At 45.3% G+C, this 130,749-nt stretch overlaps 1 protein-coding gene and 1 pseudogene across 10 annotated transcripts; both read left to right on the top strand.

Annotated features, from left to right (window-relative positions):
* Window positions 1-12,590: 12,590 nt before the first annotated feature.
* LOC123809926 lies at window positions 12,591-13,356 on the top strand (annotated as a pseudogene).
* A 17,590-nt stretch (window positions 13,357-30,946) lies between these two features.
* CD44 (CD44 molecule (Indian blood group)) lies at window positions 30,947-117,222 on the top strand. 10 transcript variants are annotated; one of them, XM_045825322.1, is made up of 17 exons: window positions 30,947-31,171; window positions 67,361-67,526; window positions 71,020-71,153; window positions 76,853-76,921; window positions 79,167-79,397; window positions 87,293-87,418; window positions 89,883-89,996; window positions 90,444-90,560; window positions 93,553-93,681; window positions 95,179-95,304; window positions 98,427-98,522; window positions 100,339-100,437; window positions 101,224-101,430; window positions 104,613-104,678; window positions 108,214-108,285; window positions 110,373-110,451; window positions 116,314-117,222. In XM_045825322.1, the coding sequence occupies exons 1-17, from the start codon at window positions 31,105-31,107 to the stop codon at window positions 116,516-116,518; spliced, it is 2,103 nt and encodes a 700-aa protein (XP_045681278.1). In that variant the 5' UTR covers window positions 30,947-31,104; the 3' UTR covers window positions 116,519-117,222. The 10 variants fall into 10 exon arrangements, with proteins under 10 accessions (XP_045681278.1, XP_045681280.1, XP_045681279.1 ...); XM_045825324.1 differs by having other exon boundaries at window positions 101,224-101,373; XM_045825323.1 differs by having other exon boundaries at window positions 100,339-100,428.
* Window positions 117,223-130,749: the final 13,527 nt, after the last annotated feature.

Consider the following 130,749-nt stretch of genomic DNA (forward strand, 5'->3'; position numbering starts at 1 on the left):
CTCCCACATAGTATTGATTCCTTGGAGTGACCTGGAGGGCAGAGCAAGCAAGTGATCCCATTATACAGATAAGGCCACAGGAGCCCCGAGGGGTCGAAACTCACCCAAGGCCACACTGTGGGTTCAGGGCAAAGACTGCAGGAGGCTCCAGGATGTCTGCTCCCAGACCAGTGCTCTCCCCTCCCTGGGGCTGTATCCTGCCGCATGTGCACATCTGAGAGCTGCCTGTGCGGGCAGGATGGAGCTGAGAGCCTCCTCTGGGTGGATGGGTGAGGGAATGGGGAAGGGGCAGGTGCTGGGGTCGCAGGCACTGGAGTAGCCAGACTTGCTACCCACCTGGTCTGATGAGCTCCTGTCTAGCCAGCACCTCTCTGGACTGGTTCACTCTCTTTTCCCAGTCAGTCCCCCTTGACGAGGGGCGGGGGGGGGGGGGGGGGCTCGGGAACGTCGGCTTCATTACTGTTCCTTCTTTCTCTCCATCCCCACTGGGCCCCCTTTGCCATCAGCAGCATGTCCGCTTGGTTCAGGTGGAGTTGCTCTGACCCGCCTTTGGGAAGGAGAAGCCCTGGCCAGGACCCCAGAACTTCCACTCTTTCTTCACTCCCTCCCAGCTGTAGCATTCACAGACTCCCCCTCCTCCTGCCAGCCAGCCATGGCCTCAACATTCGATGCTAAAAGAAACTTTCATGCTTCCTGCATGGACCAGCACCTGGGCACTGAGCTCAGGCCCCAAGCTGGGTCTGCACGGAGGCTCACGAAGGGGTCTGTGTGGCCCAGGGCTGCTGGGCTGTTCCTTTCCACCCTGTACCTGAGGCCCACAGTGTTCTTCCTGCTCCTGCCAAGGCCAGCATGTGACTGAGGACCCAGCTCAAGTTCATCTCTCCTTTGGCAGGTCTTTCCTGCCCCGCCCCCTCTGCCACCACTTGCTCTCCAGAGTGGGGAGCATCCCTCCCTGCTGCCCACAGGTCTCAGTCCCTGCTCAGCCTCTGGCTCCAGCGTATGTGTCTCTCCTCTGTCCTCTAGACTGTGACATCTTTGCCTTCTCCATGTCTAAAACAGTGCACTTAGCAGGCCCTCAATACAGACTAGGTGAATCAAGGATGTACTGCAGTGCAGAATGTTGCAGAGCATGTGGGAAAAGCCTGTGTCACACTCTTGAGGTTCCTTAAGGTGAAGTACTGGGTGAGAGGAAGAGGAATAGTAATGGCCTGTGCGTGGTGAGCACGTAACACATGCCAGGCACTATCAGAGGCTTTGTGCGTGTATCGTCTCACTGAATTCTCACAGTAACCCCATAAAGTCTGTGCTCTCTCCATTTTGCTCATTAGGAAACAGAGGCACAGAAAGGTTGAGGAACTTGCTCCAGGTCCCACAGCCAGGAAATGGTGGAGGAATTCCAACGGCAGGGCTCTAGCTATTAGCCCTTTACCATGCAGGCTGCATCTTTAATGCCAGCTTCTTTCCACTCTGCCAGCCACTCTGGAGCCTGTACGTGGCAAGGACAAGACATCCTCGTGGGGATCAAGTAGACAAAAAGGCAAGACACTGCCTGCCCCAATCCTTCCATTCATGCCTTGTCCAAATGCTAACGTAGGAGAGAGAGGGGAGGGGAGGTGCTGACGACTGGTGGGAGGGAGCTGGGAATGACTCCTGTGGAAAAGATGCATCCTCATCAGCCGGAGGACACAGAGCAGTGGGTTCTGTGCTCCTGGCTCAGGAACCTGGGCTGTTCCTCAGCGATTCTGCCAGGATGGGACCAAGAGCAGGGGCTGGGCCCAGGACCAATGCCAAGGAGGGAGAGCGGCCACCAGGCTCCTTACTGCCTGAGCAGAAAGGTGACTGCTCTTTATCCACTGAGGGTGTGCTGAGCACAGGTCTTCCTTAGACACTGTACTGGCGCTTGGAGCAGGCCTGGCTGCTTCTCTCCTGCTCCGAGAGGGTGGGAGACAGAGACCAGCCAGGGGATTCTAGGTAAGGCTTGTCGTCCCCCACAAATGTCTCCTCTCCTTTCAGAGGCTCCCATGTTCTCTGAAATGCCACCGTTGGTGAGAGATTTGGGAACGTTATCCCTTCCTCTTCTTCTCACGATAAAAAGAGTTTACACAGCCACGGAACTTGGTGGGTCGCTAAAAGCATTCCGATTCCTTATCTCCGCTGGATCTTCCAGTATGAAGCACAAACATTCCGATTCCTTGTCTCCGCTGAAGCCTCTGGGACGAAGCACGCAGGGCCCTGTAATGTAGTTGTGTATGCGCCCTAGTGACGAGGCTGTTTGGACATGCTTCTGATCAGCTAAGAAAGCCCGGACAACTCATTTACCCTTCCACTGCCTCTTTGCCCATAAATGGGGTGATGACAGGACCTACCTCATAGAACTGTCATGATTAAATAAGTGACTGATGTGACCGGGACAATACCTGGCCCACGACAAGTGGTATGTAAACGTTAGCTGCTGCCATGCTCCCATTTTATAGGTGAGGGAAACTGAGGCACAGGGAGGTGGGGTGACCTTCCCCGGGTCATGGCACCAGTTGCTGGTGTAACTGACTTGGAGCCAGGTGACCTGCAGTGAGGAAGGATCCCCTGCATTCACCCTCCTCCCAGAGCAACGCTGTTCCTTGTCTTTCAGACAAGACAAAAAGGCCCCTGGCGGAAGGGATGCAAAAGAAGACAATGGGAAGGGAGGGTAACGCTGGTTAACTTTGTGCCACGTACCAGACCTCTCAGATCAGGGCTCAGCAGCCTTTTCTCTGTAAAGAGCCAGACAGTGCGTGTTTCAGGCTTCGTGCACCATCTGGGCTCTGTGGCCCAAAGACAGCCACAGGGGATATGTAAATGATACATATGTAAATATGCATTGCCGTACCCCAGCACAACTGCACTTACGGACACTGAAGTTTGCACGTCACACCGTTTTCATGGTTCGTGAAACACTATTCTTCTTTTTACTTTCTCAGACATTTAAAAATGTAAAAACCCTTCTTGGCTTGAGAGCCATATAAAACCAACCAGCACGCCAGATACCCCGGGGAGGTACCTGGTGGTTTGCTGACCTGAGACAGAGAGGGCTCGGGTTCCTGAACCCTGCCAGCGCCTCTGGCCTCTGACACTCGGGAGGAAGCTGGAGCTCAGGGGGACCCACAATGGCCCAGGAGACAGGCGGGTGGACAGCGGAGGTGGGGCTTAGTGCCTCCACCCCGCCCATCCGCTCTGTGGTGCCCTCCGACCTGGGTGCTCCGCTCCCTCTGCCTGTGTCACCTCGTGTGCGGATGTGAGATCCGCCTTCATGGGGCAGGAGACGCTGTCCTAGTGGAGGCGAGAGGGTGCCCTGGGGAAAGAAGGGAGTGGGGAAAGGCCCGGGCGTGCTCCATAGAGGGAACTTCCTGTGATGGCATTTCTGGAACTCAGACCCTGTGGGAAGCAGCCTCAGCCAGCCAACGTTCACACACGTTGCTCCAGGAAGGAGCAGGTCTCAGCCAGGACACAGGGCAGGCGCCCCAGTCCCGGCTCCAAATGTGACACAGGGCAATGGATCTGTCTACACTGACCCTCTCTGACCTCCATGGCAGTGGCGGTAAGACCCATCACCCCCAGGTTTGTACTGGGCAAGAAGAAGCCTGGGAAGCCCGCACGGCAGGCAGCCCTTGTTGGATGACCCAGAAAGGCAGCTTGGTCTCAAGGACGTTGGCATCCAAGTGGGCAAGTGGCAACAAACGTGCATGTCTGAAAGATACCACTGAGGCTTCCTGGAGGGTGTGGCTGGGGACTGGAAGAGTTCCCAGAAGGGCCATCTGGCCCATATGCCACTCTTCCCCACATCACACCTTAGGCTGGCCTCTGCCTCAGACCTCCAGACACAGGGGCAGCTGAGCTGGCTGTGGAGCGGGGGCCTGGCATCTGGCCCTTCCTCTCTGGTGCACACTGGAGACTGGGGGGAGCCCTGAGCCCAAGACACTGCTCTGAGACTCGCAGCAAAACCGCAGCAGTGGCTGCCAGTGCTCAGGTCCAAGCTTGTTTTGGCTTCACCGGAAAGGAGAACACCCCCGCCTTGTGCAATGGGTGCAGTCTGTCTCGGGGACTGTGGCGGAGCCAAGCCTGAGGGAGGGTGAATGGGACCCTGGCACTTGTCTGTTTACGTTGTATCCTTTTAACATGGTGGTTACAAAAGCACATACTCTCCAAGTACAAAGTTTAGAAAATACAGAGAATACAAAAGAAGGGACAAAGGGAAACCTGTCTCCTAGGGTAAGTTTGTTTTACTCTTCCTTCCAGTCTTTTTTCTGTGTGTGCACGTGTGTGCGCATGTGCTCCTTACCCTAATGGGTCCACAGGATAAATTCCGTTCAGGGAATCTGTTTCTTCTTCATTTCACACAGTAGAGTGAGCTGGTTCCCTACTATGAAAATACAGTCAAAATACATGTTTCTTTGCCATCATTTTTGCCCATAACCTGTTTCTGGCAAGTTCTCCTTCAAAGGTGTGCGATCCTTGCATTGTAGCTGCAGGTTCCATCTGGATCACAGGACCCAGCCCATTTCAGGTAAGAGGCCGGGGTGGGCTCCATGATTCTGAGTAATGGAAAAGCCCCAGGCTCACTATTTGCAGCCAGGGTTCCTGCCCCAGCCGCACCCTGACTCATGGGGCCAGCCGAAATTAATCACGTCGCCCCTCTGGGTCTCAGTTTCTTCACCTACAAAACGGGATGGTTGGGTCAAGTGCTTTGTCATCTCTAATGTTCCATGACGAAACACTTGTAGACTCATGGGATTCCAGAACCTTCCGGGAAACATTTGCTGCTGAGGGGAAGTTGCTTCTGCCCCGGCTCTAGGCTAGCCAAGCTGGGATCCTCAGTCAGGAAGGCTTGGACACCCCTCTGGGGGGTGGGGCAGCGCCCTGTGCTATGGTTCCCAGAGCTCCCTGCCAGCATAAAGAAGGGAGCAGCTGCTTCCTTGCCAGCACTGACCTCACAGCTCCACCACTTCTCAGTCTGAGTATTAATAGCTGGAACCACCTGCTAACAGCTGCCGGTTACATTTTGAAATGCAAACCACGTGGCTGGGCAGAGAGCGCAGGCTGGGCCAGGCCTGGGGCCACACAGCGGGATCTGGGAGGGGCCTAGGGAAGCCTCCTTGGGTGGGCAGACCTTCTCCACCTCCTTTCTCCTATCACCACCCTCAGCGCCTTGCTCCTCTTCCTCCTCAGCTCCTGGAACAGCAGCTGGCCTTCGTCGATATGGTTTGAAGAGATCCTGCTGTGAAGTCTGGAAGCCGAAGAGCTGCTGTGTGAAGGCTTCGAAGGGGCAGGGACATTATGCAATAGGAACAGCAGACTCGCTCTCCCAGAGGCTTAGACTGTTTGCCTTCCACATCTTGCAGAAATAATTATAGCAACGGCAGCTGTGGCAACATCGCTATCATGTTATAAGCGTTTGCTATATGCCAGGCAATGGGCCAAATGTTTCCCTTGCTTCATTGTATTCAGTCTTAGTTAGACGGTTTTTCAGAGTGAAGTCCAGCTATTGTTATCCCCGTTTTACAGATGAAGATGCTGAAACTCAGAGGTTAAGCAGTTTGCTCAAGGCCCCCCAGCAAATGACCTGCAGGGCTACCATTGGACGCAGGACTGGGAGACCCGAGTTTGTTCTCCTAGGCACCTGCCCCCTCGAATCGCATGCCTCGGTTGGACAAGACCCTCCCACCATAGTTTCAGCTTTGTCCTATCCACAGCAATTCCCGGAGACTTCACAATCCTATTGGTCTCAGCGTCTACATGCCAGGTCCTATCCTCACCATACGTGCACCTCAAAGGTGTAAGTCTTGGTCCATAAGCTAGAAGTTTAGAATTTCTTTGCTGAGACAAGGGATCCAGATCCTGTGGTCCTTGGATGCACTCATCCTTCTCATGGCATCATGGAAGGAGAGCGTGTTTTACCGCTACGCCTCCTGCAAGGTGCATGCCATCTCTGCCTCTTAAAGTGTGTGACTTTGGGCAAGTCTCTTATCCTGTCCTCATCTACAAAACAGGGACAATACTCTCCATTTTATCGGGTGACTTTTAAGGATTAAAGAGAAAGTACTGTCACATAGTAGATACTTAATAAATATTAGCTATTGTTATAATGACTGAAAGAGTAGGGTCCCAAGTCAGACAGCCTGGGTTTGAGTCTACCTCGTCTACTTACCGGTAACTTGACCTTGGATTGTTTACTTTTATCATTCTTTGCCCCAGTTTCTTCCTCTGCAAAATGGAGATTAAAAATAAGATTGTTGCAAGGAGTACATGAATGCATTCTTATGTATCAGAGCAACAATAAGCATCTTAGTAAATATTGACACAGCGTAACCGCTCAATATATGCTAATTTTATTACTAATTATAATTACTTCATTATATTAGCATCATTTTAGTATTATCGTCATTGCTATTCATCCTGCATCTGATTTATGGATTCAAATCACCTCACTGACTCCCTTAGAGGACTATATTTCTATTTGTGGCACTGCATACATGCTTAAGTCATCCGAATTTATGACGTCGGAGTCCTTTTTCATGTTTCCCCCCGTCTCCAGTCATCCTGTAAGTCCCGTCTAGAATGTTTCTCCCATCGAAGCTCTCCTTCCCCTCCCCCTGGTGTTACACCCCATCCTTCCCTCACTCCCCATGTGGTGAGAGTCACAGCCCCTGTCCTGGGAGCCACTTCTGATGTGGGAGGAAGTAGGCGTGGCAACAGTGGGCACGTGGCGATTCCACATCCAGCCCCCTCTGCTCGGTTGTTTCTCATCAAAACATCCAAATGATTCCACCCTTAGCTCAGTTGTGTCTACTCCGCTGCTGAAAAACAGTTAGTGGCTCCCCATGCCTTCGATTCCACATACGGATTCTCGAGGCTGAGATTCAGAACTTTTCATAGCCTGGTCCAAGCCTACTATGGGAGCCTCTGCATTTTGCTTAGGCAACCCCTTTATACCGTTCATGGTAGTTCCACTGCCATTGGCTGGTTCATGACTCGGCTGTTCTAAGCCATTTAGTTTGCGCAGGGCTGCTGGGGAAGCAAAGCCATTTCCTCCCAGGCCCTGATGCCGCTGGTAGCCGTTCTGTAATCATGAGGATGGCCACCACTAGGGCAGTGTGAGTGCAGAGCAGAGGAAAACCAGGAGAAGAACAGGGAGGCTGACACGGAGCCTGGACCAAACTGCTCCTGGACCGCCTGTGTATGATACAGTCTTCTTTATTGCCTAAGCTCATTGTAAACTTACGTTTATTATCCACAGCTCAAAGAGTCCTAACAGGTACACTCACCTTTCCAGCTTTATCTCCAACCATACAGAAACACTGCCTGTTCTGAAACTTCCTTACAGATTCCTACCTTGGTGCTTTTGCTCCTTCTCCTCTTCACCTGGACTGCTCTCCCTCAGACTCTACTTGTTTATGTCTTTTGCACACTTCAGAGTCACTCAGAAGGACTCCTTCCTGAATCTTCAAGATGCTGTGTGTCCATCCACCTGATTGCCTTAGAGCGTTCAGCTTCCCGGGGTGCTCATTTACACCCCCCACCCCTGGATTGCATGTTCCCTGAGGCCCTTTTCCTTTGACTGTCTTTGAACCCCTTAGTCTTGGACCAGGTATCTTGGCAGGTATTTGTTGCATCAAAATATGGAATTCAATGCAAATAATAAGTAAATCTCAAAGGATGGTAACAAAAGTAATCATTGTTCTGTAAGAAAGGGACACGGTCTCTGTGGGTTGAGAAGTGAGGAAAAGATTCGTAGGCCTTGTGATGTGCCCCGCCATGGTTGGGTAGGGTTGGGTAGGTGGGGCTGCGGATTCCTCCATGGAGATGGCCAAGTAAAGGCAAAGGGTCTATTTCTCAGCTCCTTTGGCCACCGTGGTATGGTCAAGAGGCTCCCTGTAGCTGTGGGGAAATGTGGTCTCAGTAAGTAAATTCTGGCAGGCAGAAGAAGAGGAAAGTAGGCTTGGATGTCTTCATTTTTTGTGTGATTACAAAATGAATAAAACAGAAGTGGAGACAGAGCAGGAGTATCTTGAGACAGTTCTCTACAAACCCAACTAAGTGCGGGCTGTGGGGGGCGGGGCCAGGGGCAGGGAGGGATGCTTAACTTTACATCAGTGTTCTTCTCAATATCGAGGCACTCACTCTGCTTCAGGGGCTTAAGTGTTCTAGCTTGTCATATAGGGGTTGTCCATACAGGCACTCTCCCAGACACATTGGTGCATATTCCCCAACTATCTCATTTTCTCCATGGACACACAAGGAGACTACATTTCTTGGACCCCTTGCATCCAAGTGGTGCCGTGTGGACAGCTCTTGTCTGCAGGATGTGAGTGGCAATGATGCATGCCGCTTCTAAGCCTGGCCCTTAGAACGGCCCGTGAGATTTTCCCTTTTTTGACTTGCTGTCTGGTTGAATGGCTGAATGCAGAGGTACCAGGGAAGAGTCTGAGGGGAGCTTAGGGCAATGCAAAGCCATGAGATGGAGGAAACCTGGATCCCTGAGTCTCTGCTTGGAGTAGGATTGCCCAGGAATGTTGCTTGACCAAGAGCACTTGCACTGAAACTCACATAAGAAAGAAATAAGGGTCTACTCTGTTAGGCCACTAAAGTAGGAGGTTGTTTGCTAGTTAGCCAGCCCCACCTAGCATGGGTAAACAGAGGGCTTGGCAGAATCTCTAGGCACAGGTGCAGAGCAGTTCTACCCAGTTGATCTTCAAGTGACAGGTAAGAGGCCTGTACCTGGTGGCCAGGTGAAGGACCAAATAGAGGCCCTCGGCAGTGGAAAGGTCTGAATAGAGGCCCTTGGCCCTGTGTTCACTCAACTGGCAAGGGGCGGTTTGCTCACTCTCCTAATGTCGGCTGCAAATGGCACCGGCTGGGCAGAAGCTGGGCAGCCTCTGCACCCTGACTTTACCCCTGTTCTCGGGGTCCCATCTGGTCCTATTACATAACGGTTCTTCTCTCTTAGGCCCAGTAGACCTCCCACCTGATAATGCACACCTGAATCTCCTCCTTCCTCTGCCTTTAATTTGGATGGATAGTACCAAACCACCAACCACAAAAAATAAGCCCATTTAAAGCCCATTAACTGTTGATAAGAGTGGAGGTGAGTGCCAATTTTACTCCATACTCTCCAGCATTGCATATTATCAAGCTTTAATTTTTAAAGATGCACAACAAAAATTTTACCATCTTAACTTTTTTTAAGTGTACGGTTCAGAGGCATTAAGGACATTCACACTGTTGAGCAACCAATCTCCAGAACTGTTCCATCTTGCCAAGATTAAGCTCTTTACCCATTAAACAACAGCTCCCCATTTCCCCCTCCCTCCAGCCCCTGGAGACCACCATTCTCTTTTTTGTCTCCATAAATCTGACTATTCTAGAGACCTTCCATAAATAGAACCATGCACTACTTGTGTTTTTGTGACTCACTTATTTCACACAGCACAATGTTCTCAAGTTCCATTCATTTGTCAGCATTTCTTTTTAAGGCTGAATAATGTTCTATTGTACATATACGTCACGTTTCACGTATCCACTCATCCACCAATGGACACGGGGTTCCTTCCACCTTTTTAGCTATTGTGAACAATCCTGCTATGAACGTGGCTGTGCAAATCTCTCTTCAAGACCCTGCTTTCAGTCCTTTTGTCTACATGTCCAGAAGCAGTTAGTAGATCACAGGGTAATTCCGTGTAGAGTATTTTGCGGAACCACCATGCTGCTTTCCAAAATGCTTGCATCATTCACCTCCCTACCAACAGAGCACATGGGCTGCAGTATCTCCACATCCTTGAAAACACGTGTGATGGCAGCTGTCCTAATGGATGTGAGGTGATAGATATCTCCCTGTGGTTTTGATTTGCATTTCCCTAACGCTTACTGACATTGAGCATCTTTTCATAAGTTCGTTGTTTGGATCTGCTTGAATTTTTTCTTTACCTTTTTTTCATTATATTCGGAGGCCAAAGAGGAACTCCTATGCCGACGATGAGACGCTTCCACTGTGCAGTCTCATACGGACTACCCCGACTTTGCACACATCTGCTCTGGCCTGGAACGAGTTTCACCTCGGTGGCACTGGGTGGGGAAAGTTCGTGTTCTGGTACTGTGTTTACGAGATGCAAGGTTTACACGGCCCTTCCTAGTTTATGTTATTTCACTTGATCACTGCAACAGCCTTGCAAGGTACAGAAGGCAGATAAGGAAATTGAAGCTCAGAGATAAAAACACAGAAATGAAAGGACATGTTCTTTAAAATCATAACCACTGAAAAAAAGCCTAGTGATGCATAGCAGACATGCCTGGCTGCCTACACCACCCACTCTCCCCCGTTTTTTCTGTCGGAGCCCCCGTCTGGGGAGGGGTGACACCCGATCTAGTCACGAATCCAGGAACAGGTCTAAGACAATAATGGCGCCTACATCCGCACCCCCCGCCCACCCCGCTTAGTTACTGATTCAGGCCAATGCAGCGTGAGGGGGGCGTTTAGGAGTGATTTCTTCATTTTCAAAGAGGTAAAACAGGGACATCATAGGCTCCTTCTTTTTCTGAATGAGGTGGTTTCTGGGTGAGATCCCTGGGATTGCAACATCTGTTTTAGGACCACAAGTGGGACCAGTCTTAGGGTGAAGCCAAGAGCAGTCGACAGAGCAGAAAGACAGAAGGAACCTGGGTTCAACACCACTGAGTCGCTGATAATGACACAGGAGGATTTTTCCTTCTCGTGATGTGAAATGATACATATTCTTATTGCTTGGGCCATTTCAATTGAGATTTTTGTTTGTTTGGTATTTTGGGGATTAATTTTTATTTTGCTACCGGCATAATTTTTATGTGATGGATGGGATTATAAATTGACAGGAAAGAAATGCAAAAATGTTATTGAAGAGCTGTAAATGTCAGAGCCCTCCCGCCCCCCAGGGGTGGCAGCCGTAGGCCAACACTGTCTGGGAGGAAGGACTGACTGGGGCGGGGGGGCTGCTTCAGGGAAGGCCAGGAGAGAGGGAAGAAGAGAGTGGGTCTCACCAGGGCTGGGCGACAGCACAAGGTCCCAGTGGTGAGACTGGACTTGCTGCCACCTGTCCAGAAGGTCAGCATGGCATCAAATACTGGTCCAAATGAAACCTGTCATTCCCTGACCTGAAAGTACTCCTCATTTTCCCGATCATCCTTTACCCCTTTTTTGAGGGACAGTGAGTTTGGAGAAAAACTGAACATTCTTTCCCCCCCCCCGTTTCGGATATGCACACCTTCAGCAAGAGTCCATCTGGGCTGCCATCCACTCTGTGGCAGGTGGGGAAGGCCTGAAGGTTTTTGAGGGGGCATGTATACTTCAAGTTCATTTCAGGGGGTAGTATTAGGAAGTTCCCTGTGGCTACTTATTTAAGCCATATTCTTTTCTTTAGCTCTTCCTAGTCACGAAGCTGGTGTCTTAAATCGCCATCTCTCTGACTTCAAAATATGTTTCTTATTTGGTTTTGAAGTCAGGAAGGAAGGTGGAAAGCATTATTCAAGGAACCCCTAAACGTTAACCCAAACCACAAAATCAAAATCAGTGAGTACTTAACTGAATACAAAACATCATATTACATCTACTCTTCCACGGCTCCCATATGGCCCGCTGCTCCTATATCATTATGTTTCCTGCAGGATGTGGGGCGAGTGGTTTAAATATGTCTGATGTGATCTTGAGTGCGGCTTCCAAAGTTAAGAGGTCCAGGGGCCTACAAAGGCCTTTAAAGGACCTCCAAAGCGATCAAGTAAGAACGTGACTAACGGGAGACTCAGGATGGACAGTAGACCGGTGAAGGGAGCCGCTGAGCTGGGTGAGAGTTCTGCGTGGAGTGGGAAATTCTAAAATAACTTGACCTGTTCGAGGACTGCAGACCAGCCTGTGTTTGCTTCTAGAAAATATTTGGGTTTCAGCCACGTGGTGTTGACTCAGGTTGGTTTAAGGAGCAGAAAAACTGTCAGTGGGAGCCACAGGTATAGCAGCAGTCATGCTGGTACTAGTACTAGCTAAGATATGTGGAATATCAAATGTTTCACTTTATTCAATTATTTTATTCACTTCTCACTACAACCCTCTGGGCTAAATAGCACATAGTAGCCTTTTTTGACACTTGAGAAAATTGAGACAGCGAGATTAAGTGGTTTTGTCCCGGGTCACTCGGCAGGCCAGCGCCAAACCTGGGTTTTTACCCTGGTCCCCGGGACTCCACCCTTAATACCAACCGCATATTGCAATCAAATTCTTCATAACCATCCCCGTTCCTGATAAGTTTTCTGAGGAAATACTTTAACAGGTGCAAAAAGTTCCGTGCCTGACATTTCCATCACAATGTGTTATATAATTGTGACCAGAAGCGTCAACTGAAATGTCCATCGGCAGGGAAATGCTGAACTTTTTAAAGTTCAGGGAAAAGTGAACTTTTCTAGGGGAAATGACATACAAATGAGTAGAGGGAAGGAGAGAGAGAAACAAATGCTGAGGTGTGGGTTGGTTCTTGGTTGGTTAAGACAGAAAAAGGCAGTCTAGACCTGCGCCAGCTTCCTCTTTTCCCGGTGGAACGGTGGAGGGTACAGAAGAGAAGGAGACGAAGGTTCCTGCTGTGCCAGAAATCCTTAAGAAAAGGCTAAGGAATTTTGCAGAGCTGGAGATCAAGGGCCTGAGAAAGAAGATGACCAAAAGATGTTTTGAAAGGCAAGGAGGAAGCTTAATTATGAAAAAACTAAGCGCTATCACAAAGAATACAGGCAGATGTACAGAACCAGGATCCAAAAGGCTAAGATGGCATGAAAAGCTGTCAAATTCTTTGTACCTGCAGAACCCAAATTGGTATTTGTCACGAGGCTCAGATGTATCAATGGTGTGAGCCCGGAGGTCCAAGAAGCGCTGCAGCTTCTTTGCCTTCGCCAGAACTTCAATGGCACCTTCATTAAGCTTGACAAGGCTTCAGTTAACATTGATGATTGTGGGACCGTAAATTGCATGGGGTACCCACACCTGCAGCCAGTAAACGGATTGATCTACAGGCGTGGTTATGGCAAAATCAACAAAAAGCGAATTGCTCTGAGATAACACACTGATTGCTCGACCTTTTAGTAAATATGGCATCATCTGCAGGAAGGATCTGATTCATTAAATCTGCCCTGTCGGAAAATGCTTCGAAGAAGCAAACAACTTGCTTCAAGTGATCTTCTCCATGAGGTGGAGTGAAGAAAAAGATCACCTTTTTTGTAGAAGGTGGAGATGCAGGTAACGGGGAAGACCAGCTCAACAGGATGGAGCCTGGGTTCCATCTCTGGCTCTCCTGGTTGCAGGCTGTGTGGCTGTAGGTAAGCCACCGAAACTCTCTAATCTTCAGAAACTTTATCTTTTTTTTTCCTAAAGATTTTATTTATTTATTTTTAGAGAGGGAAGGGAGGGAGAAAGAGAGAGAGAGAGACATCAATGTGCGGTTGCTGGGGGTCATGGCCTGCAACCCAGGCATGTACTCTGACTGGGAATCGAACCTGCGACACTTTGGTTCACAGGCCGCGCTCAATCCACTGAGCTACGCCAGCCAGGGCCGGAAACTTTATCTTGAAGTGGCCATATAACACTAAATTCAGCTGTGTCCTGAGGAAGCCTTTCTCCCACGGCCCCCCAGTAACATACATGGTTCCTTCGTTGCCCTCCCTTTCCCTCTCCACGGAGATGGGCTCTCCTTAACCACCGAAATAGCAAGACACGCCCTGTGCCTTCCGCATCCACCCCATGCGCGGGGTAGCTCCCTGAAAGTCTTTCTTTCCAACAGGAAGCCAGAGAAGTCTGTCACTGCCTCCGGAGGGAGGGGGCAGGTGTGACACAGGCCTATCCTGAGGCTGCACCCACGGCCATCCTGCCGCTCAGAGGGCGAGTTTCCAGATATCTTGTGGTGGCAGTGGAAACACACGAGAAGCCTGCATCTGGCTGCTGGGCCCCGATCCTCTGTGGGTGGGGGAAGAGAAAGGGACAAACCCAGGCTGAGGAGGTGGCAGAGGGCAGACCCAGGTGGCGGAAGAGAGAGTCAAGTTTTTAAAAGGGGGGATAGAGGGCGGAGGGGTTGAGCAAAAAGGAAAAAGGACTCACGCTCAAGGACCACAGCGTGGTGATTGCGGGGGTGGGGAGCGTGGGGTACAAGGGGACTAAATGGTAAGGGAAAAAATACAATAAAAAATAAAAATAAATAAAAACCTTCTCCTTCGGGGACTAATAAAACAAACTTGATTGTGGTGGTGGCCGCACAATTCGGTAGTTGTGCAAGTGGGTGAATATTATGAAATGTAAATTATACCTCAATAACTTGTTTTTAAATAATTGGAGAGAAAAAGGGCATAAATGTGGCTGGTGGGAGGAGGAGCCAGTCAAGAGATAGGAGTGAAGGCAAGTGGGGAGAAGTTGACCAATGAGGAGGTGAGGAGGGCGGGGAAAGAGGGAAACAAGTCAGGAGGAAAACAGAGGTTACAAGAAAGGAGAGAAAATGGGGGAGAGAAAGGTGAGACGCAGGGAGAAACTGATGGGATTCCCATCATCCTCTGCACCCTGCAGCCCTCATGTTCCCACACCCAGCGTGGGTACACGGAGGGGAGCTGGCACCAGTCACTGGACATGGGGCTGTTCGTCCATGAGATGAGGCAATGGAAATGCCATGGTCGGTTGTCCACAGACATACACAACCCGCAGTCTGGAGGAGGAGTCCCCCTACCCCACAAGGTGAGGCTGCAAGACAAAGTTTTCCATCCTTGAGCAAAGGCGAGCCTTGACTTCAACACTGCTGACCATTGTTGGCATAGCCCCACCTGGACTGGGGCGGTGGGGGACTGGGCTTGCCCCTGAGGAGACCGGATTAGGTACACCTGGAACAGAAACGTCTTCGGTGCATCCTTGCTCTCTGGGTTTTTCCCTGTTTTTTCCTGGGTATTTGGAGCTCTCCTGCCCTTGCCAAACCTGCTGGTGGGATGTGTTCTGCTAAATTCACTGACCCAGAGGCTCAAGTCGCCAATAAGGCTTGGAAAGTTCAGATGGTGGACGTTGGGGCATCACCTGGCTGGCAGAAGAGGGATGGAAGGACCTTCTCTGAAGGATGTCCCGTGGTGGCCCCGCCTCTTGCTCCCCAGGTTTGCCACCCTCCCCTCCACATCACTTTTCCGAGGCCACCTGAACGGGCCACTCACAGCTCTTCACGACACTTTAAGACCATCAGACTTATCTCTGTGTCTATGAGATCGTTTCAGTTTTGTTTGTTCATCTGAGACTGGGCCAGATCCCCATGGGCCCCATGTCCCACAGGAGTGGGGCGAGGATGGGTGGGATTTCCTCCCCATTTCTGCTGCAGAGCCCCCGGCACATGGCGGAGACCATGCTTAGGACCGGGCGTTTCCCCAGGGGTGATGTCAGAGCCACTGAGCAAGTGTGTGTGTGTGCCCGCCCCTAAATATGCTAGTTATGTTTGCTGTGTCCGAATATGTTTTCAAAATAAGATTGTTGTTTGACTTGAAAATAATATATATATATATTTATAACACATATACAAACCTCTAGTGCAGAAAACTTAAAATTACCAATAATGTAATAATACTATTGTGTTATTTTAAAGAGCCCTCACGTTTTAGAGGGAACATTGAAATGTTTACAGATAAAAAGATACGGCATCCGGGACCTGTTTCCAAATCACCCAGCGGTGAGGGAGGAAGCAGGAGGGGCAGGCAGGTAGGACAGGCGGTGTGTGGCTCCCTGGTGGAGCGGGGTGATGGGCGCATGGGGACTTACTATACTTTCATTACTACTTGTGTGCCTATAGGTGTGATTAGAATTTGTCATAATTGAAAAATCTTTTAAAAGGTTTTTACCTTCCTTTTATGCCATACGTCTCCTTCCACTCACTTATTTGGAAAACAGATCACCGATAATCCCACCTCATATTCTTCCAGTACCTGGTTTTAAATTTTATTTTTCAATATCAGTTGACACTGAATACCATTCTGTTTCAGTTTCAGGGGTACAGCCTAGTGGCTAGACAATCCTATACTTTACCGAGTGCTTCCCCCCTGTATTACAAGCACCCACCTGGCAGCATACGCAGTTATCACAGTATTATTGGCTGTATTTCCTGTGCTGCACTTTCCATCTCTGTGACTGTTCTGCAGCTACCAATTTGTCCTTCTTAATCCTTTTACCTCTTGTATCCAGTCCCTCCCCTCGGGCAACCATCAGAGTAATCTCTGTATCTAAGAGACTGTTTCAATTTTGTTCCTTCATTTAATTTGTTCTTTAGATTCCATATATAAGTGTAATCACATGGTTTTTGTCTTTCTCTGTCTGACATTTCAAGTAATGTTATATCCTCTAAGTCCATCCTTGGTATCACAAATGGTAAGATTTTATTCTTTTCTATGGCAGAGTAATGTTCCATTGTAAATATGTGTGGGGGGGGCTGGAATTTATTTATAAAAAAATTGTGTATTTAAGCCCTAGCTGGCATAGCTCAGTGGATTGAGCGCGGGCTGCAAACCAAAGTGTCGCAGGTTCGATTCCCAGTCAGGGTACATACCTGGGTTACAGGCCATGACCCCCAGCAACCACACACTGATGTTTCTCTCTCTCTCTCTATCTCCCTCCCTTCCCTCTCTGAAAATAAATAAATAAAATCTTTTTAAAAATTTGTGTATTTAATCTTATATTTCAACTTCAGTCATCCTCAAAGTACTCTTCATTTGATGCGATACACTTATCGAGTCTTTTTTTTCCCACTGCTCAAAATAGTTTTTGAACTCGTCATTTTGATGCCTTTTATGCTTCTGCTGTTGTCTGTTTCACCTCTTCCACATCTGCAAAACTTTTCCCTTTGAGGACTTTTTTCATCCGGGGAAATGAAAAGGGTCACTTGGGGTGAGATGGGGTGAATAAGGAGGGTGGGGCACCCAGGGTCATACCATTTTTGGTCAAAAACTGCTGAACACTCAGTGCGGTGTGGGCAGGTGCATTCATAAACCATTCATCATGGGATGGACAAATGCATAGAAAGAGTCTTCAAAAAAATTCCCTGAACCTGAACACAGCCTCTCACAACAACGCCAGCTGGTACACTGATATGGATGGATTCCTAGGACACTCACCTAGCGGGGGAAGCCTGTACTGCAAGGGGCCCACCTTCCACAAGCTAATTCCGGTTTTTGGGGCTCCCCCCTCCTAAGTACCATAGCCTATTTTTATCTCCTTGTCTATCGATGGGCATTTGGGTTGCTTCCATATTTTGGTTATTGTAAATAATACTGCAATAAATGTAAGGGTGCATATATTCTTTCAAAGTGGTGTTTTTGTTCTCTTCAGATACATACCCAGAAGCAGAATTGCTGAGTTATAATGCAGTTTTCAAGGAAACTTCACAGTGTTCTCCACAGTGGCTACACCAGTCTGCATTCCCACCAACAGTGAACGAGGGCTCCCTTTTCTCCACATCCTCGCCAGCCCTTGTTGTGGGTTGATTTATTGATGATAGCCATTCTGGCAGGTGTGAGGTGGCATCAGAGTTTTAATTTACATCTCTCTGATGATTAGTGACATTGAGCATCTTTGCGTATGTCGATCGGCCATCTGTACGTTCCCTTTCTTCCAGTCCTCCTATATGTACATACGCATAGAGAGAAATTGTACTCTATTGGGATTTGTTACTGTATGTAAAAAACAAAACCATATTTATTTGGTTGATATTAAGATTTTGTCAGGAATTTCAAAATTATGCTTTGCACTGATTTTTTGAAAAATTTTTTTATAAAAAGAGGCGGTGTCTGTACGTCAAATAAGTTTGGGGAGAATGGCACGCTGTGGCCCCCTCTCTTACCACGAAGGTCAGCATCGAATTATGTACTACTGGAGACTAGGGTGTGTTCATCACTGACCCACAGTGGCTGGGCGCAGTGCCTGCAGTAGCAAACACTCAACAAATGGTTAATGGGTAAAAACAAAAACAAAAACAAAACAAAACAAAAAAACAAAGAACAACTCTACAGTAAGGAACCTTGTTAACTTATATTTAATACAATGTTTCCCCTAACATTTTGTCTAAGAAAGCCTTTTATTGAGGAGCACTCTTATAGTAACAACCCTTGAATTGATGAAAAGGTCTCAAAGCATTTTATAAATAGTATTTAAAGTAGTCTCCCAAAGTCCCAGAAAGTTGGCAGAGAAAGGCACAGGGTTATATAGTCTAGGACTACACGGACCATTTTCTTGCCTGTAAACTGTGTGCAAGATCCCATATGGCTGGTCTTGGGACTGAACCCGTGCTGGCATCAGATTCTCTTTCTTTTTTCCCCCAAACCTTCTCCCACTGTCTGCAGTTGTATTTACCCAGAGCCAGATGGAGGATGAAGAAGGAAAGTGAGCAGAGCTCTCAGAAGGTGGCTCTCAGTGCGCGAGAGCCAGGCCAGCCTCCTTTGTCATTGTTGCAGCAGGCAGGCAGAGTAAGCCCAGGGAAAAGTGAAGAAACAGACACGGACTGGGGTATCTGCTTGAGGAGCGCTGCAGCAGGAGAAGCAATTGTGGAATGGACTCGCAGGCGGAGCTGGCGATGGGGAGAGAATTGTGGCAAAGACAACAGCGTAGACTTCATCTCTCCTTCTTTACCCTGGACTCCCAGCTGGACTCCATTTCCCAGCTTCCTTGTAGTCCAGTGTGGCTAGAGCTGGGTTCTAGTCAATGAAATGTGAGTGGAAGTGATGGTCCAATACCAACTTGGCTCATTAAAAACTCACAAGAAGTACCTCTGTATGCTCTTTTTCCTTCCACCAGCTGAATGGAAACAACCCCAGCAAATTTAGAAGTCATGTGTTGAGAACGGCAGAGCCTCCATCCACCTGAATCCTCCATCACTTCCCACCATTCTGTTTACCCAGAAACACCCATGAGTGTTAAATGACCCCAAAATAAATGTCTATGTGTTTGAGCCATTATATGTTGTTGAGTTAATTTATGAATAGCTAAACTGGACCACAAACTACAGAAAGAAAAATCCATCTGAAAGGACAAAAGATGGGCTAGGGCAGAATCTATAAAGCCAAGAGAGATGGAATTTAGAGGAAGAATGAATCAACAATAATAGTAATGACATCTGGATACAAACTAGAAGTTGAGACATGACAAGGTTGGCTGGAGATGCTGAACTTTTGAGAATAATTTTTCTGCTTGACTAAAGGAGAAAACCATATGAGGAAAAACCCTTCTTCTTTCTGCCTACCTCCTTTCTTCAGCTTTTGACATTATCATGTATGGATTTAATGCCTGGATCTCTGGCAACTATTTTGCGACATGAGGCAAACAGCACAAGAATGGAAGCTGGCAGGCTAAGAGTGGTCCAGAAAGATGAACAGATTTTGTGTCTGTGACATTATGATCAAGATGCTTAACCAACTACCTTTCTCTGTACTTTTTGTTAATAAAACAGTAAAGTCTTCCTTTAAAAAATAATAACTTTAATTTTAGGCTCTACTATATTCCAAATTCTGTTAAGCTAAATAGATATGGTGTTACATTATCTACCTTAATTTTCACAATAGTTATATGAAGCATTAAACGAGGAACTTAAGCACCAGGAATTGAGAGTAAATTGCCCAAGTTATACAGCAAATAAATGATGTTCTTTAGCATCATACAAAGTGACATCCAAAATTATCAATAGAAAGAGCCAGGTAAGTGCAGAGAGCCTATTTCAGGATGGTGAATGGGGGTGGGTTTTAGAAAGAGAAGGGTTTAAGGGGTTTAAAGTGAGGAGGATTGAGCAAGGGGGTGACCATCTAACAAAACTATCCATCAAAATCTCACTCAGGTATTCCTTCTTTCTAGAGCCTTTCTGAACTATAGCAATCTCTCTCACTACTGCTTGAACTTCATTATTTACTACTCCTCATCCAGCTCACTACAAACTGCCTTGAAAGGCCACTGGACTTTCTCTAAAGTTGAGTTACACCCTTTGTTTTTTTTGCTTGCTTACATTAGGTTCTTCTCAACATTTAGGCACATTTAGGTTTTGGAGAATTACCCTGCCCCAGGTTCCTTGCAATTAGATGGGATCGTGTGACTAGTTCTAGCCAATCCAATGCACTGTGAGCAGGAATGGCATATATTATTTCTGAGCCAAATCATTTAGTGACTGGTGTGAGGCCTTCTACTGTTCTCTTTCCCTTATATCAGCAGTTGCACTAAAATGGAGATGCCATAAAGTCAAAACACACAGAATCATTGAGCTACTACATGGAAGACAGCTGCCTTGAAGAATTGCCTGGCCCTGACTGGTATGGTTCAGTTGGTTGAGCATCGACCCACAAAGGGAAAGGTCACTGGTTTGGTTCTTGATCAGGGCACATGCCAGGGTTGTGGGTATGGTCTTGGTCAGGGCACATACAAGAGGCAACTGATTGATGTTTTTGCTCTTTCTTTCTTCCTCCCTTCCCCTCTCTTAAAAAACAAACAAACAAATAAATAAATAAAATCTTTTAAAAAAGAATCGTCTTGACTCACAGCAGACTTTGCATGGCAAGAAGTCATTTGGGTGGTTGTGTCAAGCCATTGAGATTTTGGTGATGTTGTTACTGCAGCATAACCTGGACTATTCTGACTAATACAACTCAGTATTTCATCCTAATCAGAAATGGTAAATATTGATTATTCATGTTGTGATTGCCCTATCCTACAGTTTTGATGTGTACTATTAACCCATCACTGGACCCTTACCAATTGAGCTGAAAGGCCTCAGAATCTTTCTCATCACAGAGACCTAAGCAGTCACAACTAATTAACTGGAGCTGAAAAACAAAGAGGAACCCACCCAAATCAGTTCACGGCAACCAGCATAAAATCCAAACATCTTACCATGGCCTGCAAGGCCACGCAAGAGCTGGACCTTGACCTCCTCTACCATTTCATTTTCTACCATTAATTTTCCTTTCCACTCTGCTCTAGCCACACTGGCCTTCTCCATTCCTCAAACAAACCAAGAACATTCCATCTCAGGCTTTTACATTTGCTGTACCCTCCTTTTTGCAATCTTTTCTTTCATATTTTTTGCAAGTTTAGCTCAAATGTCTCCCCTTCAGATGGACTTTTCTGCCCACCCTGTTAAAGTTACCCTGCACCCTCCACTCACCTCCTCAATGATAATAAAATATGACTCTATCATTTTCTTCTTGCTGTTGTATTCTTAGTGCTTAGAGTAGTGGCTGGTTCAGAGAGGTGCTCACTAAATATTTCTGGAACTAATGACAGTGACTGATCTGCCAACTCTGATCTAGACCATAATCTTTAGAGGAGAGAGGGCAGGCCCAGTGCATCTCTGGCTTTTCCTCGGTGTTAGTTCATGTAGTACATACAGCAGGTGTCCATTATATTTTTGATCCATGGTTAGAAGACTTTTACTTCCCTTCATGTCACAGTGGTTTCAAGCCTCCTGTGCATCTTCACCTCTCATACGCTCTCTCAAAATATGTCTTCTTTTTTCTCTCCTAACCCCCAACCACATCCTCTCCTAATTCAGTTCAGTTCAAGTCTTCTTCTTGCTCACGCAATGCCTTCTAAAGCAATAGTCTACTGTGATTGAGGAACAGTGTCTAGCACTAAAATGCGTTCTGGCCTGGCCTTACTTCCAGGTTCAGCATCTATTCCCCTTTTCTGCAGGTGTTGATTCTAAGCCCTGTCAAAACTTGGCTGGAGCCTCGCACCTGTACTTTGGAGCCCAGAAGTTTTACCCTCTGGGTGTTTGGTAGAGAAACAGCTGTTATGATTTGCCAGCTGAAAGGTTTTGCCTTTGAAATAGACTAGAAGGCCTGTTCAGACAGAAGGGGCTTTCTGGAGAAGTCCTGGGAAGACAAGACTCAGAAGACCTGCCACTCACTTGGATTTCCATGCAACCGGGGACAAACCATCAGAGATATCTAGATTCTATAACAGGGAAGGAGAAATAATTGCATTCTTTGGGTTAATTGGATGCCATGGGGGAAAGGTTGCAGGAGAGGTAAGGTAGTGTTAAGATCCTGGAACTTGGCAACCAAAGGTCTGAGATTTAGCATCAGAAGTCTGAATTCAAGACCAAAATATAGGCACATCCCCCATTCATTTGAACCTCTGTTTACTGTAAAACAGAGTGATGCCCTCCTATACTGCAATAGAAACCAGTTTAAGCTACCCCACGGAGAATAAAAAGGATTTGTTGAAAGCCACCAACGTGCATCATAGAAATCAGGGGCAAGAATGGAGTCAGGTGTCAAGAACGGACTAGAATAAGGAAACTGAAGTGTCAGAATTCAAATTTTTCTATTTTTCTCTGAGTTTCTGCCTTATTTTTCTTTCTCCCATTTTTCCATTCACATGAAGGCATATGGTTGCCCCTACAGCTTCCAAATTTGTGTCTTGCATGTTCAGCCACATTCAAACTCCAAATTTCTAGAGTAAAGACTCTGATTGGCCCAACTGGCATCAGTTAGTCAATAAGTCATGGGCACAGGAGATGGGGTCACATAGTAAAACTATGGCTCACCAGGGACTTCCTTTAAGCCTCTGGGTGTGATATTTATAGAAGGGTCTATAATACTCGTAAGTGGGCTGGTCCAGCAATCCAGAAATTGTTGAGGAATGAACACTATTCTCTGTTTATAGCACCTGAAAGTTTCTAGGCAGGACATACTATCTCATGATGATACTGTAGAGAATGAAGGCACAGTCCTATGCAAACCTAAACTTTTCTAGTAAATAGTTAAGGTCTGAGGCTATGCATTTAAAGTTGCCCTATTTTAAAAGTCTACTTTTTTAGTGACAAAAAACATTCTCCATCCTCTACCTTAATAATATTCTCTCATCTCCTCAACTCTAATAAAGCTTCCAAAGGAGATCTTTTGTCTTACAATACACTGACTAGAATAAAATCGAGTAAAAACTAATTAAGACTCCATTGAGTTAGCATTTGTGTTAGATCAAGAATTGGGAAGGACTCAAATTTTTCTATTTTTATCTTTTTTCTTTTTTTAAAGTATATTTGATTGATTATGCTATTACAGTTGTTCCAATTATTTTCTTCCCATTATCTCCCTCCTCCCTGAACTCCCAACCCTCCAGCATCCCCACCCCTGCTTAGTTCATGTCCATGGGTTGTACATACAAGTTCTGTGGCTTCTCCATTTCCTATACTATTCTTAGCTTCCCCCTGTTTATTTTGTGCCTACTTATTATGCTTCTTATTCCCTGTACCTTTTCCCCCCATTCTCCCCCTCTACCTCCCCACTGATAACTCTCTATGTGATCTCCATTTCTATGATTCTGTTCCTGTTCTAGTTGTTTGCTTAGTTTTTATTTTGTTTTGTTTTGTTTTGTTTTGTTTTTGGGTTCAGTTGTTGATAGTTGTGAGTTTGTTGTCATTTTACTGTTCATAGTTTTGATCTTCTATTTCTTAGATAAGTCCCTTTAACATTTCGTATAATAAGGTCTTGGTGATGATGTACTCCTTTAACTTGACCTTATCTGGCAAGCACTTTATCTGCCCTTCCATTCTAAATGATAGCTTTGCTGGATAGAGCAATCTTGGATGGAGGTCTTTGCTTTTCATGACTTTGAATACTTCTTTCCAGCCCCTTTTTGCCTGCAAGGTTTCTTTTGAGAAATCAGCTGATAGTCTTATGGGAACTCCTTTGTAGGTAACTCTCTCTTTTCCTCTTGCTCCTTTTAAGATTCTCTCCTTATCTTTAATCCTGGGTAAGTAATTATGATGTGCCTTGGTTTGTTCCTCTTTGGGTCCAAATTCTTTGGGATTCTCTGAGCTTCCTGGACTCCTAGAAGTCTACTTCTTTCACCAGATTGGGGAAATTCTCCATTATTTTTTAAAATAAGTTTTCAATTTCTTGCTCTTCCTCCATTCCGTGGGTACCCCTATCCTATGATTTGGATGTTGAAATGTTTAAAGTTGTCATAGAGGTTCCTAAGCCTCTCATTTTTTTTTGAATTCTTATTTCTTCATTCTGTTCTTGTTGGATGTTTATTTTTTCCTTTTGTTTGAAACCATTGATCTGTGTTCTGGTTTCTTGCCCTTCACTGTTGGTTCCCTGTATATTTTCCTTTATTTCACTTTGTATAGACTTCATTTTTTCCTTCATTTTCTGCTCGAGTTCAATCATTTCTGTGAGCATCCTGATTACCATACTAGTGTTTTGAACTCTGCATCTGATGGGTTGGCTATCTGTTTGTTGCTTTGTTCTTTTTGTGAAGTTTTGATCTATTCTTTCATTTGGGCCATATTTCTTTGTCTTGGTTCACCTGTTACATTTTAAGGGGGGGGAGCCTTAGGTACTTGCCAGGGTAGGACAACCCCCTTTGCTGCATTGTGGTGCCATATGTGGGGGAAGGGTCAGAGAGGGAACAATACTGTTTGCTAAGATTTCAGCTGGCTTTTCATCACTTCCCTTGCTTCCCACAGCTTCCCACAAGCAAACTGTGCCCTTTCGGGTGCTGATTCACAGGTGTGTGGGTTTGTGTACATTCTAGGACTCTGTAGGTCTTTCCAACAGACTCTCCTGTGAGACTGGGAGTTTCTCCTGCCACTGCAACCCCCATAGATTTTTATAGACAGAGATTTTGAGTCTTTAGTTTCCTGAGCTGAAACCTTGGGTTTCACAGCCTGTCTTACCCCCCAGTTGTTCTTCCTGGCTTATCTGCACATGAATGTGGGACCATCTGGTCAGCCAGCCCCACCTTGCCTGTGCAGTCTGCCACTTGCGGTGTCTCCTCTCTGCCCCTGTCTCCACCTCTTCTACCAGTCTGGATGAATGTTTCTTTAACGCCTTGGTTGTTGGACTTCCATGCAGTTTGATTTTCTGGCAGTTCTGGTTGTTTTTGTTTTTAAGTTTGTTGTTATCCTTTTGGTTGTGTAAGGAAGCAAAGCATTTCTACCTATGCATCCCTCTTGGCCAGAACTCTCCATTTCTACATCTCTTAATAGCGAGAAAGATTTCCTTTAAGTAAAATGAGGATGTGAGTCTGGATAAGTCACCTAATTCCCTGAGCCTCAATTTCCTTATCTGTAAAGTGGGGATAAACTTTTCACAGGGTTGTTGTGACAATTAAATGCCATTAGGTTTGACCAGTATTGAGTCTATTTGTTTGGACAGGAGAGATGATTAAATAAGAATTTTAGTTACTTCATGTACTTAAAAGGAATACAATTACATTTCTTTGAAATAATAGTGCATACAGTTATACTCTTTCATTTTTCTTCCTCCCAATTAGCTTGCTACATAAAAGTACACATCATTAATTCAAATTTCATCTTCAAAATATTCACATTTCTAAATTAGTTCCCATTTAATTGTGCAATTTGGTCCTATTGGCATACTATTTCAACACCTGAAGTTCCTGAGTAAAACCCATTTTGCAACTGATATCGACATATCTAGAATCTAGAGGCACCTTGTCCCCTTGGAAATTCCAGGGTGCAGCAGTCCCACTGACCACTTTATTTATCATAATTTGAAAGCCTTAGTAATTCTAAGGCTTCCCAGCTCTGTAGTCATGCTTGGTTAACTCGAGACTAATTTGTCATTCAATGCCATTTATTTAGCATGAAGATTGCTTCCTAAATTACTAGATTATTTAGACTTTCCTAGTAATTATTTCATGACAACTTTCTTACCACTACTCATTTGCATGTGTAGAATTCATACTGAGAAGGTAAACTAAGAATGGATTTTTTTTTTAGTTAAAGTTTAACTGGAATGGCACGTTCTCTTTACCTTGCCAGATTGCTCCTTCTCTGGGACACAGAGCTGAATGCTGTCCCTTTAAAAGAGTCTGGTGGCCTGCTGTGTTTATAATCCTCAAATTCCATGGTTCAAGCTCACATCTTCCACTCTTGCTCTACACAATCCTCCTCACATTTGGTTTAGATTTGACCTTTCTTTGCTTAAGAACAAGATTTATTACTAGTCAGAAGCCAGCAAGCCCCAATGTTTAGAAAAAAAATAAACAAACACTAGTCTGCTAAAGTGAACCATGCTGTGGCTCCACTGGGTCGTCTGAAAGAGGTCACCCAGATATGACACTGCCGCTTACATTTGCCTAGAAAGTGTCTAAATCCTTCTACCTGCTGGCTTGTGTGATTCCCGAAGTCACCCTCCGCAGGGGTGTCCAACCTGTGGCCCGTGGGCTGCGTGCAGCTCAGAATGGCTGTGAATGCGGCCCAACACAAAATTGTAAATTCACTTAAAACATTATGGGATTTTTTTTGTGATTACGTGTCACAAGGTATTTAAGGTATGGCCCGAGACAACTCTTCTTCTTCCAGGGTGGCCCAGAGACGCCCAAGGGTTGGACAGCCCTGCGTCTAAAGTGTGTTGGGCGGGAAAAGAACACGTGTCATTCATGCATTTCTGTAACACGGGCTTACCGAGCAGAGCGCTCGTGCCAGAGACAGAGAACTGTCAGGTGCTGAGTGTGTGCTAGTTTAGTGCCTGGGATGGACGGACGTGTCCAGTCCTCAGGTGGGAGGGTGGGGCATGAGTCCCACCGTGAGGCAGGCACCCCTCTAAAAGTCTAGACGCCTTCTTTCACTTACTACTCAGAACCAACTGAGGGAAAGGTCTTCTTAATCTTATTTTCTGGAAGGGATGACTAGAACTCTCAGAGGTTAAGGGACCTGAGTGAAGTCATTGGCTGGTCACAGGGAGAGCCGGTGCTCAGATCTGACTTTTCTCAGTCCAGGGCTGTTGACCGCATCCTGGGTTCTTTCCAAATGTGTGACCTCATGTCAACCTGGATCAATTCAAGTTCTCTTTTTCAGTTTCCCACATCCCATGGTTTGGCTTAGAAAGGTATCCGGTGTGACACACGGCAGATCTTCAACATTGGAAACTAGTAACTGTAAGCACTGAATCCTCATGGAGGCTCAGAGAAGGGCAGGGATCATTTTTTGCGAGACCAGCAGTATGGGTGGGATGTCTGGATGGGAAGGAAGATCGGAGAGGAGCTCGGAGAAGTGATCCAGGAATTCCCTGAGACTGGCCTTGACTCAGTAAGTCACCCGGTCAGTTTGAGATGAGTCAGCTGTGGTGTGGGGGCCAACAGCCTCACGAAGAAGCTATCGGGAAGCAGGCCACTGAACAGTACCCCCGGGGAGAATGATCTTAATTACAATCCCTAGCATTTGCATGCCCCTCTACAGTTTACAAAGCACAGGCAACCTGTTTCTTCATCTGCAGCTTGTTGACTGTGCAAATACAGAAGGGACCAGGGTTGGAGATGACCTCGTGGAGGAGTTTTTATAGATTTTAAAAAAGCAAAATCCTTTGTCAAAATGAAATCACACAATAGTCTAGTGGGTAAGATTGGTGTGAGTGGAACTTCTGCGCTTGGGGTAGGGACAGGATTGGGGGGGGCACAGACCATATGTAAGACTTTCCTTTGACCTCTCTGTCTGTTTCTGGGGGGTCTCCGAGGAACCTTCAAGTTCCATGAAACACAGTTAGACAAATACTGTTTCTAGCAAATATCCACCCCGCTTCACACCCCTCCTCTAAACAAGGAAAGCCAAATGCCCTAAATCTAACGTGTACAGGGCCTCTCGGTCTAGGATTCTTTCCATGGAATTCACTAGAACTGGTTTCTCAGGTGGTTAACGCCCGAGGACCTAACTGGGAGCCAGTTTGCCCTCCAGTTATTTTGGGAAAGTGTCTTCAGAGGCAGCAGCAAGGTGACTCTCTGACTCCTGACAGCATTTCTTTGTGTCTGCTCTTCAGGTGGGGCTCAGAGGCCCTGCCTTCATTTTTCAGACAGGCCACCCCTTGAATCACAGAATGCCAGCTGAGTGGTTGGGGACCAGTTTCAGTGATTTTGTTTTAAGTCCCAAATGCTCTCCCTGAAAGTGTGAGAAGAGCAGCCTGTCGGGATGCAGGCTCTCCCCAACTCGAACACTTACATTAGTATTGTCGGAATGTGTGTTACCCTCCAAAATTCACATGTTGAAATCCTTACCTCCCAGTGTGATGGTTTGAGGAGGTGGGGCCTTTGGGAGGTGATGAGGACACAGCCCTTTAAGAATGGGATTAGTGTCTTTATAAGAAGAGACACAGATAAGATCTTGCTCCCCCGCTCTCTTCCTCCTCCCATCCTGTGAGGTTAGGAGAGGATGGGCACCTGCAAACCAGGAAGCGTGTTCTCACCAGAACCCAATCATGCTGGCACCCTGCTCTCAAACTCCCCAGCCTCCTACTTGTGAGAAATAATTCCTGCTGCTCAAGTCACCCACTTTATGTATTCTGTTCTTTAGCCCACACTGATTAAGATAGTGGTGATGGCTAAACAATTTGCTGAGTGTACTAAATACTACTGAATGGTTAAAATGATACATGTTATATTACGTGAATTGCAGCACAAACATAACAACAATATAATAATAAAACTTACATTGGCTCCCTATGTCCTAGGGGTCAAGTTCAGACTTTCTGGTGTAGTTTACAACCTGGCCCCTGCTTACATCTCTAGCCTCATGTCTCACTGTGTCCCTCAAACTCTTCATCTGATCAAATGTTCAAACTCCTCTCCGTTGCCTCGACAAGCCATGCACTTTCATGTTTCCGTGTTCACTCACAATTTTGGTCTCAATAATAGTAAAAACACACATATAGTACTTAATATATGCACATATACATATCTATCTAGTACTTAATACATGCAGAACTCTTTTTTTTTTAGATTTTATTTATTTATTTCTAGAGAGGGGAAGGGAGTGAGAAAGAGAGAGAGAAATGTCAACGTGTGGTTGCCTCTTACGTGGCCCCACTGGGGACCTGGCCTGCAACCCAAACATGTGCCCTGACTGGGAATCGAACCTGCGATGCTTTGGTTCACAGCCCGCGCTCAATCCACTGAGCTACACCAGCCAGGGCCCAGAACTCTTGATTCATTTAATCCTCACCAATTCTATGAGAGAGACACTGTTATTAACCTCATTTTAGGCTTGAGGAAATTGAGGCACAGAAAGGCTAAGTGACTTATTCAAGGCCACACAGCTTGTAAGCAGCCAAGGCAAGGTGTGAATTCAGGCAGTGTGCGTCCTGAATCCTTGCTATTGACCACTATGGAGTACTGCCTGTAGATGCTTTGTCCCTACGGTTTCTTCTGAAGAATTCCTTCAGGACCTGGTTCCAATATCACTTCCACTGTGAAGAGCCCCTTAATGTTCCCCAGGAAAGGGCCCAGTTCTTTTTTCTAGGATCGCTAGCACTCTGTACACGCATATCGTATGGTAACAGCCTGCCCATGAGTCTGATTCCCTACCCAAGTGTAAGGCTCCTGAAAACAGGGCAGGTCTTATTTCTCCTGACATCTCTGAGCACTCACTACACAGCTGATGAATTAAAGATGGCTGAGAAGCCCTGGCCCAGTGGCTCAGTTGGTTGGAGCATCGTCCTGTACAGCAAAATGTCGTGGGTTCAATCCCCAGTCAGGGCACATATGGAGGCAACCAATCAGATATTTTCCTCTCTCTAAGACCAATAAACATATCCTCAGGTGAGGATTAAAAAAAAAGAGATGACTGAGTACATTTTCTCACCATTTTTCAACTTCTTTCAATAAATAACAAAATCAAAGGGGAATCACATTCCCTCAGAAATTCTGCCATGGCTCCCTCAGGGTGTGGCCGCAGCTACTGGTAACCACTGTCATTTCCTGTGTGTCTCACCAGGCAAGAAGTCCATTCAGATTGACTTTCAGTGGTCCACATTAACAACAAATACTCCTGTTAATTTTCAAATATTAAATCGCAGTCTACTGGAGGTAGGTATGAAATGATAATGCTAATATAAATGTTCAAATTCAAAATGCCTCTCTAAGGACTATGACAGTCCCCTTCCTTTTTGAGATTTACTGGGTAGGCTAGACGGGGGAAATGGATTCTCGTTTGCACAAATAGGTATATACATGGGGGCAAGAAAGATGTGGGCGGATGAGAGGATGGATAAAGCCAGGAGCGGATAAGTGATGACGGATGAACGACGGGCGGATACACTGATGAACAGATGTGTAGGTGGATGGATGGGGAAGAGGATAGGGAATGGATAGATGTGGGTTTATGAAGAAATGTGGAAAACGTATGCAAAGGCGAGTGGGAAGTTGTATGGGAAGGTGGCTGGATAGATGAAAGGGCGTGTGGGTGAATAAATGGGTGGCCAGGAGGAGGGAGGGATGTGTGAGCCTTGGAGGGGTGTAAGGAAAGATGGGTAAATGGGTGACTGTGGGGATGGAAGAATTTTGGGGAGAATGGACGAGAGTGCGGGTGAATGGTGGGGGAATCCAGGTGCCAGAGACTGGAGGATACACATGGGTTAGTGGAGCCCCATACCAGCCCCATGGCTGACCATCTTCTTTCTCTGAACAGTTCTGATGGGAAGCAACATCCACCTGAGCCCTGTGGACTTGGCTGTTCTTCCTCTCTCCCCAGGGAAGAATCACAAGCTCTCCACCCCTCCGCCCCACGGTGGGCAGGGAAGCACTCCTGTCCGGGCTCCTCTCCTAAAATATCCAGCTGCCTGTGAAACCCAGAGAGAATCATCCTAGGCCAGATTCAAAGACAAACTTGGCAGAGAGGAGAGGTCAGAGGTTGAACCCAGATAGGTGAGGTTCCAGAATTCAGTCACCCTCTTTCTTGAGGCTGCCCTTCCAGCCGGCACCCCCTCTGCCTGGCACCCCGCCGCCTTCCCGGCGCACGCCCAGGAAATGCCGTTTTACATTCTCCTAGGAGAACGCGGTGGAAGCGCAGGGGCAGTTCAGAGGAGGGCCAGTACGTCTTTAAACCTCTGCCGAGAGCTTAGTCACAGCCCCCTCGCTTGGGTGTGTCCTCGCTAGCTCCCTCCCTCCCTCCCTCTTAGTCAGCTCTTGAATAAAAACTGCAACCGACTTCCGAGGCGCTCTCATTGCCCTGCAGGACCCCAGCCTCTGACAGGTTCGGGCTGCCCTCCTCGCCCTGTCCCCCAGCCCAGTGCTTCGGGTCCCTCCAGCTCTGCTCGCTTGCTCTCTCCGTCCATTCCAACAGCATGGACAAGATCGGGTGGCGCGCAGCCTGGGGACTCTGCCTCTTGCATCTGAGCCTGGCGCAGATCGGTAAGTGCCCTCCGGGGCAGCGGGAGGGAGTGGCAGGAGGGGTTGGGACAGATCCGCCAGCCACACTGGCTGAGTTGGTTCTGTGGACCGGAACCAAGGGGACGGTGTGCTCCGTGCGGTTCAATTTGGTTAAGGAAGACTAAGATTTGCGCTTAATTGTTGGAGAGTTTGTTGATGGAAATACCGTTTTATTGAAAGGAAAAGACAGAGAGAAGAAAGTTTGCCGGCAGGCTGCGGACGCGCCGTTTTGGGCGAGGTCGCCAGAAGCCGAGCACAAGGCGGAAAGTAACTGTACTCCTGGATGCGCCGTAGCTGGTGTCTGCACCAACAGGCTCCCGTCCCAAAGGCGCTTGAAGTCTGGCTGGGCTGTGGCTGAGGCAGGGCAGGGGCAGGGCCGGGCAGGGGCTGTTAGCGCAGTTGCCTGTATGAGAGCTGGTGGCGGTGAGCTTTCCAGGAAGGGGTCCTGGCTTCCCGTGGCTGCCCATTGAGCCTGGGTTTCAAAGCTCCTACAGTTGGCTCCAGTCACTGACTATCTTAGCACTAGTGGGAACTTGAACCGCTCTGTGGGGAGGCTCTGGGTCTCCACGAGGTCTCAGCGGGGGGCGGGGGGGGGCGGGGGGGGCGCAGGGAGTGTGAGCCCGAAAGGCAATGACGGGCCAGCTGCTCAGTCCTGGTAAACTTCTGTTTCTGCCAATCAGTTAGGGGAAATCCAGACAGTAACGTGGCTAATATTTCCTGCCTGGAAGCCTTGGAGAAGGAGCTGGAGCCAGGGCACCAAGGTTGCTTTAGGGGCCTTGGAGCTGGTGATGCTGCCAAAATTCCATCCGGACAGGGTCTGTGCCTTTCCGTGTGTGTGGAGGGGGTGGCTGTGTGTGAGGTATGCTGGTGGGGCTGAATTCCAAGTATCCCTTTTCTTTGTCTATATATGTACAGATAATTACATGGCTGATTTCCTTATCACTAGCAAAATTAATTTTTCTTTTAAGAAGTGCCAGCTGGGTCATTAAGACAGCTCAGCCTATGGTTAGTTCTGCTCAGCAAGTATTTATTAAACCCAGCTCTGGGGGTACCGGGAAAGTAAAAGACACAGTCCTCCCTGGGTACTTTAGACAGAGGATAAGTGGGGTTCTATGATTTAGATTCCTGAAATAAGAAGAAGAATGACGGCACTTACTGCTCACATTTGCTGTGCCAGGCGCCGTGCTGAGTTCTTTATGTGTGTTGTATCACTTCACCCGCATGCTGGCCCACCGAGAAGTGTTCTGGCGTTGGCCCGATTTTACTGCAGGGAAACACACCAAGGCTCAGAGAACTTAAATGACTTACGTGTGTTCACACAGCCAGAGGGTTGGTGCCCATGTAAACCCAGGCCCCCCAGTCTCTTCTCCGTCAGAATATGCTAGGCTGTATGTATGGCTGGGACAAAATTGTCAAGGATTTCGGGGAAGGGGGGCTGTGGTGGACCAAAGGCCTTAGCAGAGGCTGAGACTGGAGATTCGAAGAGCCCTTGAAAGGAGGAGACGCTTGGAATGGGAGAGAAGAGGGAAACTTGAGTGCGGGGAGAGCCCTGGGGCTGGCCTCGGTGAGAAGGAGGGCCTCGGGGGAAGTTAATTTGCATGTGCCTTCTGGTAACTTCTGCTTTACCTCTGAGGATTCTGACTCACGACCCTTGCCAACCTGTCTTATTCTTTTAAAGGTCCCCACCCCCAAATATGGAGTGTTGTCCTGACCCATGAGGCTCTCCCAGAGAGCTGCGGGCTCACTCCTGCCCCATGTTTCTGGGGCCCCTTTAGGCAGCGTCATCTGGAGGAAGCACAAAAAAGTGCCAGTAGCAAGAACTGCCCAGACCCTGGCTTGGAATTAAGACTTGGAAAGGAGCGAGACGTAATTTACCAGCGGGCTGGGGCTGGGCAGGCAGATAGTGGAAGGAGAAAGAGGGGCGGAAGGAAAGGAACTGTGTTGGCCTATCCTGGGAGTGGGGAGGGGGGTGGGCTCCAGAAAACAGGAGGAAACTTTGGAAAGGGGCAAGGCTGTGGGGAAGAAGAAGGTTGCAATCTCCCTATCAGAAAGCAAAACGTAGAGAAATGGCTACATGTGGTTAAACAATACTGGACCCAGAAACTCTGAGCCGGCGAACAGATACCTTGAACTAGTTGTCATACGTGGGTGAAGGAAAGTGGCCCCCCGGGTGAAGGGCAGGTGGGATGAGCTCTCCCACCCACATCTGTCTCCTCCTCCTGTCCGCTGTGGGCCAGAGGTCTTGCTAGGGAATGGCGCCCCTAGTGTTGAGGAAGAGGTGTGCATCTGAGAGCTCTGGAGCTTGGGGCTGGCGTGTGCTCTCTGCTCACGCTGAGCCTTAGAGACCCCTCTTGGGCATAGGAGTCTGGCTCTATTTTCCCAGGTGAAGGAGCCAGGAAGCAAGTCTCCATCACTGCTTGAAGTTCACATCAATTAATTCAGTTATTCCCCAGACGTACGTTGGGCATCTACTTCCCGCAAAGGCAGAGCGCCAGGTAGGCGTATTTGAGGCTGGCAGCCAGTAGGAAAAGGTTCCGTTTTCTTTCAAATGGCAGAGGTCCCTCCGCCACGGAGGAGGGAATGCCGGGCAGCATGGAATTCTTTGTGTATGACAGCTCTTTTCTATTCATTCAAGAAATATTTCTTGACTCATTGTTGCAGACTCAGAGGAGGGACTCCCGAGGATCATTCAGAAAAACCCCGTCTTTTTCCCTAGAAGGAAACAGACCCTGGATGAGAGGCATGACTTCCCCGCTCTCTGACAGAATGTGAGGGAAGGACACTCTCCATACTGACGGTCTCTGAAATGCCATTGTCATCTGGGGCCGTGATCCCCACCTCTGCCCCCTGCAATGGGTGGGCAGGGTGTGGTCTACTGGGGTTTCATGCCTTAAATACCATCTTAAACACTCATCACAGTTTTTTATTTTGCTCCACAATATCCCCACTTTGAGTTTAATCTAAAACAATGAGCTATCTATTTCTTACCATAAAGCACAGGTGATGCTCAATGAAGAGTTTCTGTGCTGTCCTGGGGCTTGCAGGGCCTCTCGGGCCATTGCTGGATCCCTTGGCGTGAGGAGCACCCCAGTTTTAAAAGCCTCACACTCAGCTATTGCACCATAGGCTCCTGTGCAAAGTAGTGTCCTAGGTGCCTAGGAAATAGCATTTATGAGCACCAACTCTATGCTAGGCATTCATGAGGGGGTTAGCACGGGTTGTCTTACAGACGCCTCACAACAGTGTACATACATTTAGCACTCTCTTAACTCCATTTTCTAGGCAAAGAGATTGAGGCCCAGGGAGATGGCATGACTCTCCCAAGGACACACAGCTAGTGAGTGGTGGAGTTGGGGTCCCCTGTTGTCTAACATCCCCCATGTTAGACTCCAAAGCCTGTGCTGCTTTGATTCATTACTTTGCCTCTGGCGGACTTTGTAAATTGGGTGTGGTCTCCCACCCTTCCTTCCATCGCTATGGCCAGCTAACGTGCTGCCCGGCCTGAGTGTCTTCCCTCGCCCCCAGCAGGCTGTGGGGCTCTTCCTGACCTGGCCTGGGTGTCCTCAGGTTTGGCCACAGCTGTCAAGAAATGCTAACCTAATTATTTATCACTAAAATAAGTCCATAATGTTATCAGAGTCCAGCTGCCCTTCTAGACAAGCTCTCATTTGCAGACTTGGAAAAAAGGGAGAGGCTGCTCCTTGTCTCAGAGACAAACAAGTTAGGACAGTGCCCTCTGTGTGAATAGGCCCTACTCACAGAGCCTCTCTCGTGGACCCGCATGCATTTAGGTGCACCGACCCAGAGTGCCCCCTCAACACCTGCTCTTTGGAAACACACAGCATTTAGCAGGTTGTATGAGCCTCAGTAAGGGAAGGTCTTAAGGACCCAGGATGACGCAGTTCTCTACAAAAGTCAAGGATCTGGAACTGAAAGCTAGCGTGGAGCTCCAGGTACACGTGGCCACCCAAGTGAGATTGCAGATCCGCCTGTGACATCAGGTGGTTCCAGGCTGGGGTCCCCTGATAGAGCGGAGGAAGTGGGTGGTAAGCTGGGCCTCCACAGCAGAAAGTCCTGGCTGGGGCTGGGGCTGGGGCTGAGCTAGGGGCTGAAGCTGTGTTTCCCCAGCACCACTGGTTTAGCACACTCCTCCCAGAGCCTAAAAGGGAAGTGGCTCTCATAAGGAGTGAGTGAAGCAGGTGCAGATGCTGCCAGACAAAGCACATCTCACAAAGGGGATCTTTTCTGCCTCAGAGAAATTCTGGGGTTTTGCACGGAAAGAAACTGATGACTCAATTTCCTTTGTGTCGCTACTTAAATGGGAAGTACACAAATGTTCTTTAGAATTAGCAGGTAGGTTAGTGCTTCCTACCTTTCATTTAAACCCCACTTTTCACTTACTTAGGAAGTTGAAATTTGCCTGAAATGTGCACTCCCATAAGCTGGCCAACAAAGGTGTGGGAAGCCAGCCCAATTTCCAGGATCAGGAAGGGGTGCTTTCTGAAGTTTGTGTTTGTGGATCTGGCCTGGCATGGGCACAGGGGCTGTGCATTCCAGACTTTCTAGGACAGTTGGGAGTTCACGTATGCAGATACTCTACCAGGTGATACATACTGTATACTTTGACTAAATATTTATATATTTTTTACAAATAAACACATGGCTTGGTGTGACTAGAAGTCAAAAACTTTGTAAGACTTTTTGCATAAATGAATTCACATCTCCACAACTCCTTCATCAGTCTAGTAGCCGATTACATTGATGTTTGGTTCCCAAAATGTCTACTTTGGAGAGAAATAGTTAGTGTTGTTTCCTTTGTTCTCCATTTCTTGATCATCCCAGTATGCGAAGTACCAGGAAATGCCACATACCCGATTGTCGCTTGCTAGCAGTGGACACACACCCGTGGGTGTGGCTGTAAGTCTATGCGCATCTGAGCACATATAATGTGGGTATGACTGGTCAACTGTTAAGCACTTATAAGGTGTCTTCTGTGGGTCCCACACTGTGTTGACTACTCTGGTGATCTAAATGTATGGGATGTAGGCCTTGTATTCAAGGACTTTATGATTCCACATGTATAATGTAGTGCGGTTGAGTGACAGCCTGGCCAATTTAGAGGGCAAGGAGAATAAGATTGCTAAGCAGAGGCACAGCCAGGAGGACTGGAGAAATCCATGACAGAGACGAGGGGGAAATACAGACAAAATAGGATTTAACTATCTATTTATTTTTGTTAATATTTTATATTTAAAATTTTTTATTGATTTGAGAGAGAGAGGAAGAGACAGAGAGAGAGAGAGAGAAAGAGAGAGAGATTGGTTGCTCCACTTATCTATGCGTTCATTGACTGATTCTTGTATGTGCCCCGATCTGGAATCGAATCTGCAACCTTGGCATATAGGGATGATGCTCTAACCAACTAAGCTACCCAGCCAGGGCTGAAGGTAAGATTTGAATATACGTAGAAGAGAGGATGAGAAAGGGGTGTGCATTATTTCTGTTACTTTGCTGATAATTTACCCACCCTCAAATCATTAATTAATTAGGAAATATACTCAATCAGTGTTTATGCGCTGCCTGCTCAGCGCACTGGAAGTTAGGACAGGAGAGGTCATTGTCAGGAGGAGCAGCCCTTGCATCTCTGTATAGCTCACCGTCCAGTATAGGGTTTGGATAATGGCTGACTCTGCATCTCTGGCTTCCACATGCTGGGTTCTGGTCGTATGCATCCCTTTACTCCAACTGTGACACCAGAAAGTGCCTGCAGACAGTGCCAAATTGGCAGGAGGGAGGTGCTGGTGTTAAAGTTGCCCCCAATTGAGATTCCCTGGTGTAATGGGATGGCAGCCGCCCCAGTAACCTCATCTCTGCCAATGTGGTATCTGATTCCCTAGGTCCCCAGTTAATTAGCCTCAAGCTTCACAGTAAGATCATGCAGGAAGGCCTTTTTAGCTTTGGGAGCCAACGGGTGCTAGTGACTTTCACCCTCCTCAAAGGGGGAAATCCTCAAACCTCCCATATCTTCTTGTCTCTCGGTCTTCTGCAGTATTGTGGGAGCCCCCTGACCTCAGGGGTTGTACCTCACTCAGTTTCATAGTTCTAGATCTCAGTGCTGGCCCATAGTTGTTACCAGTAACTGTTGAACTGAAATGAATGTCTAAAATATAGAAATAACTATCTATATATGTGGGTAGTATACCTAGACTGTATACATAAGACACAGACACATTTACGTTATCTGATAACCGTGGTGATGGCGGCCTTGCTTAGGGCTGGCCCAAGGAGGCCACTTGGCTGGCCAGTTGGCCATCATAGGGCTCCAGTTTGCTCTGCCCAAAGAGGGAGCTCACCCACCTGTTTGGGGCTTTGGTGGCTGCTTGCGGTGGCTGCTTGCTGTGGCTGGGGTGTCTGTCTAAGGACAGGGTCACTAGATTCCTGAGCTGAGAATGGAGTAGGAAACCAGGCAGGATGATGACACCAACCCCCAAATTTAAGCCTTAAAATAAAGCACTGCCCAGCAGCCGCCTGCTTAGAAGTCTGGCTATTTTGGAGAGGCTTACCTGAGGTTTGACTCCTTGCATGAGAGGCCTGCACCTGTCCAGCCCCCTTGCCTGCGTCTGGAAGGTGGTAGCAGCTGAGAGAGAAGCAGAAGAGCTTCACAGAGGATTCTTGCCTTCTCTGTTGCAGCTGCTTAAGGTGCAAGTCTCCAGGGAGATGGGGAGCCATACTGGCAATGACGAAACCTTGCCTCCTCTACACAGAGCCCACTTCGGGGGCGAGTCCTGCTACCTATGGACCATCTGCCCAGGGAGACTTGGAGACAGGGAGTCAAACGCAGAATGGGGATGGATATTGTAGGGGAACAGGACCTCATGACCCAAGTTCGAGGTGCACTGCCTGTCTGGGTGTGTCCTCCTGAGGCAAGTGCCCCTCCTAAGTGCAAGTGTGGGCAGATAGGACCGAGGTGGGTGGAAAGGAGCTTAGTCATCAAGGAGGTAATTTGCAAAATTCAAGCCCCAAAAATCTTCCTTGAGTCTTCAGTTTCTGAGAGTAAAGGTTAATTGCAAAACTCCACTGGGGTGAGAGATTATTCACATAGAACAGCAATGTGGGGCATTTGCTGGGGTGTCATTGCCGCTCTCTTTTGATGGTGCCTGAAAGTTCATCTTTCTTCCCCCCAACCTTTCTTCAGAGTTAGAGCTCATGCATCTTTTGCACTTGCTTCTCTGCAACTAGTTGTATATTTCTGAGAAACCACCACCAATATTAGTAATAATAGCAAACACTTGTAGAGTGCTAGCCATGTGCCAGGAACACTCTAATTGTTTCCTTATACTAACTTGTTTACTATAGCCCTATATGCTAACTTGTATTTCTATATACTAACTTTCTATTCCCATATACTAACTTGTTTAATCCATACATTAACCTTATGAAGGAGTGCTGTTATTATCCCTCTTTTGCTTATGAGAAAACTGAGGTATAGACAAATTAAGTAAATTGCCCAAGGCCTCAGGGCCGGTAAATGATGGAGCTGGGATTCAAACCCAGGCGGTCTGGCTACTGGGCTCATGTGCGTAGTGACTACATTATGTGCATCCCTTAGCATATCGAGATGGCAGGGCACCCCCAGAAACTCGAGGGATGGTACCCGGCAGCACTCTGGCTGTTTTCATGAATTGCATTTGGGAGCTGGGTGTGGGTGGAGTACTGATGTTCATGGAGCTGGTTTTGCCCTCCTTTTTACACTCGATGTCAGAGGAGGGGCTTGGGACTTCAAAAATGAAAAGGAAGTTGTAATGGAAACTTCTTTCCATTCATACTCTGAGTGGCTCATTCATTCCATTCCCCGGATAGAAGTTCTATTCTCCTCTGTGAGATGGGAATTTGTGGAGAATGTCGGGCTGAAAGGGACAGTGGATTGAATTGTTTGCTCATTATCACATCATTATTTGTTGCCGGCATGAAAGAAGAAGGTTGCTGATCGATATTTCTCCATCACCTAGGACTTTGGCTTTTGATTGGACAAAGCAGGAAATGAGCCAAATAGCAGCAAAATGTTTGTCCTCAGCGTAAGAGTACATGGTGCCAGGACTTTCTTTTCCTACCACTTAGCATTGATGAGAAAGGGAGGGAAACCCAGAGAGGAGGCTGCCAGGAATCAGGCTACACTCACCTGGACACAAGGAGTTGAGCTGCTGCTAAAAGTGTCCTGTAGCTCCTTTTACTAGCCCTAGCACAACCAGACGGTCTGGCCTCTGTTCGGCCCAGCAGGTGACCACCGCTTGGGGAGGTGGTTTTGGCCTGGAGACAGAGATTCATCCTAGGGTATCCATCTGTCTCAACTTCAGTGCATCTCTTTGCACCTGAGCAGGGCCGCAGTGCCTCCTAGGAGAACCCACACACCAGTCGTGGATCCAGGCAGTATCTTCCGTTCCAGGAGTGTCAAACTCATTTTCATCAGGGCCCACATCAGCCTTGTGGTCACCTTCAAAGGGCTGAATGTAACTTTAGGACTATATAAATGTAACTATTCCTTAACGGTTAAGTGAGAGCTTGGCGTGGCCATCGGGTAGAAACAAGGTGCCGGGCCAGATAAAACAAGACGGAGGGCTGGATTCGGCCCCTGGGCCTTGTGTTTGCCACCTGTGTTCTATTCACTCTCTCAAAGAGAACCTGCAAAGATAATGGAGTGATGATGACCACACTTCTTCACACATGGTCACTTTTGAGACGTCAGAGAGAAACTATCATCCATGCAGTCAGTACCTGGTGTCCTGCCTCTGGCCTAGGAGGTTGTTTCTGCTCAGGTCCCTAGTTCAGTCTTCACACGCTCCAAAAGTCTTAAATGAGCAAGCATCTGCTACATGCCGGTCACAGTGGTCGCCACTTCTGCGTGTGTGCAATCCAAGAAGCAGAATCCAGCAGAGCTGAGCATCATCTCACAGCCTGCAGGAGACCAGCTGATGTGACAGAATTAGCCCCAGAGCCACCACTTCCCTGCAAGGGTGGGCAAGGGTGACCACAAGAGTGCTAATCATGCAGATGCAGACAGAAGTTTGGAGGGGGAAGTAACGCTGCCATTGATGTCTCCTGCCCAGAAGTTTGTCTTTGCAGTGGGTACTTGGGGATGGAACTAGCTGCCTTCCCAATGTCAGTCTTAGAGGTCAGGTACCTCCCTCTAGACTTTTTTGAGTGACTTGTATTTTCCCTATTGTTTCATAGTTGTTTCTCCCTAAGGTTTCATAAAAACCCTAAAACGAAGTTCAGGGAATGCCTATAAGCTGTGTTTTGGCAATCTGCTCTCTTTCATCCATGAACATATAAGCTCTCTATACATTTCTGTATCTCTGTAGTCCCCAGCTGTCAGCACAGTTTCCCATGTATAGTAGGTGCTCACTAAATATCTGGGTGGATGGCTGAATGAATGAAATGTCTATATTTGGCTAGAAAGACTTCTTTATCATTCATCTTTGGTGATTTTAAAGGGTCCGACTAATTCTTTTTCATCCTTTAAAAAATTCTGGTCTGTAAACCCTTTTTATTTTAATTTTTCTGGTGTCTCTTGTAGTGATCCTCAAACCTCCTTGAAATTGCTTTTCTCTGCACAGTCTCCAATTTGAGAGTATCTCTCTTGAGGTTTGACTTGTCGAACAGGGCAGGGGAAGTTTAGGGCTTATTAGGTTTTGTCCAACCCAGCAGAAATCTCAATTTCCTACAGGTCTGTCTGCCTCTGTGTCCCAGCACTCACTTCCAATCTGGCCCAAGCTTCAAATTCATGTTCTCAGTTGACACTCAGGGAAAAGATGTTGGTGTTTTCATTATTGTGTTAAAAGGGAAAAAAAAGGAAGTTGTTTCTTTCGATGGTTTAATAACCCTCCATACCAAAGACCACCAGATGTTGAGCGTGGAGGAACAGGAATGAGGAGGTTTGGCTTTAGAAGATGGTTGTGTAGAAGGACAGTTAAGCCAGACAGATGTCAGGTCAAGTCCCCTGTCTGCCACTTAAGAGCAGCTTTGGGTCAGGCCGTTGGCCATGTGAAGTTCTGGAACAATGTTTAGCGCACAGAGGTGAATGTCTAGCCCATGGAAAATGTTTCAGGAGCAGAAATGGCTATTATATTTTGGTTCCTCTCTGTGATTGATTCCCAGTGCCGTGCTGAGCAAATCCTTTCACCCCATTTGCCTCTAATTTTCCGTGTGTAAAACAAGAGGGTTGGATTCTCGCTGATCTGTAAAGTCCTTGCCAGGCCTCATGTTCTATAAATTTACCGCTGTGTGGGGCCAACGAACACCTAACCCTCACGAAACTTAGTGGAAAGAATAACATGACTATAATGTGGTGCCAAAAAAAAGGCGACGGCTGGTTTGTATCAAATGTCAGAAGTGAATTATTAATCCATGTCAGAAACAAGCGTGTCGACTCAGTTTCACCCTGAGCTCCAGTGGGTGAGAATGACTCTGCTTTGCTCAGAGGACTCCACTGAACCCTCCCAACCACTTAGGCGTGGGCAGACGAAACAGCTAAGGCCAGAGAGGTTAGCAGCAGTCTCGGTCACACAGCTAACAGCACAGGAAGCCGGTGCTTGGATTACCTGCAGGATCTGGAGATAATACCTGTTGTTTTAAACTCTGCTTTACAAAATGTTGCTTCAAGTGGCCAGAGAAGCCAACCCCTGAAGAAGAGAAAAGACTGAGCCCTTGACTGAGCCCTTGAAAGCTCCAGGAGCATCTTGGATTCCTCAGCTTCCCTTCAGGGAACTCTGCAACATGTTGGTGCAAATTACTCACAATATTCAACCAAAATAGTGCTTAGAGGGTGAGCAGGAGTGTCCTGTGGGTGGCCTTAGGAATCTGAAAATAAGCAAATGAAACAAAAGAACACACACACACACACACACACACACACACACACACACTAGGGCACTGAAGAAAGGCAGGCCTTTGAGATGGTAAGTTGCTGCTTCTACTGAGAACGTTCCAGACTCTCACTAAGACATGTCTTTCCTTTCCATGAAACCAGACACTCTTGCTCAGGAAAAATAAGAAATAATAAGGAAGTCATAAAGACTGCATTACTTAGGAGTTTGCCAAAACTAGTTAGAGACTAAATCCCATGTTGGGGTTCCGGCCTGCCATCGGCCACTCAGAGTCCCTAGTCGGATGGCTGTCCATCCTGGGTGTGCCCATTTCATATCCGTCTGAAATCCGCCGACCAGAAGTTGAAATAAAATAGCAGAAGGGTTCAGTTCTCACGTCCCACGCAGGGCTTGCCCTGGTTGCTGGATATGGCTCAGTCTGCCGTATCTCCTGCCAGTCCCGCAGACACAGCCTACTAGGAGAAGTGAGTACTCGCATGCAGCCAGCAGAGATGTAGCGTTTCTCTGTTTCAGTCACAGGACAGTTCTTCCCTCACTGGTTGCCTCTGTTGCCCTACTTGTGAGATGGTGACAAACTCACCAGTTCAATTCATTGAGCAGTTCTCTGGGATTGGTGCTATGGAGAAAAGTGAGGGATGTCGAAGATGTGATTTCTGGGTAGGAGAAAAATTAAATGGATGAAAGAACCACACCAGGTTACATGTCATCAAGTGCCAGTGGATGAAGGAAAGCAGATACTTCCGTGAGCAGCAATTGTATGGGCTGGTGTCATGGATGGAGCAGAATTTGAGGATGCAATGAGTGTAGGTAAGGTGGGCGGAGCGAGGAGAGAGGAACAGCTGAAACGTTCCAAGTGGAGGAGTTAAGGATGGCTTGCCTGGGGTCAGGAGAGGGCTCGGCCTGTCTGAATAAGAGTCTGTATTGAAGAACAGTGAAGGAGGAGGTTGGACAGATTTCAGGTGATCAGGTAACCCTGGCTCTGTCTTACAAGATCCAGTTCTTCCGTCTCAGAGAAGTTCTCATGACACCCTCTTCAGACAGTGCTGCACAGAGTTCAGAAGCAGGCCAGCTCCAACACTGGCTGACATAGAACTTGGGCAACTTTGCTTGAGTTGGACACTGGCAAGTTAAGGGAATCCTAAACAAGCCCGACAGCAGCAGCAGCAAATAGATTTCAGCCCATGTCACATGGCCCATTGATTACGAGAGGATGCCTAGGGGGCTCTGTGAAGAAGCCAAATTTTGGCTCAGCCACGGAGAGTTCTGTGATCCATTAGTGATGTCTGCCACAGGCACCATATAGAAGATTTGACCCCTTGTGTCACATGGTGATCACCATAGAGAACAGCAGGCTCTTCTAGCTAATGTTTTGGTAGTTGTGTGTACCTCGGGGAGTTTAGCTGCTCAAATCCAGTCTAGTAGCCATACTGTAGACTCTGCTTCCTTCTGGAACAATATTAAATGCAGTCTCCTACCCAGAGGAGTGAAGTCTCTTGAGCCTTCTCTTACGATTGATTTCCACTGTGTTTTTCCATCACCCCAGTGGAAGTTAGACGCTGGAAGCCAGGAATCTCCTCTGTGTGAATAAGGGCCAGACTTCTTGGCAAAAGGCCCCTTCTCCACATCAGCTTCTCCATCTGCAAACCGAGAGGACAGAAATGATGCCTCACCCATAGCGGTGATAGGAGGAATTACGAGCTGATGTGAATGAAGCCTTTGAAGATGAAAGGGTTGTACGCGCACGTTAATTACAACTTTTATCAGCCCTGGAGCCTCTGCATTCTCAGCTGCCACCCGGGCCTCTTCTGTGCCTCCCCAAAGCAGACAGGCAGCAGCATTCCACAGACTGGCCCCACGGGTCCCTCCGGTAGCATCCGAGCCAAGAGAGCTGGAGTCGGAGCTCAGACTGGCCAGCCCACTGTGGGCTGCTCAAGTTTCCCACTGCTCATCCCCGAGGGAAACGGCAAGCCCACTACCTGGGCAGGTAAGATAAGACAGAACCGAGGTATAAACAAAAGGCTCCATCAAGAATTGACGAGAAATAACCACCGGGTGAGATTAGGACACTCTGCTCTAATTCCCACCCGTCAAAGCCTAATTGTGTGACCTTGGGCTACTGGCTTTATCTGTCTAATGCTTCAATACAGTGCAAACCACCTGGGAAATAATCCCTCTGCCTCCCTTAGACCTCTCCACCTTTGCCTGTTGGTGTGAAAGTGTTTTGTGCTGGTCGGGAGAAACACGTGATGTAGAACTACAAGGTCCTATTATTACCTAAGGTAACTTTCTCCTTTATCTCTGTCTCCTGTTGCTGGTTGACCCCAATCGTTGAAATTGTATTCTTTGGAATGCTCACCAGTCTCCTCCGAGCTGCCACCCCTCCTGGGCAGTGCTTATCGAGGAGGACCTGGTATGTGCTCGGGCTTCTTGGTTCTGCCATTTCCTGAAGCATGAAGGTTCTGTCAGGCTGGCAGGGGATCGGGGTGCCCTGCCAAGTTCAGTTGCAATGCCCTCGCTGGGGTAGCTCCATGAGAGTGCTAGAGGCAAGGAAGGGAGGGTTTCTGGATGCTTTGTTAGGGTTTTGGCTCAGCCACGGAGAGTTCTGTGATCCATTAGTGATGTCTGCCACAGGCACCATATAGAGGATTTGACCCCTTGTGTCACATGGTGATCACCATAGAGAACAGCAGGCTCTTCTAGCTTATGTGGAGCTGGGCCCCTACAAAGAGCACCAAAGTACAGATACAAAGAGACAGAAGAGGAAAAAGACCCTAAGTGACAAGTTATTATGGGCTGGTGACAAAAAGCCAAAGATGATAGCATGCCGGAATGTGAAAGGGTGCTAGCAATTTCATAGCCTACTGGTTATATTGAACAGATAAGGGAAGGTCATCTCAAAGACTGCAAGTGACTTACCCAAGGTCATGCGACTAGAGTCAAAACCTTGGTCTTTTGACTCTCAGTCCAGTGGCCTTTCCCCCTTGGAGATGACAGAGGACCGGGCACTAAACAGGAGGACAATGGGAGGACCAGGGCAAGAAGACTTGGAATGACAAAGAGAGGAAGACAAAAGCATATTGGGTTTTCTTGTAGCACCATAGGGAACAAACAGCATGGGTGGAGCCTACATCATAGGTATTCCACTGGCGCTTCCTATTCAGCTCCTTGTACATCCGTATTTGGTGTTTGTTTGGATCCTTTTTGACTTAATGAGCATTTTAAAACCGGAAGATCTGGCATAAACTGGCCTGGCTTTTTCTCAATCCCCTCTCAGCAATTCTGTGAGTCAGGTCAACAATCAGTGGCTTTCAAAGGATTCATTTGTTTCCTCAACACATACTTACTGAATCCTAAGATGTACCAGGTGTTCTGCCAGGCGCTGGAGGTAAAACTTTAACCAAGAGGGACTTGGTTTCTGCTCTCATGGAACTTACAGTCTATCTGGGAAGACAGTAAACAACTCATTATGCTCTTATTTAATTACACTTGAGGTACATGTTGGGAAGGAGGAACACAGGATCTCGAGAGAGCATATATAATGGGAGACCTCACCTGATCTAAAGCATCAGGGAAGGCTTCTCCAGACCTGTAGAATTAATAACAGCAATTACGTGTGCAAGATCCCCACAGTTCCGTGGTGGGGAGGTGGGGTGAGGGGGCTGGAGAGGGACTGCTCCTTGGACTTCTCACCCCACCAGTGCTCACGACCTGGGGACAGTCTGGTGGGTAGGGTCAAAGCTCCTCATAGCAAATCTAGCCACCACAGGGCCTCTTCTGCCTGCCTTACACATGGGTCTTCTGAGTAAGAGAGCGAGAAAAGAAAGCTCTGCTCCTCAAAATTCTGGAAGCACCTGCCTTACCATGTCCGCCCTGCAAGAGACAGTAGTCCGAAGAGAAGCATGGAAACTTCCAAGCTGACTCAGACTTTTAGAAGTGCATGTTGGGGCAGCAAAGGAACCTAAACTCTGGGGAACAATGTGTCATGTGATGTCCGGGTTATTTTAAGCCATGGGGGAAAATTCGTAATTTACTTAGGAATCTTTAGCGTTCAGTCTTTGTTTACGGTCCTGTCTCATCCACGTTACTGGAAGTGTCTTGGTCTTGCTTTGAGCACGTGGGTGGCTGGAGTGTATGGGTGCAGGGGGTGGTTTGCAGGGGGACTTCCAGCACCCTGCAGTCATGCAGCCGCATCTCCTGGGTCCAGGCAGGAGGATCAGGCAAGAACCCATGGATGCGGATGTGCAACCACTTGGTCACAAGGGCCTCCCTCTTTTGTCTCTTTGGTTGGGGGTAATTACTTATAGGTGACCAGCATGGACTCTATCGGGAGAGTGGGACAGACGTGGTGAGAAAACAAAAACCATCACGTAAGATGCTTTCAGATAAAAGCATTGATCATAATAATAATATTTATCAATCGGTAGAGTACAGGCTCCAGCTAATTCAAATGACCAGTTATAAACAACCATGTCTTATAAATGAGAGAAGATTCCAGATTATCCCTCCCGATGATGATGTGATGTCTGTTGACTCAGATGTGCTTTCTTGGGTAGGAGAGATAGGCATGGAGTTGTAGCTATCAGGATTGAGCATAAGCTACAACCCATCTATGCATCAAACTGTGATGCGTGCCTCATGTAATTGTTATCTGTCACGTTTTTCTTGCTATACCCACCATATCAGTGCGTGCCAGATGAATATCTCTGTAAGTAACAGAGCAACTGACCCTCACAAAATGACATCTTTCCACAACAAGAAGTATGGAGGTAGGACAATTCCAGGAACTCAGTTTATCAAAGACCCAGTTTTCTTTTCTTTTTTTTTTAAGATTTTATTTATTTATTATTTTTAGAAGGGGAAGGAAGGGAGAGAGAGAGAAACACCAATATGTGGTTGCCTCTCACGTGGCCCCCACTGGGGACCTAGCCCACAATCCAGGCATGTACCCTGACTGGGAATTGAACCAGCGACCCTTTGGTTCGCAGCCCGTGCTCAATCCAGAGCTACGCCATCTAGGGCAAAGATCCAGTTTTCTTGCAGTTTTCTGCCACTTCCAGGGTCTTCCTGCAGGTTAGCCCCCTTCATGGTCTCAAATTGACTTCCACACTTCCAGGCATCCTATGAAAAAAAGAAAACCATGTCCAGCACCGGAAGAAGGAAAGCTTATTTCCAAACATCTTGTCTAAAAAAAGGAGGAATAGCTTTTCCAGAAGTCCTTTTTCAGAATCGACTTCCCTTTATTTCCCACTGGAAGAAATGGGTCACATCCATGGAATGCCCACAGCAAACTGACTGATCATTGGCTGTGAGCACTCTGACCACAGTGCTTGACTAAGAGCAGTCAGGATCCACCTACTGGAGCTGGGAGTTGGGACCTCACCTCCCTTTAAGCATAAGTTTGGGACTCTAAAAAAATTGGGGTTCAATTAGAAGAACTTTGTTGCATTGCTAAAAATGTCTGTTACAGTCAGTAAGGTCCTAAAAGGTGTCCACCTCTATGGTAGAATTGTGGTTTGAGATGCTATACAAGCTAAAGAAAAAGAGAGGCAAAGCTAAGTCCTTGTGTTCCTAAGCCACGCCCTCAGGCTTCTGAGAAGACACACCTCGTGAGTTGGGTTCACTTGGGGGACACGGCACTCTGAGGCTTAGGTGATCTGTGGCTTATACTCAATCAGAATAGCTATAACTTTATCCTTTTCTCTTCCCAACAAAATCATATCAGAAAATAACTTTAAATCCATTAAAATGTGCAGGAAATAGTCTTTTGCACACTTGAGCATTGTATATTAGAAACTCACTATTGCAACGCATCTCAGCTCTGCTGGAGCTACACCATGCGTAAGGACCACTAATCTGTAGTGCTTCATTAAAAAAGAATTACTGGGACCTTGGACAAGCATCTCTCCCTGTAAATTATGAGACGATGACCCCCAAGGCACATAGCTGACTTCTTTCTTCTATAACTGCTCCCAGCGTGTTTTAACATGCATGAAGTGTTTTCAGCTCCATTCTCTAATCTAGCCCTCGCATTAACTCATTCGTGGTGAGCATTATTATCCTCCAGTACAGAAGAGAAATTGAATGGCTTTCCCAAGGTCATATAGCTAATTAGTGCAGATTCAGGATCTAAACCCTGGTTCTTCCCCCCCTTCAAACTGATGACCATGTCATCAAACTATGTTGGCTCCTGATGGACCTGACTTGCTTTCAGGGAGTCTAGAACGGACTGTTGAACTTGATATTAATAATTGCTCTTTCATAAGGGTTTCATCATTCCTAACAGTTTTTAATAAGCCCAAAGATGTACAGGAGGGTTTTCTGGGCCAGGCCCCCTGCCACTATGTCGTTAGCTAAGGAGCCGAACAGCAGGGGGAGAAACATCAGGATTTTAAAATTTGTTTTCCATTCCTTTGTTCCCCCCACCTAAATACCATTAAAAGATTTATTATGACTGCATGCAGGGAAGAGGAGCCCAAGGGATGTTTAATGTAGACCTCTAGCATGTGACTGTTTCTTCCACAGGAAGGGGGCTGCTTCTTTTCAGAATCTAATGATGGAAGAGCGAGAGGAAATGGATTCTATTAGACCAAAATGACTTATATGTTATTCTGAGGGTGAATTTCCTGACCATGAGGTTTGCTGATTATTAGACGGGCCTGCTAGTGCCCAATCCATCCCTTCCGTGCTCAGCTGAAACGACATTGCCTTAGGGAGACATCGCTCTCGGGCAGCGAAAGTCTTACGGAGGAAAAGCACCTGGTACTTTGTCACAACATTTATCAGGCTGTGTTGCCGACTTGTTGAATGTCTGTCTACTCCCCTGGACCATAACCTCCCCTGGGACAGTGACCTCGCCTATGCCTTGTTCAATGCCCTGATCCCAGTGCCTAGAACAGTGCCCAGGACATGGGGTCACTGAATGAAACTATTGAAATAATGAGGTTGGAACTGCTATTATCTTTTCTGAAGGTCTGTGTTCATTTAATGTTGGGTTGGTTTTGTAAGACTGTGACTTAGTGTGATGGATTCTGGCTGTGGTCTCCAAATTCAACTTAAAAAAAAAAACTTTTTAGCCTGGCTGGTGTAGCTCAGTGGATTGAGCGCGGGCTGTGAACCAAAGAATCACGGGTTCGATTCCCAGTCAGGGCACATGCCTGGGTTGCAGACCACGGCCCCCAGCAACTGCACATTGATGTTTCTCTCTCTCTTTCTCCCTCCCTTCCCTCTCTAAAAAATAAATAAATAAATAAAATCTTTAAAAAAAACTTTTTAAAATTCTATCCTATCCTATCCTATCCTATCCTGTCCTATCTATTAGAATAAGAGATCAGTCCTTAAAAAGTAAATGAGGGCCCACAAGCAGGCCTCTCTGTCGTCTCTCATTCTCTCCTTGCTCTTCGTGGCTGTGCTCCACCCTGCTCCCATCCCTTCTCCTTTGGCAGGTATCATGTAGGAAACAATCCCTTCCGTGGTTTCTTGCAAGGACCCCAAGGGGAGCTGATGTACCATGCCTGGCCCCTCTGGATGGATGGGAGAGACAAGGAGGAAACCCTTCTGTGAGGGATAGGAAAGCCTGGCCACGGTCTGGGGATACAGGCCTGGGATGCCTAAGCCCCTGAGTGCTGGGTATAGAGGGAGGGGCTTCCTCTGACTCCCTTCTGGGTCGTGTTTAGGGAAACTCTCGTTCAAACAAACCTCATCAGATAATCCCCAGCCTTCCAGAAGGACTGTTTCCCAGGGTAGAGGAAAAGTACCCCATTATCTGTTCTAGCATCCTGTTCTTTACATTGTTTGGAGGCTAAGATCAACAGCCGCTCTGGTATTCCGCATTGTTTGCATTGTTGAAACCTTTGGAAAACTCATTTGGTTTCTTCTCCAAATGGGATTCCCACACCCCCCTGGAACCCATTCAGAAACAGGCGTCACTTCCAACAGGCCGTCAGAGAACAGTGTCTCTCAAAGCCAGGTTTTCTTCTGAAGACTGGATTTGTGAATGTTTGTGAAGCCCACGTGGTTCTGTCTCGGGGCCGAGCACAGGCTGTCAGAAATGCACAAAGTGGAGGGGCAGGTTGGGTCCAGTGTCTCCGGCACTCAGAAAGCGTGGATCCTGGATCCATGGTGAGACCTGGGTGGGAGTCCCGCCACTCCCCAGTTACGTGGTTGAAGCCACGAACATCTCTGAGCCTCAATTTTCTCATCTTTACAACAGAGTACTAATACTTACCTACAGGGTTGTGTGCAGACTCCTGTGATCATGTGCATGAAACTCTTGACAAAGTGACTGCCACGGAGCAAGTGTTCATCAGCAACCCTTGGGGTCACTGTTATTATTAAATGTGAGACCTCTCTGGTCACCATCAGCCCTGACTTTGTTCCTGCTGCACTTGAGAAATGTTTTCAGCTGCCTTTGGGCGACTTTCATTCCATTTCTGGGCAAGACATTAGCCAATGAAATCTCGTTTAATATGGCAGGCAGGGTGCAGCAGCGTGCTGACACCCACGTGTGCGCTAACTGGAACAAATGTTGCTGAGCAGATAAATCAGCATGCGTTGCTCAGGAAACCTTGCCTATTGCATTAGCTCATGAAAGCGAATGGGGAAATGAGCCCCAGGTCCTGTCTTTACTTGCACGATGTCAGTCGATTTCCCAGGCTGCTTGTCTCAGCAGGATCAGCCTCTTCCTGCCTCTGGTCCTGGCAGGCAGCGGTGGGGCCAAGGCAGGGAGATGGTGTTTTCCTCCCTCTCAGGTGAAGTGTTTCTTTACGGTGCTGTTCCCTGGCTTCAGAGTATCGAAGGGCCATTAGGGGTGGTTTAATGCAGTAGCTTCCTTCTTATTCTGGAAATTGGGGGGTTTCCCAGAGCCCACTTCCTCCTCAGAAGCCCAGGCCTGGAATTTCCGGCTTGGCTGCAGGATCAGCACCAAGGGCATAAACTGTCCATCCAGCCATCATTGGGGTGTTCATCTCCAAAAAAGACTTTTAATTGCCTTAAACTGCTTAGTTCTGCTCTCCTCTCAAGAAAGGAAGATCAGACCCCTCCCAGCCCCACCTCTGAAGTGACTAAGACCTTTACACCTTTGAACAGGAGTGTTGGCATTTGTGTCAGCTTCTCATTTTGCTTTTAATTTGACGAGCGTAGTTGCAGACTGCTGTTTGGGCTGAAACGGAAGACGATCAAAGCGCAGACGATTTTTCATGGCATTAAGTACAGCATAAATCAGAACCTAGGGGTACTCTTGGAGGACTTGTGGCCAGTCTTCCAAAGTTTTGTCTTCCCTTGGGAGAAGGGAAAAGATGGACAGTTTTAAAGCACCTGTTATGAACCCAGCTCAATGCTGGTGCTTGATTTATATCATTCAATTCCGGTAAACTTCTCTTTGAGGTACACAGCAAATATCCACTGAATAAATGAATGACTGAGTTTCCTCAGAGTCATTTCAGAGGCTGAGAAACTAAGACTCATAAGGGTGAAGTAACTTGCCTAAGAATTATTCAGCTCTTACATGATGGGGCTGTAGTTCAATTCTGAGCTCCCCATTCCCTTTTAACGGTGCACCAGAGTCACCATTCAGCATTACAGGGTGAATCCTGTCCTTCCATCGGCAGAACTGGAGGCCTTGAAAATCAAGGCATGTCCTTTTCCTAACAATCTGGATATTTCTTGCTCCTTGAAAGTGAAGGGCATTGAAACAACTTCAGACTACTGGGAATTCTCTTCAGGAAGGGAGCTTCCCTTTCTCCTCTGCAGGGGCACTGGAGCCCCCAAGACCACCAATGATCAGAGAGATCCAGTTGGGGGTGGGCATCTGGTCTCCAGTTGTGCAGGTCGGGGCTGCTTAGCAGTGCCTCACTTCAGGATTGTCTCACTACTGAAGAATTGTTTGAGTTGGCCCGTGATGCAGAAATTCACTGCAGGGAGCACTAGGGACTTGTAGTAAGTAATTCAGGGGAAGTCTCTCTAAGGAAATCAGCAATTCTGTTGGTTTCCTCTTAATTGAAACCATTCTTTCCCCGCCAGCTTTAGTAGGACAGGTTCTAGCCCCTGCCTGTTCTGGAGGCCTTTATTTGGTGTAATCTGAGAGCAGGATACTGGTAACAGGGTCTTGTTTTGTCTATTGTTTCTTTTCATTGGCCAGGCCCCCTTCTTGAGGCATTCATCACACCCTCAAGCCTTGCTTCCCCAGGGCAATGCGGACACCCTGCAGGCAAGAGGGAACCCCTAGGGTTTCTGGAGGGTGGATTTCTCCTTTTAGAGGCAGAGGGCTGGATTGGCTAATGACCTAGAGATCATCCAATCTAACTTCTCCCTGGTCTGGTGGAGAAACTGACAGCTTATTAATAAGAAGTCCAGAACTAGAGCCCAGGCCACTGGACTCAACCTAGTGCTTCTCCCACTGAACCAAAGACACATCTGTTGGGCTCCGAACTAGGGACTACTGCGGCACCGGGGATGTAAAAATGAATGAAGCATAGTCCCAATGAAACCCACTTTGGTTATGTGGGTCAAAATCACTTTAAACAGGCTTCTTCCTAGAATGCTGCTTCCTGGATCGATAGTCTATCTATCAATCTGTCTATCCATCCATCCACCTATCTAGTATGAATACATATTGTAGAGTAAGAGCTTGTGTGTCTGAATATTTAGGTTCCTGACTCCTAACTGGCAGTCTTGAGTGGCTGTTACCAATGATACAGAAAGTAGCCAACCAGTTAGTCAAGAATTAAGTCAGAATATGAGACGTTTCATATTTAAGCTGCCTGACATGTACTCTAATCTTTGAGTTAATTGGCTCATGTTTATCAATACCAGACATTTTTCCAAATGTCAGGTACTTTGCTAAGTGTTTCATGGGCATGTCCTCTTTAAATCCCCAAAGCATCTCATGAGATAGGCAGTACCTTAACTTTACAAATGAAGACACTGAGGCTTAAAGGTTAAGAAAACATGGCGTGCCTAACATTCCACAAGTGCCCAAGCCGGGACTTGAACACAAGTCCCTCTCATATGAGAGAGTATGAGCATGGCCACTCCACCATCTCACTGTACCATGGGGGGAAATCGCCCCAGGTGCCAGTTACCAGCACCTATAAAGTAAGGGACGCCGAAGACACTAGGTGGCCAGGAGACTCAGAGGGCTGTGAGTGGGTGAACCACAGTAGCACTCAGATGGGCTGCGCTGTCATTCTGACTTGTCTCCTTGAAGTTCAGGCCCAGGACCCAGAAAGGGCCGATGCACCCCAATTCCACCAACTCTGTACCCAGCTTATGACTCGAATGGAACTCTTATTCCAGAAACCAGATCATTCAGCTGCCATAAGCTTTGCCTTCCAAGTCTCCTTGTTTACCCTACTAAGTCCAAATTCTGGAGACATCTTCTAATGGATCGTGGAAGGCAAAAATGAATTCCAAATGCTATTTAACCTGTGTGTGTGTGGATGTGTGTGGAGGGCAGTATTTCCTTTCACCATGTATCCATCCGAGCTGATCTGACCAAAAGCCCCCTAATAAAGAAGTAAAATACGCCCGTAAGTTCACAGAAGAGTGAGTGTCCGACCACAGAGACTGCCTGGCAAGGTAGCGCCCCGTCATTCTCTACTAGAGCATCACCTGTTATTTTCTGTGCAGTGCTATCACTGCCTGAAACTGCCTTATTGATGTGTTAACCGCTTACCGGCTTTCTGTCCGTCTCTCTCCCCACACTACAACGTAAACTCAGGGCGGCAGGAGTCTTGTACGTCTCCTCAGCACCCAGGATCATGCCTGGGTGCTGAGGACATGTAGCATCTGTATTTTCTAGAAGGCGTGTTGAAGTGATGTCTGCGCCGTGGCCTGGGGGGACTAATGGCAGTTCGGGAGGCACGCATCTCACAGCAGGAGGCCCTGTGGCCCTCATCCTGATGTTCCCAGGGCACCTCTCAGATGTCGTGCTGGAAGGAGCTTGGGCCTTCCCCAGGTGTGGTCCCTTGGCCCTGCCTCATGGCCATTTATTTGAAGGAAACTCAAGACTTTATTTTCTTTGACAACTTCACAGAAGGGCCATTTGTAACTTCCTTCATCTTTAAACCTCCTGGATCTTTGCACGGGCCTTGCTCCTTAAAAGTAGGAAGTTGTGTTTGGCCCACTCCAGATGAGCATGAAATGGTAAAGATTTTCGTCCAAATCCTGCGGCTTGAGTAGGATTTAAAAGCTTGTCAGAAGTGAGTTTTCTGGAGCCTGGCATTTGAGACCGGCATCTGTGGTTACCGACGAGATTTCGCAGATTGAAAGCTTCAGGAAGAGGTGTGAATTACAAGCTATTAGCTCACAGGGCAGTGGGAACTGTACTGATCCTGGAAATTTTTGGCCCAGATTTTTAAATATGTCTCCACAATCCAGCCTCTCCCCCTGCAGGGCTTCTGCTTTGAGACATTTGTGTTGATCTTAAAAGCATCTGAAGAAGGAATAGTGGCGGGTAGTCGGACTGCATGCGCACACGCACATATACACCTCTTCAGGTTAGCACCTGACAGAGAGGGGGAGAGGGAAAGAGAGAGCTGTTGAAATGTGACCGGATGATTTTTGAGCCCAGTGAGTTCACAATCGGTGGAAATCTGTGACTTCCCTTAGTTACTTGCAATACTTGTTGCAAATAAATACTTTGTAGCTACACCACTTCACCATATTTGAAGAGGAAAGGGGTAACCTAAAGGCATGATTCTTGTTCTGTCTGGATCCACCTGGAGGTCAGGATTGGTGGTGGGTAAATTGTAAGTATAGGGTTACTGGCGACCAAGCGGCAAGGCTTATAAATGACGTCACTTTCTAAACTGCATCGAACTCATGGCTATTCCCAGAAAAATTTGCATGCTTGCTCACTTGCATTCAGATAAGATTTTTTTTAGATGACAGAGAAAGAGGCCACTGGGGATTGCAAGGCACCTGGTGCCCACCAGAGTGTCACTGGGGTTGTCCCTCCTATGAATTGAAGGGATACTAAGGCAGAAGGAGATTAAAACTATCAACCTAAGGGGTGTCGGTCCTATACAATCAATCCATCAGAAGCGCAGAGTGATTGGCCTACTATGGCGACCAGGCGGGAAATCTAATCCATTCAACAAGCTTTGCCTGAGTGCACTCCTGAGATGGTCGGCCCTGTCCAGGACATGGGCTTCTTAAGTCCCAGTGCAGGACTGATGTTCCTGTAAAATTCCCCTCAACTCATGTGGTCTGTTAGTTGCCCCACTGGAGGAGAGAGTAGTAAGCAGCTCCCACCCACCAGCTCTGTTTGCATGGCACTGGCAAATATTAACCCAGGGGCGCTCAAACTGTCTGGCAAGCAGCATTAATCACAATCACCTGGAATCTCCGGACGTGGAGCAATGAACGAGGCATTCATGTGCGGCAGCCGAGAGAGAAGAGGCGGGGCTGCCTGACTTCCTAATGGCGCAGCCTCGGACAGGTGTCTTCACCTCTCTGAACCCCAGTTTTCTTATCTACAAAAACTTAGTGCTAATAACAGCGCTCATCTCATATGGTTATTGTGGGGGTTAAGTGAGAAAATCCATGTGAAGCACCTAGCTCAGACCCCTGCACATAGTAGGTGCTATATTAGTATTGATATCACTGGGAGCCCAGCCAGGGGCTCGGCTGTAGCATCTGTAGGAGCTTGAGGGTCAAAACCACATCCTTGACTGCACGGTGCACTTGCATTTCAACCCCCCAGGGTGGGAATCTGTCTGCCGTAAGCAGAGAGGCGTGTGTGGCTTTGGTACACTGAGTCCTGGCTGGCTCATGTCACAGACCAGGTATCGTCTCAGGGTTTGACTCCTGGCTCTGCCACTTTCCCAGTGGGACATTGGGTCTGTTGTGCTTGGAACCTCACTTACTTCATCTGCAAAATAGGGGTGATAACCTGACCTCTCGAAGCTGCTGGGGGGAATCCCATGGTGTAACATCTGTTATGGCATCTAGGCTACTGTCCGACACAGAACAGAGCTTCGGAAACCCCACAGTCTTCTCTTTCTCACTTGAGAAGATGCTAAAGGTGATGGACAAGAGGCTAAAATCAAAGTTGGAAACACCTGAGACTTGGGCTGTGAGGGAAACGTGGTGGCCCTTTGTGCCCCTCTATCTGGACGTCTGTCTTCCCAGGACAACAGTGTCCCCTCAGGTTCTGATTCAGTGAGTTCTATCAAGCCCACTGTCACCCAGCCCCAGTCCCTGCAGGATAAGACTGGAAATTCACACTTTGCTATTTCCTCCTTACAGAGTGAACCAGGGATGGACGATTTTTGTTTAGGGAGAGCTGTGACTTGCAAGGCACTTTTATTCCCGAGATCAAGGGGGAAAAAACACAAAATAATAATACTAGACCTGTATCACTTGTAAAGCAGTTTTACTTAGTGCGTTTCATTTGGGCTGCAGAGCCCCGTGCTAATTGCAATACTTAACACTCCTCAGACTCTGAGTTTCCACAGCTCTCACGTGGGTGACTAACCCTCTTAGGGCCCCAGATGCTTTGGAGCCGCTGGCACTTGGAGGGCCCTGACTAAGCGGTGGTTAGCTTTATTATGATTGGCTCTCACTGTGGTGGTTTCCAGAGTGTTCCACTGAGTGTCCTAGACCATTATGGAGGGTGTCAGGACCGTTGGTGGGGTGGAGTGGGGGCTGGGCAAGAATGAGCAGTGGGTGGGTGCAGGGTCTGGAGTCCACCCCTCTACCTCACTCCAGCTCCTCCTGGGGCAGCTCTGCCTTTACTTTCTAAATATTGTGGCTCTGCCTCCGACATCATTGGGGGAAGCAGAAATCACGTGAAAACCATAACTCTCCTCCCTGAGTGTGGCCGCTTTTCCCCTTTGCCTGTTGACAACCCAGGATGCACAGGGCGGCAGCTCCACGGGTAAGGGAGAAAATTCCACCTCGAAAAATCTGAGTGGAGGTCTGGATTTTACTCAAATTCCATGAGGCTTTTGAGTCTCTGAGTCTCTTGATCCTTAGTCTCGTCATCTGTCAAAGTGAATCAGTTCTTCAAAATGCTGGTTACACACCTGAGCGAAAGCTATATGTGAGTTAGGTGATGCAATCATTGTCACTAGCTCAGGAAAAAATCTAGTTATGAAACAAAGTGGGACCCTCTTCTTTTTTTCTTCTACCTGCAAGAGGGAAACCCCCGTGTGGTCCCCTGAGATGCTTTTTAATTTCGCTTACCACATCCTGGGTTTGTGCTAGTCAGTCTGCTAAAGGGATATGGTCCAAAAAGGGAGAAAGCAAAGGCTGCCAGGCCAGAGTGAGCATTTCCCGATTGCCCAGGTAACATGCGGGGGTATACCCTGGGGTTTCTCTCCCTCAGCGGTCTTCCTGAAGACTCGCTCACCGAAGACCACTTGGCCTTGCAGAATTGTGCATTGAGGTGACAGTTCTAGAACACACACTCTTCTTTGTCAGAAAGACTGTTGGACCCAGGGTAGGGAGTAGGAGCCTAAATAGGCTCTCCCCACTTTCTCCCCTCCCCCAATTCCATTGTCCCACTGGAAGGCAGGGGCGAGGGCTCTTGAAACTGTGTGAAACAACCCAAATGCTCCATTGGTTCAGTGTTGGCAGCCATGGCAGGGTCAGGGGGTACTGCCAGTTGCCAAGAGTTGGGGTGCATTTCTTTTCTAAGTACCAAGAGATAAATAGTTCAGTTGAAAGCCACCCAGGACACATTCTGGAGGAAATTTCTCTGGGTATGATGGTGTATGACTATTTTGGCTTCTCATTAAACTCTCTCACTCACCTCCGGGGCAATTCCGGGAGAGGCTGAGTCACTTGAGACTCATGGTCTGCACTGGGCAGCCAAAGGCGATTCGGCCACCGAGTGTGATTTTGGCCTCATTCAGAAGTGGATGCTGAACAATAGGGCCTTTCAGCAGGCGCCCATCACATGGGCGTCAGGGGATGGAGGTGAGTGACGTGGGAGCCACAAGAAGGCCTGCCAGCCTTTTGGACGGGCGGGCCTGGGTGCCAGCAGGGGCTATAATAGCTAGAAAGACTCCCAGATGGAAACTTCTGGGGTTCAAACACATCAAACAATCAAAGAAGTGAAGAACAGAATGTCTTCTTTATGTCTCGTTATGACAGTGGATTGTGGCATAAGAACAGGCATATAGATCAATGGAACAGAATAAAAAGCCCAGAAACAAACCCACATTTTTACAGTCAGTTAATATTTGACAAAGGAGGCAAGATCAGACAATGGGGTAAAGACAGTAATGTCAGTAAATGGTGTTGGGAAAATGGGAGAGATACATGCATAAAAATGAAACCAGACCACTTTCTTATACCACACACAAGAACAAACTCAAAATGGATTAGAGACTTAAATGTTAGACTTGAAACCATAAAAATCCGAGAAGAAGCCTAGGCAGTAAAATCTTGGACATTGCTTGTAGCACTATTTTTTTCTGATACATCACCTCGGGCAAGGGGAAAAAGAAAAAAAAACAAATGGGACTATATCAAACTAATAATTTTTGCACAGCAAAGGAAATCACAAAAACAAAAAACTGAAAAGACAACCCAAATGGGAGAATAAGACCAATATGTCTTACAAGGGGTTAATATCCAAAATCTATAAAGAATTCACAAAACTCAACACTAAAAAAAGCCAAACAATCCCATTAAAAAATGGGCAAAGAACCTGAACAGACACTTCCCCAAAGAGGACATACAGATGGCCAAAAGACTTTGAAAAAATGTTCAATGTTACTAATTATCAGACAGATGCAAATTAAAACCACAATGAGGTATCACCTCACAACTGTCAGAATGGCTATCATCAATAAGTCAACTAACAAGTAGACTCCCTTTCTCCTCACCCTGCTGACGAGGGTGTGGAGAAAGGGGAACCTTTGTGCACTATTGGTAGGAATGCAGCTTGGTTCAGGCACTGTGGAAAGCAGAATAGAGTCACCTCAAAAAATTAAAAATGGGACTGCCTTTTAACCTAGTGATTCCACTTCTGGGAATATATCCAGAGAGACTCAAAACACTAGTTTGAAAGAATATATGCAGTCCTACGCTCATTGCAGCATTATTTACAATAGCCAAGATGTGGAAGTAGCCCGACTGTCCATCAGTAGATAAGGAGATAAAAAAAATGACATCTTACCTTTTGCAACATCATGGGTGGACCTGGAGAGCATTATGCTAAGTGAATAAGCCAGTCAGAGAGAGACAAGTATCATACGATTTCACTCATATGTGGATTCTAATGAACAAAATGAATTAACAAGCCAAATAGAGACAAGCTCATAGACAGCAGGCTCACAGCTGTTGGGAGAGATTGGGTGGGGGTGGTAGTGGTGGGGGGATTGAGCAAAAAAAAAAAAAGAGGAAAAGCTCATGGACACGGACAACGGAGTGGTGATTGGTGGGGGGACGAGGATGGGGAGAGGTGGAGGAGGGTAAAGGGAGGAGACATAGTCACGGAGGGAGCCTAAACACACCACACAGTTTACACCTGGTGTGTTGGAGAATTGTGCACCTGAAACCTGTATAATTTTATTAGCCAGTGTCACCCCAACAAATTCAATAAAAACGACAGTGGATTATGACTTGATTGGGAATAGCTTGCTCAGACCTTTTATAAAAGCAGTTCAGTAGTAAAAGGGCACTGGTCTAGGAGTCAGAAATCCAGCAATTATAAACCCCTAAGGGCCTGCTTTTCTCATAACTGGCTGGGGGACAATATTCAGTCATCCTGGGGGTTTTTTTCTATTGTATTTCAAGGGAATTGGATTAGAAGCCATCTGTTGCCCCTCCTGCTTTTAAACATAGATGATCCAATTAGTAATGATGCTATTTTTTTTAAGTTGACCTTTTCTTTTCCTTCTTTTAATGAGAATCAGTTCAGTTAGGTTTGTGAGTTGTATAATCTTTTTCAGACATGAGCTCAGCAAATCAGGAGACAGAAACAGAATCCTGGCTATTTCATGATAAACACTATACAATTTTTCTGAGAAGTAGAGAACTCACCAGTGCTTTTGGCTGCCATTGCTCAAGAGGCTAGCCTGTGACAGACTCCCAGGAGCTCCATGGAGTCAGATGTAGTCAGCCCGAAGGGCCTGCGCCAGCTAGATTGGCCTTGCATCTTAGCTTGGTCTGTTGAGATTTCAGGCTGAACAGCAGACATCTCAGAATGTCACAAGGACAGCCTGTGGTCTGGCTTGCCAGCCCTGGGTCAACCCTGAGTCCCTGGGTCTTTTATTCACTCTGCTTGACCGTGGTCAGGGCCCTAGGCTGTAAAGGGCGAAGGAGACCTAAGCTGTAGCTTGGGCTGGATTCTCAGTTGCCAAGGGGATCATGGGAAGAGCCCAGTAGAAGCTGAGAAGTAGGCAGCCCATTGTTGGGGAGAGTCAGTAACCAAGGAGAATGTGGGGTCTTCTCCCCCTGGAGAGGGTGGAAGTGCCATCAGTGAGGGTTTCCCCCTGAAGCCTTCCCAAGTTCTTGGGCAAAGGGTCCTGCCCTTTTAAACCTTATGGTCTGGAATCAAGAGAACTCTGATCTTAAAATAATATTCAATGAACTTGAATTCTTCTCACCAGAACTCTCTTTTAATGCTCAGCTTTCCACACTTTAAAAACCATCTGGAGAAAAAGTGGGCTTCCTATAGTTGTGGCATCTGTCCCATGCCCAATTTAACACTTCAGGGTGATCAGCCGGTCCACCCAGTCTGAAATCCAGTCCACAGCTTACTAGCTCAGGTCACTCAGGTCTTCTCGACAAACCAGTTACCTCCTGCAGAAAATGGGGAAAATGAAAAGTGTCTGCCACATAGACTTGTTGTGAGAATGAAATGAATTCTTGCACGTAAAATGTTGAAAACCCCATGTGGCCCAGAGTAGGTGCTGGGTGAGTGCTCGCTGTTCTTGCGGCGATGGGGAGGGCACAAGTCATTACGTCTCAGGAACTGGCTTTATTCCCATCTTCAAAACAGACAAGCAAACAAACACAAATGCAACTTCCGCAGGCACATGGCCTCCTCTGGGACCAAATCAGTAGGAAAAAATCTGACTCTGCCACATCCCTCCTGAGGAGATGGCAAATAGGGTCCAGGCACATCTGGGTGGCTCATGTTGGAAAAATAAGTTAATTCATTTTGGGCCCTCTGGAGAAGTCTGCTTTGTAGAGCTGCAGGTCTCTGGGCACAGCGTGATGGAAGATCGTCTTCTGGTGGTCCTCACGTGAGACACACTGCGACTGGCACCCTCGCTCAGGAGATCTGGCCTCAGAAATGACTCCATGATTGGATGCATAGAGGCTGTGTCCATCGCAGAGATAATGTTTATCAAATTCAGACAAAACCAGTTACAAGACAGAAAGTTGGTCTTGAAACATTTGTTTTTTTAAAAAAAATATTTTATTTATTTATTTTTAGGGAGGGAGAAAGAGAGGGAGAGAAACATCCACGTGAGGGAGAAACATTGCCTCTTGCATGCTTGCCCAAACTGGGGACCAAACCTGCAGCCCAGGCATGTGCCCTGACTGGGAATTGAACCAGTGACCTTTCACTTTGTGGGATGACATCCAGCCAACTGAGCCACACCAGTCAGGGCTGAACCATTTGTTTCCAGAGAAAACTGCAAAGTTTCTCGGAAGCAAATGCTTCCGGTTAAAGACATCTTAAATGTGTTGTAGGGAATTTTCAACAAGGCCCAGCTGGCGGTTCTTCAGACGTGATGTGGGGAATGGAGCTGGGAGGGGCTCTTTTTGCACCTCACAAGTCTGCTTGTCGTGTCAGGGCAGGGGGAGGAAGAGAATATTCGTTCATTCATTCATTCATTCACTCATTGAACATGTGCCTCCTTGTACAGTACTGTGCTGGGTACTGGGGACACAGTGGTGAGGGAGAGACACAGTCTCTGTTGCCACGAAACCCACAGGAAAGTTCCAAAACTTCAGAATCCTGGAATTTGATTACTGAGGAGACCTTGGAGATAATAATCCTTGTAATTCTTTATGTGTTTGTGTCACAGACTTCTCTGAGAAATTAATGAAACCCAGGGATGTTGTTCCAAAACACCTACACACACACGCACACACACACAAGCATGCAAGCACACACTATAGTCATACACACAAACTCTTGCACATAATTTCACAGGTTTATAGACCCCCTGAAGATAGCTTGTCGATTCCAGGCTGAAAACCTCCGTTGCTAGGCAGCTGTGTGACACCCCACCCCCACCCCCACCCCCACTCACCCCTCAGGAAAGTGTGGGGAGATGTAGATAATGGTGAGTTGGGTGAAAATTACACAGTGCTCCCCTCCCAGCAGACCTGGGGATTTTCTACCACTCACGAAATGACTAGGGCAGACCAAGAAGCTGTTCATCTCAGGCCCTGCAATGTAGGCTAAGTTTTGCAACGTGCTGGAGTGATTTTACTAGAAAGGTCTATTTTCCTTGACCTGAGGCTTGGTGGAACATCAAGTTAGAATTAATGGCATTTTGGGTCAGTGATGGTTTATCCAAGCAAGAATGAATTTACCCAGAACCTGCCACAATGGGCAGCTGAGTGCAGAGGTTAGAACGCTGAACTAGTGTACCAACCTTCGTGTGAGTTTGGTGCCGGAGTAGGTTAAACAAGAAGACATGCTCTTGGAGAGCTCCTTTTTAAAACACCTTCTAAACGGGTCACACTGATAGACCTTTTCCCGTGTGGGTGAAGATCTCCCCTGGCTCTGGACCCGTGTCCCCTTGGTCTTCCTGGCAACCCTAACGTGCCGGGTGGCGTTTCTCCCTCCAGAGAGGCTCCACCCTGAATCTAAAAGTGTCCTCAAACGGTTGATGTTGCCCTTTGGGTCTCTCAGAGGGAGGGACTTGGACAGTTTATTTATGATGTTATACAGGAGATTTATTAGAGACCAGAGGGCTCAACGGAAAACGTTCTTGATTTATTTCCAGTTGGAAAGGCTTGTTTGAAAGATGCAACAGCCAGTTGCTATTAGCCTCAGCAGTTGCTATTGAGTCACAGCAGATCCCTAATCACAGGGAGGGGCCTCTGTGTCTTGGGATAGCGTACAGACATCTTGGGAGTCCTATGTGTCTGCAGGGGTTTGCCGCGTGGCCAGTACCACGACCATAGACGCCAGTGCTCTCCGGTGGTCTGTGTTCCATGGCTATGCACACCGCAGACTTACTCTAACTTTGTGAATATTAGCAGCTGTACATTGAGGATGTTGAGAGGTCATAAAAAGTTACTTAATTCGGGGTTAGGAGTAGTAGCCGAGTGGATAAGCCTGTGGACTCTTGGTGCCAGGCTGTCTGGGTTGGAATCCTGGCTCCATCCTTACTAGCTCTTGGAATATGAGCGTGCTTCTTACCTTCACCGTGTCTCAGTTTCTGTATCTGGAAAGTGAAGATCATAAGATTACCCATTTTGTAGGGTTGCTTTAAGGATACAATGAATTATTACTTGTAAAGTGCTTAGAGTAGTGCCCGGCACATACATAGTAAGTGCACAATATGTGTTAGCTACTATTACCACCATTGGTCTATTAATAATACCCTTTGGGGTAATACTTTTGGTTGGCATTCGTGTTGAGAAAGCCCATTGGAAAGTCGTCATGCATTATCAGGGCTTGAAGGATACACGGCCCTGAAGGCTCGGTCCCTTTCAAGATATGAAAGGGAGAAAGGACTGTGAACACTCATGGAACAGTTGACCTGAAACAAAGTTTTGACACCACCTTTGCAATCGCAGCTGGCTGGATGCTCCGGGATTAGGAGGTGGACCTTTTTCATGCGATTAAGATAAATGCATGCTGTGGAATTTCCACATTGCACAGCATTCCTGCATTCATTTGGCAGCCCTTGGCTGGCACCTACTGTGTGCCAGGCCCCGTTTAAGCCTTGAAGTCTAGGAAGGCTGAAAGATGAGTTTACCTATTTTTTCCTCTCTTGGCTGATCAGAGCACACGCAACCACACACTTCTACTTGCACACACACATATAGACACACTCACACAACACATGCAGTATTGTCTATAAACTTACGTTGACTGTGGCACAAAGGCTTTTATTCGAAAGTCTCGGCCTGTATTGGTTTCTATTGCATTTGCATATCTGTTTGCATATCTCTAGCCAGAGTTAATTTTAATAAGACTGAAACTGCCACTGAGCGCCAAGCCACGTCCATGCCTCAGACGTTATTTTTAACCTGGGAGTGACAGAAACCACCTGGCTGAGCACTGACAGGCAGTTGGCCTGTCCCGCTCTCTGCTGCAGGCTCCCCCATCAGCCTCACCTCCAGGGAGCTGATTGGGAGGCTTTGTTTTTCTTTTGTAGGCTAGACAAGCAGAGCCCCACACAGGCTGCCACCCCAGAAGGGCTGCCACCCGGAGTGACAGTTTCCCTTTGCTAAGATTGGCTAACAGAGGTCAAAGCTGAAAATGTCAGGAGACACAAACAGTATTTCAAAACGGCCTTGTGCATGTCCCTCCTCTGTGCTCCGCTGTGTCATCGGCCCCGTGCTGTGTGGCTGTTTTGAGAAGCACAGCATTCTCCACCCCAAAAGGAATTAATCTCACGCAAAACAAAAACCCATTTCCTCCATTTCACCTACTTCGGATGCTTTTTTAGAGCAGCGACAGGCTAATGAGGCAAACAGAGGAAAAGAAGACCAGCTGATATGGGCTCATGTCATTTCAAAGCTCCATTTCTTGTTTTTTCTTCCACTACGTTCAGTTAAGAAAGAGCATACAGAAGGTCAACAGTTCTCATAACATCTCATTTCGCATTTGTCTGACTCTGTTTTCTTCTGGTTGGAACCTGCTTCCTGCTCAGAAAGGAGGAAGCAGTTGTTGTCTGTACAACTCAATCATACTGGCCCTCTTCTGCTCTTACGTCACAGCGGGTTAGGTGTGCTTCTCTGCTTTAGAGTGAAATCCTCCTCTAGTCGTAACAAGAGGAACTGAGGGTGAATAGCAAAGTGGTTTGGAACACGGTCTGGCATTAAACAGGCCTAAGGTGAATTCTACCTCTGCCACTTATTAGCTAGGCAAACTTGGAAAGTTGTTCGATTTTTCTGAGCTTTAATATTTTTACCTATAAATAATATGTACATACATGCATTAAATTCACCTCTTAGGGTTCTTGGAAGCTGATGCAACCCAGAACCCTGAAGGTTCTGGGCACCCAGGGACAGTGCGGGAGGGAGCAGGTTTCCAGTACCCGGCTATTGGGTCGGTACAGTAGAACAAGCACCTGGGATTCCGGGAGGCGACTACAGCCTTTGGACAGACATCCTCACCTCCCTGGGCAGCTCAGTTCTCTGAGTCTCAGTTTTCTTGTTGATAAATAAGTGGGATCTTCCTGACTACCTCCAGACCTGCCCACAGGAGTCTGAGGAAAGGCGGGTCTGTCTGGGTCCAGACCTGGCTCATAACTGACAACGCGCTGCCCGGTCTGGCACGTGGCCCACCCTGCGGCGGGCGGGCCCGAGAACTGTCAGTAAGCGTCCTTTGGGAGGGTCCAGCTTTGAGGCTCAAGGAAGTGCTCAGGAGGAATTAGAGTTCACCAGGACAGTTTCAGTAATGTGACCTTTCTGTGTTGGAGCGAACTCAAGTGCAAACTGGGGATAATACAGTCCCCAAAAGAAAAAAAAAGAATTTTCAATTAAGGCCTTTTAAGACTTTTGAGATTGTTACAGAGGATCCTGTAGAAGCAGAGGGTTGTTTAGCTCCTTATTGAGACTTCAGATGAATGTCTGCAAAACTCACAGAAGTCCTTGAATTAAATCACTCTTTCACCAGTGGGCAGCGGTTAGGCTTATGTTAAATGCCATTAACTTTCGGGAGCAAACAACAGGTCTTGGATCGATCTGTCAAGATGTTAAAGTATGTTTTTCAAGAAATTTCAGTGAGTCATTTATTCACTCAACAATATTTGCTGAGCCTCTCTGTCAGGTACCATTGTGAGCATTAAAAGCAGCTGTAAACCACTAAAAGGCCTTTGCTTGTGTGTGTGTGTGTGTGTGTGTGTGTGTGTGTGTTTGTCTCACAAAAAGGGCAGATAGAGAATAATTAACTGCATAAACAAATAAATAAGTTGCTGTCGAAGGTGTGAATGCAAGGTGAGCGGAGGGGGACGCTGCAAGTTTGGTGAGGGTGTTCCGCCGGGAAGGACTCTGAGAGGAGGTGATGTGGAGCTGGCAAACAAGAATGCAGTGATCGAGGACAGAAATTGCGAGACAGTGGGAAAGGCAGATATAAATGTTCTAAGGTGGGAAAGCGCTCAGAGTGCCCCAAAAAACTGAAGGGAAGCTTTGTCTCTGGAGCTGAACGAGCTACTTACAGGCTAGAGAGGGAGACGGGAGCCAGATCTTGTAGATCTTATCAGCTGTGATAAGGAAATTTATTCTGGGTGCAAGCAGAAGCCACTGGAGGTTATAAACCCGGGAGCAACACCACAGGATTGTGGGAAAATGCTCATAATACAAGATTAAGGGTGGGGTGGAGAGGGAGACTCCCAAATCTCAAACTGTATATTTAGTGTCATTTTAACTACAAAAACACATACACACATTCGGAAAACTGAAAGAAGATACAGCAAAATGTTTAAAATGTTAGCTGTAGTTTCTTAGCGATGGACTTGCTTTTCTTTCACTACTTTCCAGAATTTTGTAAGTTTTCCACAAGTTTGTATTGCTTTACAAATCAGAAACAAATCATATACTTTTAATTGTTTCTTTTCTTTTTTAAATATATTCATTTACCTACTGAGAGATCTCTTGGTTGCTTCCAAATGTCGACAATTACGAGTAAAGCTGCTATAAACAGCTGCGTGTGGGGTTTTGTGTGGACAGAAGTTCTGAGCTCCTTTGGGCAAGTAACGAGGAGTGTGATCGCTGAGCTATATGGCGAGAGAACGCTGAGTTTTGTTGTGGCTGTACCATTTTTTAGGTGGTAAAAGACAAACTGGGACTTACTCAACATTTAAAGAGTTTATTTGAGCAAAAATCCATTTCAACTGGACAGCGCCAAACCCAAAGTGGTCAGGAGCAGTCCCAATCATGTGCTTTTTAAAAACTTGGTTGTGCTGCAGTGGATGGAGACACCGTCAGAGTGAGGCGACTTGATGGTGTCTTACTCCAGGTTTGAGTTTCTAGGAATGTTTGAGGTGCTTTGGAATGTTGGAGTAATTCTTGAAGGCTCTGGCCAGTAGAGAAGATTATTTGGCTTTTTAATGCGGCTGCTCAAAAACAAACTTCTTATCCCTTCCAGGTTGTTTATGCAAAAGAAACTTAACATTTTTGTTCCATCCCACAGATCTGAATGTAACCTGCCGATACTCAGGTGTATTCCACGTGGAGAAAAATGGTCGCTACAGCATCTCACGAACAGAGGCTGCTGACCTCTGCGCGGCTTTCAATTGCACCCTGCCCACCATGGCCCAGATGGAGGAAGCCCGGAGTGTTGGATTTGAGACTTGCAGGTGAGAGACCAGCCGCAGTCCAAGGGCCACCCGGGCCTATGGGGCGGGGCTTAGTGCTGAGAAGGCTCCTCCCTGACAGCTGATTGGATGATTGCTTATCGGCCCCACCTATCAATTTGGTATGGTCTACTGGAACCTGTAGGGCAGCTGAAATTTAAAGTCTTCGAAAGACACCTTGTGAATCATAGCGGGGTTGCCCAGAGGCCATTAAGGGTCAGCCTCTGGAATCTTCCTGCCTGAAGTGCTTCCCCAAAGCACTCTCCTGGCTTTGAAGAAAGCGTGCAGTGTTATTGTCGGAACCACAAGGAAGCATATGCCAAATAACAGTGTTTAAAATAACTAAGTGCTTGGAGTCTTGGCCCTGCAGACTTGGCTTAAAGTGGGTTTTTCAAACAACTCTCTCTCTCTGGTTCTCACTCTCTTTGTTTGTTTTTTCATTCTCTTCTATGTTGCTTTTGTTTGAGGGGGCTACAAAAAGGTGGATATGAAAATTATTCACACAAATCACTGGTGATTGGGAAACGATGGGAGGGGCTGAGAACGGCCTTTTGAGAGCTTCTGTGGATGACAGATATCACAAGCTCTGTGGAGCTTTCTCCAAACTCTTCTGCTGGAGGACAATTACAGCAGGCAATGGCCTTTTTTGAGTTTCTTTGGCCACAGGGTGAGTAAGTGGTGCACTTTAAGAGCAAGCAGGGGTGACAACCACAGCGAAGTGCATGGTTTGGTTTGTTTTCACTAGAAGCTCTCTGAGTCATCTGAGCAACTGCTAAGTTTCCATCCCAGCCCATGCTACCCTCTCTGTGCTTTTGCAATGTGATGTCACTAGGAACATTAAATACATCTAACCCCCATCCTTGGTTAGAGATTGAGGCACCCACTTTACGAGCGGTAGCTGAGGCTCTTGCTGAAAGGGAAAAGGGAAATCTTGAGGTCTAATATGGTAGCCACTAGTCACGTGTGGCGATCTGTACTTAATTAAGTGAAATTGAAACCTTGATTCTTCAATCACACAGTAGCTACACTTCGACTAGCCACAAATGGCTAGTGGCTCCTGTATGGGACAACATCAATTACAGACCGTTTCCATGATAACAGAAAGTTCTGTCACACAGCATTGCTCTAAAACAAACAGCAGATGAATAAGACATCTGTATGTGTTCAGAACTGTGTCTGCGAGAGCATAAAAGGATCAGAGAAAGGGAGCTGGCTCTGGGAGCTGCTCACCCTGAGCTGTAGTCTGCAGTGAAGGGAGGCCAGTCAGCAGATTCATTGATTCTGTCTCCAAGGCTAATTGTTTACATATCGCCCGGACTAGGTCAGTAACTGTACTTGAACAACAATAAAAATGAATGAGTAAATAAATAAATAAAATATATTTTTAAAATTTCACTAAGAAAGTGAGTTTGGTAAGCTGAGTTTTGGTTGTGAAATGCAGGCAAGACATGGTTACAAAGTACAGAAATCTTCTCATATTCTGAGAAAAGGGAAGTTCTTACTATTTCCACTGGTTAATCATCAAACATGTAGATGCTGGGCACTTGCTCACAACCTTCACTTAACCCTTCAAATGGCACCGTGGTCGGTTACATTACTCCACATGTGGGTGAAGCAAGTGAAGCTTAGGGAAGTTCCACAGCTCACCATGGGCCACGTTGCTTGCAGGGGGAGGAGTCCAGATTCAGGTCTGGCTTCATCTGAGCCCAGGGCAAGACTTTAATGACCAAGCCCCTCCAGAAAGACTGAGAGCAAAAGGGAGATGCAAGCATGACGTGTGGATTTGCTGAGTATTTCTTTTCTCCCTGTGAACAGCAACCTACTCATGTGGTGCAGACACATACAAATGTTAATATCTCCAACCCCTGTACAGTGTGACACACAAAACTGCCTGTCAACCTGATGTGGCAAAACTCAGGAATAACTTAACAAAGGGAATGTAGATTCTAGAATCTAGATTGTCAGTGTGATGCAGACTGGATGCATGCAGTGAGGGTGGGATGGAGTGTAGGCCTACTAAGGAGTACTGTTATTAAAAAAAGAAAAAAGAAAAGAAGCACTATGCCAAAGAAACCTACTGTTGCCTCCATAGCTGGTATTAAGTGTTGCAAAACTCATTTCCATAATTTCACTTGTCGCTCTGAATCAGCTATCTGCCATAGGACAGATGGCAGAGTCTTAGGCTATGATAGAACCTTAGCGGCTACTCTCTTCTGTCTGCCTCACCCTGATTAGTAGCAATTCTCAGGTATATGGTACTTAACGAACATGTAATTGCCACCCCTCCCCTCACCAAGCTAAGGAGTCTTTGGAGGAACCAGACTGTCAGTTTAGATGAGGAGTTAGTCATGCAAGCTAGAATTGCAACACAGACATTAATGACTTTTAGTACTTCGAAATTTCAAACTCAGAGCCATTTCCATGGGTCTGGCAGGGCAACACACTATTGTTGCCCCCGGCAGGAGAGATTAAAAGGATTGTGCCTTTTAGCCAGCATTGCATTTTTCAGAAACCTGCTGGATTTAGCTTCTCCCTTTCTGCCCTTCCCCTGCTACCACCTCATCCCTTGCAGATGGTATTTTCTCAGCCCACATCTCTCTCTTTTTTTTTTGAGGCCTTTATAGTCCAGAGACATTGTGCAGTAAGTGAATCTTTAGCCACCGTGGTGCTGGTAGGAGGTGCTGGGTGCTGTGTGTTGTATCTGACGGGGCCTCCAGCTCCAACATGCTCCCAGAAACACCTTGGTGGGGCGGAGGGGCTTAAGAGCTTCCCTGGCTGTGCTGCTTCTGGAAAATCCTGGAGTGAAATGAAGCATTGCTATCTACTTATTAATCATGATTACTCCTCTTTCAATGACGGTCAGTTTACTTCCACTGGCAATGAAATGATGCCTGGGATGCTCACGAGGCAAAATGCTCTCGTATCTGTCATAAGAGCAAGGCTTCGTGTTTAGAGTAATGGAATCTGGGATGAAGGAATCCCAGGAAACGGTGAGGCAGGGAGAGAAGTTTAGGGATGGGAAAGAGGACAGTTTTGACATTTGAGGACTGAAAGGAAGAGCCACCTCGTTCTGTCTTACAGGGGCAGGTCATCTTACGCATTTTGTGAAAAATGGGAAGGTACTGGGGAACCAGAGTGAATCTCACACCATAAAGTGGTTTTCTTTCCTCTTCCGTGACTCGGGCTTCCTTCTTCTTGTTCAAACTGACTTGACCACAACTTTTCTTTGAAATAAATATTTTCCTTTCATGAATCTTTTTTTTTAAAAAGCTCTCATAGAACCCTCCATGAAATTACCTCTATCAGCACTATTGATCGCTTTCACTCTTTCTCTGCTGTTATTTTTAGATTTCACGTACCTCAGTGGTTGAAACTCCTAACGCCCCTTGGGGTGAGTGGAACGAAGCATTGCCCTGCATGGCATGGCATTGGATGGGATGTGATGAATGCCTGTCACAGCCCCGCAGAGGGGTAACTGCTGGTGTTTCTTTTGCAGGTACGGGTTCATAGAAGGGCACGTGGTGATCCCCCGGATCCACCCCAACTCCATCTGTGCTGCAAACCACACGGGGGTGTACATCCTCTCCTCCAACACCTCCCAGTATGACACGTACTGCTTCAATGCTTCAGGTTAGTTCTGGGTGGACCGTCTTTGTGTTTTGGGTGGCTTTCGGCGGGCAAGCCTGTGGTGGTGTGGCCCAGAGCGATTCAATTTCGGCTTCAGCGAGCCCATGTAGCTTCCAGAGGCTCACTGACTATCTCTACAGCAGAGACAAGATTTCTGTCTCTAGGGTGCGTACCTGCTAAGTTGGGGAGGCCAACAGGAAACAAATGAATGAGAAAGAGAAAGGGAAGGGGCCTTGAGGAGAGCCCTGAGCAAAATGTGGGAGAAAGCCCTGAGCAGAGTGGGTGGCCGGTGCAAAGCCAGGCGTGCGGGAGCACCTTGGCCTGTGCTGGGAACAGCAGGGAGGCCGCGGTGAATAAAGCCCAGTGCTCAGAGGAATTAATGACAGGGGATGAAGTCAGAGAGGTAGGCAGGTGCCCGATCACATAAGGGCTCAGAGGCCATGGTGGCAAGTTTGGAGTTTGTTCTCAGTGTGATGGGAAGTCATGGCAGGGTTTTGGAGAGGGGCGGGACATGAATCTAATGATAGCACTGGGGCACAAGCCAAATGGCTTAGCTTAGAGGTATTTATTACATGTTGAGAGACAGTTGGGAGGATATATGGTAGGCCTTTGACCTTGTCGAGAGTCCTTACTCAACAATGGAGAGCCCAGCAGCTAGAGAACAAGAAAGCCAAGTTAAGATCTGCAGGCTGGGCTGCTGGCCAGCCCTCCTCCCTGTCTAAGGGACTTACTTCCAACCACTAGCCTAGAAACACATGCTGACAAGTCTAATTCAGGCCCCAGCAAAACTGAAGAATCCTATGCATCATGAATCTTCAGGGTTTTTTGAGAAAGGTCAAACCCATAAAGGCCAGTTTTTTGAATGCTAACAATGAAATGTTTTACTTCTCAAACTGAGCCTTCTGTTGTGCCTAAAAGTCTGAGATTGTGTGAAGGGGAAGCGAAAGCCACAAGGTGAACTTGACACATCTACCCGGCACACCAGTTTTCCTGAAGGACAGGAAGGGCGTCCTTCCTGTCTTAAATGAGCCGGAAAGTGACTTAAGACATCTTCCATATGGGATGAACACAGATGTTATTATATGATGGCTTAAGGCCTTATTTTTATGAGACAAACACAGATACTATATATGGTAATAGAATATAAAATCTGCATGGGACTTTTAAGTTAAAGTAGGGACATCAAAGAAATTGTAAGATTACATCAATAGTTTCAGGATACGTCACCCACCTACTGTTGCGTGAGCGGTGGGGATCAGAGTGAGGATTCCGAGGGGAAAACCAGAATGAAGGAGAAAGAGAAATGATCAGAGCTGGTTAGAAGGAATGGACTGACCAAAAATATATACAGGTCACTAACCCTATGGAGGGACACTCAAAGTAGGGAGAGAACTGTAGAATATGTAGTCCTCCTCCTCCTATGAACAAAGAACACAAACGGAATTTAACCAGAAGGAGAAGAGTCCTGCTGATGCGACATAGGGCATGGCCCACACCCAGGTCCCACACCCACACCCAGAATGTCCATTCTAATGACATGATGAGAAAAAACCCTTGGAAATAAATAAGAAATGGACACAGAGCTGCATATGGTCTAGCTCACTTATCTTAATGCCAGAGCTGCTGGAAGATCCAGGAAGACCGTGGTTTAGATGAGGGCGTTGGTCACGGGGAAAAGCGCTGGCACCAGACAGCAGACTCTTGAGTGGGCGCCGCCTGCTGCGTCTCCCACCGAGTTGTGTCGAGTGAATATGTGCAAGTTGTTGCGTATCCACACTGTCTCCCTGATTTACGAGCGGCTATCACTTGCTGAAAGGAAACTTAATTTGAAAAAGGTGGAAGCTTACCCTGTTTTATTACCTGGAAATGAAGCCATCTAGGCAAGCTACTACTGGGAGTTTTCTCCCCGTCCTTATTTTTGCCCATGAGGTTGGGCCTGTCCTCAGAGAAAGGAGCGAACAGCACTGATTACCTGTCCTTTTCATTTGGTGATGGCGGAGTGGGGGCGGGGGGGCGGGGGTAGTTTAGTTGAAAAGTTGGAGAAGTCCTGGGGGTGTATTGCATAGAAAAGTGGCTGTATGAAAGTAGTGAAGTTCAAAGGGATATATATTCTTTCCTTTTTTTCAAAATTTACTCAGTAGGGATAGGCTGCTTCTGTATGGTTTTCAGCTGCCTGCGCTCTGTACGGTGCAGGGCGGAGTGGAGTGAGAAAGAACTGGAGACCCTACTTCTTATCCGGGGAGTTAATCCTGTTGAAGCAACAAGATAAAAAGCATAGGAGCTTGAAAAGAATGTTTATTTAAGGATAAATGAATTCTGTCTTGGTTTAGAGTCCGATGATAGTGGGCATTAAACAAGCTACAGATCTAGATAACCTTCTGCTGTGAAGGATCTCCTTGGAAAGATCCTTGACTCCAACTCAGCCTGAGAACTACCAGCAGGACCCCGCGTAACAGTTCCCCCACAAACTGGTTCCAGGGACCACAGCCAGCTCCGTCTTAGCAGAGAGCTTCTGCATGTTTACAATTCAGCAGCACTTGTCTAAAACACAGCCTGTGGCTTACAAATGAAAATCAGGCAGACCCTGAGATGGCTTTGTGGTTTTTTCTTGCTTCAGCTGTCAGCGATAAGGCCCAGCGTGAGGCCCGTGACTTCTGTGTTAACCACACGGAGGGCTGACTTGAATTAGTTCATTTTTTAAATCGACTTTGAATGAAATGCTTCATCCTCTTCTGAAGGAGAGATTGAGGGAAGATTCTACATGTGTTTGTTTATTCATTTACTCATTGACTGAACAAGTATTTCTTGGATACCTAGCATGTGTCAGACATTGAGGGAGGGGCCTGTGTGGCACCGAGCGATCGGCTAGACTGAGTAATTAACATTTCTCTTGGCTTTTTAGTGCAGTGGAGGCGAGGTGTTGAGATGCAGCCCACCAGGAAGCTCACCTCGGGGTCTTTCTAACGAATCTTTAGGTTCAGGAAAAGCGCACCCGGCCCGATTCTCCCAGCAACACAGCGCTCATTAAACAGAATGAAAGGCGGCCTAACGAGGCCCTGCTATCGGACTTGGGAGCGCGAACGTAGTAATTGCACATTTGGGTCACCACCCGTCTTAGTATGCTTGCCAGCTTTGATGTGCTTTACAGAAGAAGGTGAATTGGAGCATGAAAGGGGGTCCATGTGAACGAGTGCTCTAATCATTCACAAAACCGTCTTGAGTGTTTTTGACACCATGCCCCCTTCTATTACAATGCATATCCTAGAAATTCCCAGGGCACTCCGCTGTTACCTGCAGTTATTTTTGAATTTGGGGGACTTTCTTCCATTCGTGCCATTAAGAAGCCATCATCTAAGGGATGTTCCTGGGTCCGTGCAATGTGACAGTATCAGAAGCGTGTCACGGGTCAGCCTGGCTTCTGGTGGCGTCCCCAAAGCAGACTGGGGAGAGACGCTTCAAGATTGCCCAGTGTGGCTTTTTGCCCTGATTTTGAAGTGAGGGATTCATTGGGAAAAAATATTTGGAAAACTTTAAAAATCTAAAGAAATATTAATTATTACTGTCTTCCATGACCTTGTGAATTCCTCAAAAGCAGGGACAAGAACATGTTTATTTTTTTCTTTGCTCTTTTTAAAAATTATGTGATCTGCTATATGTGTTGAGCAATGGCTTAAAATGAATAAATGAACTGATAGATCCATAACTCTTTTTAATTATTTCTATGGCATTGCCATTCAGGTTTTATATAAATGTTTTTTGACTTGTTTATATATACAGACCATTTTGAGGATTAACATCTTAGGTGTGTTTACTAGAAGAATGGACTTTTTCTTCCTTTCTCATTCATTCAACAATATCTATTGAGTACCTCTCTGTCCCCATCACACATAAATGTTCTGACCATGACAGATGAGGCTCCTACTCATCTTCTGGAGCTTAAATATTTCTATGGAAGTGGGTGCGGAGCAGATGGTAGCGGTTGGGAGATGTGCCATGAACAGCCATTATGTACAATGAACAGGATAATTTTAGACAGTGGGAAGCCTGAGGCAGAAATGAGAGCAGGTGATGCATGATGGTGTCAGGTATGGCGGGTGGTGAGGGGCTGGTTTAGATCGGATGGTGAGAAATGGCTTTCCCGGGGAGGCGACTTTTTCTCTTCCATGAAATCTTTTAATAAGACTTTGCAAGAATAGCTTTTCCTAAAACCTGCTCTTCTCTAGTTGGAATATAAAGCTGCCATTTAGTTTCACTACAAGGCCAAAGAAACAGGCAGGCAAAAAGCATCCTGTTTATCTGTCGGAAAAGATGCTCCTAGGAACTGGGAAGCAACCAAACCCTGTTTTGTTCAACTTGGGTTTTTGTTCAATGTTATGGGCACCCAATGGTTTATGGCAGGACACTTAGAATACTTGTGATAATAGCCTTCCTTGTGATAGACAGCATTCTGCCTGCCTCCATCCATCCATCCATCCCTCCCTCCATCTGTCTGTCCATCTGTCCCTTTCTTCCTCACTCTTTGCCGACAAGCAACTCTGGGAGAAACCAACCTAAGCAATAAGTTGCTATTTTACATTTAAGCGAGCATATTCACATGCACACAGTATAAAAAGCTGCAATGCACAATTGGATCCAACCTTCCTGTAACTGCAAAGCCAATTTAAATCTCTTTGAGATTTTAGAGCTCATCACAGCTCTAGGTACCGAATAGAGCACGTGGACACGAATGGAACAGTTGGTTAAGGCAATCTGCCATCTTTTTTTAGGACCCAAGGGACAGCAGACAAGGTAGACCTTTCAGGGCCTGTTCCCACAGGGTTTCACACGGTGTTTCTCAGAGGGCTGCTGTTGACATCTTGGGTATCCAGGCAGGCCCAAGGTCTGGTCAGAAATCTTTATTCCCAAGGGTGTGGGGAGGGAGTAGATGATAAATGGAGGACAAAAGAAAAAGAAGCCAGAGATACCCACAGCGAGATATGCCAGAACAGCAGCCTCAGGAAGTACTCTGGGCACCTAGACCAGAGGTAGACGACTCCAGAAACTTCGTGCTGAGAAGTCCAATTAATAAAAAAAATGAATACATTAACAAAAGACTGAAGCCTAGTCTGTCTTTAAATGTTTCTATCAACAAATTTTGTTGGCTATTTTAATATTTAGATTCTCATATTGTTCATGTTGATAAACATTTGCTTGTATTTTTCTGCCATGTTTTTTCATTATTTCTGTAGATTATTGAGATTATACATGACTTTTCTTATTGTAGTTATACATGTCTCTAAAATTTTTTTCAGAGTTCCCAGATTACTTTTATAATAACAAATTAAACAATAAATTTTTAATGTGTGCTTCCTTAGAGAAGGACCATATCTATCTTATTCATCGTTGTACCCTCAGCCTTCCACAATGCCTGACACAGAACATAGGTGTTTGTTAATGAATGAATTTGCTGATGTGGGAAAAGGAACACGTGAGCTTCCAAAAAATGTATGAAGCTAAATAAAAATGGGAACTGTGTCACAAGGGCCAGAGAAGTTCCTAGGAGACTTAACTAGGGTTCAGAAAAAGAAAATTATTTGGGATGAGAAAAAGAAAATTATTTGGGAATGGAGGAAACTCCATTCCAATTTAGTAATAGAAAAGGTCATCAGTTTTGCTCATAATTTTTTAGAGTTCTCATGCCTTTTTTCTTTTCTACCTTGTAGCACCACAGGGAGAAGACTGTACATCAATCACAGACCTGCCGAATGCCTTTGACGGACCAATTACCATAAGTATGTATCTTTCCTAACTTTGATTGAGTTTTTCTGTTCTTGGGAAAGGGGTCAGGTGTCTGTTCTATGTTTTATATTTGCCTGGGCTAACAGTCTTTTCCCTAAGGTGAGGCACCTTGGCTGTGGTTCAGTGTCCCTTCCTCTTTTCCTGCAACGGCTTAAAATGCTGCCTGGTTTACCCCAACGCCCTGTTCCTCAAACTGCAGTCATTTGAAAACCACTCTCCACTCTCACTTTACGTGGCACTTCCTTGTACACAGCACTGTTATTGATACTTTGCTTTTAATCGACCCATTCTTTTGTGCCTAAAATACATTTATTTTTTAAAAACTGCAAACAAAACGTCAACATCCCTGGTCATAAATAGAAGATAACCTTAAAAGTAAATTGAAATGTAGGGAAAATTAAATAATGCTCTTAAATTCTGGCAGCCGAAGGCTCTGACCTGTGTTCTGTCTCATAGAGGAGGATTAACAGATGGTAGGGTGGGGTCCTTCTGTTGCCCAGGTTTTGTGTTAGCATTACGCACAAATCAAAACTATTTTAATTGTTTCTGGAGTATTGAAAAACAATTATAAAGGGTATAAACTTCCCCATAGGTGATTCAATATGGTTTATACCAGCCCACTGAAAATGATCCCCAGAAGTAGGCATCTAACACTGCAGAAAACAGAATATCTCAACCCAAATTTTCAAATAGGTCAGCTTATTGATGCTGATCTTATTGCCTCTGAACCTCATATCTTTGAGAAGAAGCACAGTGTTGGGGAGGCCTGAGGTCTGCCTGCTGAGAACCAGACCCCTCGGTGTGCTCAGGGGACAGTGGTGACTGGAGCAGGGAGACGAGAATCTCCCTGGAACGTACATATCCAGCCCCCGCACCTCCCAACACACACACACACTCTGTTACCTAGGGAATTGTCCCTGACCTGTGCCTTGCGAAAGGAAACAGAGACCTGCAATGTGATAGGTGCTGTCTCAGTCAGGCCTGGTGTGAAATCCTAGCTCCTTTCTGCCTGGGTGAGCTTAGAGGAAAGACTTGTTCTTTCTGAGCCTCTGTTTTCAAACCTGGGTAATGGGACAATCTATGAGACTTTTCCATGAGAATGAAGAAAGATAATATGTCTAATGCATGCCGGGCCCGCAGTAGATGCTCGGTAAGTGTCCCACTTCCTTGGTCCCCACAGATCTCTTTTGAAGTCCAGACCTGTACAAGTTTGGTCGTATTTCCTTATCAGATCCTCATCTGCAGAGGTTATCAGGGTGATTGAGACTTTGGCATATTTTTTAAATTTATGTTTTATGAATAGTTCTACCTGGGCAAGCTAGATGGGCAAAAGGAATGGTTAGTCCCACCAATGCAATACAGCAGACAATAATGTCAGGTAAATGCACAATTAGGCAGTGAGCGGCCTAGACTTGAAGGCAGAAAATACTTTTAGGGAGGAAAAGTGAATGAATCAATCCTTGCTTTTTTCCCCCTGTGCATTCTACTCATGTTCTTGTTGAAATCAAAGATTTTGCTCTTACTATACATTTGTGCTTCTTAATTTTAAAGCTGAATTCCACAGAGGGCAGAGGCTCCCTCAATATCCAAGTATGCTAATTACTAAGCCAGGCATTGGGGTTACTTAAACTGACAAAATTTGGCCCTTAGAAAGAAAATGTAATGCTTTATGAGTTTGCCAACATGTATTCCCTGCTGATGCTAATAGCCTCTCTGTCTCCTGCTTCATATCCTTTCCGAAATAGGTAGAATTAACAACACAAAGTTTATGTGTTCTTGGGAAGGGAAAGTGGAGACAAGCCAGAAGATTTATCATTTATTGAGCACCAACTATGCTTTGAATACTATGCCAAACACTTACATACAATATTATATTGTCCTCATGACAGAAGGGAATATTATCCCTATTTTACAAGTGACAAAGCTGAAGCTCAAAGAGCTACCTACCTTGTCTAGAGCCACACAAAACTGGAATTCAAACACAGGGACTCCCAAACACACCCTCTGGCCCCATCCCCATTTCCAAGGTGCGTGAGTGGGCCGGGGAGTGTACACTTTTCTCAATGAATGCTTCAGCTACATACGCCCCCAACGAGATAGGTAGTTAGGAGTTGTTCTTCTCAATGAAAAAGAAAAACAGCGTTATAGTCACCATCTCACATGTTAATTCCAAGTCGTTTCTGTGCTCAGAGAATGTGAGCTGTCGAGTTCTGAAAGTGCCTTCTCTCTTTATCCCAGCTATCGTGAACCGCGATGGTACCCGCTACACCAAGAAAGGTGAATACAGAACTAACCCCGATGACATCAATGCCAACACTACTGACTACGATTTCAGCAGTGGGTCCCCCAGTGAAAGAAACACTCCAACAGATTACACCATCTTCCACACCCAGCTTCCAACCGAATACCCAACCCAAGGCGGAGACCATCCCTCGGTGCCCAGCTACCCAGAGGATGCCTCTGTTACCAGTAAGGAGAATGGATCACTGTGCTTTCCAATGGCGATTTGTCCGCCGAAACATCTCTATTCGTGAGAGAGAGGCACTCCTATGTCATTTGTCTCCTCTCTCGAGGTTGGTAGCGTCATTTGGGGAGGCGGCCACAGCAGCTGTCCGTGCTGCACAAGCATTGACTGCTGCGGCCAACGATTTCTTTTTTAACCTGCAACTCTGTTTCTCTTACCTCGGCACAGGAAGTGCCATATGAGAAGTTTTTTAGAACTTCCCTTGTTCTCTTGTCCCAGGGGTGTGGTGAACATTCACACCCGGTACTGAAGTTGTTTCCTTCTTTGCACGTTTCCTTCTGGTTCTCATCCACCTCCGGATAACACCGTTTTCATAAGTTGGGGGTCACAGCAGCTGTATACCATTCCATCGGCTCCTTTACGTCTCACTTCACTTTATGTTTTTATATTTTAATCTGGTTTATGCTCATGTTATTGATTGTGTAATGTTCAGTCTTCTTCATCACCCATGACTGACTGAACAGTTCCTTTGTCTTTGGTCCAGGGAAACACAGCTGAAAGAGTTTTCTGATCCAATTAAATCTGCTTAAGAGTTTTCTATTCCAGCCTGTAGGGGAAGGCTCTCAGCCCTTGCTTGGTTTGTGTGGGTCACTCACTACGTTGGCACCTCAAGAGGGGAATTATGTCAACACTGCCTTAAGACTTCTCTGGGTATGGGCCCCTTGCGCTTTGCTTCACTGGAAAGTGTTTACATCTCCCTCTTGTCCCCTTCTTCACTTCCCTCTCTGCTTTCCCTGCCCTGTGGTTTGTTTTAAAACATGTTTCCAGATTGGCTGTGTTCCCGCTGTGGAGGATTATTCAAACTCAAGTAGGGCATCAGCCTCTTGAGCGGCTTTCCTAGTATGGTGTGGGCTTGCTCCTTTCCTGGCTCCGGCTCCGGAGGGGTGGGGCTCTGCTCTCCTGAGTATGGCTGAAATAGACTGGGTTGTGAATGCCCACGACAGGAACCTTTTCTATCCCTCATCACCCAGAAGCCAGGAAAACCTCCAGAGCATGTGCGAGTAAGGTTACTTGCTCGACCATGCCTTAAACTTCTGTTAGCAGCTTGCTCATAGTGGTACAAATAGGTTTGGGGTTCTGGTCATCCTCTGCAGATTCTTGGAAGCATTTTGAAAAGCAGATTCTTTCACATTGCCCATGCTGTCCCGGATTATCAGCTCTCTGGAGCCTACTGTGTGTCCCTTTCATTGTTGGTAATCTTGCGGACAGCCTTTCTGGAGAAAAGCCTCTGCAAACCCAGCCGTCCTGAGTGCTGCTGGCTCCTTGTTACCCTTTGATTTCCCCGCCCTTTGAAAGCAGACCTGTGGAAGGTGCTAGTCATCAGGGCATTCAGTTTTGTCAGATGCCTGCAGACAACAATTCTGGTCTCAGCAGGACTCAAGTCAGGTCTATGTTAAAATACCATTTCCCACCAAGGAAAAAGATCCTGACAAATGCCTCTGCTAACAAGTGAGTATTTCACATGTGCTTTAAGAAAGTCAATTAGCATATTGTCCAGACAATTCATTGCACATCTTTTAAGGGCTGCAATTTTCCTGCCTGTTAGCCAGCAAACACGTTTTGAAGACCTAGTTTGTACTAGGTCTATTCTAATGCTAATAATCCAGTAGTCGACACCATTAGAGAGGGATAATAGGAGAGAGGTAAGGATTAGTAAGCTAGTCATTCGTTCAAGTTCAACTAATATATGAGATCTTCTCAGTGCCAGGTGTTGCTCTCATTCCTGAGGACTCAGAGTTGGCCCTACTTTCATGGAGCTTATACACTGTGCAGAAATGAAGAAAGAATCGTGTTATGGGATTTCACTGCAACCTAGTTCAGGATTTGAGTTGGGAAATGAATCATGCTTTCCTCTTTCCAGGGCACTTAGCTAAGATTTTTTAGTACTTAAGGAAGAGAGAGACTCATTTGTCCAGCAGAGTGGGTCCAAGGCTAATCCGAGAGTTATTGAAGTGCTGTAGGATCCACTTAGGCCAATGGCAGCTCCAGTAAATCAGTGCATGCAATGAGCGTCAAAGAAAACAGTCGGGGGGACACTTGCAAGTAGCACGTGGCCCACCAGGAAAAGTTAGCACTGATAAGATCCTGAATAGACCGTATGTTCTAAGCCCGCTGAGGACAGTCTCTCAACCTCATGACTGCTGGACTGAGAGCTGGAAATGAGTGAGAGGGAGTGATTGCAAGCAGGCGGGCAGAGGTCAAGAGGAGGGCTGGCTGAGTACCTAGAATCTGTCTTTGGCTTGGCTGGCTCATTCCTCCTTTAAGGGTCCTCAGTGGGTGGCAATAAGGAAAACCAACAAGAACAACCATCTGGGTAGGTTTTGATTTCCAGTGAACTTTTTATTGTTTAAGTGTTATTTATGGAAGAGCCCTTCTGGAGACAGGTCATCCACTGCCTTTTGATTGGTGATCTGGGATTCTTTGGAATCCACAAACCTAAACTAATTCACGAAGCAGGCCCCTGCTTGGGAGAACTCTATTTCCTTGTCTTCGGGGTGTCAAAGCAATGTGTGTGTGTGTGTGTGTGTGCGCACGCGCGCATACATGTGTATGTGTGTATGTACACACACACACAAATATACGTCATATATGGCTTACTTGGATGGGGAAAATTGGAAACTCTGCTGCCTAGGCATTAGCTTTTTCCTTTTCCCCAAGTCAGGAATCATGCCAATTTCTATATTGTTCCTGTATATGTACTTGCTGTTGGTCTCTTCCTGCTGTACTATCAGGTGAAGGTAGCATGGCATGTCTGAGAATTTTCTAGGGAATGCACAGGTTTCTTTCAAGGCATCATTGGTGAAAGTGGCTCCTATCTCTCTACTCTTCATTCTGAACAAATGTGTCCTTTGTTGTACAGAATATATTGTGCAGGTGGTTGACACTTTGTGCATATAGCGTCCAAGTTTTTAACCTGGTGTTCATGAACCTCCAGGAGGTTCAATGATAGACCAGAAGGTATACAAGACCACCTGAAATACTATGCAAAATTTTGAGAATGTGTGCATGGAGGATCACTTTTTTTTTTTCAGGAAAGAAGCTATGGCTCATGTCACATTTTCCAAAGGGGGGGGGTGTGACTCAAAATGATTTTTAAAAATCACAAGTGGTTTAGATGTTTATCCTGGTGATCTTTGCCATTTTTTATTCTACAGGAAGACGTTTTGGACTCATTCCAAATTGAGAGTCAAATCAGAGATTTCAAAGTGTAAAAATATTACCAATTACCCTTCCTCTAATTTGAACAGAGTCCAGAATTTCTCTACTAGGAGGGTTGTGTTTCTTTTCTGGAAACACTGTGCATTCTGAATTAGAATGAAGAGTTACAGGAAATGATGGATGGATACTTGAGATCTGATATCACCACGCTGAACACACACCCTTTCCAGAGTTCTTGCTTGACTTACACACAGTATATAGCTTACCTTGTGGTTTACGAGTGTCAGTGGAGCTTTTAAATGTCAGGCGTCATCATGGCTACTGGATGAAATGATAAACCCAAAAGATACAGGCAAGCACCTCTAAAGACACTCTGAAAGAAGATGAATGACAGCAATGTTATGAAATTCTGCATTAAAGACCTTCAGGTCATGGCCGAGTTACCCAATCAAGTGAATATAAAATCTCTTTCCATCACAGGATATTAAGTTGCTACTTGATTTTTCCCTGAGCCTTGATGCAGGGGATTCCATTTGTAGAAGGAGGAGTATTGCCTTGGCACCCATTTCTGGTGTTATCCTAAGATCCCAGGAGACTTCAGGAGAGTGGAAAGATAAAACCAGGTCTCTCTCCTTTCTTTTCTAATCTTTACCCTATGCTAGATCCAGACATTATCTATAGACAGATCTGAGGCTAAAGGTTTTGTAGAAAGATCTCACTAAACGAACATTTTCATAATTGATTCAATTACTTCCACTGTGCGCTCCCACAGCCAGGCAGCAGCTCAGGAGCAAATTGATTGGATATGGTCCTGGTTTGATCATTCACAGCCTAAGACTCAGGATCGAGCAACAGCAATGATGGGTATACTGTTATGTCTTCTGCTTATGTTTTGTCCTGAACACCAAGTCTGTCAGTGCTGAGGAAAAGGACATGAGAAGGCCTTCTGTTATCATTTTCTGCTGATGGTCCATCACGATTGTTGGGAGAACAGGGTTTGATACCATCTCATTTATCATGAGCCCTATGGATCTGGGAGATGCCCAGATACTTCTAAGTGTTCTTCTGGTTTTCCTTTTGGCAACATGCCAAATCATTGGAATTATTTTTTTTCTATAGGGGCTTCTATTAAGAGACTCTTTCAAAACAAGTACTCTAGTAAAAAGTTTTTTAGAAAATGCATATTCCTACTTTCTGCTGATTATTACAGTCACTAATAATAGAGGGAAGTACTGATTTATGGGTGGAAAGTGTAGGCCCTGGACGCTTGTTTGGACATCTAAAACCTCAACTGCAAAGTGTAGGAAGTGACCTGTTGCTCTGCACCAGAATCCAGGCCTCTGAGGACCTCCCTGGATGTTTGACTGTTAGCCCTAAGTTCCTGCCAAGCACGTTGACCTGCTAGCTTTTGTGGAAGAAGATTCAAAATCTGTCATAATGGGAGATTACAAGCATATCTTCATTGATTAACTTTCGTTGATGGAGAATATGGTCATATTTTAAAAATAATAAGGTACGGTATTCTTTCTATGGAAGGAAAGCAATAAAAATGGTTCTTTATATTTGCTTAGCTTGTAAGACATTGAGTAAGCTATATTCTTTATTTTGACAAATGCTCAAGTAAGGAAAACAGTGCCGATGTTATGACTGCGTATCATAGTGACTAAGATAATGCTGGAGGGAGGGATGTGCTAGTTCTAAATGTCTGAAATGTGTATCTTCATAGGACACACATTGTGAAGGGAGCGGTCTCATCAGTGTTTCACCTCGGGTCACTCCTGGGCATTCTTGGTGGCTGAAAAAGGGAATCTAACTCACCTGACTTTTATATTTGGGAATTTAACGATGCCTTCAGTGTCTCTGCTTGAGCTTTTTTTTGTTTTTTCAACTGTTATCTAATATTATTCTGAGGTACTCCGTGGTTGCAGAAATGGCACATCAGGACTCTGTTACTGAGGTCATTGGGTCCCTTCATCTCTGTCTGTCTTTCCTGACTGATTTTCCTCTTTTCAAAAGCTGCAACTCAAAGCACCCTGAGCTGTTTTGCAAAGTACTGATATAAAAAGTGACCATGGGCAAGGTTGCTAGAGCAGTTGGATTCTAAATGGAAAAAAAAAAGCAGAAAGGGATGTTTTCCCCATTGTTCACTTCAGGTGTCATCCTTCTGTGTATCTGGGATTGCTGGGGTTATGTGTTTAGGATTTCTCGCAGAAATATCATGTCCTAACTTCTTAGAGAATGATATTGGTTGGCCAACATAGAAGGGCTAAGGCTCTGAAGAGCAGGGTTGTAGACTCATGGACTCTCAGATTTGGAGAAGATCTTAAAAGGTCTAGTTCAATCAATACTTCCTAATCATTTAATCACTTACACGACTTTCCTCCTAAGTGATCTTTCTGAGGGTGGGACATATAATACTTTATGGAGAAGCTCATTATTGAATAGTTCAGATTATTAACTCTTTTAATTCAACATTTGAAAGAATAGCCATCTCCATAGGTCCCACCGCAGGTCCCAATTTAGACTTTTGGGAGCATGGGCAAAAATTTAGCTCCTCTTTTACATTATCGCCTTTCAAAATGCAAAGACAGCTTTCATGCTCCTCCTGAGACCTCTCTGTTCATTAGCCTCCTGACTTCAGACGGGCCAAGACCTGTGCTATACAGTGCTTTCATCTTTGAGACGAACAGCACGAATCCTGATATTTAAGGTCCTTCCATCTCTGACATTCTATGAACTCCAGCGTGGGCCTCTGAAAGAAATGGAACTTCTGTGCTTTCTCCCTTTCTTCCCACCATATATCAAGTATTGATAACTCTCTCGAGTAGAAAAAAGAATAAAAACATACACAATGCTATTTGTTAGGAACTGATAATTAACAACAATTGATTCAATTATGCTTACAACAGCTTTGATGAGCACTAGTGGTACACTTCCCCAAACAGTAACCAGGAGGCGAGGGGTTCAGGATTAGTTTTCATGGTTGTTTCAGCCATCAGAGTCCAAGGACCATCTTCATACAACAACAGTACTGGCTGGTGATGAGGCACTATCATCTCATTTCATCTGTTTTCCTGACAGTCTTCAGTAGTTCTCACTGACAGAAAGTCCATTCTGGTCTCACAAGTGTTTGTGATGACTTTGGAAGGATCCTGAGCTCTGAGATCCACATGTTTGATTTTATAGCACTGTTCAGCAGGTTTCTTCTTTCTACTCTGTAGAGCTAATGTAGCCCAGGAGGATCCTGATAAGGGGACAGTGAAAATGGGCCAGGTCTTTCTTGATGACAGAACAACATTTTTTTTTGCAGGTGTCCCTAATCTATTTTTTTTAAAGATTTTATTTATTTATTTTTAGAGAGAGAAGGGAGGGAGGGAGAGAGAGAGAGAGAGAGAGAGAGAGAAACATCAATGTGAGGTTGCTGGGGGTTATGCCCTGCAACCCAGGAATGTACCCTGGCTGGGAATCGAACCTGGGACACTTTGGTTCCCAGCCCGCGCTCAATCCACTGAGCTACACCAGCCAGGGAGAACAACATTTTGACTCTGAAAGGTATTCTAAAATGGCCAAAGCCATTTAAAATGTTTGACTTCTCAGGAGAAAATACAATCGCATGGCGAGAGCTAACAAAATATAGAAAATCTCAATCAGTGGAACTATTCTTGGGGTAGGTAATAGCAGTAGGAAAAGACAAATGGTCATTCCCAAAGACAGCTTGAATATGAGTCAAAATGTAGGAAACCCCTTGGCGGTAAAGAGACGTCTTCTACAGGGACCAGGGAGAAGAGGTGGAGGGTTTTTTTCTTTCTTGCAATTGCTTCCGAAAGGAGAAAAATGAGAATTTCTCCAAATCCCAGCTACAGTCCATTTTAGTCAGCCAGAAGGGTGACTAATAAGTGACAGGAATGACTTCTCTGTTAATTGACTTTTTTTCTTTTGCTGTATGCTGAAGTATTGTTGGGAAATGCAGCGTAGGTTTCATTTGCATTTACAGTACAGTGGTCTGATGCTAGAGAAGATAATAAACGAATTAGGAAATTACGAATACAGCTATGACATTTTAGAGATGACTAACATGTGTTTAGATTCCAACTTTTTTTTGGAAGTAGCTTGACAAAGCAAGTAGGCACATGTGAAACTTTTCTACCCTTTGCTGCATGCCCTACCTTTAATGACGTATGCTTAGTAAGTTAATGAATGTATCTAAAAGCATGAGGGAGTGTTTATTGGCCTTCTTTTCTTTTACTTCTTTGGCTGGGTTGTGTCTATAATCATTCTTTAATTTTCTTAAAGAGACTATTTAGTTGTAAAATCATAGCCAATTGTTTTTGGATCTATAGATTAGCTTCAGAAACTAAGATATAAGAATTTGGGATAGGCCCTGGTCGGGTAGCTCAGTTGATTAGAGCATTGTTCCCATACGTGAAGGTTATGGATTCAATCCCTATTCAGGGCACATACAAGAATCAACCAATAAATGCAGCAACAAATCTCTCTCTCTCTCTCTCTCTCTATTTTTCAATAAAAATTAAAAAAAAGAATTTGGGGATATACATATCAAATGTTTCACTTTTTCTTATGATCATGGTAATTCCATCATATACTCTGAGTCTCATTTTCTTCCTTTGTCAAATGGGTACTTGGCATCCAGCTCAGCTACTAATGCAGGTCACCATAACAGGTACGGATTCAAGTATCATCACAGCAGGCTCGGAGCCAATTGAAGAAAATGAAGATGAAACAGACAAAAACCCCAGTCATTCTGGATCAGGCATTGATGATGATGAAGATTTTATCTCCAGTACCAGTAAGAATAATCGATTACAGTAGAGCTATTTATGCAAGGCTTATCAATCTGAGTGATGCCCGATAGTATTTCTCTTGAGAAACAGTTAATGTGAAAAATGAGCATAAGCCTATGATTACACCTAATCTAGTTATACTTTGATTAGATTTTAAAGGAAGAAATAGATTTTTTTAATGGAAGCCAAAACATATTTGGAGAGGAATGGGAAAAACATGCTTTAAAGAATTCTTAATGCCTCATGTTCTCCCTGTGGTCTGCTGCGACAGATTCTCTTTGAACTATTGAACTTTGTCAGAAAATGGCATAGGAAAATTAACTACAAATATTCATTGTGTAGCTCTGGAGCTCTGTAGTTACTGCGCTAGGTGCAGGGAACGCAAAGATGAAAGAAGCCAGAGCTCTTGCCTTCAAAGAGCTCATAGTCTATAACAGCAATGGACTTGAGAATGTGATTGAGAGGATATGAATTAAAAGTAGTACATGATCCTAAATTGAAGACTTAGAAGGCCCTGGTTAAAATTAAGAGAACAAATTCAGAGTTCTAACTAATGGAGCACCAATATAACAAAGGGCAAATATGGAGCAAAGGGCAAATATCAGCTGAGCTTTAACAAAACAGTGCAAATATTAAAAACAAACAGTAAAGCCACTGCACAATAGTATCCAAATTTGTGACAATTGTAAAACTTGTTGAGCACAGAGATGGAAATTGAGCTGAAAAAAAAAATGTCCTTTAAAAATGCAATGGTTGGTCTAATATCCCACCTGATGACTGAGTTTCCTATTCGTACCTGTAATGATCTAAGATATTGCTGAATGATGATGAGAATCCTGAACCCGATTCCATAACAGCTCTGCTTTTCCTTAGGGAAGGTGTCACGTTGGGTTGTCACATGAGCTCTCTTGGGTCACTGAAGTTCTGTCCCTCCTAATCGGAGAGTATCATCCCCAAATGGACAGCACCCAGGGAGGAAGGGATCCAAAAAATAGCTTAGGCCTTGAAGGCATCTAACTATATATATATGGTATTGATAGAATAAAAACTTGAGATGCACTAGGTGCATTGTGTCTAAGCTGTTAAATGGTACGCATTTTAGCCTTGACACCTCAGAGCTTACTCTGTGGAACAAGGAAACTCTTTTTAACAACTTCATGAAGAAGTTGTTAAAAAGCAAATAACAACCAAATAACCAAAATCCTGGAGCTCTGTTATTACACTGGCTCCTGGATTTAGGATATGGCCCCATCTTCCAAGTGAGGCCACCAATAAAGATGTTGTCTGGATACTTGAGAAACTAAAGTCTCCTGGGTGGCAATCCAAACAGATCAACCTGAAAATAAATTGTATGCTCACACTCCAGGAGGAAGCTTCCCTTGGTAATTTTTATTTCTGTGGCATATTTTCCAATTTCAGTTCACTTCTCTGCTTGGCACCTATGCACGTAATGTAGCAGGATGCCCCCTTTCTTCTGTAAGGGCATGAAAACTGCCACTTTGTGCTCATTGTGAATGTGGTCCATGATTCTAAACTTGGTTTTCTTAGCTTGTGAAATAGAGCTGATAGTTGCATAGTTCTGAAATGAGTATTGTATTATTTAGATGTCAAAATGAAGTCTGAAAGAATTGGGATGGATTTCCAAATAACCTTTCCGCAAAAGACATTGATTCTGATTTTGTCATGATCCTTCTGTCGGTTGCATCTCCTCTTCCAGCCCTATCATTTTGGGTGATGGTATGCCTCTCGTTTTTCTTGGGTATCTCCTGTGATGGTGGTTGGTTCCCTATGGTGTTTTCCTATGCATCTTGTTTTTCTCTCGCTGGCCATAAATGGCTTGCTTGTGGAATGCTTTGTACTTGATGGGACTACTATAGGTGTTTGCAGAAATGTATAGGTAAATCATGTGGCTGTTATGGGTAGATATTCTTTCTTAGAATCACCAATAGGAAAGCTCTGGATGTCCAGAGCATTTCTTCCCCCACCAAAACTACTAATGAAATAAAGTGATCATCATGAGGTAACTTTATGTACCTCTCCATCCTGAGGATCAACATGTGGCATACTTGCCAGTGATACAAATTCCCTGGACTTCAAGTGCAAGGGGCCGATACTGACTGCATGGATGGGTGATGCTCTGCCGTCTTTGGTTCTCCTTGGTGGAGGGCTGGTGTTTTCCAAAGTGTTCTTCCTCCTGCTACAACTTCTTTGGCTCCTTCCTCCAGAAGATCTCATGTTCTAACCTCAACGTATTCTGTGACAGAATGCAAAGGACACTGGGATGCTTAACCATATGGCTGAATTGAGCTGAAGGCATTCTCTGCTTTCCTTCGGTCTTCACTCAACCATCTATACAACCTGGTATAGATGACTCACTATATAGACCAAAGAAGGGGAAAAAGTGCAAAACAGGTGGTGAAGGCTGAAGAAATACCATTTTCCTAATAACTTCAATCATCATTATCACAGTTGCAACCACACCACGGGTTTCTAACATCCCAACACAGACCCAGGATTGGAACAAATGGAGCCCAGACTTTTTCACTCCGGATGTATTACTTCAGACAACTCCAAGGATGACTGGTAATGGGATATGCATTCTTAATTAAAGATTTCCTTTCTCAAACTATGATGCTGCAAAGGTCAATGGTTGGGACACATGGGAAATTTGGTTAATATCTCATCACAAGTTCTTAGAACTTTCATGGTGATATTCAGTTCAACTTAGGGGTCATTTATCAATCATACCATCTGGGCACAACATATGTTATGTTGCTCTGTTATAAAATGAGTACATTAAGATGGTTTATGGTGCTGCTCTTGAGAAAGTGGTTATAGGGAATAACAAGTCATCATTAAGAAATTCCTTGTTTTTTTTCTTGGGAGAGATTAGTGAAGTCACTCAAAAATGATGACAGTCGATGCTCTGGCGTTGAGCTGTTAAATATCATGTACTTTAATGGAAAAACAGAACCATCAAAGGTTGGTTGATAAAAAAAGTCACAGTGCATGTAACCATCATCACAACAGATGTGGACAGAAGTGGCACCAGTGAGTATGGCGAAAACTGGACCCAGGAGCCGCAGTCTCCTCTCATTCACCATGAACAACATGATGAAGAGGAGACCCAGCATTCTACAAGCACAAGTAAGAAGGATGGTGGTCAGCAGTTCTGAGTTAGATGAGCTAGTGAAGCCCTTCTAAAGAATAGGGAAGACTATTTTTAGACATGTCTTACATCTTCTTTTTCCACACAGTAATTTCTTTTTTATCCCCAGAGCATGAAAATCTGCTGAATCTGCACACAAGTTTTAGAAATTGGAAGAAAAATGTTGACTTGTCAGGCCCAAAAGGCCAAAATATTTAAAAAGTGAAATTTTTAAAAAGTCCTGAGATGTGTTTTTTGTGTTAAAGATTCCTAGAGGTTCCAGTTGGGTGATTTTTGCGTGTTTATGAAAATGTATAATGAAGAGTTTGCTCTATTGGTGCTTAGGAGTGGCATCTGGAAAGAAAGCTTGACTGGTGCATTGTTCTTTGGAATCCTTCTCTTCTTTTCTTTTTTAAAATCTTCTCCATGGAATCTTTATTTTCTGTGAAGACCTTTGATGAGTCCAGTTTCTTCTTCACATTCTTTTCCTCACTGCGTTACAGAAAGGCATCCCTTATACTCTTGGGAGGAAAGTCAGTAGCTCAGAGAGTCTACATTTGTTTGAATTCTATGGCTAATCTTTTTTTGTTTGTTTGTTTTTAAGCCTACGGTAACTTGAGAAAGTTACCCTACTCATGTACTTATTTCTACTTATGTGCAAACATCTCAGGTTTTCTCAAACATTTCTAAGTCTCACTACTAGATGGTGAGGATAGAAAAAAAATGTAAGAATTATATACTCTTCTTTCATCTATTTCTTGGAGAAATGCCTATCATGTTTGGAATAAAAGAAGCTTTAATTTAGGATAACAGCCTGTGGCATTTTTAAAATTATGCCTCAGCTATCATTCTCATAGCTGTGGATATCTCCAAAGCAAAAATGTAAGAAACATCCACTTAGAATCCAAAGGGAGAAGCCAAAGGGGTTTGATAATTCCTAGTGTGAGGGATGTCTTCAGGAAACAAAAGACACTTCATACATTAGCTGAGACATTAGTGAAGAAGTCCTAGATATTGTACTGAATATATCCAACATGCCTACCTCTCAGTCCTTACCCGGATAGATTTTGCTGCGTGAATGAGGATTATGGACTGAGTTAAGAACAGGGGCTCCTGATAAAAGAGAGAAATGAATAAGAATGGGATTCTGTACCAGTCCTCTTTGTACCGGTTTGTGCTTAAAAACGGAAAGCTAGTTAAGAGGCTTAGAATTAATGAGACTATTGTCAAAAGGTGGTGGTGGGGTAAAGGGCATCATTACTGAAATGCAGTTGAAAAACCAGACATAGCAGAACCTACCCGAGGGGGAGCCCACCAGCCTTAGTAATTCTCTTATCAGCACTTGCAAAACATGAAGAGATTCTGGTTGGTGACCTCTGGGCTTTACCAAAGGAATATTGCAGCACAACAGACATGTCAAAGAGTTATGGGACTATGTCACAGGACTGAAGAAGGCCCTGCAGAAAATTGATAAAACCATTGAGTGTTATACAGAAATGACCCTATTGTTGATTTTAGTACGAAACTTAAATATTAAGTAAAGATGCCATAATTTTATTGGAAAGAATTTTCAAAAATTCAAACATTTAATTTATTATTGGTTTAAGAATTTTCATATAATTCAATAATTGTAAAGAGGCTTATTCTAAAAGAATGTTACACTTTCTAGAAGAGAGGCATATTTTACAGTGGAAATCCTACTATTTGAACCCATATGGTGGAAACAATAAGGGGTTACTGGGTATTTAAAGGATCATATTGTTTGTAAAAATTATGATAGAAAGCATATAAAATAGTGTATATATGTATCATATGTATGCATGCACTTCTTTTCCTTTTTTTAAAACACTGATAGGCAGTTTATGTTTGAGTCAATGTTTTCCTTTTTTGTAATTGCACTCAATGTCTTTTCTAACTTCATTACTTGTCAGAAGGCAGTGATTTAGTCAGTGGAGAGTAAAACTTAAGATTTGGGTTGTTGTTGTGGTTTTTTTTTTTACTCTCATCTGATAATGTTAACCCCAGGAATGTTTTGGCCAATGCTAAGGTAAAGTCAGGACAATAAGTTTTATTTTTAAAATATTTTTGCTACTATGAAATGACACATATTTTCTAAAATAATGAAATACAACCAGTTTTACATGTTGTAAAGTCCACTTCTACTCAGCAAGTTTATGAGCACTCTTTATCTTGAGAATTAAGCATTTGCTACTACTTGTTGCCCTAGATGAAAATGTCAGTGATTTTTTATTTTTGCATGGGTACCCTGATACAATTTTATTCCATTCATTTTGTCCTTTTAAACACTGGACAACTACAACATCGGGTGGTTGAAATTTTAACCCTGTTGCACATTGCTATTGTTTATTATAATGTCAGACACTGGCAAAAATAGTTCTCTTCCAGTGAGTTAATTTTGTTAAAAGATGCATTTGGCGATTTTAGATGCCACATAAGCATACCTTACTCATGTGCTGCTGGAGGAGCCTCCCAGTCATTCCCAACATCCTTCACGCCGGGCACATCTACTTCCAGGGCACTTCAGGGCCTATGACTATGGGTCACGTGACCACCCCTTCAGCAGGCCTCCTACAGCCGAGCTTGTCATCTATTGTTATGTAATATATTCCTTGTAACAAAATCACATGAACAAAGAGGATAATTCTTTGAGCAGTTCTCGAAGACAGGACCTATGAAGTCATAAACTTTAGTAGAATAAGAATAACACCAGGAATTCACAGACTGTGGTGAAGATCTGCCCCTATGACTTGGAGCAAATGAAATCTTTGCACCCTAGTTTTCCCAGCTGAAAAATGAAAGGATTGGGCCATTTGATTTCTAATACCCCTTTCAGAAAATTTGTGGTCTCTCTCTCTTTCCTGCTTTCCTTTTCTGCCTTTTCTCCCACCTGGATGTGCCCTGACAGTAAAAAGATATGTGTGGGTGAGGAAATCGAACAGTAACGGCTGACAATGAAAATTCTTCTCGCAGCTCTGGCAACCCCTAGTAGTGCAATGGAAGACACAGCCACCCAGAGAGAGCAGCGGTTTACAAACAGATGGCCCGGAGAGTATCTCCAAACACCCAGAGAGGACTCTCATTCAACTGCAGGGACAGATGGTAATGGATGGTTTAACAAGCAAACTTGGGTGGCAACTTCCTCGTGGGTTTAATGTTGAACATTGAGGACACTGAACAAAGAAGTTATTGACGGAATTCTCACAAGGTGTTAAGGTTCCTTAGTAAATTAGGATGTGGTCAACACAGAGCCAACCCTTAAATGCTCACAACGGAATCACCTGAACAGGAATGGGTATTAGCACATAAAGGAGACACAATGTGCCCCTGCATGTGTGACTTTCAGGTCCAGTTTGGGGCATTCCCTGGTGACATTGTAGAAGGGTCTCTGCTGTTATAAGATATTCCCTTTTGTTTTATAAAGGAATCTACTCTATGATGTGGGTCCACACTTTACAGATGGTTCTATAAAATACTGAGTGTGTTAGAAAGCATCTGGTCAGAACCCCAATGTTGTAAGAAATGGAGCCAGACATTTTGAGAAAAATACCTGTCTGATATCATTTGGCCCTTAGTCATATTCGTTTGGAGACTTCTCCTTGAACGTAAAAGGTTTTTTTCTTGATTTACAAAAAACACACCTTCTCTGTTCTTGGATCGTGGGATTGTGGAAATTGGACTCAAGTCTTGTCACCATATCTAAGCTCATGTCTCTCTAAGCCAGATGACTTGACTCTGCCAGCTCCTATGCATGATTCTTTTGTCTCTGAGACAGAAACATTGAAATGCACCGTGGCTTGTAAAAGAATGTAAATTCCTTTTAAGAATGATATTTTCATTTAGCATCAGTGAGAAATATCCCCATGTTTCCATTTGCAATATGGAACATAATGCATAATGCCCTTCCAGTGTGTGGCAACTTCTGAATATATTCTTGGCAGAGCAATGGGGTCAATAACTGGCTGTGTGGTGTGGTTGGTTGTTGCTAAGGACTACTGTTGTGACCTTTTTCTACCTATACCTCACTGTTGGCACAGAATGGACCAAAAGCATGTGCTGCATTCTTACATGTCACTTATGCCATAAATCTCACTGTTAGAAGGCAATGCTTCTAATGGATTCCATTCATGCCTTTGAGATGAATGGCATTTACTTTCATGTTTATCTTATGAGAAGCTGTTACCTGATTCCTTCTCTAAATTACTACCATCCTACTCTGCATTTCTCTGGGATGTGGTTATCTCAGAATGATGTCATGTGCTTGGACTCTTATCCTTCCTTCTTTTAGGGATGGTGGCTTGAGGGTCAAGAACTACTCCTTCATCTTTACTTGATGTCTATAACTCATCTTCTATGCACTAGAGAAGTCAGTAATGCCTTTGTGTCCTCCAGTTTGCATTCTGATTGCTAAGAAAATGAGAATGAATGAACTCATACCTACTAAAACATTCTGTGTTTATGCAATTTCCTGGCTTTCGATATCAGGAAAATGTTTTCAATGTCTTGTCTAGATAAAAAAGTATTTTAAAATATCAGTGTATCCCTGGCTGCTTATCAACTAACACTTTAACAATTGCTTGCACTGCATGGTCACAACAGCCTCAGCCCATGACAGCCATCCAAATCAAGAAATGACAACGCCGAGTCAAGAGGACAGTTCCTGGACTTCTTTCTTGGACCCCATCTCACATCCAATGGGACGAGGTCATCAAACAGAAAGCATGGGTAATAGCCTCTGAGCCTTTTCCTTATTATATGTTTTGAAAGCTACCAAATGGCTCTTTTCCTAGAAATATGTCCTGGGTTTTAGACCAGTCTACTTTCTTTCTTTCTTTTTTTTTTTAAAGATTTTTATTTATTTATTTATTTTTAGAGAGGGAAGGGAGGGAGGAAGAAAGAGAGAGAGAAACATCAATGTGCGGTTGCTGGGGGCCATGGCCTGCAACCCAGGCATGTGCCCCAACTGGGAATCAAACCTACAATGCTTTGGTTTGCAGCCCGTGCTCAATCCACTGAGCTACGCCAGCCAGGGGCCAGTCTACTTTCTTAAGAAAGAAATTGAAGTTTCCTCAAAAATTCCTTTTCTTTGTAGAAGTGATATGCTCATTTATCTGAATGTGAGGTCCAGAGCTGACAGTGAAGGATTTGGCAGGAAAGTTAAAGAAGAATTAGTCCTAAAATGATGGGAGTGGAAGTCACTTCCTCTGAAGAAGGAGCAGTATCAAGAGTTCTGTTTCACTTATTCCTAAGTGCAGGGTTTTCACAAAGTTGAGTGATGGGTTCAGTGACTATCTCCAGGGTGGGCCCAAAGATAAAACTTGCCTTTGGTAGAGAAATCTTAGAGGGCAAAACATTGCTCAGTGCTTATTCTGAACAAAGAACTAAAAAGCTCAGAAAACTTTTAATATTTATTCTTGCATTTAGAGATAGATATGGTACCAAGTAACCTAAGATTTAGGCCAGTCTTGGCCCTCCATAAACGTTTGTGAATTTCTTAAGTGGACAACTTTTACAGAGAATGCAATCTCTGTTTTCTTAAATTACATTCTTACCTATAAGCTATTAAAAAGACAGAATTAAGGAAGAGAGAGAGAATAAAAAAGATACTAGTTGTAGTTCTGTAAGAATGGAGCATTGTGGTAAATATATTGTTATATTTTAAAAGAACCCTTGCTTCATCAGCTCAGATGACAACTTTCCTTAGAGAATGTGCAAGAGTTGGTAGCAGGTGATGCCCCTCCTGTCTCGGTCTTTCTTTAAAGTTAAAGAATCCCTGTTTCCTACCATGCCCATGAATAGTCAGTCACTCAAATTTTATTTTGTTATTTAACAAGATGCCTTGGTCTCAGAAATGTAACGTTCCAAAAAAGGAGATAAACTGAAGAACCAATATGGCGGGGATGTGAGTTATCACTCATGACATTGAGTAGTCAGGATCCAAACTGCAAAAGGATGCTGCCATTTGCATAATATGAACATTATTAAAATGATCTCTAAGAGCACAGCGACCCCATCTCTTAGTAGTGAATCTGAACAGTTATCTCCAAAATGAATCCAAACATTTTTATGGTTTAGTATCTTTAGAACCCCATAACTATGTCATTCCCGAATAGTAATGATAAGATATCACCACATATTAGTGATTAGAAACTACATGGCATTAGATATCTGCTCATGGGCAAAGCCTGTGGAGACACAACAATGTATAATTCATGGCCTATGCTCTGAAGGAACTTAAAATTTAACCAAGAAAGGGAAACATTTAGCATCAAAATAGATCCAACAATAGGAGACAGCAAGTAATAGATGCCAGATGCATGTGGCCAACAATAACACCAAAAAAATCCAGAGGACCCTCCAGAGAGTGTCAGAGAAAGGAAGTCAGGGGAAGTTTGTGTAGGAAGAAGACTCATGTAAGGGAGGCTTAAAGGAAGGGGAGCCAAGAAATGAATTTGTTAGAGTGAACAGATCCATTTGTCGGAAAGGAAGACGAATTTGAATGGCTGGGTTGTAGTCATCAGGGTGAGCAGCTGCAGTCACACGCAGACCCGCACGCATTTATGCACGTGGCTGCTGGAGGCTCTGATGATGGGCATTGGAGACAACCACGCCAGTAGAATAACTTCAGAATCAGTATTATCTTCCTGCTGATGAACAGAAAGAGATTCTGTTCAATTGGTGAGCATGTCAAGGACAATAAAATTTTCTCAAACCATAGAATGGTGTGATATCTCATGAAAGATTCTGTTTATAAGAGGCAAGATAAACAAGGGAGTCTAGAGACCCCCAACAGGCACGACTTTTTCTGGGAGAGTATCCAATTTGGGTTTTGATTTGGGCTAGCTAGCCTGTTCTTGTTTTTTAATCGGGGATAATGGAGTCAGCCATGTTTGTTTGTTTGTTTGTTTGTTTGTTTGTTTGCTTGTGACAAAGATCTTGATTGTCTTTTCTTTTTGTATGGGAGGACAACAGTGTAGATGTGGGTGCCCAACATTCCAGTTTTCCCCTCTGGAGTCATCTGGAACTGGTTAAGTCTCTCTTGAGGCAGCGGTGTGGGTGGACTTTGAATCGGAGAGCCAACAATAATGATGGTGTTTATGGGTTGTTTGGCCTTTACTTCACTCAGGACTTGTTATTTCAACAGAATTGACTTGTGATAATTATTTAAAAAAGCATCTGTAAATATGTCAGTGAAATTTCTTGCCACTCAACATTGCACATGTTCATCTCCAAAGACGCTGCACGTTTGTGTTGACAGAGTGACTGACCCACTAACACCCACTGCTGCTTGTTTCTTGTCCCTGAATGCTTCCCGTGGCTTCTGCCTAGGTGGTATTGGGTGATGAGTTTCTGTCTTATTTGCACGTTCACTTTGTGAAGTGGGAGAGGACCAAATGAGGGAAGAAGGCTATCAAAAAAGTATTTTTGCCAAGTAAGGGCGATGTGACAAAATGGTCCCTAAACCAGTGCACTTTTCCCTTCCTCCATGTGGCAGATTCCATAAGAAAGGCAATATGTTCAGAATGGGACAAGTTACACATGGTTTCTATGTGTCTCTGCAAGTTTTGGGAGGCCCATCATGTGTTTGTTTAGAGTCCTTCCAGACTCAGCAAAAATAAACACACTTGTAGCTTTCATACAACTCCAACCCTTCAATGAAAGCCAGTGACTTTCTGCGATGTTCTTTTGGAGAAACCATAATCTATTCCAATTCTGGAGACATGACTAAGTGTGTGCTTTCTTTCCTTTTATCTGGGTTTGAATATAAGAATAATTTAGCTCTAAATCATAAACCACCCTGAAGTGGTGTAGGAAGTCAAACAATAACACTGATTTAATTCCTTCAGATACGGACTCCAGCGATAGTACAACACCTCAGCCTCCTGCAGATCCAGACTCAGGTTTGGTGGAAGACAGGACAGAATCTCTTTCAGTGACGACCCGTAAGGATAATGACACTCAGCCCTTTATACGACCTATGTTTCTGCTTTAGTTCTTGCTCACACTGGCCCTGATTCATAGCTTGGTGGTGGAATGGTGCGTTTACTGCTTTCTGGCTCAGCTCAGCCCAGAGCATAAAAGCTGTCCTCATTTGTATCTTTTCTTGGTGGAGTTCTTTAACTGTGATTTTTCCTTCATTTTTGGTACTTTCCAGATTCAGTGATTTTATGTTAGAAAAAGTTGGGGGCGGGGGTAGACGTGGGGCTCCATTCACCTTGATTTTCCCTCCATGAGTAGTAATGGCAGTGTCATCCAAGCCCATGGTTAGGGCACTGATTTTTCTGTTTTAACGGACCACACCCTTTTGATTCCCATGTCTTCTTCAATCAAGGCAGAAGAGGAGTAGGATTGTTTTACTAGTTGTTTGTGCAAAGACAATTTGGGGATGGATAATGATAGAAAATAGGGAAATCACATCAGCCCATAGAAGAAGGACAAGGCATGCTGTTGACAGTTGACAAAGGCAGCAGGGCCTGGGGACAAAAGGAGAACATTTGCTGATGCCTCTTCTTATCACTAAACATCTGGTAGAAGCAATGCTAAGCTTCTAGTAGCCTTAATTTCCATTGTATGTACAAGGCTAGCCTAGACATCAGCCTAAAGTCATTCATAATCTCTTGACAGTCTGCAAAAGAAATCCAGAATTAAGAGGCCTCATTTCACTGCCTGCTGCACATAATGGACAGGGCTCTTTATGTGAGTCCTTTTAGGCAAAGGAAAAAGTCAGCAAGCATGTGTCGATTGTCCAACATGTAAATAGCACAGGGTTAAGCATTAGAGGAGACACAAATAAGCCAAAATGGTCTCCGCCAATGGAGGGTCTTGTATTTCCACTTTATGTCCCTGTTGACTTTTGTTCCAATGTTGGGTTGGGGTTTGGTGAGTGTCTGTCTCCTGGCTGTCACGTTTCCTTAGTGGTGGACGTGGCTATGGGTGTGCTTTATGGAGTGCTTGCACCTGTAACTCAGAGGTCCGTACTTTTCCTAGAAGAACACAAGGGAAATGAACTCAAAACAGTCAAAGCAAATTCAGAGGTGGGCAGTGCCTCAACCTCTGACTGCAGATACTACAGTGAGGCCCCGTGTTTGCCCAGGCCAGCATTTCCTGGCATCTCAACATGGCAATGAGAACCCTCATGCACAGATGAGACCAAAAACCTAATAATAGAGCAAAACAGTAACTTTAATTTAATGTTCTTTAGGAGGGACTAAAGTATTTCCTTTTGTAAATTGGATCTCAGTGACTTGAGCAAGTTATTCTACATGAACTTCTTCCTCTCTGGTGGTTACCGGCATACCGTGCTGTCATGCCGATTATTTTCCCAACAGTCACACTTCTTGACACACACCGAGGTGCTCTGGATTGTCGATAGGAGCCCTAGGGGTTGAGCATTTCTTTTTCTTTGTCTCTATGTCCTCTGGTTTTCCTCAGTGACTGGTAGCAGTGTTATTGTACAATTGGGTCAGGGTGATCCAGGGTAGACCAAGTTTTGCCTCAGGCTTTATATTGGCACCCTATCTTTGTTGATGATACTGAAAACAACAACAACAACAACAAAGGGTCTTAGGAGCCAACTAGGGACAAAACAGAACTCTGTCGTACATTTTCATCAATTGGAGGAGAATGGCATGCACAAACCTTGGGATTCTTGTGCCTCCATCTGTCTGACTCTGTTGGGCTAGATCCCGCCCGCCAGCAGATAATAGAATTTGTTTCAGGGCTCCACACTAACGCTGGATTCATCCCTCCTTGAAACAGAGCAGAGTCACACTCAGAGCTTCTCTACATCACATGGAGGCTTGGAAGAAGATAAAGAGCAGCCTGTGACTCCTACTGCAACACCTAGCAGTAAGGATGGTAAAGCCCGCCTGGCTTCCGCTGTGGGTGTCTGCGCGGTGCTGTTGGTGGAGGTGCATCCGTTGACTGTTGTTAATGCTGTTACTTCTGATGAGGTGTGCTGGTGATGGGTTTCTGAGTTCTCTGCTTTGTAGACTTTTTAGAAGCCATTGTACATTAAATGCAACTATATTTCTTAATCTTAAAGGTCAGGTTTCTTAAATTCTAGAGTTAGATTGCTTATTTATGATTTATAACTGGCTTATATTGCTCTCTATTTTCCTCTCATTAAGTAATATTATTTTGCCATTTATACTCTGGACCATAAATTGATGGTGCTGGTGAGTACGAGGCAGAGCCCTCTGGGAAAACAAAATGATAACACCCCAGCTCTTTAAAGAATTGCATTGGTTGTTCCAATCCCAGACAGCATAATTTTACCTTTTAATTCAATCATATGTTTCCTCCACTTCATCAAAGGTGGGTCTAATTGAGTAAGAGCTCAAGATTATCATTGTCATAGTTGTAGCGGCGTAAAACTTACCTTAATAACTGAGGCAGATATTACAACAAATGTCTGGGTATTAGAATCACCAGAATCTCTTCCATTGAGTGAGTCCAGGTGGTGTCAATTGCAAAATATAGATTCTGAGCAAGAGTGTAACAAATCACACTCTCTTTTGCTCTTTGCTCATACATAACAAGTGGAAAACTTTCGCAGCAATTGCACATTCTTAAGACACGCATGCGATGAGTGGCGGTCTTATTGTACAGTTGTGGGTTTACCATTGATTCCACATTACACAGCTAGGGATGATGGCAAAGATGGAAGAACAGTTGGAAATCTTCCTGAAGACTCAACTACCTCAGCGGAAGGTGTTCCTCCTCATTCCCCAGACACAAAGGAGCACACAACTCTCCTCCCAGTGACCCCTGCTAACACGGGGGCCCCTGCAGGTACTGAAGTTACTACTGTTGGAGACTCTAACGTTCATGTTGATCTTTCCTTATCAGGTAATCAGACTATTTGCTATCTGGTTTGCTTTCTCTATGTCGAAAACAACACATACTTTCATGTTACAGGGGTCATTTTCTGTGCAGGCTGTGATTGGACTGATCAGTGACATGGAACGACTTTTGTCATGTTATCATTCTAGTGCAGGCGAACTTAGGTTTAGTTTAGATAAAGAATGCTTTCATTTGCCAGTGTAATTTCCATTTATTTTTGTGACTTGGTTGTTATGGTAGAATTTCTTTCTTTGCCTTGTTACTGATCTTGGGATGTATTAAGCTGATCTATGTGAAATTGATGTCTTAGTAGGTCAGAGAAGTTAAATATTAGCTATTTGATTCAGCTAATAGCATGCTGCCTGTTTGTTAAGGTTTTACCCACCATGTGAACAATTTCCACATACTAATACCTTTTCTATGAAGTCATTTCCTCCTGTTGGTGATGGATTGGTGAATTTTACTTTTGGTGGAGGGCTTGTGGATAAACCTCTCCTAGTTGTGACGCACTGTTAAAACTTTATGACACAATCTATTATTAATGAATAGGCGCCATTTCTCTTGTGGTAATGGCAAAGAGGGGGCTGAAAATGACTTCAGCTGGACCTGGACCTAGAATGAGACTTATTTTTTCAAGTAAACAGTTCTCCCTCCTTTTGCTTTTCTTTGTTTCTCCTTTTGCATTAAAAAACTAACATTGTAGAAAATGGAACTAGAAGATACCTACTCTGGCTAAGAAGCTGAAATCATACTCTCTCTTCCTGGTGCCAATTATTCAAGTACCTCTCACCACTCAACCACTGAGACCTGTTAAAGATCAGTGATTCTAAATGGAGAGTAGTCCCCTCCTTTCATGTGTGGTATTGCTCTCCACCATTTCAGTTACCCGTGGTCAGCTGTGGTCTGAAAATATTACATGGAAAATTCCAGAAATAAACAATTTATAAATTTTAATTTGTATCCTATTCATAGTAGCGTGATGAAATCTCATGCTGTTCTGCTCTGTCCCCACCAAGGATGTGAATCATCCCTTGTTCAGCGCGCCCGCACTATTTATGCTGCCCACCCCTTGGTCACTTCATAGCCATCTCGGTTCCCAGTTTGACTGTCGTGAGATCGCAGTGCTTGTGCTCAAGTAGTTCTTATTCTGCTCACTCATGCCACATTCACATAACTTTTATTATAGTGTATTGCTGTAATTGTTCTATTTTATGATTAGGTACTGCTGTTAATTTCTTACCATGCCTAATTTATAAATTAAACTTTATCATAGATTTGCATGTATAGGAAAAGAATGATACATATGCTACCAACAAAAAAATTATAGCATTCCCTCCTTATCCCCTGGGGATATGTCCCAAGACCCCCCGTGGATGTGTGAAAACTGCAGATAACACTGAACCCTATATGTGCCAAGTTCTTCCCCCGCCCAAAGAAGAATAAATCTGATGAGAACTCAGTACACAAAAGAGATGACAGCTGCGATGCTCTCACTGATGTGGAGACAGAACTCCCAGAATGCCGCGTGTATGCCCATCCCAGGCTTCAGGGAAAACAGTCCTAGAAAATTCTGCCCTTGGCAATGTTGGCCAGACAGAACCCATCACACCCTTTGGTTCTTTATTCAGAGTGGTTCTGCCCTTGGAATTATTAAAAATTCCAAGTGTCATTGTCAGTATTCTTCTGTAGAGATGACTCTTAGGGCACTGCTTAATTCCTCTTGGCAAAAATAAAGCCTGTCATTACAAACCAATGAATTAAAGTTTAAATGGCAATTTTAATAGTTTCGGTAGTCTAGAAGGATCACATAGACTATCTGTTAGTAAAGAAGATACTTTTTCCAACATTGATACCCACATACTCTCATTTCTTCTACATTCTCTCCAGTACCAACTGATTTTCCATGGTTCCCCATGGATTACATGCTCAGTAAGTGATCCGACTCTCATTTTTGGTTTTCTTCCAAAACATTCAGATAACTGCTCATTTCTTCCAAAACATTTTTCTTGGTCTTTTTACTTAATCTTAAAAATTTAAAACACTTGGAATTGTGGTGGTGGTGGTGATGGTGATGGTGATGGTGATGGTAGTAGTGATAGTGGTGGTGGTGGTGATGCCAATGGTGGTATGGGGGTATTGGTGCTGGCATTTCAGCAATGCTGTTTTTCATTATTCTAACCATCAGCCAAGGAACAAAGCAATCTATCTCCTCTATGTAATTACATGCCACCTACGTCCACCTTACAGGAAATAGTGGTAATCAGACTATGGTATATTCCTTATAGGTACCTTTATAATGGGTGAGTAGAGCCATTTATGAAACCATTATCTTGTTTTGTGTTGTTTTAAGATTCAAGTATAGTTTTGAAAAACGTGTGGGGATGAGGGAGAAAACCAAGAGTTTCCATGTGCTAAATCCAAGGTCTGACATGTGGATCCAGAGTTCGGCAGTTCATGAAGTCACAATTTAAAGCCTGTCCGTGATGGATGTTTGAGAAGACGGATTATATTAACTCTTGGTGTTAAAAATGCAGATTTAATTTTTGAAAAATATTTCTATTTGAAACATATTCTGATTAGTCACATGTTAGCTATCATTTCTCCATTTCTTTTTCACTTATTTTTAGACTTTTTAAAAAATCAGCAGTTGACTTTTCTCTTTGAATCTTTACATAATTCAACCCCAAGATCCTTCATTGCCCACCAAAACCTTTTTCTGTTCCTTGCCTCAGAGAACTCTCTTTCGATGTCTCATGCCCTCGGCCACAGAGCACACCCATTCCCAGTGATCACACGTGTCCTAATTCAAAGCCTATGGTCTCTATTTCAAAGACACAGTATCAAACCCCAACCTCAGACCTGTGAAGGCATCATGATATTTCTGTTTGCATGTTACAGTTGTGAGGTTTCTATCAAAGCCATACTTCCTGTGGTCATCCTTGATGGTCTGTACTGAACTAATCTCCTTAATTTTGATGAAAACTCTAGTGCACTCATCAGCAGAGTAAGAAATGAAGTAATTAATATTGTGAACCCATTCAAGGCTTCTTTGCCATCATTTTGCTTCCCTTTAAAAGACTGAGCTTTGGGATGAACGCAAAGTGCATGCAACTGCAAACGTGAGGAAATGCAGGTGGCAGTGCAACTGGAACACACAGCACTGAACCTTCTCTGATTGCTCCTTACAGGAGATCAAGACTCAACTCTTGACTCTGCCGGGAGGCACCATACCACTCACGGATCCAGACCAGACGGTGAGTTTGAGCTGCTTTAGTCATTGACTGTCAGCATCATTGCACCTGCTGATAGTTAGTGAAGTAGGAGCCAGTGTCCCTGGAAAAGGGGTTCTCACACTTCTTTAGCATGCATCGCAATCATGGGGAGGGCTCATGAAATTACACTGCTGTGCCCGTCCTTCAAGTTTCTGATTCTGCATGTCTGGGGTGGAGCCTGAGCACTTTTAGTGCTTTTAGTAAGCCCCGTAGTGATGCTGATAATGCTAAAGCAAGGACTGTACTCTCGGCACTACCGCTTTGGAGAGAATTCTTCCATTTGAAAGGATCAGGGAGAATCCAAGCAGGGTCTCAATCCAACATTGGACTACACCAGAGTGATTAAAAACGTGTGTTTTGGAATAAGAATGGCTTGGTTTGATCCCAGCTCCTCCTCATACAAACTGGGGATGTTGCTTAAAGGATCTGAGACTCAATTTCCTAATCAATAACATTTGGATAGTAATTATCATAGTGTATTAGGTTGGACCATATTAAACAGTCGATCAACAGTCAAATATGAAGTTAAATATATTTCATATGTTTCACCTAGAGTTAACTCATTTAATCATCCTTCATACCCTGCAACCTACATAAGCACTGTTATTATCCCAATATTACAGAGGACACTAAGGCTCAGAGACACTGAGCAACTTAGCTGAGTTGACATGACTAGTGAGGTGAGTGGTGGAGTCCCATTTCAAATCCAAAGGTTTCATATGACCTCTCATAAGCACAGTCTGGAGGAAGCACTCTGTAATGACCGTAATTACCACTAGGCATGCATTATTAATGGATTCCTATTTGCTCTGACTCACGTGTCGTGCCTGGAAACGTTACTCCAGGCAGCAAAAGTCTGACATGAAGCAGGTTTACTTGTGACCACGAACGCTGGGGCTGTGCTCGTGCTGTCATACCCAGGTGTCCCTGACCATCATCAGTCCAGGTGGCCCCATGCAAGCCAGGTCTTCCTTATGAACTATTGTCCTCCCCTTCATGCTTCCATTGCAAGCGGGGTTGCCTCCAGACTGAAACGTTCACACTCTTAAAGCAAAAGAAAGGTGGATACTTAGATGGTAGTTTTGGTGATAACCACTTACATAAGAGGCCAGGGATGTGGGGGCTCATTGGAAATGCTTCTAAAATAAGAACAGAAGTCCCAGCCTCTCTGGGGACCCGGGTGGGGCGTTGAGCCTTTCCCAACCTCCAGTTCTTCACTTGAAACAAGGGATCAGAACCCTGGCCTCAGTTACCTCCTAGAGTTCTTGTGAAAAACATGAGGAGGTGGCAGGAATTTGAAAGGATTTTGGAAATGATAGGGAATTGTTACTAAAAGGCAATGCTCTGTAAAATCAAGAGACCCCAGCTACTCCAAGGGTGTAGCAGAGGCATCACCGAGGAGCTGATTGGAAATGCAGAATCCTCAGCCATCCTAGACCTCCCGAATCACAATCCTCCCTGCCCCACTAGGCAGCTTGTATAGGTTAAGGCTTGAGAAGCATGATCCTAGACTGCTTTTGTCATAGTTTAAAGCCTGTCGAATTATTTCCACGTACACGCCTCAGATTGGATCTCATCTCCAAACTGCAGTATTGAGTGTTCCCCTTCGCAGAACTTGCTTTCCCCGCCAGCCCTTCCCGAGCTAAATTTGCAGGCCTCTGAGGGTGCAAGGCAAGACCTGCTGTATCTCTTCCATCTCCTCGGCTTTTGCTTGAAGTGAGAACCAAGTGGGTGGGAGCAGTCTCTTTTGTTTGACTCCTGTGCAGGTGTCTGTTGTTCAAACAGGAGGTTTCATCTGGCTGTACACACGCCCAGATCTTTCCTTGCTGTGAGCACTTTTGGTGGAAAGTAGAAATAAAGAAATTATGATCCACTAATGGCCTCCCTTTCAAATATCAAAGGCTGCTGTGAGTCAGGGAAAGACCAGTGAGAGCGACTGCAGATCTGAGGGGGTTTGGAAGGCCAAAGAGCTCCAGTTTAAATGGCTAGTATCCCATGACCAGGGCAGGTGACCACCTGCCCACCATCAAGGACCCTGGCCGGCAGCTAGAGAAAGCGTCCTGGACTTCTTCTGAGGTCTGGAAAGGGAGAGGCGCTGTCAAACTGGCATGGGGTATGTTGGAATGGCCAGACGTATGGTAACACTTGAGTTTAACAGGAATGTCAAATTGCTTAACGAAGAGCCACCCTACCCAAAATAACCACCCTGATCAGGACTCCAGTGTCTTCTGTGCCCAGCTGGAAGGTTGGCTGTCTTCGGAACGCATTTCCTGGGAGGCCCAGTCACCTCCCTGCACGGGCTGTCCCCCAAGCAGACACCCCTGTTCTGTTTTGTTTTCCTCCCTTGCAGACCGGCAGGATTCTGCCATGGGGTTCCTTTTAGTAGGGAAAATAGAGTTCATTTTGGTGGGATCTTTTCCATTTTTGTTGTGAAGCAATAAGGGAAGCATAAAAAAAAACACAAAGAAAACACAGAGCTTTCATTTGGGTGAGTCTCTTCACCAGCCTCCTGTTCTGACTTGTGGATTCTTTGTGTTGTAATGCTTCCTTTCAGTCGGAAATTTTTTTTGTTTGTTTCCTTATTTTGTTTTGTAGCAGAGGAAAACGTTCATTCTTCAAAAACAAAGCACGGTTCGATAATATATCAGCAGGTTTCAACAGTAGATCAGTCTGATCGAACCAAACTTTTCTGAGATCGCTTTCTTGGAGCACTTTATAAATGCCTGTGGCTTGAATGTATAAGTAGCTTTGCAGTGATACGGAGGCTGGCCCCATGCGCCACTCTGTAAGCCTGGTTATACGTGAGTTTTTCATAGATAGAAAGGACCATGGCCCCCCAAACTCTTATTTTATAATATTTATGTTCACTTCTATGATGACATGTGATTTTAAGATTTGCTTTGGCCTTTCTGGAGCATGTGAATCCCTTAGGGATCTTGCTAAAATGAAGATTCTGGTTCGGTAGGTCTGGGGTGGGGCCTGAGATTCTGTGTCCCCAGCATTCTCCCACGTGATGCCCATGCTGCTGGCCCGGGGACCCCGCTTTGAGTAGCAAGGTCTGAAATTAAAAATAGAAAATAACTACACACGATTATCAGTCTCGTGTACCCCTTCAAGCCTCTGTAGAATTATGATAAAGTGGATTCTAGCATCACCCCAATTAAGAGTAAGAGTAAGAGACTTGGAGAGGGTCACTTGAGCCAGCACAGGTTACTAGCGAGTAGCAGAAGCAGGACTTGAATCCAGGGTGGTCCTGCCCTGGAGCCCAAGGGCTTAAACATTTAACAACAGTGCTGCTCTGAAGTCTCACATTCTTGATGAAAAAATAACATTTTCAAACCTTAGCCTGAATCAAACTGCAGTTTTCTGGGGAAATCTCTTTCCTGTGGCACCTTATCAATGTCTGTGGCTTGGATGTGTAAGTAGCTTCTCAGGACGCAGTGGCTGGCCCCGTGGGCTGCTCTGTAAGCCTGGTTCTACGTCCCAAACTTTGTCTGAGAGATGTTTTTCTCCTTAGGACACTCCAGTGGCAGCCAAGGAGGTGAGGCCAACACGACCTCTGGTCCTATCAGGAAACCTCAAATTCCAGGTGAGTTTCGAGCTTTGGGAGGAAAATGATGCTAAAACGCAGGTCTCTCTGAATGTCCCAGAAAGGAAGAAGCAACCAGTTTGAAAGCACAGCTTCCTAAATGTCCAGCCCTTGAAACTGATTGACCCTCTTTGCAAGCTAAAGATGAATACGAGCAAAAGAGAAGAAAAGATAAAACGTTTTTGCGCAGGATCCATAGATTGGCCGAGCTCATATTCACACTTGTCCCTGGTCTGTCCCAGAGCAGTGCCATGTTCGTTCCTAAAGCTTCCTCCTCAAAGGAGTGATCACCCAGGCAACTCCAGGTCACAGCCGGGTCCCTCCCGTCCCAATTCAGTTGCCCCTTCATGTCTGGGGTTGGGGAAGACATGCACCAAACTCCCCTGACATTGCAGACAGTGTACTGAGTGGAGTGAAAACAGTCTTCTGGACCCCAAGCTACTTTTTCCTCAAAGGACAGTCCTCACTGATCCAGACAGGGGACAGTTTCAGAATATGTTACATGTGCAGTGAGGGGACTGAGACAGCTGGCTCTCTTGAGTGTCGAGATTTCAGTCTCTTGAAGCAACCGCTTTATTTGACTTGGGTTCAAAGTTGAGCATTTGTAAAAAGAGGATTACAAAAGAGGAAGGGTTTTCCTAGGGTTGCAAATTATCCTTTTAACTCCCCACCCTTCTGAGGTCTCCAAACTGAGCCTTCCATGGGGAAAGGGAGGGATGTGGCATGTGCCTGCCCCTGCCTCAGCCGGCCCGGGCACCGCTGGAGGCAGAGCACACGGAGAGGGGGCGGGCTGCCCAGAGGACGGGGTGGGTGTGATGCAGGATTCTCTCCAACCTGGGTGAGTGGGAATGCGGGGCGTCTCTGAGCTAGAGACGCAGGACCGAACAGAAACGGTTCTCTTCTGTTGGCTTCCCCACCTCCTGACTCACATAACCAGGTAGAGGTTAGGCAGAGGCGGCACTGAGCAGGAAACCAGAGGAGAGCCAGGACCCCCAAAGATGAATGGATGGTGAATGACTGTCCATCTTCCCTGTTTCCCAAGCTCAGTTCATCGCACAGATACATGGCCCACTTGGCAACTGAATTTATTCAGGGTGTCAGGTCATATCGTAATACATTAAAGCTTGATTTAAAAACACGTATATGGCATTTTGTTAGTCCATGAGTGATGCATTAATTATTGCAGACATTTTAGAAAATGCAGCTTAAAAAAGGACAAAAATATAAATCACTTATTATCTACCTCACCATCCAGAAATACCGTGGTTACCATTTTCATATATGTCCTTCCTGTCATTTTTCAATGTAATTTATATACAAAAATGTAATTATACCATACATGCTATCTAGTAAACTACCATTCTTGACTGGCTGGCCATAGCTCTCCAATGTCATTAAATATTAGTACATATTTAGTACATAATACAAGGAAAGTACTCTAATTTATTCCATCTAGTTTGTTCCTTATTGCTGGATATGAAGTTGTTTTCACCTTTTTCTATAAATAGCTCAGTGATAAACATCTCCATAGCTAAGTCTAAGGCCCTATAATTTCCTGGAGGTGTAACTGCTCTACCAAAAGCGTGTGCACTTTGAAGGCTTGTGACGAGTTTTGCCAAATGACTCCCCAGTGGACGTGCGCAAGTTCAAACACCCACAGGGGTGTCCTCCTTCCCGCTCACTAGTGCGTGGCCTCCATTTTTAGGTGGATGCTCTTAGGTAGGAAAGGAATCTTCCTTTCAGGGGAAGAATACATTTCTTTCAGTTTACTTAACAATTTACACCAAGGGCATCTGCAAGTCTCAACAGGTCATTCTACATATTTTTAGAAACATGTTCTCTTGGAGAGACTTGGAAATTCCGACTGGTGGTGAGAGATTAAAACAAGAGGCCAGCTGGACAAACACCTATAGAAAAACTGCTTTTTTCCAGTATTAGTTGCCTATTGGCTGGGCCATTTGGTCTGACTCATCTGTAGTGCCGACTGTGGTTCTTGTTTGGACCAGGCCGGTTTTGTGAAGCGTGTGTTTGTTTTCACAAAACGTATTTCCCAATTTCATGGGTGTCTTCTCCTTTGCTCGCACCAGAATGGCTGATCATCTTGGCTTCCCTCTTGGCCCTGGCTTTGATTCTTGCAGTTTGCATCGCTGTCAACAGCCGAAGAAGGTAAGGGAATGCTCCTCGGGGACTTTGATTCTGGAAGGGTGTCACTTAAACTTAGGCTCTATGTCCTTGCTGCTCAGGGGAACCAGCAGCTTCAGCACCCTGGGGGCTTGTTAGAAATGGAGAACTTCAGGCCCCACCCAGACCTCCTGTATCAGAATGCGTTTGGACCAGGTCTCAGAGATTCATGGACCTGGTAGAGTTTAAGAAGCCCTGCTCTGGCACATTTGGAAAAGAGACACTGTAATTACCTGGACCACCGCTTTTGAACAATGGTTGAATCTCTTGGGGATCTCCATTATTTGGGGGTTAAAGCCCACCCAAACTTTATCTGATGAATTATGAACTCTCTCACCAGAAAGGCATAAAAGTATATACTCATTCATTGACTTATTAAACATATATTTGTTAAGTGCATTCACAGTACACAAAAATACCATATAAAGATCCAGGGATTGGTCATCTCTTGTCTGAGGCCCATGGAACTTTCTAGAACCCTTACCTAAAACAGGCATTGAGTTTGTGTGTTTGTTTTGGTTTTTGCTTATTTGTTTGCCTTCTGTAAGGACACTATTTTCTGTTCCCTGGAAGCAGCAGTTGAAAGGATGGTCCCCCTCCCTCCCTCCCCCAGCCAAGGCCTATTGTTCCGGAAGTTATTTAAACAACACACACACCTGGCTGAGCTGTGACCAGGCTCCAGAAATAACGCCATGTGAAGTGAAGTAAAGAAAAATTCTAGCAACAGAGAAAATGCACTTTGACCGGGGCACTCCACAAATACTGGTCTAAATCTCTTGCTTAAGATGCTTTCAAGAGGCGTTATTTTTCCCTGAGCACATGCTTAGGAACATTAAACCTTTTGTGAGTGTCTCTTGAGGTTTCTCATAAAAGGTAAAAAATCTTATTTCCAAGTGAGGTCACCTTCATAGTGTCACTAGGTCATCTAACAGGCTAGAAAATCCTACTAGCCTTGGGAGAAGAGAATGACAGAATCTTTCTCACTGGCTTTTGGAAAATAACAAATGCCCAGTTCCATTGCTGTGTGCAGCCCAGGCAGTATTGCTAATTATCCGAAGAAACGAAATAAGCCTGTCTTACCCAGGTACAAGTTAATAAAAGTGCTCTATTACAGCCGAACAGCTGTGTTGCTATCTGTGTGTTTGAGGGTATAATAAAAATAATTAGTCATGGCAGCTGATTGTATAAGGAACAAAAACTAGGAAAGGCAGTCTTAAAGCCCCTTTTAGTCATCTTCTATGACTAAATGGAAAGATATTTTTTTAAAGTTGAATTTAAATAATGTGACTTAAGGGACCCCTTCGAAAGAATCTTTATACTGGCCTTTGGCTTCCTTATTTTCTCTTAGGTTACTTTTGCTCCATTAAATATGAATTTCCAATTGTTGGGAATCAGTCCTTTCGTCCCAGGCCCTAGAAAGTGTTGCCCCTGCTCACACACACAGTCCATGAGTTCTGCATGTGTCACCACAGAAACAGTGGCCCTTGATGTTGTCGGCATGCGGGGAACCTCAGAGAACCATCACAACTGTGCCCCAGGGCAGCTGGGGTCCGTACAGTGTGACTGCTTAGCTCACGTGTCACTGCCCATGACGTCAGGAGTGAAAACAGGCCCCGTTACTGCCCTCCCCCTCCCCTGAGACCAGCAGTCACCCTAGCAACAGGCAAACAGGGACTTGTGGGATCCAGCACAGGGAGTATCTCACCAGGAAAGGAGCTGCTTGGATGCCATAAAACGTCCTGATCTCATCACCACAAACAGACTTGCCAGGCAGCTAAAAGATGGTTCTGGCTTCACGGGCCCCTTCGGTGCACTTGGGTCACTCAAGCCGCCAGCCTTTTTCTAATCCTCTTAAGGGCCGGGCCTTACTGCTTTGAGCACTGCGAGTTAGAGAGATACAGAATCCTGTGTTCATCAAAGGAAGTCTGGTTAAAACCAGGGACCTACAACAGGCCTGTGTTTATTTGGGAAACATCTTCTGAGGGGCAGCTGTAACTGTCAGCCCTGAGTAAGAGAAAGAGAAGATTCAAAACAAAAAGAATACCATCCTTTCCCTAAAAGAGCCTTTAGGTTTCGTGGCAGTATTGGCCTCTTGGATTTGGGTCCTCTCATATTCATTGAGCGCATACTCTGTGCCAAGTACTGTTAAATGAATTATGGTTAAAAGGTAAAAGTAAAAAAACATTAGTCACTGAAGGTGACGTTCCAGGGCTGAGCACAGGTTCCCATGACAATGTCATCTGTGAGTGGCGTCACTTTAAAGGTGCTGACTTCGAGGTCCTGTTATTTCCTTAGCTTTTCCCAGCCCTCTCATAACCCATATCACCTTCTCTTGCTGTTCTTCATGTAACCAGAGTCCTTGAATGGCAACTTGCCAATGAAAAGTGTACTTTATTCATTGTCTTTAAGAGCAAACAATGGTTTTAGGAGTCCGTTGGATTGGTAGATAGATATTCCGTGAGGCCCAAGAGAAGAAGTTAAGTGCCTTTTCCTTCAAGAATTTATCTGATTTGTATGGAGAAGGGGAAAAAATGGGAGGGCCTGACCAGAAAAGGCTTCACAAAGCGAGAATGCTTCCGGAATGTTTCTATACCGCTTGTGCAGAAAGGCCTCTGTCGGATTTCCCTCTCATGGAAATAAGCGTCTGTTCTGTAAGCCCCAGTGGGGAGTCACCCACCCTCTACTCGGCAGGCCCCCTTTCTGACGTTCCATGATTTGGAATGTCTGCCTTCCCTTGAGCTGCAGTCTAGGCCTCCGTAGTCTGTGCCCGCCCAGCCTCCTTCCGCCCTCGAGAGCAGAGCTGTCCGACAGAACTTTCCGCAGTGGCAGAGAGGTTCTACACCTGTCCTTCCTGTCCCACACACAGCCATGAATCACGGGTGGCTACCGAGCACTCCAGATGTGGCTAGTTCAACTTCAGTGAATTTTAAATATTATTTTATTTTCATTATTTTAAATTTAAATAGCCATGTGTGGCTAGTGGTGACCATATTGAATGACCTGGCGCTAGCACAAAGCAAAATAAATCTCTAAATATCTGTAAGGGTCTCCAGGTAGAAGAGACATAAGAGTGGTTGTTAAGTTACCCACCCTCACTCCCTAAGTCTTTCCAGAGAAATTCCTTCATTCTCTAAATGTATGTTACCTGGTTTCTAAACCCCACGGAGCCTGCCCACCCTCTCCTGGCGAGGCTCCAGCCTGGGTCCATCCACGTCTTGTGGTCACCATGCTCGGCTAATGCCTGAAATTTAAAGGGAAAGGATATAAAGGCAAGATGCAGTTCGGTGGAGATGTCTGGCCTTCGGACTCAGAATCTAAGTTGCACGATACCGACCCTGCCCTCGCTAGTGGTGCGGCCTCAGACAGCAGCCTGGACTTCTGGGACTCAGTCTCCAGTCCACATAAGGAAAAGGTTGGGCTAAATGACATTTGAAGTCCCTTCAGTGCTAATAATGTTACTTTTTAACAAGTCAGTTCCTCTAACTCAGAAGGGTGAAAAAAATAGGACATGTCTTTTAAACGTACTTATAAATAAGTACTTATAAATGCCTGAGCACCACGTATCGGACTGAGTCATTTAAGACCACCATCCTGTGGGCCTGAAAGAACTCAGGCAGGTAACAGAGACACATGAATCCAAAGGGAAGCGTGGGCAGGGCAAAGCCCCAGCACCGCATTCCTGGGCCCTACAGGTCAAAAGTCATCCGCCTTCCCAGTCAGCTTTGTTTATGTCAATAGCATCAGTCCTCACTTCACCCCCATGCGCAAGCTTTTTTTTATGCTTATAAATCCCTTTCCTGCAATATTGCATTCAACTTCTCAAGCACCCATTAGGTAGTCAATGGGGATTACTCTAACAGGACACCTTTCTTCCAAAGCACTCCCGAAATACCACCTGAGAATCTAAAATCATATGAGCAGCATTCCACCTTTTAAGTCATCTTCATAGTACATGTGACAAGGGAGTGGAGGCAACTGCAGAAACAAGCAAAACCCATTTTATGCGATGCTCGTTGTGTCCAGAATTACAGCCAGTGATTCTTGAACACTTACTGTGTTCCAGACAGTTCTACGTGCTTGCTTACGGCTTTGGCTTCCTCGCCCCACAGCGTTCATAAAAGCAACAAATAAAATAATAGTAGACTCGTAGATGCAGTGCCAGGCTCTGTTTTGAGGGTTTTCTACAATCTTGTGAAAGTGGTACTCTAAACAGCCTGAGATTACGGATATGCAAGCTGAGGCTCAAAGAGTGTGGGTGAGTTGTCCCAGGTCACACAGCGGTAAGGCCTCAAAGCCAGGCCTCCCGAGCCCTTGTTCTTGACTGTGTGGTCCGCATCCACACTCCCAGTCCGGATCTGCAGCCGGGTCAGGCATTCTTCCCTCTGCCCTCATCAAGCGTCCTGCCAGAGGAGACAGGATCTAACTCCTGTTGAGGAGGTATAATTTCCTTTTCCCCCAACAAGGGATTAAAGTTTACGGCCTTGGCAGTTCTAGCAGGAATGGCCCACGGTCATGAATAATAGAGGCCTTGTCTCTATAACCCCAAATATCCAGCGGCAAAGTGAACAATTCCGACTTCATACTGTTTGCAAATCTCCAGATGGCTGGCAGCATGAATAGAGTTGGGCAGAGTCCAGGCTTTTGGTCATAAGGGCCTGGAGTTGAATATTGACTCTGCCTGTTACTAGACGTATGACCTCAAGTTAGCTCTTAAACCTCTCCAGGCCTCAGTTTCCACTGAGGGGAAAAACAGCTGCTTTGTGGGATTATCGTGTGGATTGAGTGAAATTACGTGTAAGGTGACTGGTGTACAGGAGGTGTCCTCAGCATGTGGCTGTCACTTGGGAGGCGGAGGGGTAGTTGTGAGGCTCTGCCATTTTGCTCCCATGAAACACAGTCTGACTTCTAGATGTGCAGCAGTGATCATGTTACAGGAAAGAAGAAGCACTGTGTCAGGCCGTGTGGGGTGAGACAGTGCTTGGACAGTGCACCGGCGTGAGGCCAAGGTCATGCTCTTCCATAGGAGACCTGCATTTAAATCTTAAGAACTATTACTGAGAAACCTTTACATAACAGTAATGTCATTAAAAAAAAACTTAAAGTAACTGAAATATTTGCCTCGTGTTGTTAGTTCAGCCTCCTATAACCAGGGTTACATGGAAAGGTAACCAATGCTAGGGAACGATCAGTACAGCCTTATACTTCTAGAAAAATGGTGTTGGATTCTTCTCTGTACATGCAATAATAATGCCGAAAAGGCCAACAGAGTGTTGACTGCCAGAGGAAGTAATGGGATTTTCTTTAATACACAAACCAGAATGATTTACAATCATCATGTCAATGGTTTCTCTGGGTCTGCAGAAATTGCTAAAGCACTAAGAAGGAAAAACCATTTCCATTGCACAGTGCGGTGAAAGGAGAATTGGAACTGGGGAGTCAGACGCTCCAGGGGTTGAATTCTGATCTTTTATTACTTGCTGAGTAACCTGGGGCAAGGCACTGAGTTCTCGGAGCCCCCACTTTTCTTGCCTGTCACAGCACTGGCTTCCTGAGTTGTGACCCTGGTGCTCCACCTCGAGTGTGCACCAGAAACCCCTTGAAGGCTCCTGAAACCGTAGATCCTGGGCCCTGCTCCTAGAGTTCCCTGATTCAATATGTCTGGGGTAGGACCGAGAATTTGCATTTCTAACAAGTTCACAGCTGATGCTTTTACTGCTGGTTTAGGGGCCCTCACATTAAAGAAGTGAACCATGCATGCTAAGATTGTTATAAACCATACCGATAATGACCGTGATGGTGACGATTGCATCGTTGCACCCTTGTCTCACGTGATCTTTCAATTATTAGGTGTGGGCAGAAGAAAAAGCTGGTGATCAACAATGGGAATGGAGCTGTGGAGGACAGAAAGCCAAGTGGACTTAACGGGGAAGCCAGCAAGTCTCAGGAGATGGTGCATTTGGTGAACAAGGAGCCGTCAGAGACCACAGACCAGTTTATGACAACCGATGAGACGCAGAACTTGCAGAACGAAGACGTGAAGATTGGGGCGTAATACCTACACCATGACCTTAGAAATCATATATAATCTTTACAGGGAACTGGGACATTCACAGATGCAATGTGCTACTGATTATTTCATTGCAGTTTTTTTTTTTACATAAAATTTTCTACTTCTTTTTGTTTATTGTGCTTTGTTTTTTGAAGTCAGTCCAACTTATAAAAATAGCATTGCTTTCTGAAATGAAGACCCAATTAACAATTGGCAAGAATTTGACTGTTTCAGTTCCCGCCTTGAAGCTGCTCACTCCTTGGGGTGTGCTATGGATGGCTTCTCACAAAAACCACACGTATGTCTTTCCTATCCCTAACCTTCCCTTCACCCCACCTCCCAGGTGACAGGCACATGCTAAGGACATCCCCAGAGCTGAGGGATTGGTTCTGGGAGGACATCTGAATGCGTCCATGTCGCCTCTTCAGGGGCCCAATGCCTAGGCATCGCCTTTCCAGTGGGGGAGGGATCGGGTGTACTGGTTACATATCCCCTCCTACAGACCCCCTGGAAATTTCTCATATGCTTCTGAGAATGCCCAAAGGGTAAAGCTATTTATCTGTAGTGAGCTATTTATCTGTTTTTGAAATATTAAACCCTGGAGGTCCTTTGATTAGTATGATTTTTTGTTGTTGTTGTTCCTTTGTCAGAGGCATAAAGGGGTTTAAGCTGATTTATAATAAACATCTGTCCTTCTTCCACTTTTACCTTTGGTGCTGTGATCCTTCGGTGTCTTAACCCCAGCCAGGTCTGGGTCCCCATAGCTCATCGCAAACCCGTGAGAGGGTCTCCCTGAAAGACTTCATCTCGGAGCTGAGTCCCTGCTCAGGCTCCCGCAGCCAGTCTCACGGAAGATCAGGGAAGACAGCGCTGTTTTCTTTCCGAAGCTCCAGAGGCTTTCTGTCTCGTCCTGACACCAGAACTGGGACAGCAGGAGCTTCAACAGCTTTTATGTTTTCATGGCCACCTGTGCTCCCTCCGAAAGGCTATGGGAAGTCACAGTACGTCTGCATGACTTTCTGTAGTGGTGGCCCGTTTCATGGATGCTGACCCCATTAGTGATGGCCAAAAACAATAAGGAAGTGCCTTTTGACCTCCTGTAATCAAGGGAGAAATAGCGGAAAGGGAAGAGGGCATAGACACTAGCCAACTGGTTGGCACAGATTAGGGAAGTTGGGGAAGTGAACTGTATCAGTGAGGCTTGAGTATTTTTATGTCTGTATTTGTTTATACTTTAACATTCCAGTTGTCTGTCCCCAATGAAGTTGCTACTCAGAAAGTTAAGTGCCTGGGGAATCTCTCAAAAGTTTGCAGGGTTTCCCACCATTGGAATCCTATCACCAGATACCAGGTTTATGGCCAAATAAGAGCTTAACATCTTTATCCCTTGCATGGCAAATCCTCTGCGGTCTTTATTCTTAAATTCAGAAGGCCCTGTTCGTCCCGGAACTTTCAAATGCTACTTGTGTTGGAAGAGATTGGATCTGTAAAGTCAGAGCTTCTATAAAACGGGACCCCGTTCCTTAGACGCCCCATAAAAAGTTATCTGGTGCCCAAACTAACATGCTTGACTGGAAATGTTTCTCAAACAAAAAGAAACAGAAGGAGGGGGAGAAGGAAGACTAGGATGGGGAGGAGGAAGAGGAGAAGGAAGAAGAGGAGGAGGAGGAAGAGTAGGAAAAGGAGGAGGAAGAGAAGGAGAAGGGAGAGGAGGAGGAAAAAGAGGAGGAGGTGGAAGGAGAGGATAAGGGGTAGGAGGAGGTGGAGGACGGAGGGGAGGAGGAAAAGGAAAAAGCTCCCATATAAATTAGGGCTGGACTTACACGAGGAGTTGATTCTGAAGGAGATATTTAAAGGCAAGAAGCCCGCTTTCTGCATTCATTTCCATCCTCTTTTCTCTCTCCCATACACCTTCACAACCCCATTCCTGCCGTGGTCTTTGAAACCCCCTTTTCCTTCTCCTGTCTGGTTTTGTTTTTATTTTCATGTTGAAAGAAAAGAAAATGGGCATGTGGTCATTCTGTTGTTCCTGCCACTAGTGTCTAAGTGCCTTCTGTTGTGCAAGACCTTTCCTGGCTCTTGAACCTGAACGCCACAAGCCACTGTGGGATCAGGTCAAGGAGGGCTACTCCAGGCCCCCACCTGTCCCCCAGATTCTCTTTAGGGCTGTAGATAGGCATTCAAGTCTCATGGCTAGGGATGGTTTCCCACTCCTTCTGGATATTCCCAACAAATAGGCTGAGAGAGAAGACTTTTTTCCTACTTTATTTTGGAATTAAATATGATCTTTCCTTTTATTATGTTGTGGTCCCCCACTTAGGTTTGCCTTTGTGTTCTCAAAGTGGGACTAGGGGAACTCTAGAACTTCCGTCTCATAGGTGCACTCTGCCTACAATACTGCCCGAAGGTCATGGACCAGGATGCATTGTCTCCCATTGGACATAATGGCATAATTCTGGAAGCACAGCTTGACTGCACATCATTCCTACCATCATCCCTACATGTCAGCTCAGGTGACCTGGGCTACATCATTAAACTGGGCCTTGTTTGTATTCGTAAGGGGTCAGCATTTCATTATTTTGCAAAGCTTAATAGAACAAAGATGAAAGCTCTCCAAAACTCAGAGCTTACAATGTAATTTGTCCTACAATCTTTTGTGTCTCCTGAAGGCTTCTGTTAAATTAGCACTGGGTGAAAAAAATCCAATAGGACAAAAGACACTTTCCTATGTATATTTTGCAGATTTTAGCTTGCAGAATGGAGTGTGCCAACAAAACCTCTCAGAAAGTTTTACATCAAGCCCATGACGCCAAGGATCAATTTCATAGCCAATGTTCATTCCATTCTGGTACAGTAGGAGTAGGAGAAAGGAAACCTCCTTCTTTTCTAGGAGACTAAAATATACTTAAGAACAAGAAAAACGTGTTTCATTCACTTTTCTGCCTTTTGTAAATCACTTCGAGTTTTTGAAGAATAGTCTGTTGTTCGCTCGTGTACAATGACCATTGTTACTCTGATTTTTCACAGCACTCCCTGCCTCTGACTTCTGTGTATTTACTGATGGTCCAGTAATAAGAAGGAAAGCACAATGTGTATATTGCCCAGTTAAGCACTTACTGGAAAACATTAAAAGGTTACTATTGAAAAGTTAAAGAAAATGGACTCGGGAGTCTCTGATTTAAGGGGCGTGGAAGCCTGGGAGGGGAAAACAGCTGGGGTTATCTGCCCATCTGGGTAATTTATAGGCACAAGGTTAAAGGTTTAGGAGGTGGCTGAAATTTCACACTCACATTATTTTTTCTAAAAGGAAAAATTCATGTATTTCTATCCTTGAGCGTCTTCTTTTGGAGAAAGTTTAATTTTCCATAGAAGGTGTATGGTCCACCTATTTCAAACTAAAGGAGCTATTGTGAAGTGTTAGTTCTTTAAAGCCAAGAACTACTCCTGGACTTCTGGGGAAAGAGAGGAAAGTGAACATATCTCCCTTTTCTTATACAAGACTCAGAAGACAGTAAGAGGTATTCCAGAAAGGCATAAACTAACAGGGCCAAAGAGAATGGAAGAAGAAACAACAGTAACTCAAATTTGATGTTGGAAGTGATGGTCATTGCTGACTGGCTGAATTTGTAAATTTGGAAAAGCTGAATCTTAAGCCAGAAATTGGGAAAGTTGAGAAGCAAGCAGATCTGTGTAGCAGAACCCCTCAGAGACTCAGGAACAGGCAGCACCAACCTCTGGATGGGGTAGAGGGTGGGTTTAAAGTCTACCTAAGACACAGAGTTAGAAACCCAGATCTCCTCCCCCCCTCTAAGTAGCTCTGTGAGTGTTCTTTACCAATTCCAGCAAATGATTGGAAGTTTTCCCTCTGAAGAGGGCAAAATAAAGAGTCTCTGGCTGAAAGGCAATAAGGCACCCCCAGCTGACACTAGACGTTCCACACTGAAAAGGGAAGCCATGCATGAGGAATGCTGGGATTGCCTTGTCATCTCCCCCAACTTGGCTCCCAGAATGTCAGCCCCAAGCATGAGTCCTCCAGGCAGAAGTTCAGTCTTTCTGGGCAATCTGATAAGCCTCAGAGAAAACGATGGAGTTACTAACATAATGGTTCCCCAAGGAAACACTGAGCATAGCAATCTACAGTAAAGATCACATCTCAGACTTCACCGGGACCACACAAGACTCTTCACTTTCCATGGCTCCCTCTTACACATGGAAGCTGAGATGATTCACAGAGAAGAAAACTTAAAAATAAAAAACATCATTAATAACGTCAATAAGAGAAGAGAAGATAGTTTGTGTCTATGAAACAAGAACACAATGCTAGGGTAAAAAACATTTAGGGACCACCTTAAAAAAGGAGATCTTTAACATTTAAACATGAAAGCACAGACTTAAAGGTAAACTCAATAGTAGGTTTAGAAAGTACAGTTAAAGACCCGTCCCAGGAAACAGCAAAGACAAAGCAATGGAAACAGAAGAAAAAGGAAGAAAAGTGGAGAATCATTCTAGGAAATCTGACATGCAAATAGTAGGAGTTGCAGAGAGAGAGAGATGAGCAAAATTGAAGAGAAAGAAATTATCCATGAAATAAATCAGAATAATGTCCCAGAACTGAAGAACATGAATATCTAAGCAGAAAGAACTGAGCCCTGGCTGGCGTAGCTCAGTGGATTGAGCGCGGGCTGGGAACCAAAGTGTCCCAGGTTCGATTCCCAGCCAGGGTACATTCCTGGTTGCAGGCCATAACCCCCAGCAACCGCACATTGATGTTTCTCTCTCTCTTTCTCTCTTTCTCTCTCCTCCTCCCTTCCCTCTCTAGAAATAAATAAATAAAATCTTTAAAAAAAAAAAAAAAGAAAGAAAGAACCAAGTGAGTGCTTAGCACAATAGATGAAAACGAATCAATACTAAAGCACATTATTTTAAGAATTCATAACAATGGAGGCAAAGAGATTATTCTATAACCTCTAGAGAGAGAAAAAAATGATAATACAGAAGATCAAGAATCAAAATAGAAGCACACTTTCCAAAATCACATTGAAGACCATGAAACAGTGCCTTCAAAATTCTGAGAGAAAGATTTCCAAGCCACAACTCCAATGTAGCTGAACCAAACTAAGTGAAAGGGTAGAAGGGAGACATTTCAAATATGCATTGTCTCCAAACCTGCTCACCCATTCTCAGGCAACTCCCAAAGAATGCACTCCAGCAAAACAAGGGAGTTACCAGGAAAGGGAAAGGCATGACATTCAGAAAACAAAGCAAAAGGAATTTCTAAAATGATAAAGATGAGATCCCGAGATGACAGCCGCCCAGACCATCTAGGGAGCAATCAGCCCAGATCGGAGAACAGACTAGAAAGTGAAAGAATAAATGCCTTGGCTTCACCGACTGCTAATTAAAAAGAAAATTACTCTTTGGTTACATCACTTAACTCTTGATCTCCATTCCAAAATGCAATAGCCTAAAACAACACACTTTTGGGTTTTTTTTTTCATGAGTCCACCCATGGACTGGGTGCTTCTGCTGATGTGGGCAGGGCTCAGTCAAGCATGATGGCACTCGCACAGGGGCCTGTGGTCAGCAAACAGGTTCGCCAGAATCTACGATGGCTTTATCTGGGATGGCCATATGACTGAAGTCTGTCTGTGTGTCCCTCACATGCCTTCAGCTGCCTGGCCCAAGCCTGGCAGGGATCCAAGTGATGGCAGATGCCCACAAGACTTCGTGAGGTGTAGGCCAGAACTAGCACTATATCGTATACTGTTGGCCAAGCAAGTCACAAGAGCAGTCCAGATTTAAAGGGTGGGAAATATATTCTACCTCTTAATGGGAGGCACTGCACAGTCACGTTGCAGAAAGTGTGGCTACAAGGAGGCCAGTGACCAGGGCCATGAGTGTCATCAGTCCATGACAGATGCGTTGAAGATTCTCGTGCTCGAGGGCACCTCTCATGTTTATGCTTAATAAATGCACACCACTTGGCCATAGTGGCAATAGCATTACTTTAGAAAAACCATGACCAACTTTATAAATGCCATGTTTATTGGAAAAGGAAGGAGCAGGATCTTGTTTACATACATGTCCTCCGGATTACCTGGTCTGGTGAAAAGGGCATGAGCTTTGGAATTAGACAATCCTAGGTTTTAATACCTACACTACCACTGAACTGTGCAAACCTTCTTGCACAGCTTAACTACTTTGAGCCATAGTTTTCTCATCTGTAAAAGGGGGACGATAAAACCTTCATAGGGTCATTATGAGGACTGAATGAGGTATTAACTTCACAGCAGTGCCTGGCATATATTAGGCTCTCAAAAAGATTGATTCCCACAAGAATATTAAGTTATCTCCCTCAAACACACAGTAGATACTAACCCCTTCCCTGCATCATCCCCTCCAGTCTCCTGACCTCCAACCAGTTTCTAAGTGTGTGTTGCTATTAGTGTAGGGTGCCAGGGACTAGAATATTTCAGAGTCCAAGGCTCTTTATAAAGGAACCCCCCTGACTTTAATAGAAATGCTGTTTGCTTTCAAAGCAAGACTGAAAAGTAAGGAGTCCAGGAAGCAGATAAGCTGACGTCCCTTGATGCAATCTTGGCCATTCAGACTGTGGCTGCAGACCAATCAAAACTGGGACTCCACCCATGCTCTGATCAGAACCTCAAGAAAACTGTCTCACGCCACCTCCGCATGATCTGAGCGCATTTCTCCCTCTCGTGCCACCTCTTTGCCTTGTCCCCACATGTCACTGAAGCAGCTCTGACCCCGCCCTTTCATTAATGTCCCCATGGTCCTGTCCCTTCCATGAGAAAGCAAACCTCCTGAGGGCAAGATCTGGCTCTGTATCTCCAACACACAGTGAAAGGCCAAGATCAGCAATCACTTCATAAGTTACCATTTACTGAGTGCTTATGGATGCCTGCATTTACAAATCTTTGAGTCTTTCCTCCTTGCAGGGAAAGAGAATTGTTATCCCATTTTCAACAGGCGAGGCGCCTAGGGGTGCCAAGAAGCTCATTGTGGTCCCCAAACTACACAAGTGGGGAGTGGTAGCTGGATTGGAGCTCAGCTCTGTCCAAAGTCTCTGCATTAATGTGCTTCATTGCCTATTGTCAGGAGCTTGGTAAACTGAATTTGTTAAAATTAATAGACGTTTCTGAATGCTGCAAACCAGGTCAGCATGCCCTCATTCTCCGTGCCTGCTGGGGCCAAAAGAGGCTTCCAGAAACCACAGGATGTGTTTGGGGATGAATAAGTGAAGATACACTCACCATTTAAAGCCATATTGGAGATAGAATTAATTTAGGAAACAGTAAACAACCTCATAGGTGCTGTATTTATTCAAAAGAGAAGGAGCAGGTCATGAACAAATATGATTTTTGCTGCATTGCCCAGGGCAAAGGGTCAGGGGAGCAGGAAGTCTGGCTCAACCACACTCCTTTCCCAATAACCAGCACCCCAGCCTCCAGCCTCATCCCTGGCCCGTGTTGACTTCTGCCCTTCGCCACCAGTGGTTTGCGTGTCGGGCCTCCCCATAACCCGCCCCCTCGACCCGCGGCCCAAGGCTAACAGACTGCTTGCTCACCATGTGATGACTGCTGTTTTCCAGGAGTTGAGTCCAAACCACTTCCTCCTTCCTCACTCCCTAGAGAGGAATGGCAAGAACCTCAGGAAAGGCAGCTAAAGTTTAGTTAGAAAATGGTGGCCTTTAAAATAAGACTCCAAGTTCAAATCCAACCCCTGCCACTTACTCCGTGTATGGCCTTACAGAAGTTACTGAATGGCTCTGTGCCTTAGCTTCCTCATCTGTTAAACAGGAATAGTAATTACTACCAGAAAGACTGCTGGGGGATTAATATGATAATGCACGTAAAATGCTTGGAATACAATAGATGTACACAGGTGTTTCTCCCTCCTTCCTGCCGTCTTCATAATAGGGACCTAGATGGAATATGAACCACAATGTAGAGGAAGTCAGGGCTAGTCCAAGAATTTCTGAGCCCCTTCTGAACCTTTGTAAGAATTGGGGTTCTAAAAACCTACACCATCCCACTCCAAGGGATTCAAATAGCCAATGGAAAGGAAAAATGGTTCCCCTCTGTTTTCTGGGCAAGGTTGGAATACGCAGGCTTATTACTGCCAACCTTACCACACAAAGGCCCTGCCAGAGCCAAGCCTCAGGGTGGCTCCCACATGAGGAGGGAGAGGAGACAGGCTGGGAATTCCATGGGCCTCGCTCCACAGGTCCTAGGCCCACACCTTGGGAACTCTTCTGGGCAGAAGTGGCCAGACAGGTTTTCAACACTGAAGGCTTAAGGGCAATTCAAACTCCAGGTGAGGTTACTGGAGTTCAGGAAGAGCTTTACTTTTTCTTTTCTCCTCCTCCCAGGACTCTAAATCTCATTAAGAAACGAAGAAAGAAAAGTCAAGGAAATCTATTAGATGGATAAAACTCAAGTTAGAGGAATACCAAGAAGAGAAAGGCTTGAACAATTGTTCTGGAAGAAACGAAGTTACTGCTTATTTATTAAGGACCTTCTGCATACAGGAGGTATCAAGATCAAAATAGGTATCAAGTAATCCCCAAAGGGGAGGCTCAGTGAGGACAACGTCTCTCTTCTGATTTTCAGGCGGGTCTGCAGCTGCACTTCCTGGGCAGGGTCGGCCCCACTTGGCCTCTCCTCTCCTCCGCCGCCCCGCTGCAGCCACGTTCCCTGGGCTCTGGGGCACAGCACCTTCAGGAGCGCAAGCTCTGGCCTGAGCTACAGAGAGTACTTGGTGATGCTGGGCTCTGCCCTAGGGCAGCGCCACGCTGGGACCTCTCTCAACAGACAAAGACCCCCTGACCCCCTGCTCTGGATCATTTTCTCCTTTGGCAGAGCTTTGTGTAAAAACTAACTAACTGAAAAAAAGTCCTATGCATTCGTCTGGCCAGCCAAGGATGAGCTCAATGGGGATTTTTCCATCTAAGTGCTCATTCTTTCAGAAACTGGTCTTTTCTCTGTTCCTTCAACCATCTTGTCAGCCTCTGTGGGCCTGTTGATCATGCGCTCCCTAGTGGACAATTCAGGATCTTGCCCTCTTCCTTGTGGAAATTGGGTCCTGCAGCTTGACTCAGTCCTTGAATCCTCCAAGTAAAACCGGAAAGGAGTGGGGTGAGGGTGGGCGTCCTTGCACCAAAGGCTCGGTGTGAAGCAGGAATGGGACAGAGTTGCCCGGTGGGACAAAGGGTCAGGATGCAACTGATGGTCCACACTTCCTCTTTAAGCAATATCTTGTATTTCAGAAAGGGATTCAAAGATTTTGAGAAGGAAATATTAGTTAAGTGCCATTTAATCATGATATGGAATGCCTCCTGTGTGGTGGGCGCTGTGCTGGGTGCTGTGCTGAGGGCTGGGTACATGCTTGTCTGAGAGACAGAGCCACAGCAGATGGGTGCAGAGGAGGGCATCTACCTGTGATGCTGGCATGGGGCATTTCCTATCTCCCAGGTGCTCTTCAAAACCTGTTGTATAATATATAATATAAAATATATAATGTATAGTTAACTCAGTTAAGGTATTTAACCTATGTAGTTAAATGGATTGTAGAACCTAGCTTATAGAGTTATCAGAACTAAACAAATTAATCTGTTATTTTAAAAGATTTTATTTATTTATATTTAGAGAGAGGGGAAGGTAAGGAGAAAAAGAGAGAGGGGAAGGCAGGGAGAAATAGAGAGAGAGAAACATCAATGTGAGAGAGAGACACTGATCGGTTGCCTCTCATACACGCCCCAACCACAGACAGAACACGAAACCCAGAGAATCGAACTGGTGACCTCTTGCTTTGCAGGATGACACCCAACCAACTGAGCCACGCCAGACCTTTAATATCCTGAAGGTCTTGGAACAGTGCCTGGCACAGAGTACTACATAAGACTGTGCTAACACAAGAAAACTGAAAGTAGACTCAGAACAGCCATGTGAGATACAGTACCTTATTTTCTTCACTTGACAGATGGGGAAACTAAGGCACCGGGTGTCTACTAAGTGGCAGAGCCAAGATGCCAGTGTGGGCAGCTTACACCCAGGCCCCGCTTTCATAACGGCCGCCCCACACTGTCCTGACACGCTGATCCTTCGAACAAGACTGATTCTCCCGGCAGTTCCTGAAGACGGCTGGTGGAGGCATGGACGGGCTCTGAAGTGAGTTTCAGAATCATCTGACTCTAAAACCAATTACCTTGATTAATCAGTTTTAAATGCAGTGCACATTCCCTGTCTGTTTGGTGTCTAGGGAGAAGTTCAATTCTATATCCAATTTCGGCTCTCAGTTCTGGTTTGGAGTTACAGGTAGCCCCTGCTTTTTGCAAGTTCACTTTTTACCATTTCCCTTTGACCACAGGCCTGCCTTAGTACCTATTTTCACTAACTGAAAGAAATCCAAAGAGGATTTTTGCTTTTATAAGCAAAGGTGAAAGTGAAAGTAGCATTCAGTGTTTGCTTTGCAGCCCACTGTTATAGAGGCATCTCCACCGTGAGCAGGGCAAGGGGCCCCGCCAGACCCCTTCCCAGAACACTGCACCACACCTCAGCACCAAGTCTGCATGGCTTTGAACTGTGTCTGTGAGCACTGTGTTTTCATCTGGGTTCATTCGGTGCATCTGTTAGCAAGATGTGTCCTGAGGTCATTGCTTTGCTTTATGTCCTTTCGGCTTATGAAAGGTTTCATAGACACAATACCCTACATTTGGATAGCAAGGGTATCCTTTCGGCTAAATGAATTTGCTAAAAGAATCTAGGGCTCCTCAAAGAAGATATTGGCTCATTTGCTGTCTCTCTTTGTTCTGTAAAAAAAGATTTGACATTAAAAATACAAAATTAATGGTCTATTGCATTTCTTTTTCTTCCTCTCTCTCTCTCTCTTTTAAATTTTATTTATTTATTTTTAGGGAGAGAGGAAGGGAGAAACAGAGGGAGAGAAACATCCATGTGCAAAAGAAACATCGATCGTTTGCCTGTCGCACCCATCCTAACCGGGAGGGAGCTAGACTGCAACCCAGGCATGTGCCCGGTCTGGGAATTGAACCAGCGACCTTTTGCTTTGCAAGACAGTGCCCAACGGACTGAGCCACACTGGTCAGGGTGGTCCACTCCATTCCTACAGAAAGGTAAACAGACAACCACCCATCTGTCTTCTGGGAAATTCTTTATTCCCAGAAGTTTTATGCTGGATATGTTTCCTATTACAAAAAAGTTAATGAGTTAAATTTTAAATTTTAAATAATATCCATGTGGCTGGATAAACTGAGATTTCTTCCTGCTTCCAGGGTTTAGGGACACGTGATTTGGATAAGATATTTGTGGTCTAATGAGAGTAAGGCGTCTGATAAATTACCTCAGGGGCAAGATGGGTGTGAATCTTTAAGCGTATTAAGTCCATGGTATTAATTTTGTGAGGAATGTCAAGATGAATGGGAGAAAATAGTATTTGTTAGTTATTAGGTCAGGACAGGGGGTTTCTGAAAGAAATTAATCCTGGAGGGGATGAGACTTGTTTGATTTTAGGTAATCCAGGGGAAACCCAGCCACCACCCAGGGTGGCACCCTCTCCCTAGGTCTTTCCTCCTGCCTCTCCAGTTCCCAGAGACCAGGGCCCATCCCTGGGGGTCCAGAAGACACCGAGACAGAGCCGCCACTTGCTGTGGAGCAATTATAACGTGAAGGAGGAGAAAAGCAATGGCCATCCAACATGGTAGGCTGGGAAAGCTGAGGGAATCAGCAAGACCTGAAATGTGCAGATTGATTATTTCCATGGGATGGGTTGGGGGTTACTGAGAGAGAGGAAGGATTGTGGGGACACCAGAGGTAGGTGGGGTTAATGCAGGAGAGATGGGGGACAAGAATTAAAAGGGAATGGAGACCAAGTTTTGCAAAGGTGTGTCTCACATTGCCTGCTCCAGGAGGAACCCCTCCCCCACTCTGTGTCTCTTACACACACACCAGCTGATGTGGTTTGGGGGTGAGGGGGTTAGAGCAGGTTCACTATGTCTGGTCTCCCTCTGCCCATTCTTAGAACTGTGTAAGGATTTCCAATAATCAGTAGCTAGATATACAAACTTCATATTAAACTTCCTTCTCCCTGCAGTGTCCTCTCCACCTAGGAGAATGCCTGGCATGTAGTAAGTGCTCAACCACATATGTTGAATAAATACACAGATGAATCATAGCAAGAGACATCTCTTACGTGGCAGAAAAAGGGGAACCTAATTCACTGGTTGTATTTTGGAGGTTTTTCCAGAGTATTTGAATGGGGATGTGATGTCTGGTTACTTTCAATCTAAGTCATAACCCGGAATGAAGCTGGGAATATATTTATTCCCCAGGCCAGCTGCTAAACAGTAGAATGCCACCAAGTTGTCAGAGTGGACATCGTAGCTAGTGGAGCCCTGGAGTGTATGAGTTTCTGACGCAATGCTGTCTATGAGTGGGGGCTGTATGGGGGCCAGCTGAGCACTGGCCCAGTGCTGCCAGTTGGAAGGGCCGCAGTGTGCACTGTTGCTCCATTTGAGGATGACTATTCCAGCTCAGACTTTCCACTGAGCCAACGTTCCTTCCTAAGACTTACTCAAATGACAGTAAACATACTGAAAGAGCATAGACCCACAAATAGAAAAGGAAGGAAAGAGGGCACTTTAGCAGAGAATGAGATCTCAGCTGATTTTGGGAGACAGAAAGTAGAGGGTTTTTCTTGGTTTAGCTGGTGTGGGAAGCTGTAACCCAGAGTGTGTGCAGAGTGAGAGTATCTCTGAGAGGAGGCCCCCAGCCCTTGGGTGGTGCCTATGTCAGAGGCACCAACTGATCTGGGAGTGAGGAACACAAAAGCATGACTTAGGTTTGAGCTGGACAAGCTCAGCCAAAAGGAGCCTGCTGCCCAGGACTTTGAATCTTGAGCAAATGGCACACAGATAAGCGAGAGTGGAAGAGAGCTTCACAGCTGGAGGAGCATGGGAACTCCGTCCAGTGGCAGAGCTAGAGTGTGGAAGCTGTGATGGCAATGTCCTTGCAAGATTAATCTGCCTTTCAGCCCCAAGTGTCCAAGAGAACAGTAAAGGAGGGGTATCCTTTCCTCCCTGATTATTACTTACTGAGTAGGCATTATGCCTGAGGGCATCTAAGCATATTCGGGCCTCAGTTTTTTCATCTGGGAAATGGGGCTAATAAAGGTACCTATGCCATAGAGTCATTGTCAGGATATGGATAAAGTTATACACAGAGCAGTGTCTGGCACCTGATAAATGCTCAGTAAACATTGAACAATAGCACTCTCTATGTGCCCCACGAGGCAGGGTGAGCATTTCCCCACAGCAGGATCCAGCTGGAGAAAGAGGGAAGTCCATCTTCCTGACTTCCATCTCCTCAGAGGATAGCTAGAGACCCATTTCATGGGGGGAAAATAGAGGTGTAAGATTAGTTTTCAGTCATTTTTATCAACAAAAACATCATTTTAACTTCTAAAAACAGCTGTTTTTTTAATCCCACTTTTTAAAAAATTATATTTTATTGTTTATGCTGTTACAGTTGTCCTTGTTTTTCCCCCTTTGCCCCCTCCACACAGCCTCCCTGCAAGCCCCCAGGCAATCTCCATGCCATTGTTCATGTCCGTGGGTCATGTGTGTAAGTTCTTTGGCTACTCCATTTCTATACTGTACTTTACATCCCTATGGCTGTTCTGTAACCACCTACTTGTGCTTCTTAAACCCTTCACTTCTTCACTCATTTCCTCAAAGCCCTCGCATCTGGCAACCATCAATGATTCTGCCTCTGTTCTTCTTGTTTGTTTAGTTTGTTTTTTAGATTCAATTGTTGATAGATATGTATTTATTGCCACTTTATTGTTCGTAGTTTTGATATCCTTCTTTTTCTGAGATAAGTCCCTTTAACATTTCACTTAATAATGGTTTGGTGAGGATGAACTCCTTAGTTGTTTCTCCTCTGGAAATTCTGCCCTTCAGTTCTAAATGATAGCTTTGCTAGGCAGAGCAATCTTGGCTATAGGTCCCTGCTTATCATGACTGAATATTTCTTGCCAATCCCTTCAAGTCTGCAAAGTTTCTTTTGAGAATACAGCTGGCAGTCTTATGGGAACTTCCCTGTGGGTAACTAACTGCTTTTCTCTTGCTGCTTTTAAGATTCTCTCTTTATCTCTAACCTTTGGCATTTAAATTATGATGTGTCCTGGAGTGGGTC

This window comes from Phyllostomus hastatus, unplaced genomic scaffold, assembly GCF_019186645.2.
Source record: "Phyllostomus hastatus isolate PE091 unplaced genomic scaffold, TTU_PhHast_1.1 phas_scaffold_585, whole genome shotgun sequence".
NCBI lineage: Eukaryota > Metazoa > Chordata > Mammalia > Chiroptera > Phyllostomidae > Phyllostomus > Phyllostomus hastatus.

Excerpts from the sequence above, each read along its gene's own strand:
- CD44 (XM_045825322.1), top strand. The coding sequence starts at position 31,105 with ATGGACAAGATCGGGTGGCGCGCAGCCTGGGGACTCTGCCTCTTGCAT. Across the intron at positions 31,172-67,360 it reads TCTGAGCCTGGCGCAGATCG|ATCTGAATGTAACCTGCCGA; the intron begins GTAAGTGCCCTC and ends TCCATCCCACAG. Across the intron at positions 110,452-116,313 it reads GCTGTCAACAGCCGAAGAAG|GTGTGGGCAGAAGAAAAAGC; the intron begins GTAAGGGAATGC and ends TTCAATTATTAG.